Source organism: Pongo abelii, chromosome 8 (genome assembly GCF_028885655.2).
Source record: "Pongo abelii isolate AG06213 chromosome 8, NHGRI_mPonAbe1-v2.0_pri, whole genome shotgun sequence".
In the NCBI taxonomy this organism is placed as follows: Eukaryota; Metazoa; Chordata; class Mammalia; order Primates; family Hominidae; genus Pongo; species Pongo abelii.
The window spans coordinates 120,595,781-120,717,676 of record NC_071993.2 but is presented as its reverse complement, the minus strand read 5'-3'; the positions used below and the strand labels follow the sequence as shown (position 1 = coordinate 120,717,676).

Here is a 121,896-nt window from a genome sequence, read left to right as displayed (position 1 = left end):
CATTTAAAGGAGTGAATCAATCCTATTTTATTTTCTATATTTTTGGGAGCTGGCCTTTCTGCTTTAGTCATAGGATGCATAGAGCAAGCTTTTCTAATTTGATTGTTGGATGACGGTGTGGCATCTTCCTTTAGGTTCTTTTCTTGGGTCATGATCACAGCTAGTGCTAAACCACTCCATGCTGCCTGATCATACACCAGGATTTGGTTATCCACATAAACATGATGCTGTTGTGAGTTCATTTTTCTATTTAGAGAAGCATGTCAGCTAGAAATACTTCCACCTTATTTCCCAGACGCATGCGTGCTAAGTGAGTGGCCAAAATAGCCCCTTGAGTAAGTGGCAGCTTTAAAAACCATCCAACTGCTGACTTCAAATTAGAAGGTCAGCAAAGGAAAGTGGAAGTTGGATTCTGAACGATCGAGGTGCCCACAGGAATTTTATAGTCGTCGGATTTTGAAGACTTGAACTAGGCTGGGGGTTCTCGTTGCATTTCTTGCCTGTTGCCTATCTTTGTCGTCTCTCTTCCAGCTTCGAGATGAATGTGCAGGCCTGTTCTAGGTGTGGGTATGGGGTTTATCCTGCTGAGAAGATCAGCTGTATAGATCAGGTCAGTAGACATTTCTCGACTTTTGTGAATAATAACAAACACAGGAAATTGACCTTCTCACATATGGACTTAGGTAAATATGGAAATTTAATTTTCAGTTAAATTGTTTTGAACCACAAGAAAAAGTTATATTTTCTCACCTTTATTTAGTTCTACCCATTTCTATTTCTTCTATCTTGTCTCAAAAAAAAAAAAAGTTATCCATTTATTTAACCGTGAGTATTGTTATAGCTGTGTGTGTGGTTTTTAATTTTTTTTAAATCACCATTTTATCCTCGAATTTCATTTTTTTACCCTAAAATATATAAGGACCTTGGGTCTGGGGGGAAAAAGGTAATTGCTAAATCTTCTCTGTATGATTTCTAGATATGGCATAAAGCCTGTTTTCACTGTGAAGTTTGCAAGATGATGCTGTCTGTTAATAACTTTGTGAGTCACCAGAAAAAACCGTACTGTCACGCGTAAGTGTTTGATGCCCCCACCACTACCTCTTGAGTTTTATTTGTTTTTCAACAAGGAGCCAACTAAACGTTCAAATCATGTACCCTGGGGTTAAATCCAAGAAATATCTTCTCCCAAAGTGTTCCTTTGTATCCTGTCATTAAAGAGACCTAAGGTGGGATTTTATGCAATGGACACAAAATTTCAAACTTCTTCCAAGTAAAAGATCAAATATACCCACTATAACCTCATGTCAAATTATTAAATACTGTGCAGAACAATATAATGGCCATAAATACGCATATAGAGCTTTGAAGTATTTTCTTTTAAATAATTTCAGAATCCTTTTTTACTTTCTTCAGAAAGTTTTCAAGTGATCATTTCCAGTTAAATTTAGGCTTTCAGTTATATGTGTTGATTTTATTTTATTTGCTTTTTTTTTTCTGTAAGATGCATTGCCTGGAAAATCATGAACTTAATTTTTAAGTTTTATACTTATTGATTTTTAAAAAATAACTGTTATTATTTAAAAATAATTTTAAGAATAGTCCCTCAATCATTTGGATAACATACATTTCTAATTTTGATTTATACCTATTTGTTGTAGCCATAACCCTAAGAACAACACTTTCACCAGTGTCTATCACACTCCATTAAACCTAAATGTGAGGACATTTCCAGAGGCCATCAGTGGGGTAAGTTATTTAATTTTCAATGGGATGGAGGGTATGGAGAATGGTTGGTTACTGGGTAGAAACATACAAATAGATAGAAGGAATATATTCTAGCCAGGCACAGTGGCTCACACCTACAATCCCAACACTTTGGGAGGCCAAAGCGGGCAGATAGTTTGAGCTTGGGAGTTAGAGACTAGCCTGGGCAACATAGCGAGACCCTGTCTTTATTTCTTAAAAAATTAAATACATAAAAGAAGGAACATGTTGTAATGTCCTATAGCAGAGTAGGATGACCACAATTAACAACAATGTATCATATATTTCAAAATAGCTAGAATAGAAATGATAAATACTCGAGCTGATAAACACCCTAAATGCCCTGACTTGATCATCACACATTCTAATGTGTAACAAAATATTATATGTACTCCATAAATATGTGCAAATGTTATATATCGATTAACGATGCTAGGCACATGTTAAGTTTTTAAGTGTCTCTGTCTGCATGTGAACCTGCCCATTTCCTCCACATGCGCATGTAAAGTGCATTTGAGTAACAAATGTGACTTTTTGTTCTCCCACAATATTAAGAGCCAATATACAGGATAATCTAGATTGAATAATTGAGGTCCTTGATTTCAGTATAGTCTTTGTGTCTTGTCCAGCTCAAGACTGTCTCATAAAATGATGACAGTTTATAGAGTAGGCTCTGCATATACTAGGTGCTTAATACATAAAACAATGCTTACATAGTTGGAACATATTACAAGGATCTTGACTTTTCCCTGTGACATTCTGGTACATAAAATTAAAACCTTTAGTTTCACACTCTTAAGTCTCTCTGAATTCAGTCATTACTTACGATTATTGGCAGCCTGTTTTCCCCTTGGGGTGGGGAGAAGTCAAAGATGTTTTCCTTTGGAAAGGAAGTTTAGTTTAGGAGGTGTGGGGTTGAGATGGGGAGGTAAACATGGAGGCCACATTGCCAAATCCAACCTCTTGAAAATCTAATAGTGGGGTTTTGTCAAATAACCAGTTATCGATGGAACTCTTGCACCTATTAAAATGATGAATCATTGAGCTTCTATAACCCACAAGAAGTTGCTCTGTGGGATGAAGTTTTAGTGGCTTTCTAAAATTAGAAAATTACCCATGAGGTGAAAGACTCTCTAGTGAACCCTCTTTACCCAAGATTCCCTTCCTAATGTTGCTCCACCTCATACTGACTCCCTTCCCTGCCCAGCTGTCCTCCTCCCAAGAAACTGTGTATGAGATAGAGGTAGTGACCTTGCTGTGTGGCTCTCTATACATGCTGCCAGATACCTTATTTTCACTAAGTGCTTAGAACTAATTGTGAGTTTATTATTTCTTTTATTTAACAAGCATATATAGCATTTACTGTAGAAGCACTTAATCTATTTAACATATATCACAATCCAATGAAGTTGGTACTACTATTATCCCATTTTACGGTGAGGAAACGGAGGCTCAAATTGTTGCTCAGACATCATTGCTTCCTAGGATTCACAAGTCTTAAGAATTCACAAGTAGTCCTAGGTTACTGAGAAGCCTAATTCTTTTAGGACTTTGTTTTCATCTGTTGGTGTCTGAGGGCAGCTACATGAAATTACAATAAATATTGAATCTAGCTCTTACTTAAACAGAGTGCTAAACACTCTGCTAAGTTCTTTATATTATCTCATGTGTTCTTGACAAGAACCTTCTGTAATATTTTCATGTTATAGTTGAGGAAACTGAAGCTCAGAGAGGTTAAGTAACCTGCCTAGTTTACCCAGCTGGTTGGGTACAAATCCAGATCTGTTTAACTTTAGGATATTTATTAGTGGCTCTCTTTCATATATACCCAGAGGGTGGCAAACTCTCCAGAAGACAAAAAGCACTCGTTCATGTTTCACATTTCCATATGTTTCTGCAGTTGTGTAGTGAGGATTTGACACATAAAACATGAGGAGATGTACTTTACCTCAGAATGCTGTTTGCATTTATTACACTGTCTGCAGGAAGATCCATAATGTCTGTATTTTTCCTCTAACTGAGCCACAGCGGGCATGTCTCCACCATATAATCACACAACAGGTCACACACTATTTTCCTTTTTTTGAGGTAGGAGTGGACTCACTTTATTTTAACTGTGTATGATAGGCCCAACCTGGAGCAAGGCTAGGATTGTTGCTGGTTCTATTTCCAGCCACAGACAGTGATGTGAGCTTCCCAGGAAGCCTGCGTGTGTGTATGTGTTTGCGTCTATGTGACAGTGTATATGTGTGTATATATATGTGTATATATCTGTGTGTGTGCATCCGGAGAGTGTGTATATGTGTGTATGTAGGTGTGAATGTGTGTGCACACGCATCTATATGTGTGTATGTGATGTGTGTGCATGAATATGTGTGTGCACATGTTCATGTGTATTGTGTGCATGTATTTGGTGTGTATGTATTTATGCATATGTATGTATATGTACATGCATGTGGGATATGTATATGCATATGTGGTATGTATATATGTGTATATAGTGAGTGTATATATGTATGTATGGTGTTTATGTATGTATGTATGTATGTATATATATGTATATGGTGTGTGTGTGTGTGTGTGTGTGTGTGTGTATGTGTGTGTGTTGTCTACTGAGATCACTTTCTCCTTCTTGCCCACCAGGGACAAAGTAAAATGGACAACCATATCACTTACAGGGCCCAGCTCTTACAACTGCCCTATGGTGTGTTAGGAATTACCTTTTCACCTCCTTGTGATCTCTGAGAGACTTTGACAATTGAATAAAAAACAAATTCATTGTGAAAGTGCTAAAATCAAAAAAGGAAAGAGATTTTTCAGTGATGGTGATGAAGGAGAAAAGTAGAGATTTTAAGATGGCATTCAAAGCAGATTTGCAGGTTTTTGTCTCCTAAATGTCACCCTTTGAAAAATAAATAAATACTTGCAAAGACAGAATTTCCTGTTTGGTAGGTGTGAATGGAATTTTTAGAAAAATAAAACATCTAGGGTTTTCTTCTATTCAGAGAATGAAATTTAGCCCTTCATGCTTCCTTACCCCACTGGTAAGATTTATGGCATTTTTTCCTCTTTCTATTTCCTTGATGTAATCCTGAATCTCACGAAAGGCCCTTGGGGGAGGCAAACCCTCCCCAGTGGTAGATTTGCACTGGGGAGGGAGAACAGCAAATATAACTTTCTAGAAGTGGACAGAATATCTATTTTGGTCCTGTGTTTCTGATTCCTAAAGTACATTGTTCTCAAGGAGGGCAGTTCCCCCAACCCCTACCCGGGGGACATTTGTTAATGTCTGGGGACATATTGATTGTCGTGATTGGTGTTGATGGGGTATTATTGCATCTGGTGGGTGGAGACCTGGGATGCTGTTAAACATCTTGCCATGCTCGAGCCAGTACTCCACAACAAATAATTAACTGGCCCAAAATATTGGTAGTATTGTTTGTAGGTAAAAACAAAAAACGAACAAACAAACAAAGCCCACTTTAAGTTTATGTAATGTTCATTTAATTGTTTCTTAAAAACACAAGAAAAAAGCATGTAAAGATCTCTCAGTGTACATATTTAAAAATATACACATCAAGTAGCGTTAAGCAGTAGGAACCCTGGAAAGTCAATATCAGAATGTGCCCTTGATAGGGAACAAGAATTCTTTGGGTTTAAACTTTTCTCTGAGCTTGTTTTCTCATTATGTTTAAAATTAAGAATTTAAACTTCAGCTTGTAAAAATTTCAGATTTCTTTCTTTTTTTTTTTTTCTTTTTTTTTTTTTTGAGACAGGGTCTCACTCTGTTGCCCAGGCTGGAGTGCAGTGGCATGATGTCAGCTCACTGCAACCTCCACCTCCTGGGTTCAAGTGTTTCTCATATCTCAGCCTCCTGAGTAGTTGGGACTACAGGCGTGCACCACCATGCTCAGCTAATTTTTACTATTTTTAGTAGAGATGGGGTTTCACTGTGTTGGCCAGGCTGGTCTGGAACTCCTGACCTCAAGTGATCCGCCTGCCTCGGCCTCCCAAAGTGCTGGGAGTGCAGGCGTGAGGTACTGTGCCCAGCCAAAATTGCCGATTTCTGGGCCTCACTTCCTACCTAATAAATTTTGATATCTTAGTTTGGACCTAAGACCTTCTGATGTTTTTTCTTTTATAATTAGTCCTTTTTACATTTAAGAAATCTTTGTCTATCTCGAGGTTATGAAGATGTTACTGAGAGGTCAGTTTCCCCCCAATTAATCTATACATTCAAGGCAGTCCCATTCAAAATCCTGGTGTTTTTTGTGGAAATGGACAGACTGATTCTGAACGAATATAAAAACACAAAGCTTCTAAAATAGCCAAGAAATCTTGAAGAACAAGTTTGAAGGACTCACCAGATTTCAAGACTTACTCTATAAAAGCAGACTTACTCTATTAACTCAGCATAGGATTGGCACAAGAAGAGAGAAATAAACCGGTGGACTCCAACACAAGGTCCAGAAATAGGGCTGCACGTATATGGTCACTTGACTTACGAGAAAGGCATCACTGCAATTTAACATAGCAAGAATGATCTTTCAATAAACAGTACTGTAGTAATTGGGTATTTATATAGAAAAAAATGAACCTTGACCCTTATCTATACATAAAAATTAACTCAAGGTGTATTATAAATTAGGATGTTAAAGGTAAAATTGTGAGGCATAAGAATAATATCTTCATAAAATTGAGGAGCCAGCATTTTAACAAGCTCCCTGGGTGATGGTTACATGACTGAAATTAAGAACCACTACTCTAATGCCCAATGTTTTCTGAGGTTACTCTAATTTGTATTGTGTGGTAGGTTTATAAAGACTTTATCTCAGTCACTTTAATTGCACTGCTTCAAAGAGCTTCACACACAGCAGGTGCTCTATATGTGCCACCTGGTTGGTGGTGCAGATTAAACCACAGGGAGACTGACAGTGCAGTGTGCCTTGCAGCACAGTGAAGATGCTTTGCAGTTGAGACTTAGCAAAATCCCCCAATTGTAGCTAGGAATTGTTTGTCTATTTTTTTTTCTCTTTTCTGATGGAAACATTACTGACAACATCTTCCTTGTGCAGATCCATGACCAAGAAGATGGTGAACAGTTTAAATCAGTTTTTCATTGGGACATGAAATCCAAGGATAAGGAAGGTGCACCTAACAGGCAGCCACTGGCAAATGAGGTGAGAGAAAAGTGATAAGTGGGTTTGGAAAAAGAAAGAATGACATACTATGTCAATTGAATGTATTATTATTATTACTTCTAGAGAAAACCAAGTAGGTTTCCTTTCATCCAGTTTGTAATTCCAACTGTCTATGGAAGACCTCAATCAGCGTGTCCTAACATCACCTGAACTCTATCTGCCCCAGACCAGGTTCATTGTCTTTCCCTTCCAACCACTGTATTTCTATCACCCAGGTTTGAAACCAAGGTTACCCTTTCTTTCTCTGACACTTCACTCAGCTCCACCCTTTTCTCTCCACTCTCCCCGTTCTGATCTACATCATTTTCTGCCTGGACCTTTACGAGGCCTCCCAAGGTGGCTGCTTTCCCTCCTCTAGGCTGGCCTCTCTTCAGCCTGTTGTGCTCACATGGGTCAGGAGGCTCCCAGCTTCCTAGGTGTCCCTGACTTACTCTTCCCACCTCCCCTGTCTGTTGACAGACTCATCATTTCAGAATTCCTTAGCCATTTATTTTATTTACACACATAATATACACATAAGAATTTGCATTATTCTTATTATTAAAAAAAAAATCCAAACAGTACAAAGCTAACCCTTTATCCACCACTTCCAATTCCAGTTTTCTTTGTAGAAGTACTCACTCTCATCAATCTTGTGGGTAGCATCCTTCCAGACTTTTCTCTATTGATTTGCAAATAAAACTATATCTTTCTAGAATTTACATTTGGACATGCTTACTACCATTTATTGAAGGATCTTAAATGAGTTATTTAACCATTCTTTACTTCAACTTTCTCATCTGTAAGGTGAACTTCAAACACTTCCTAACATAATGATATTGTGATGATCAAAAGGTCTTAGAACAGTGGTAGACACAATAAATATCAGCTAGTATTATTTGTTATTGAAAATTATATATGTGTATATGTTATATAAACCCCAAAGTATCTGAGACAGGTCTCAATCCATTTAGAAAGTTTATTTTGCCAAGGTTAAGGACATACCCACGACACAGCCTCAGGAGGTCCTGACAACCTGTGCCAGAGGTGGTCAGAGTACAGCTTGCTTTTATACATTTTAGGGAGACATGAGACATCAATCAGTACATGTGAGGTGTACATTGGTTCCATCTGGAAAGGCAGGACAACTCGAAATGGGGGCTTTCAGGTTATAGGTAGATTTAAAGTTTTCTGATTGGCAGTTGATTGAAAGAGTTATTAACTAAAGACCTGAAATCAATAGAAAGAAATGTCTGGGTTACAATAGGGGGTTGTGGAGACCAAAGTTTTATCATGCGGATGAAGCCTCCAAGCAGCAGGTTTCAGAGAGAATAGATTGTAAATATTTCTTATCAGACTTAAAGTGTGTGTTGGTGTTAATGCTGGTTGGTAGGTTTTTCCTGAATTCCAAAAGGGAGGCGAGTATAATGAGACACGTTCGACTTCCCCCTTCCCATCATGGCCTGAACCAGTTTTGCAGGTTAACTTTCAAATGTCCTTGGCTGAGAGGAGGGATCTGTTCAGATAGTTAGGGGGCTTAGAATTTTATTTTTGGTTTGCGGTATATTTCTATTAAAATGTATACTTTTTTCATGAAACAGTATGCATTGTTGTGAAGTGTGTATTTTTCACTCAACAAATATCTTGGAAATATTTCTACATCAGCATCCTTTTAAGCTATCGTGAATGGGTGTATCATAGGTGCACCATTAAGTATGGATGTACAAGGCCAGGTGCCATGGCTCAAGCCTGTAATCCCAGCACTTTGGGAGGTCAAGGTGGGTGGATCAGCTGAGGTCAGGAGTTCGAGACTAGCCTGGCCAACATGGCCCATCTCTACTAAAAATATAAAAATTAGCCAGGCATGGTGGTACGTGCCTGTAATCCCAGCTTCTCGGGAGGCTGAGGCAGGAGAATTGCTTGAACCCAGGAGGCAGAGGTTGCAGTGAGCCGAGATAGTGCCACTGCACTCCTCCTAGGTGACAGAGCAAGACTCTGTCTCAAGGGAAAAAAAAAAAAAAAAAGAATGGATGTACAATACCATACTATCCTATTGATAGACAGGATTATCCTAAAATTTTTTTTTCTATTGCGAAGTTGCAAGGAACACTCTTGTTCAAGGCCTCTTTTGTATACAAGTGAGTGTTTTTCTAGACTAGATAATGAAAAAACAAAGTTGCTAGATCAAAGGGTATGTCCCTTTTAAATTTTAATGGAGGCTCAAATTGCATTCTAAAATAGCTGTATATTTTATACTCCCAAAGGCAGTGTGTAAGAATGCCTGTTTCCCAACATTCTAACCAGCACTTGGTATTGTCAGATAAGTGTTTGGACAATCTACATCTTGTTTCAATTTAGATGTCCCTGATTGCTAGTCAGGTTGAGTGTAATTTCACATATGAATAATCTGTCTTTCCGGATCTCCAAAGGCTGGCTCTATCTAACCTGTCCACCTTGCCCCGCTCCAGCCTACCTGGCTCCCCATCTCTTTCCCTTGGGTCCAATCAAACCCAGCTCCTCATGGTCCTAATTAGTGAGCCCATCACTGCCTTCATGCTTTTATTCATGGCAGCCTACATTCCTGGAATTTATTCAACAAATAATTATTAAGTCTATGAGTTGCTACACACTGTTCCAAGCTTTTGGGATGCATTAGTAAACCAGACACGAAAATCCCTGCCTTTATGGAACTGACCTTCTAGAGTGACTGCCATTCTTTCTCTCTTGGCCTCTACTAACTGCCCTCAGCCCTGGAGGTACAGCCCAAATTCTATCTTCCTGCCCCAAATGGGACCCATCTCTTACAGGCTGCTTTTTAAAGATTCTTATTGTACTTGTCACTCAGACAATACACTTAAACACATGACTGTTAAGATTCTTATTGTACTTATCACTCAGACAACACACTTAAACACATGACTGTTAAGATTCTTATTGTACTTATCACTCAGACAACACACTTAAACACATGACTGTTAAGATTCTTATTGTACTTATCACTCAGACAATACACTTAAACACATGACTGTTAAGATTCTTATTGTACTTATCACTCAGACAATACACTTAAACACATGACTGTTAAGATTCTTATTGTACTTATCACTCAGACAGTACACTTAAACACATGACTGTTAAGATTCTTATTGTACTTGTCACTCAGACAATACACTTAAACACATAACTGTTTTCTAATTGCTATTTGTTTCATGTTAGTTTTATCTCCCAAGGTGGTAGGTCATGAGTATCTTAAAAGAGAAATTTTGCCTTTCCTTTTTTTTTTTTTGCTTTTATTTCCATTGTCAGTTGTCAAGTACATAACAGGTAGTAGGTTTTCGACATTTGTCTGAATAATGTTGATTAATCTCAGATTACCTGTCCACAGTGATTTCCCCTCCTCCTTGCCCGATCCTGATGCAATGGTGTGCAAGAAAATGTTGTTACATTCAAAATTTCCCTGTGACATAAGTGGCTCTCAGAAAGTTCAATTATTTAGAATCTTCGGTCATTTTCTAGCCTGAAATAAATGAACATTTCAGTTAGCTGAGACCCAGGATTTACCAATAGGAGTTTATAATGTTTAAGAATATCTTCTTTTGACAATGTATGTAAGTGTTTCTGGGAGTCTGGGGCATGTGTTTGTATCCCTTCGTGTGTTTCCTTTGTAGAGAGCCTATTGGACTGGATATGGGGAAGGGAATGCTTGGTGCCCAGGAGCTCTGCCAGACCCCGAAATTGTAAGGATGGTTGAGGCTCGAAAGTCTCTTGGTGAGGTAAGCACCCTAGAAATTGCTTTAGGAATTGGTTTAGCAATTACTTAGCAATTAGTTTGACTGTTCCTTGACTTTTACAATTGTGGTAGACAGAATGATGCTATCATCCCCAAAGATACACATGTCCTAATCCCTGAAACCAGGAGGGTCAGAGTCAGAGGAAAGGTGATGTGGTGACAGAAGCAGAGGCTAAATCCATGTAGGGCAGGAACTAGAAATATGGGGGCCTCTAGAAGCTGGAAAAGGCAGAGAAACAGATTATGCTCTAGAACCTCCAGAAGGAACCATCCCTGATGGCCCATTTTAAAGTACTGACCTCCAGAATCGTAAGAGACCTTAGCAGGCTTCCACATACGGAGGACGGTTTTAGCCCAGATTGTGGAAATCCTCAATCGTTTGCACAGGTTACGCTCTAGGTAACTAGGTCCCTCCTGGTTACCTCTAGGTACACTTACCCTTTGAAGAATATACTTTGGAAAACACTGTTAGTCCTCATGACTTTTCCTCTAGAAAATGGAAAGAAAATGCTAGAAACACAAATGCTAAGGTGATAAGTCTCATTAGGAAAACTAATCATCAGAGATATTCAAAAAATCAGAAGGAAAGAATAAGAGACATTTTACTTCCAATACTGTAGGACTCTTGCTAGCAGACGAGTTACAGGAAAGTCACCCACGTATTAATTAATAGCCGTGGTACCTACAGGCCTTAGAGTCAAAGGGCAGCCCTTGAGTTGTGCCAGGTCCCCATATTTTGATATGAACATTGAAGAGGAGCACCTTTGACATGGGAAATACAAGTTCTTCAGTGCTGATGGTTTTATTCAAATGGCCAATTATAAGCCATTTTTAAATTTATTACAGGTGATTGAAATATTTCCCAAGAACTTTACGCATCTAGTTTCATTGGTTTTATTGCAGTTTTCTTAGTTGTCATTCGATATCATCTCAGTTCTCATGCTGACATTGGTTCTGACCAACAGGAATATACAGAAGACTATGAGCAACCCAGGGGCAAGGGGAGCTTTCCAGCCATGATCACACCTGCTTATCAAAGGGCCAAGAAAGCCAACCAGCTGGCCAGCCAAGTGAGTGTCTGGGTGCTTTTTCACCATTGATTATGCTAATTTTTGACATTAATGAACCCCCGTGATTTAGGGAAAAAACAATAAGAGAGTGCTTTGGGGAAGTAGGTACCATTAGTGTCATATTACAGAGAAAACTGTGTTCTTACATTTTCCCTGTCAAGTATTCTCTGTGCGGTGATTGGACCATGTCTATAAAATACAGAGAAGAATGTGTAGTTCACCCAAAGTCTGGACCACATGATTTCTTGAGTTTGCTTTAGCACTGAATACATTATTATTTTTCATTTTTATTTTATTTTATTTTATTTATTTTTATTTTTATTTTATTTTTATTTTTATTCTTGGCTCACTGCAACCTCTGTCTCCTGGGTTCAAGTGATTCTGATTCTCCTGCCTCAGCCTCCCAAGTAGCTGGACTACAGGCACGTGCCACCACACCCAGCTAATTTTTTTGTATTTTTAGTAGTAGAGATGGGGTTTCACCATGTTGGCCAGGATGGTCTCAATCTCTTGATCTTGTGATCCACCCACCTTGGCCTCCCAAAGTGCAGGGATTACTCGCGTGAGCCACCACACCCAGCCGAAGACACTAATTTTTAACTGGATGTCAGGTTCACTGGAAGAGTAGCAAAGTTTATTTGTTAAAAGCTCAGATTTTGGAGCCAGAATGCTGAAATTTGAATCCTGGCTCTATCCCTTAGTGCTATGTGACCGTGGACGGATTACTTAATTTCTCTCTTCCTTGGCTTCTCATTTGTAAAGTGAGGAAAACATTAGTTCTGCCAAATGTGATTGTTATGGAGATTAAGCAAGTTAATATTTATTGGGGTGTGGCAGTCCCTGGCACACTCCTGGACTTAGCACATTAGCATAGATGCTTTTTGAGGAGGAGCCCATGAAACAAGCTACAGAAGACTTGCCACAGGTTTGCATTGAGTGTAGCCTGATGGTGCAGCTTTAGGAGAGCCACAGGGAGAGGTCATTGCAGAGGCTGTGAGGTGGGTGCACCCTTGACTCTACTGTCTTCTCATCAGGTGGAGTATAAGAGAGGGCACGATGACCGCATCTCCAGGTTCTCCACGGTGGCGGATACTCCTGAGCTGCTACGGAGCAAGGCTGGGGCACAGCTTCAAAGTGATGTAAGAAAGGAGGGAGGCCAGTCCATCACTGATGGTCATTTGGGTTGATTCCTCATCTTTGCTCTTGTGAATAGTGCTGCAATGAACATACACGTGCATGTATCTTTATAATAGAATGATAAAAAGGAACAAGATCATGTCCTTTGCAGGGACATGGATGATGCTGGAGGCCATTATCCTCAGCAGACTGATACAGGAACAGAAAACCAAACACCCCATGTTCTCACTTATAAGTGGGAGCTGAGCAATGAGAACACATGGACACAGGGAGGGGAACAACACACACTGGGGCCTACAGTGGGGAGCTGAGGGGAGGGAGAGCATCAGGATAAATAGCTAATGCATGCCGGGCTTAATACCTAGGTGATGGGCTGATATGTACAGCAAACCACCATGGCACACATTTACCTGTGTAACAAACCTGCACATCCTGCACATGTATTCTGGAACTTAAAATTAAATTAAATTAACAAAAAAGAGAGAGAAATGAGGGAGGCCAAGATGTAGTGGTTTGCACTTAAGATCCCTCATTCTTCCCTTGCTTGGAGGTGGAGGGAGGGAGAATGTATGAGACATTCTAGCCCTGCATGGGTAACAAGAAGAAATTCCTGAGGTCAAGGATGGTTGGGTTTGATAAGTCATTTGGCAGAGACCTTGCAAAAACACTTCCTTAAAGAGAAAACTTTAGATTGGATTAGTACCAAATTGGATGTATCTGAGTAATCTGAGAGAAATCTCTCCTGCCACTACAAATTAGAGAACATAATTTCTAAACAACTTTTACCACTTGCCTTTGCATAATCCAAATGTTCCATAGCATAATAAGATCAAGAACTTAGTGTTGTTCTGAATGGGACATTGAAGCACAAATCCAGCTTCTGCTTAATACGTGGTTTCCTCTTGCCTTAGCCTCGATCTGGGGTTGAGAAGACTCTTGTGTCTCCCAAACATGGCTGACAACTCCTTGAGGGCTGAAGACTTATTACTCTGCCCAGGCCCAGTGCCTGGCCCGCACCAGGTGCTAAGTAAGCATGTGTTGAATTGCACATTGGGTGTCTCCATGTGCCAGGCACTGTGCTGAGTATTGGGAATAAGAAGGTGAATAAGATGCACATGGCCCATCAAACTGTAAGCCAATTATATGCCATATGGGCTATGACAGGAGATGGGCAGGATGTCATGGAACCCTTAGCAGAGCATCTCACTAAGATCATCTGATAAACAGTGGAATTGGGGCATGTGATTCACATTTTTTTTTCATTTCAGGTGAGATACACAGAGGACTATGAACCACAAAGAGGGAAAGGCAGTTTCCCTGCGATGATCACACCCGCCTATCAGATAGCCAAAAGAGCCAATGAGCTGGCAAGTGATGTAAGTGTCCTTGACAATGTGTTCATGTTAGGGAGAAAGAGGAATGTGAACCTGGGTCTGGGGAGTCCAACTTCCTGTCGACTTTTGTATTTACCCTGAAGCCAGAGAGTAGTTTTCCTTCATAGTTTTAAGTCAATTTTACCAACAACAATGACCTGGTACTTTTATGTCTGAGACATACCTACTCCCTAGATCCAAGCAGAAAAAGAACAATCCATTAAGACATTCACTTTTGGCTCCTGTGCATGGGAGTCAAATTCACCGAGTTTGTCCTTTGCCTTCAAACAGGTGAGGTACCATCAACAATATCAAAAAGAAATGAGGGGAATGGCTGGTCCAGCCATTGGAGCTGAGGGCACCTTGACAAGGGAATGTGCAGACCAATATGGCCAGGTATGTGATAAAATGATCTCCTGACCTGCTCTTTTCCATGTTTGGCCCCTTCTAGGCTGTGACACAGCTATGACCATTTAATCAGGGGTGGGTCTGTGGTTTATCTTTACCTTATTTATGAAAGGTAGATTTTCCAAGATAGAAAGTAGTGGACAAACAATTGCACAGGGCTCAACTTGACCCACTTAGGAAAAACAGATTGAGGCACTTTCTTTTTTTAAATTAATAAATGACTTATACCAATATGGTGGCTTGGCCAAGAAGAAAGCATTCTTATCTGTCCATTGAAGAACAGTCCCTAGGACTAAGATTGGCTAAGCTTAGCTGGTCTCTATCATAAGCAACATAGAGATAAAAATGCATCCTGAAAAATATTGAGTATTTCACTGAGCAGTGGGGCTCATTTTCTTAGAAAGTGAATTTTTTTATCTAGGTTGGTAGATAAATCAGTATGCCAGAGAATGCAAACCCTTTTTCCAATTTCACTTCTCAGATGAACTACATCTTGACAGGGAGTAAAAAAAGATTAAGATGACAATCACAAGCTAATTATTATTTGCGCATCCCTCTGTCTTTTCTGGTATTAGCCAGGTGTTATAGGGTAGAAAGGAAGCATTATTGTTCACAGTTGCAAGTAAAGAACATTGGAAGAGCAAGTGTGTGTATTGGAAGAATACATTCCATGGATTTAAGTGATTTTTATTCATAATTGGACAGTTGTTTGAATTATTTGTCAGTAAGTAGACTCCCTACAACATATATGATTTAGAAAACCACAATGAATTTGTTTCTCTTCTTTAGAAAAACACATTGCCATAGTTAGGCATATGCTCATATGAGTCTTAGGATGTGTGTGAAGGTCAGTTGGGACTCCTTTGAAAATTGCCAGAGCAAAAATGCTTGGTTTTGAATTTAAAAAGCCATTTAATCAAATTCTCTAAGTTAATTAAGTGGTCTTTTAGTGCTTTAAACCAGTGAAAAATGTTTTTACTGGTTTTGTATTTTAAATATATTGTTTGGAAAGCTCAGGACAACTTTTAAAAATCAGCTTAAAAAAATCTGGCTTCTATATTTGGCAAAAACTATTTTGTCCTGTGTTTGGCCAATCCTATCTACCAGTAGTTATAAGACACATGTATCATTTCATATGTGTACCTAGACATGTCTGTAGGTACAGATGAAATGTAACTTCATAGTATCATAGCTGGTTCTTGATTAGTAGGACGATTTGATTGAAGTTTTCAGTCCTGAAAATAACAAATGCAAGAATCAAAGTGAGTGTTGTTTGATAGCACCATCAGCAGCTGTTGAGAGGACTCAGTCTAGCATGGCATTTCACTGTTGTGATTTAGCATGACTCGCCAGGGCATGAGGAGGAGGGAGCGAGAGAGAAGCCAACAGGCAGATAACTATAAATATCTGTAGTGCCTTAAATGCCAACCAATTCATTCTTCTTTTTAACAAGTAACTAGACTTGTTAAAAGGATTATACCATGTAATCAACAGGATTAGGTGTCTTGAAAAAAGATTAACACTTACAACATACGTATATATATATATACACACATATATATATATATATAGAGAGAGAGAGAGAGAGAGGAACTAAAATAAAGTTACCAACACAAAACTATAGAGCAGAATGGGCAAAGTCATAGAGCAGATTACCAAAGAATTTGAGAACCTTTAAAAAAAACTTAACCTTTTTTTACTTATTATATTTGGCCAGAACCTTCTGGCAGCCAGGCAGAAAGGAGAACTCGGGCTAAATAGTTTTCATTGTTGGATAATGGGGAGCCCGGACTTTCTAATCTGACCCAACTATTTTATTTTAGAAAATGTGTGTGCCACAGTCCAAGCCCTGGTGCTGGAGTTGGGCAGGCCCCTGGCTTGGAGGCGGCCACAGAGAGATGGAGTCGTGAGCCTAATGGGGGCACCATATGGGCTGTTTCAGATTTGTGCGAAAAGTACAGTAAAAACACAGAGGACTCTGCCTGGGGCAGGTCCAGGGGTGAGGGAGGACTCAGGGACTTCTACAAGGAGAATTTAAGCTGGGTCTTAAAGTACATCTGGCTGCCAGGGAGGGGTTATCCGTCATGTGATAACCGTGTCATGAAAGACAAGGTTTTCCTTTCTGGGAGTGGATGGATGGTGTGGGGAAGATATAAGAAAGGATTAAGACGAAGATTATAATCCTTAGTCTGAAATATACATTTAGTCCCATTTCAGATAATCTTATGGTAATTCAAAGTTTTTCCTCCTAAATTACAAAAATTATATAATACTCCTTTTCTGGTTACATGACACATACCACTGGGGAAGGCAGTACCACTGGGGGAGACAGTACCACCGGGGGAGAGAGTACCACCGGGGGAGACAGGAACACCGGGGGAGACAGTACCACTGGGGGAGAGAGTACCACCAGGGGAGACAATACCACCGGGGGAGACAGTACCACTGGGGGAGACAGTACCACCAGGGGAGGAGTACCACCGGGGGAGACAGTACCACCAGGGGAGAGAGTACCACCAGGGCAGACAGTACCACCAGAGGAGACAGTACCACCAGGGGAGACAGTGCCACCAGGGGAGACAGTACCACCAGGGGAGGAGTACCGCTGGGGGAGGCAGTACCACCAGGGGAGACAGTACCACGGGGGGAGGCAGTACCATCGGGGGAGACAGTACCACCAGGAGAGACAGTACCACCGGGGGAGACAGTACCACTTGGGGAGACAGTACCACCGGGGGAGACAGTACCACTGGGGGAGACAGTACCACTTGGGGAGACAGTACCACTGTGGGAGATAGTACCACCGGGGGAGACAGTACCACCAGGAGAGACAGTACCACCGGGGGAGGCAGTACCATCGGGGGAGACAGTACCACCAGGAGAGACAGTACCACCGGGGGAGACAGTACCACTTGGGGAGACAGTACCACCGGGGGAGACAGTACCACTGGGGGAGACAGTACCACTTGGGGAGACAGTACCACTGTGGGAGATAGTACCACTGGGGGAGACAGTACCACCAGGAGAGACAGTACCACCGGGGGAGGCAGTACCACCGGGGGAGGCAGTACCATCGGGGGAGACAGTACCACCAGGAGAGACAGTACCACCGGGGGAGACAGTACCACTTGGGGAGACAGTACCACTGTGGGAGATAGTACCACCGGGGGAGACAGTACCACCGGGGGAGACAGTACCACCAGGGGAGGCAGTACCACCGGGGGAGACAGTACCACTGTGGGAGATAGTACCAAAGGGGGAAACAGTACCACCAGGGGAGGCAGTACCACCGGGGGAGGTCTCTACATAGATCTGCCACTGGACATGAGTAAGGTAGTGTTCGAGACCTACTGGAAGACAAAGGACTTCCCTGGTTGTCAGTTAAAAAATGAATATTTCATAACATATGGGCCTGGGAGAGTGGTAGAGTGTCTGATTTATCCAGTGGAAATAATGATGATGATCATGATGTCAGTTGCCATTATTTAGTGCTGACTATGTGCTGGGCACCAGTAAGGGGGCCTGACTCCAGGATCTGCCATCTTAAAAGGAATGTTTAAACCAACACATGGACGTCACTGGAATACCCAAGGTGGATGAACCTCTGTGAGAATAGGCTCTATGAGTGACCATTGCTGAACCCCACCCATTTGGGGAGGGAAGCATTACTCACTGAAGTTTTTGACGCACCCAGCAGGGTTACCCGGAGGAGTATGAGGAGCACAGGGGAAAGGGCAGCTTCCCGGCTATGATCACTCCAGCATATCAGAACGCCAAGAAAGCCCACGAACTCGCTAGTGATGTAAGTACCATGTAGGTGTGACCACAGAGCCAGAGGCAGAGAAGTGAGATTTTGAAGGCTGTGCTTACTGGAACCTACACACAGATACATTTTTTACAGCTGAGCCAAAGTAGAATGTTAGCCCTCAACTCCCATCCAAATTTATGATGCCTTCTTTGGCCCCATTTATCTGCTTCCAAGGAGATGGACATGGACAACCAGCATAGCTTGCTTGAGGCCATTTGAAGCAAGTACAGAGGCTGGCCAGCCAGAGTGGGGTGTTAGGAGAGTTTTGCCAAATGGCCCAATTAGAAATTGAGTAATTTAGGGGAAGAGCTGATTAAAATAAGTCATATGATTATCAAACTGGGTGTAACCCGGTGATGAAATGATTTCTATTGGCAGAATGTTAGCCTGCTGGCAGTCCTTGAAAGGCAGGCTATAATTAAACTTGGAAAAGTGACATGCTCACTGCAGATCTTAACATGCCAACTGGAAGTTGGTCTCATCAGAACCTAGCATTCATTTCACGCCCCTTGCCATTTTCTTTTTCTTTCCTTTTCCTTCACTCTCTTTTCTTTCCTTTACCAAAGAACTAGTCACCTATTACCCATTGACCCATAACAGCATCATCTTTGCCTGAGGAAGGAAGTTAAAAGACATTACTCTGCCCCTCATTAGCAGGGAAATGATGTTTAAACCAAGGGCAGAATGGGTTTGGACTGACAACTTTTGTTATGATTATTTTAAGACTTTTTTTTTCCATGCAGAATTAGAGTATAAAGTGTAAAAAGTGTGAAAAGGGCCAGGAAAATTTTAATAACAAAAAATAACAAAGTAGTTTATAGATTTAATGAAGAGAAAAGGCCACGTGAATTTTTTTTCCTTCAGAAAATTGTATTAAGTAAATGTTGACATTAAGCCCAGGATAACTTTGGCGTAATTCCTCTCCCAGAGCATGGAAACATCAACTCCAGCCCCGTTTTGTGTATGTGTGTGTGTTTTTTTTTCAGATAAAATACAGGCAGGACTTCAATAAGATGAAAGGCGCTGCACATTATCACTCACTTCCAGCTCAAGACAATTTGGTTCTCAAACGGGCTCAGAGCGTAAACAAACTCGTGAGTGAGGTACGTATGGGGGAAGAGTCACACCCATGAGCATCACCTCTTTTATCTCCTATAGTCAGTGAATGAGGTGACCCTATAATAAAAAGCTCTGGTTAAAAGTGTGACACCGGCCAAGTGCGGTGGCTCACACCTGTGATCCCAGCACTTTGGGAGGCCGAGGAGGCAGATCACCTGAGGTCGGGAGTTCGAGATCAGCCTGACCAACATGGAGAAACCCTGTCTCTACTAAAAATACAAAATTAGCTGGGTGTGGTGGCGCATGACTGTAATCCCAGCTACTAAGGAGGCTGAGGCAGGAGAATTGCTTGAACTCGGGAGGCGGAGGTCGCGGTGAGCCGAAATAGTGATATTGCACTCCGGCCTTGTAAAGCAAAACTCCATCTCAAAAAAAAAAAAAAATGGTGACACTACCAATTCTACCCATTGGTTACTTGTTTCAAAGAACAGATATGCAGTAAAATGCAACTTACAAGAGAGCCTAGAATCAAACCAATTACATCTTTCTCTGGTGGTTCAGAAGTTACTTCCTAAATCCTCCCAGGGCTGTCAATATTCAAAAGTGCCAGGCAACAGGCTTCTAGTTGCCAGAAAGAATACTGGAGGATCCATCTTTTTATACAAATCAAACATCTGAAAGATGTTTCAAGTGTCAAACCCCTCTTGTTCTCTTATTATTGAAGTCTGAGTTCCGAGAAGCTGTGTATTCCATGTGAATTTCCCTTATCTTACATGCTGCACTGGCTGCCAGAGGGGTGTGTTTTGTTTGACTTGCCCACCGTTTAAGACGTTTTTATTGTGAGGACTGTTTGGCAAGGAAATATCCCCTCTAGATCCTCATATCCTTCTCACGCCCTAGTGTGTTCTTCATGGCATTTTCCCTCATTTGCATTTCTTATCTGGACTCTGAAGGCATTTGACTTGGCAGCCTCTGGCAACGGGAACAATTATGACAATTCAGAGCACTCACATAACAAGTTATCTGCAACTCACAAACGGATATGCAAATATCCAAAAATATTTTCCATCTGTAACCTCTAAAAGCTGGTCCTTTACCCTAAACTGTTAGTCAACCCGTGATCCTCTAACTTGGGGCTGCTCTGAGTCACCAGCAATGATATTTTCCCAAGCCTCATCAGGAGGCTCAGTTACTTTGAAGTGGTAGATGACTGTCGAGGCTTTGGAATCTGCATTTTAAACAACTGTTCCAGATGATTCTGGTACTCTAGACCAGAGGTCAACACACTACAACCTCAGTGACAAATCCAGCCCACAGCCTGCTTTTTAAAATAAGTCACATCATATTGTTTCTGGATTATCTGTGGCTGCTTTGGAGCTACAAGGGCAGAGTTGAGTATAATAATTGACAAAGAATATGTAGCCTGCCAAACCTAAAATATTTACTGTCTGGTCATTTATAGAAAAAGTTTGCTGGCCTTTGCTCTCACTCACAGAACACTAGACCTAGATGGGACCTTTTCCATCATCAGGCTATCACTTTGTCATATGCCTGGAAAAGTGAAGTGTCTAGTTCTGGGTGGTAGAGACTTTCAGGGACAGAACTGGATCCATACCACTCAGAGTGCAGTTCTACCACCCAGGAATAACACTGTTAACATTTTGGCCTTTTTTTTTTTTTTTTTGTGAGGGAGTTTCACTCTTGTTGCCCAGGCTGGAGTGCAATGGCACAGTCTCGGCTCAGCGCAACCTCCGCCTCCCACATCAAGCAATTCCCCTTCCTCAGCCTCCTGAGTAGTTGGGATTACAGGCACCCACCACCATGCCCAGCTAATTTTTTGTATTTTTAGTAGAGACGGGGTTTCACCATGCTGGCCAGGCTGGTCTTGAACTCCCGTTTTAGCATTTTTCTATATGAATATACTGTAACTGAAGGGATGAATATAAAAATGTATTTATAGAATTAGAATTAGACATACCCCCACCATATAGTTTTATAAGATATAACAAACTGAGGGGTATTTCCTTTGGTAAAGAAGTTGCAAGGGAACCTTCCATTTCTTTACATCCTTATGTTTAGTCAGTAAGACAAACCAGCCATCTATTGGTGGTAGTTGGCCTTAACTGCCTCATGCTAATTACCTGAGGTGACTTGGAGTCTATTTAATAAATGTAGCCTCACATCCTACATCCGGGCACCCAGGAGAGCTCAAATAGCCAACTGATTTTAAATTAGAAGACACTCTGCATCTGAGTGGTCTCATTTATTATACGGCTTGTAAAGTAACTTTCCTCATTTAATTGCATTGAAGTATACCTATAAAGATGTGCATACATCATAAATGTATAGTGGGAAGGATTTCCTTAAGTGGGGACACATTTGTGTGACTAGCAATCAGATCAAGGAACAGAACATGACCAGACATCCTCCTAAGGCATTTCCATTATAGGAAATATGATTTATCCCCCAATACATTTCCCCTCAAGAGTAACTACCTGAGTTGTAAAACCAGTTTTGCCATTTTTTGAGTTACAAAATCTTACAGTATTTTTTCTTGAAAGCGACTATATACTTTTAATTTTCTGAATGAAACCAATTATTTACTATTTATTATGATTTGTTTTTATAAAGGAAAATATGTCCTGCTAACTTAGCATATTCTATGCTTGATATGTTAAAATCTTGGGTTGAAAGTTTTCTAAAAGTATCCTAGTCAAGTCCTGGGACATTTTCAAGAGTGACTTCGGATTTGGTTCCATTGTATGTCTGGTGTTTTGATTTCCAAGGTGGAGTATAAGAAGGATCTGGAAAGTAGTAGAGGTCACAGTATCAACTACTGTGAAACACCTCAGTTCAGGAACGTGAGCAAGATCTCAAAATTTACCAGTGATGTGAGTTGTTAACTCTAAGCTTTTGTTTGGGCACTTTTGGTGAGCTTAGTCTTTAGGTCTCCTAAGAGGGACAGTCTATGGGAATGGATCTATGTGTCTTGGAGAAGCATGGCCTTGGAGAGGCATAAATGCCTGGGTTTTGGTTAAGGTTGCCTGCTGGGATTGGTCCTCATAGTGTTCAATTCCGTCACATCCCCGATCTTGAACCTGAGTCCTCTGGGCAGGACCTGTCCTCTCCGTCCCCTTGCTTCCCTTGTGTGTAGCACAGTGCTCGGCTCCTAGTGATGAATGCTGGTGAGGGGGCCTGGCTGAGCATGTGATGTCCCCTCCTAATGTGACTTTGTGCTTCTGAGTTAATATGACCTCATTTCGCCCTCAGAGTCACCTGGAGAGCCAGATGTTATTTCCCTATCTTACAGATGAGCAGATATGTACTAGAGGGGCATTCGCAAATTTGGAGATTCTCAGAGCAGGTCTGAAGATGTATCCTCGTGGACATCAAAGACCTATACTAGATAGTATGCTTTACTTTTGCTTAGTAGCACATAACAGTAGAATTTCAAATTGCAAGGGACTGTGTAAGGCACAGTGAGGAATTTATTTTGCATAAATGTAGTGGTTTAAGAGCCAACATACCTGATTTCACAGTTATTAATAGCAAAATGGCCAATTTTGGGCAGTTGTTTAAGCTCCCTGAGCCACTCTGTCCAACTCTAAAATGGGGATGATAATAGTTCCTTCCCCCTCATAGAGTACTTGTGAAGATTAACTCAGATAAGTAGAATCATATCTGATATATAGTTATAAGTAGTATTCTGTTTAAATACTAGCAGTACCAAGAAATGCAATGGCCTCCCAGGTAAGGTGATTTTAATACCCCAAATTTCCTATTTATGACCTCTTGTCATCCTGTTTTGGTCTTCTCTTTATTTGATAAGTGGCATTTTGCACATAACATAATTATTTCACATAGTCGCACTAGTGACCAATTTTTACATCACAGAATTTGGCAAAGCTCGGGTTTTGTCCTTCATATATTTAGAAATGGAGGTAATGGCATGCAGTGATTTGTACCAGCCTCAGCATGGGGCTTTGCATGTGATGCCCGCATAGTCAGTGCCTGCCACCGTCTCATGGTAAATTTTCACATTGGAAAAATCTGGTAAATTTAAAACTAAAAATGTAAAAACAAACACAGAAAGTCAAGTCTGTTTTGTGCTGTCTATGCTCATCTTATCCCATGTTTCCTTGTCTTCCTGTTTTACTCCAACTTCTTGTGCTGGGTTGAAATTTAGGTTATTAAAAAAAAGTTTGCCTTATTTTTTATTCCGTGATACATTGACTATTTAAATGGGTTGTATTTAATCATTTATGCTTTGGATTTGACGCATTAAGATGAGTAGTTTATCTTCAACTACTTGCAAAGGGAATGCTTTGGTTGAAAGCTTTGTGTTTCCATGTAGAATAAATATAAAGAAAACTACCAGAACCACATGAGAGGCCGCTATGAAGGAGTTGGTATGGACAGACGCACTCTGCATGCTATGAAAGTTGGCAGCCTGGCAAGCAACGTGAGTCCTTTTATGCCAGGGCCTGTCGGGATGGAGTGGGGCGGGGCATGAAGAATTCAGCCAATTCTTTTGAAATTCCCCTTAAAAAAATCTGTCTTCTATTTGAAAGACTGCGTAAAGACTGACCCAAAAGAGTTTCTAAATGTTAGCGGATACAACCAAGGCTAGGCAAGATCCCTGCAAATTTTCAAAGGCTTCAATTTGTTTATCTTAGCTTTCTCTAATTTGAAGAGTACTTCAGTCTATTTTAATGAATCTGGTGTGGTTAACACTTTCAATTTCTGAGAGAGAAAGAGAAATGAATAATTATGATTCTTATTCCGAATTCCCCAGGGTTCCAAAGCTTTTGTGATTTATTTGGAGTTGGTTGTTTGGTAAGCTGGTTTGTTCTTTCATTCATGTTTTTGAACATTGTATTCATTGAAAACCTACTGTGGCCTGGCACTGGTCAGGGTACTGGGATAACAGAGTAGATCAGGTCCTTGTTTTCCCCTGTGGCACATAATCTATTAATCTCTCTTTGGCTTTGTCAATCCAGTTTATAGATTTACAAATGCCAGATTGTAAATCTTGGAGGTAAAGGACACTTAAAGGAAACTGATTTCATTATTAAAATATACAAATGTCGGATTTTCTCTGCTTAAGAATGTCAATTTGATCTTTAGAAAAAAAATTAAATACTCTGAAGACTCTTCACCTTTCCATCTATTTTCTTGGGGTTAGCCAAGGAGCTCTTCCATTGCCTATCCATGTGCAAATGCTTCTTTTCAACAAAAATGACAAGCAGCTTCATAATTAATAAGAAATATAAAGTAAATGTGCTACAGATGGAAGTTAACTAATTTTGGACTAATTAAGAGGAATTCAGATTCATTAAAGACAACAGTGTGAACATAATTTAATTTTCCTTGAAGGTGATGAAAATGAATTCGTTTCTGGGTATTTAAAAATATTTCTTATGGCATTCAAACAAAGCCAAAAGAAAGTAGAAACTGATTTCTCCATTCTTGTTCTTTTCTTCGTGTTTTAGGTTGCCTACAAAGCTGATTATAAACATGATATTGTCGACTACAACTACCCAGCCACTCTCACGCCTTCCTATCAAACAACAATGAAACTGGTGCCCTTGAAAGATGTAAGTTCTTTTCCAACAGCTCTCTGCTTCGTCACTTGTCACTTCCTTCCTGAGGAGTGATTTGTAGGTAGCAAGATGGAAAGAAACATGATACAACAGTTCATAGGCGGTTGAAGGGATTGAGGAAAGGGAAATCCTTTTCCATTTTCCACTAGGAAGTTCATTTATGCATGTTTGCACAAGCTTAGATTTTCAATGTGAACTAGGGACAACTCTAGTTTTGTCTTGAAAATAACCTGAGGTTCAGGTTTTCCTCTTAGAATTCAGTGAGCTTTGTCTGCTGGGCACATTTCAAATGCTTGTTCCTTAGCAAGGATGACTTGTTTTCTTTCTTTAAAAAAAAGGTTTGTTATGTAGTATGTTAAGAGTTGAAGGAAGTAAAATAAAATGTCTACATACAAGTTGAGAGGAAGTGGTAATATTGACTCCATTTTTTTCTCAGGAGCACATGGAAAAGTATATGTATCCCTTAATTATTACAGCAGCGATTTTATTTATGGTTTGGCTTGTTCCAAGCAAAATGTGTACAATCAATTAAATTTCTTGTTTCCTGATTACAAGAATTTTACTACGTTTATTATAGAAAATTTAGAAAATACGGAAAAGTACAAAGAAAAAGATAAAAGTCACCTACTAGCTTAAAAAGTACTTAAGGTGGCTTAGAAGTAAGGTTGTATTGTGGTTGCCAGTGAAGGTTATCTCCAATCAATCAATAATTTAACAAATAATTCAACGTATATTTATGAATGTCAAGTGCTACTTTACTTTCCTTTGGGATCAGTACAACTTTCGAAATTGATTGAGATTTTGCTGCTGGTAGATATAAGTCTCTGAATCGCTCTCTCTTGCTCAGAGTTGGAGCAGTAGGATTCAGTTGGGTATCTCCAGTGTCCAACCCAGTGCCCAGACATCAAAGGACAATCATTGGCAAATGATATTTATTGAATGAAAGGGGCTTTTCAAATGTGTAATAAAACAGGAGGTAGGAAGCAGAGGAATTGATCAGGGGCCTAAACTTTGCTTCTCTTTTTCTCAGGAAGTTTGGTTGGATTGCCTTGACTTACTCATTTCACAAAGTTAAACTTGACCACTACCAAAGCTACATTTTTTTTTTTTTTTTTGGCTATATACATTACCTGGGAAACTTGCAGATCAAAGGCACCTTATTAAAATTTGAATATGTGCTTTTGCAGTGGGATTCTAGAAATCATGCCTAATAAGTAGCACAAAGAATGCAAGATGTACTTCCATTATGACATGACTTGCTACTACATTAATCTAGATAAGACTCTGAGTCAAACCAGGCTCCTGGAAGCCCACCCGGGGAAGTCTGATACAGACTTAAACCAGACTGAATTAGAAATATTAATTGAGTTTAGAGGTGGGTTCTAAACTTGCAGCCCATGAGCCACATTCACGCTATGGAAGTGCTTTGTTTGGCTACACAGTGGGTTTTGTTGTTGTTGTTGTTGTTTTAGTTGAACCAATATGTGGAAGTTCTGATTTTAGACAAAAACTAATACGCTCACCTTTTCTTGAAAACTCTGAGACATTCTGCCCTAGTTCCTGCAAGGCAGCAATTGGCTGGGACTGGGTGGTGACTGCTCTCTGTTGCTGTACCTCCTTTAGCTTACCTTCCTGGTTCTGATGGGAATTTGAGTTTATCACCCATAATGAAGGGATTTTAGTAATCAGGAAGTTTGGGGAATCCATTTACAAGAACAATTGTGGTCTCTCTGTCTGGTAATCTTAAAGGTGGTGAAATAGCCATGAAATTAAATAAGCAAGCATGGGTTCTTAATTTGAGAGCATTCCCTTTAGATAGATTTTATAAACACTAATAGAATTAAAATGAGACTCTATCTTTTGCAAAAAGAAAAAAAAAACCTTCAAAATGTAGACTGAAGCAATGTCCAAGCATTTGTGGTGTTGCAAAGATGTGATTAATCATGGAGACTTTTAATTATGTCCCACAGAGTAAAGTAATTGTGCTTAGTAACATACTTAAGGCAGAATTATCAGGAAGGAATATGCCATTTAAAAATATAGTTTTTGTGACATTTTATCATGCATAATTCTGAATTCTAATAGACTCTATTATGAGATGATAATTTTGCCTCCTGAATTAATGCATTAGGAAGTCACTGTACTCTAGTCTAATTAATAGTTGACATTGAAATGACTTTATATTTCCTAATTTTCTCTACACACCCCATGTCCAAAACTCAGAACATGCAAAAACTTTTCTCCTTGAATAATTAACTAAAAAGCACAAAATGATTTTTTTATTTTTGAGACGGAGTTTCACTCTTGTTGCCCAAGCTGGAGTGCAATGGTGCAATCTCGGCTCACGGCAACCTCTACCTCCTGGGTTCAAGCAATTCTCCTGCCTCAGCCTCCCGGGTAGCTGGGATTACAGGCATGCGCCACCACGCCAGCTAATTTTGTATTTTTAGTAGAGACGGTGTTTCTCCATGTTGGTCAGACTGGTCTCAAACTCCTGACCTCAGGTGATCCGCCTGCCTCGGCCTCCCAAAGTGCTGGGATTACAGGCGTGAGCCACCGCACCCAGCCTAATGATGTTTTTTAATCTCCAAATCCAACAAAACACTCCATGGCCCATTGTCAGGAGCACTTCGTTATTTCTAGGTCCTGTTCTAGAAGTTCACTTGTAAGTCATTTGTTTGTTTCTGGAATGCATTTCCCTGTCTAAACAATGCTAACTCTGGCTAAGGGGAACCCCTTGCCCATCTGTAAAATAACAAGTAATAGCTCTAAGCACACTAGCTTTGGCAAACCAGGTTTATAGAGTATAGGTATAGAGCCACCTTGCAAGGCAGACTCCTGGGATTTGAATCATAGCTCTGATACTTACTGCCTGGATGACCTGGAGCAAGCCACTTTCGGTCTCTGTGCCTCAGTTTCCACATTGTAAAGTAGGGATAATAACAGTGCCTAACCATAGGGTGGTGGGAAGGATTAAATGAGTTAACATGTGTGATGTACTTGGAATGGTGCTGGGTGTATAGTAAGTACCATGTGTTAGTCATAATTATGATGAGCTGGTGTTAGAACAGGCAAAAATGAAATGAGTACAAGACCCAGACTCAGGGAAGACATGCAGTATACAAGTTAGTAGCCAGTGGGCCCAAAGTGGCTATTAGGCCTATTTCTCTAGGGTCACTGGATTTTTTTTATTATTATTTTTATTTTATTTTATTTTATTTTGAGATGAAGTCTTGCTCTGTCACCCAGGCTGGAGTGCAATGGCATGATCTTGGCTCACTGCAACCTCCACCTCCCAGGTTCAAGCGATTCTCCTGCCTCAGCCTCCTGAGTAGCTCGGGTTACAGGCGCGAGCCACCGCGCCTGGCTAATCTTTGTATTTTTAGTAGAGACAGGGTTTCACCATGTTGATGAGGCTGGTCTTGAACTCCCTACCTCGTGATCCTCCTGCCTCGGCCTCCCAAAATGCTGGGATTACAGGCATGAGCCACTGCCCCTGGCCCGGGTCACTGGTTTTAAAAATATTGAACTATTTGTTAGCATTTAAAAATTGCAAGATTTGGCATCATAATATGGATTTCTGGTTTATTTGGAATAACTGGAAAATCTAGCTTCTGTATGCTCTATCGGTTGCATGACAACCATCTCCTAGAGCTGGGCAGCAGCTGCCTCTCTTTGCCATAGTCCTCTCGACTCCTTACTTCCCCAACAGTAAGGCCAAGCATTGGGCTTGTACCCAGCTAGTGGTCTATCTGGCTCCCAGAGACATTTGTGACTTTGGGGCTGCAAAGACTCCCTGAGGTGGGCTGTCATCTCAGGGAGGTGGCCATAGGAGGCAGCAGCAGATAGGAGGAAGACAGAAGAGCAAAGACATCAGGCTGTAGTCTAGACAGATAGGAAATGATAGAACAGTACGAGAGTGGCCAAGGTGTGGGCCCCTGGGGAAGGCAGAGCCAGCTGCCAGAGGAGGCTGGCCAAGGCCATAGGTGAGGTCCAGGCAGAGGTATCAGTAGATAGTGGTGACGCAGAAAAGGGGTGTTGTTCTTAGGCAAAACCCAGGCCTGAAGAAGTTGCCATACTGTGTGGGATTCTGGGTGGGGCCTTTGGCCTTGGGCAAGAAAAGAGAGACATGAAGGCTATGAATGAGGTGTTCAATGGTGATCCTGTCACTTTGAGCCAAGCCCGGGGGAGCTCAGCTGGCAAACAGGCCCAATCTGGAGCCTGTGGGCACAGAGATTCAGATGTCCAGAGGCACTGTGTCAGTTTGGGATCCTGGGAGTGAGGACCTATCTGAGATATCTATGTGGGCAGGGAATGTCTGAGTTTGCTCACTCTGCAGAGTAGGAACCCCATGACAGTTTGTTGAAGAAATAAATGGATGGGCAAGTGGATGAATGAAAGGAACCAGGTGAGCATAAGGGAAGGAGAGCAGGGTTAGGGATGAGTTTACTTCTTCCTCTTTTACCTGGATTTCAGATAACCTTGGTTAAATTCTAAAAGAGGGCCAGGTGTGGTGGCTCACGCCTGTAATCCCAGTATTTTGGGAGGCTGAGGCGGGAGGATCCCTTTGGCCAAGGGTTCCAGACTAGCCTGACCAACATGGGGAAACCCTGTTTCTATTAAAAATAGAAAAATTAGCCAGGCATAGTGGCGCACACCTGTAGTTCCAGCTACCAGGGAGGCTGAGGCACGAGAATCACCTGAACCCAGGAGGAGGAGGTTGCAGTGAGCTGAGATCGTACCACTGCACTCCCACCTAGGTGACATAGTGAGACTCTGTCTCAAAATAATAAATAAATCAAAATAAATTGTGAAAGAGGTTATCTGCTATCCACAACCTCTCCCTCTTTTCTTTATCCTAGCTCTACTTCTACCTGCATGGGTTTCTGGGGCTCTCACTCAGCTCACCTTAGCGCCTCACCCCTTATTGCCGACTATCCAGCCTCAAACCTGTTCCTTTACTTCCCTGCCCAAGTTCCCATTCCCTCTGCAGTGGATCTTGGTCAGGTGTGTTTGGAGAAAAATAAGATGATTGGATGCGTATATTCTTGTGTGCAAATGGCTAATAATTCTTAATATTCGAAAGGGCAATTTGTATTTTCAAAGGGGAAAATTCACTAGTCGTTGATGTCTTGAGGTGGGAGCCAGGCAGTCAATGCATCCAGCTGCACTGGGGATTCTGCCTCCTCCTCTTTTGAACGTGCATCTTCTATGAAAGTGCTAAGCTTAGGGCAGTTTCCTTGGGGACTCTGGCAAGGTGGAAGTGAGGGCCAGGCAGGGGCTGGTGTACAGGGTGGGGACATGTTAGGGCCACCTACAAGGAGTCACTGATGCTCCATTGCCTCCCACTTGAAGATACATGTATAACTTGGTTGGACTTTTTGTTTCTCTTTCATTTTACTTTTTTCAACACCTCTTTTTTGGTGAAGTATAAGATGTATATAGGAAAGTATACTGTGTGTGGATATACGGCTTGAATTATTGATAAAATGACCTCAGGCATATATTTTCATTGGGAATAAGCCGTAGGCACAGAATTGTTGGGACATAGGCTCTGTGTACGTGTCCAAACGCCGTACTGTTTTCCAAAGTGGTTGTACCAATCTGCACTTGTGCTAGCACCGTTGTGAGAGTTTTCATAAGTCCTCATCCTTTGCCAACACTTTGTGTTACCAGCAGTTTTAACTTTGGCTCTCCAGGTGGTGTGGAGGGGTATCCTGTGGTTTTGGTATGCCTTTCTCTCATTAATAGTGTGGCTGAGCATCTTTCTTTATATTCACTGGCCAGTTAGTTCACCTCTTCTATGAGTTGCCTGTTAGGTGTCTCACTCTCCAAGGTACTGTTTTTCTATCTGTGGGCTTGGAGTGTCTGTCAGTATCCAGTTGGAATATCAGACTCTTTTTCTACGTAGTCATGTGAGAATTGCCACTTTATTGGGCTTGGGAGAGGGAGCTAAGCAAATCTTTGAGAAAAGAGCAAATGACACCTTTTTGTGCCTGTTTTTACCTAGGCCAATTATAGGCAGAGCATCGACAAGTTGAAGTACAGCTCGGTGACTGACACTCCACAGATTGTTCAAGCCAAAATCAATGCCCAGCAGCTGAGTCATGTAAGTAACCGTCCCCTGCCCAGCTGGATGTGGGGGTCTTGAAATTGATGCTTTGAGGCCTCTGGACATCTGACCTCCAAGGATTTGACTTTCATAAATGGTGACATATGTCTTATTACAGCCAGAAAATGACCCCCACTTCTTTTAAACTTTTTTTTATTATGGAAAATTTTGAATACATGCAAAAGTAGAGAGCATAGCATAATGAATCCCCATGTACCTGTCACCCATCTTCAACAGCCATCAACTCATGGCCACCCTGCTTCATCTATATGCCTGTCCAGTTCTCCTCTTCCATATTATTTTGAAGCCAATTTCAAGTATTGTATAATGCAATCTGTAAATATTTCAGTATGAATCTCTAAAAGGTAAAAAAGAAAAAACATATTTATACAATTTTAACATATTACATCAAAAATCTAACAATAATTCTTAGTATCACCAATCATCCAAAGTTCAAGTTTAATTTCTGGTCAAGACTGCTTCTCAGATGATGCCGTATTCATCCAACAGGAGTCACATATCTGGTTGGCTGTCTTTTGTGTGTGTGATTTAAGATGGCTTTTTGTCATTGTGGGCAGGCATTTGATAATTAACCTGCCTATAACAAGATATTCAGCACTGCAGCAAATATTTTTTAAAAAGTTAAATATTCTCAAGTGCGTGTAAGGGGAGTTGGTGAAGCAGTCATAGGGAACTCTTTTGCAAACTCACAACTTCAAGTGTGCCTTTGAGTTTCTTTACTTTTCATTTGACACCTTCAGTTCATGAATTTAAAACGTTCACAAAAAGTACAGGCTGCCTTGTAAAATGCCTTTTCCGGAAACTCCTTCTCAACTATGGGTCTAAGGGGGAAAGAGCTATGGGTCCCTAAAGTTCTCTTTCTGCCCATATAAAAACCCTACAGATTTATTTTAAATCCAACAGGTGAATTACCGTTCTGACTATGAGAAAAATAAGTTGAATTACACATTGCCCCAGGATGTTCCTCAGCTGGTGAAGGCCAAAACCAATGCCAAACTCTTCAGTGAGGTAAGACAGCAACGTGGGGAGACGGTGGAGGGGGTTATAGAGCGACGTGAAAACGAAGATAACAGGATGATCCAGCAAGTGGGAAGTGTCTGTCCCTGAGAAAGGCTCATCAGAGGCATCCATCAAGTTGTAACTTTGAATTTTGCCATGTCATGGCGCGTAGTAGTTTACTAGTGATAAATTGGTCATAGCCATTTATTCCCATTATATGAGCATGTGTACAATCTATGTGTGAACACACACACACACACCCCTACATCCTCATCCTCATCACCCTAGTGAACTGGTGATTTACTATGTGGAGGAAATTTAAGTTTTAAGAAGATCAATCTGCATCATCAGATTCTCCCTGGAGTCACAAGTGGGCTATGAATTGGCTTCTAACTCTAGATGGAATTTTGGGGGCAGGAGAAGAAAATAAAAGGAACTAATATTGTTTCAATGCCTGTTCTATCCTGGGGCAGGCACTGTATGTGTGGAATTATCATAAGTCCTAGGAGGTATTGTAGGGACACAGTTGGTGGCATGGGCTTTGGTGTCAGAGAGACCTAGGTTCAGATGTTGGCATTGCCATTTTTTAAATTTATGTAACCGTAGGTGAGCTCTTTAATTTCTCTGAGCCTCACAGGCCCAGTGTGAAGATTTGTGGTTAATGAGTAGAAATAATTTAGGAAAAGGCCAATAAACAGTAGTTGTTATTGCCAGGGCAATGTCAATACCCCACATTTATGTTACACTTCACCAGTTTAAGATCTCTTTACAAATATTCTATCCAATTTATTCTCACAGCAATCCTGAGAAAGAGAATATGATACTCTCTTTGCAAATAGGAGATTGAGGCCCCAGGAGGTTATTGGCCAAGGTCACGTGATCAGAAAGCAACAGAGCAAGGAGTAAGACATGGGGCTTCTCTTTGTCCTATTCCATTACCACTGGCCTGCACAGCTCTATAGCGAAGGAATCAATTAACTGTGTTAATAATTACTGTTATCATTTTGATAACAACAGCCGAGCCTCTGGTCTGTAAATAGAGGAAAAATCCAACTTTGCTTTGAAAAAATCTTTGACGTTTGGCAGGAATATGGGTAGCAACTCCTATTCACTTGTGGTTTCGTTTGTCAGGTTAAGTATAAAGAAGGCTGGGAGAAGACAAAGGGGAAAGGATTTGAGATGAAGCTGGATGCCATGTCTCTGCTGGCCGCCAAAGCCTCTGGGGAGCTTGCTAGCAATGTAGGTTTCCTCTCATTAACTCAGGAATGCATAAGAAATGGTTCCAATAAAATGTCAGTGGTCGTGCCGAAAAAAATAATGACTCTTAACATTGTAAACATCGCAATACTTTAATCTTCTTCTGGATTTGTGAAAGACTGGGGAGGTGTTTTTTCAGAATTGTTCCCCTTGCACTTGTTAAAACCAGAGCCCCTTAGACGGCAAAGTTTCTCTCTCACTCACAGTAGACCTTCTTCTTTCTCTCAAGATTAAATATAAAGAAGAATATGAAAAGACAAAAGGCAAAGCCATGGGAACAGCTGACTCTAGGCTTCTGCACTCCCTGCAGATTGCTAAGATGAGCAGTGAGGTAAACTCTTTTCTAACCCCCAACCTCTCACTTACAGTTGTGTTATTTTAAAAGTTTTTCCTGGGCCTACTTCACCTGGGACTGTAACCTTTTTATTGACTTCTACCTGCAACTCCTTTCTTTCCTGGCTTGCATAAGAAGTTTGTTTGGTTTATTTATTTTGCCAAAGCATACTATTTTTTTTTAAATAGATGAGGAGTGTGGCCCTAAGGGTGACAGCATCTGCTGATCAAGGTACAAAGGTGTTCAATTGCATTTATTCATGTCACAAATGTTTGCCAAGTGACTACTGTGGGCAAGACACTGTATGAGACCTTGGGGCTATAAGAATGAACAGCACATAGTAAGTTTCTCCCTCATGGAGCAAAAGCATCCTGCTTATTGTGGTGCTGTCCTGGTCCTGTGGTCACAACACTTTTGGTATTCAAATATTTAGCAAGCCGGGTCCTCCCAGGCTCCAGCCAATCAGAATGACGATGCTTGTAAACAACTGTAATAGCTGGAGAGGAACCTTGGTAAATGTCACTTACCAAGAGGCTTTGGGGAAGGAGAGTTCTGCTAGAAGAGACAGATCCAGTTTCTAATCAAGTCTTCCCTGCTGATGCTGAATAGGGAAAAAGACACAAAAGATTGCCTGCTCCAAGCTGTCAGGCCAACTTATGCTGCTCTGATGGTACAGTTGGATATAATTATCCAAAGAGTCATTAAAGAGCCATAGCTTGAATACAGTAAGAGAGTTGGCATCTGGGTCGCCATTTTGGATGTGTCTACAGAACAAGCCGAATGAAGTGCATAGTCATGAAGCATAAAGGGGCATTGAGAATTTGGCTTCAATTTAGACAGAACACATTGGTGTTTCATATTTGCAGTTGGAGCAGCTGGGGGTCAAAAAATTGTGTCTTTCCCAAAGCGATATGGTAGTCAGCAGTAGTGGTAGAGGGGTAGCAAATTAGAGCCTAGAACTCTTATTACCTGGCACCACACTCCTTCTACTATAGCATACTATCTTCCCCCATCAACACCACCATCGTCACCACTATCACCATCACCTTCACCATCACCATTGTCATCGCCACCACACCATAATTACCATCACCATTGTCATCGCCACCATCATCAATCACCATCATCGCTGCCATCATCACCATCATCACTACCATCACCACCACCACTATCACTACCATTGTCATCACCACCGAACCACCATTGTTATTGTCATGCGAATATTTATCAAGTGTTTGCTATGTGACAGTCCCTGTACTAAGCATGTTTCAGCTATTATTCATTTACTTATCACAACAGTCTCCCAGAGGGAAACAAGTCCTTAGAGAGGTGACATAACTTTCCAGAGGTCACCCTGCTGTTAGAGGGCAGATCAGGTTTGAACTCAGGCTTGTCTGGCTCTGCAGCCCAAGCTTCTTTATTCTATCTCTTAAAGCATCTATGAGAATTGGGAATAGAGTTTTCTCCTGGAGCAACCGGGTAAAAAGGTTTAGCACTGGCAAGAGACAGTCCTCCCAGAAACAAAGTAGTGTGGAAACTCAGCTCCCTCATGATGCTGCCTTTCAGAGCCAGGACTTGGGCCTTTCTGACAGAAGGGTGGCAGTGCTCAGAGTGCCGATTCTCCTGCTCCCGATAGCCTGGAAATCTTTCCTACATTTTCACATCACTCCTGCAAAGGGTGGGTTTCAACTAAAACAACCTTGTTTTGGTATATTCAAGGTTGAATATAAGAAAGGCTTTGAAGAGAGTAAGACCCGGTTTCACCTGCCCATGGATATGGTAAACATCAGGCACGCTAAGAAGGCCCAAGCTCTCGCCAGTGACCTGGACTACAGGAAGAAACTGCATGAATACACTGTGCTGCCTGAAGATATGAAGACTCAGTGGGCCAAGAAGGCCTATGGGCTCCAGAGCGAGGTGAGCCCGCACATTGCCAGTTCTCTTCATGCATCTCTTGCAGTTGGACATGCTTTCAGAGTGATTTCAGACCTGTGCATGAGTCCATTACATAACTTGAAAGACTAGGAAGAACTGCAGGAAATGTACCGGAGGGCCAGAAAGGGCAGATGGGAAGGTAGAGATATAGTTGACACAATGGAGACTGGAGGGCTAACAGCTAATGCTAAAGTCAAGATGTGTTGGTGAAGGGGATGAGCCAAGGAGAAGAAAATATTGAAAATGGTAAATAAATCTTGGAAATTTAGCAGGTTGGCAAAAAAAAAGGCCCTTGGTCAACAAATATGAGAAACACTCTTTTTGCCAAGGTTGTGGTGTCTCAGCAGTAAGGTAGAGCATGCTACTCTCGTTACAAGATGCGCCCAGTGGCTGTACCTCCCAAGTGGAGATCTGCCTGACCATAAAGGAGCAGGCAGCAGTTCTTCTAGGAAGGCAAATGCAGGATCAAGATCTTCTTAACTCTCCCATCAACTTTGTCCTGTCTCTATCCATGTGCCCAATGAGAGCTTTGTGGTTTTTCTTTTGTAGCTGCGGTACAAGGCTGACCTGGCATGGATGAAGGGAGTCGGGTGGCTGACAGAGGGGAGTCTCAACTTGGAACAAGCCAAGAAAGCTGGACAGCTGGTCAGCGAGGTAACCTGCACTTGGGCCTCTGGCCTCTAGTAGTCCTCAGCCCCTGACTCATGCAGGGTGATCTTTGCCTCTAATTCCCTTTCTCTACCCCCAGATTTATTTTGGGTGTGATTCAAAGTGGGAGTACTTCATTTCACACTTGTAGCACATTCTCAGCTAACTTTCCACACCCTTAAACTTCCTGAGATGGTGTCATTAAGGAAGCCTACTGACTTACTTTAAGTAGCAGTTACATCCAAAGAATAATTTGGTTTAGAAAGGTGTAATATACAGCACCTGGTAAAACAGCACTTCTTAGGTGAGCAGCGTGTGATTCCTTTTGAATCAGAAAGTCCAGTATTTGGAGGATACCGTTTTCATTATGTCTGTGCCTTAAATTCACTGCAGATTTCAGGCAAGTCACTTAACCTTCCTGATCCTCTTTCCCTCATATGAAAATGAAGAGGTTGGCCTGTAATCCCAGTACTTTAGGAGGCCTAGATGGGCAGATCACGAGGTCAGGAGATCGAGACCATCCTGGCTAACACGGTGAAACCCCATCCCTACTAAAAGCACAAAAAAATTCGCTGGGCGTGGTGGCAAGTGCCTGTAATCCCAGCTACTCAGGAGGCTGAGGCAGGAGAACTGCTTGAACCTGGGAGGCGGAGGTTGCAGTGAACCGAGATCGTGCCACTGCACTCCAGCCTGGGCGACAGATCGAGACTCCGTCTAAAAAAAAATAAATATAATAAAATAAAAATGAAGAGGTTGGATCGGATACTCTCCCAGGTCCCTGCAGCTCTAAGCCTTTGCCTCTCTTTATACCATAGAAAGCTGGCTCTGGCAGCAGGCAGAGGAGGACGTTTGAAGGACATTTCATTTGGAAGTGTCACTATTTCAGGAACTTTGTTTGGAATCTTCAAAGGGGATTCTTGTTTCAGGGCCAAGAAGGCTGAGTCGGCATATCTCTTGCAAATGATAATAATGGTGATAATAATAGCTGCCATTTATGGGCTGATAATCATTATTGAATCACCACTTTGGGCGTATTATATACATACTGTTATGTATAGGTCACCACAGTCCTATGTGATTAGATGGTATGATTATCCTATTAATATTCCCATTTTACAGATGAAGAAAGTGAGATTGAAGTTACACTTTAAGTAAGTAGAAGAGCTGGGATCTGTACCCAGTGTGTTTGATCTGGTGCCCCAGCTCTTGACCATGAGACAGTATTGTATCTCAAAAGCGTATCTTGTCATTTACTCTTATATTTCTACTGTACTCACCCTCCTCTGAGACAGAGACATATTTAGGATTAGAATATAGAATGAGGTAGAGAGAAAAGCATAACCCTTTAGGGCTTTCATTACCTAGCTTCTTGGAGACCAACTAAAGTTCAGGTGGAGCAATCAGAGCCCCATCTATCTTGGACAGGGGTGCAGCAGAGGGGAGAGAATGCAGCCAGTTGGTCCTTGAGATTCAGGAATGTCACTTCCTGTATTACCTACTAATTTTTAAGCTCCTCCAAGAGCAGGAGGATATCACCTCCTTCACCTTTTTTATGTTCCTTCTGTGCTCTGTACGGAGTAGATTCTTGGCTGCTCAGCAAGTACTTGTGATTTGACCAATGCATAGTCTGGGATGACTAGGAATTTCCAACAATGGCAGGGCAACGTGATTCCCTTCAGTTATGTGGTGAAGTGAAGGAGTTTTCCCGTTCAACACAGTGGAACTAGGGAGGAAAATTAGAAGTCTCTTTGGAATGTTTCCTCTAGAACTTTTTTCCCCTAAAGGCAGAAAATTTGGAGTTTCCAGTGTTCCAATCATTGTGTTGGGTTCAGTTGGTTGCTATAACCCTCTTGCTGACGGCATGGGGAGTTTTGCCAGAACCAGGCTGTGAGCTCGTCTCTGATCTCCCTGCCATTTGAAGCTTTTGCTTCCACACGCTGTTTTCAGCAGCCACCTTTCCCAGCAACTTTGGCAGTTTCAGTGGAAAAGCCAAAGGAGCTAATCTTCAGGAAAGACAAGAAGTCCCGGAGGGGGGACAGAATTAGCACATTGAAAATTTGCCAATTAATTTGTGGCTGTGAGATGGGGACACTATGAGGTCAAGACCTCAGTGATCTGGAAAATCAGAAACTGTGAAGGCGAATCTCACCTGACCGCAGGCTTCTGTCTGTGGCTGTGTCTCCTTCCTTAAATCTGCTGCTTTCTGGACAATCATGATAACACCATGGCAATGGCTATGTCCTAACACTGTCCCAGGGACCTGACTCACATGTAAAACATGGTGATGAAGCCTCTGCTCCCCACTAGACTGAAGTAGCTTCTACTGTTGTCCCCATTGTACACTCCAAGCAAGGGTGGCTCAGGTTGGATTGAGTGATGTGCCGGAGGTAATGAAGCCGGAAGGATGTACAGGCAAGATTTGAACCTCAGTCTTCATCATTGTAAAGTCCAAGTTTCCTCCACCTCACCTTCCTATGTCAGGTCTGTATTTATAAAATGTATACCTCCCCAGGGCACACGGTGAAATACAGGGTTAATGAAGAGGAAAATTACATTTCCCATTCAGTAATAGCAACTAAATCAAGTTCACTGGAGCAGGCTGTCTCAGGGCTGTGTGGTTCTGTTCAAGCTGCAGGACCAACTAGAACATTCCTCCTAAGGACATGCTTGGACCACAGAAAGAATGTGTGTGTGTATAGGCACATGTGTAGTGTGGTAGGGGCAACCCAATCCTAATGCTGTGGGGTCCCTTTCCTTTGGAAACAGAAAAACTACAGGCAGAGGGTCGATGAGCTGAAGTTCACCAGCGTGACCGACAGCTCCCAGATGGAGCACGCCAAGAAGAGCCAGGAGCTCCAGAGCGGGGTGAGTCCTGGGCTGCCCTTTCTCCACCAAGCTGCTGTGTCATGGGCCTGGGGGACCTCCAGGGACAACAGCATTTGCTGCCCAGGCACAATCCAGAAACCAAAGAGCCTTCCCTTTAAATAGGCTGTACCCAGCTTTCCCCAGGCTTCCAGGCTGTTTCCGGAACTGGACACCAGGCCCCTTGCTTCATCCACCACCATCTCCCCTGATTTTATTAGGGATAGATGCAGGGCTGACTTTATTCCTTTTCAGCTTCCAGTATTCTCTAGTTCCTTTTTTCTTCTGACTCCTATCTCTCATAAAAGACTCTTTAATTCTGGAGCCAGGAGAGAATTATCTTGGAGGAGGAAAACATTTGTGTTTGGGGTGTGTGCAGGTCACACTCACATGAGCTTATTTGTGGGGCCAGAACAAAGAAGCACCACACACGTTATTTACAGATTAGTTCTCTACACCAAGGAGGACCATAGTTGCTGCACTCTGTCCAGGACCTTCCTAGCTTTCCTTCCTAATGGTCCAGGTAAGATACACCTGCCAGAAAGGATACTATCAACATAACTCAGAGTCAGCAGAAAGCCACTGTCAGGAAACTCAAGTTGGGGGTGGAGGGGAAGCAAAGAGAGAAAGAGAAGAGTGATAAGTTTGCCATGGAGGAGATGTCCACGCATGCTCACTTTCCTGGTGTCAGTACCCGTGAATGGATTAAGGTTGATTATGGAGGGGCAGGAGGCAGAGTATGCTTCTTATTTGTCCCACCTGGGGAGTCTGTACTAATCTGAACCCCCTGGTGGGGTATTTTTATGGCCACAGACAGTGTAAATAGCAACAGCTTGCAGAGGTTGATACCATCCCAAAGGAAAGGTGTGAAAAGAGAAACTTTGGAGGGGTTTTCAGGTTGGCTACCTGCTGCATTTTTCTCCCAGCTCCTCCCCACTGCTTCTCCTTCTCTCATCATCTTTCCTTGACTGTATCCTGCCACTCAGAGTCTGATCTGGTGGGTTTTGTAATGGACTTTCTGTGCAAGTCAGAGAAGTGCCAACCAGACAGAGACACCATGAGGGATGCCACCCTGCTCACCTCGCCCCTGCCACCTGCTTCTGACTCAGGGCTCTCTCCCAACAGGTGGCCTACAAGGCAGGAAATGAGCAGTCTGTCCATCAGTATACCATCAGCAAAGACGAGCCTCTCTTCCTGCAGGCCCGCGCCAATGCTGCAAATCTCAGCGAGGTACAGAGAGAGGGAGTGGGCAGCAAGAACTCTGCTCCCCTTTGTGTATAGCCACCTGGTAAACCCAGCCCACCAGCCATGGCATAGTGTTTGTGTTAACTGAGGTTACATATATCTGGTTGTTGTAAAAACAGCTCACCCAGAAGATCTGGCTGCTGATCAGTGTTTTAGGGAGAGAGGAGGACAGCTTTCACAGGAATGAGCTAGTGGAGGACTTGAGCTGCTGAATGTATCCTGGGGTTGGAGGTAGGGGTTATTCTAGGTGCCAGAGTTGAAAACAGCATAATCGTGGTAGAGGGGAGTAAGAGCTCAGACATTCGCTCCAAATGGTCTGGGTTTGATCCTTGATTGCCACTTATTAGGTGTGTGACCTTGGGCAAATTCTTTGTTCCTAGGTGTCCCATTGGTAAAATGATACCAACATTAGTCTCATCCTTACTGGGTTTTCATGAGGTTTCAGTGAGTCTCTATACATCAAGCACTCAGAGGCAAGTGCACAGTGGTAGCTGTTAGTCATGAAAGCATCCATAGTTCCAACTTCCCCCTCTCTGTATCTTCTGGGGAAGGTGTTTTCTTGGCTCTCCCTGCTTAGCTCCCAGGTCTTTGGTTTCCTCATCTGAGAAATAGATGGGGAGGAGAATTGGGAGGAGAAACAGAGGTTAAATTGATTCACACGCAGAAAGGGAAAGGAGGCTTCCAGAAGAAAGATCTTGACATTTGGAGATAGGAGCAGGAGAGAGAATAGGAGGCGCAAGGAAAAGACCCAGGTGGAGTAGAGGCTGGCGGAAGGCGGGAGGAAAGAGAAAGAGGTGCAGCTGGAGCCGCTGCTGGCAGGGTGGGGTGCATGGACAGAGATGGAGAACAGATTTTTCAGAAATGTCGCTGCATTGTGCGACGTTATCCTGCCTTTGGCATGTTTTTGAGGCTTCCACGGAAACTCCTAGTATTTGTTAAGGCTTCTGGAGTTTAATTTCTGTGTTTTTTGATTGAAGCCCTATGTGTTAAGAGGCCTGAAGGCAGGAAGAATGCCTGGCTGTATTCAGACTACATGATTTCTGTGGCTCTCAGAGAAGGATTAATAATCAGTATTGCTTTCCTAGAATGGTCATTAGAGTCTAGAGAAATGCTCTCACATGAGAACCCTCTCACATGAAAACTCCCTCACCTTCTCTCCTAAATCCCCTTAGAAACTGTATAAGAGCAGCTGGGAAAACCAGAAGGCAAAAGGGTTTGAGCTACGTCTTGACTCCTTGACCTTCCTGGCAGCCAAAGCCAAGAGGGACCTGGCTAGCGAGGTGAGTCTGTCCCCAGCTTGTACAAGAGACCGCAGAATCCTACCTTTTTATACCTGGGAGATTCTCTGAGTGTCTGGGCAGGTTCTTAATCTCTCTGAATCTCAGGATTCTTATCTGTAAAATGGAGATAATAGCAATCACCTTGCAATGAGATAATCACATCCATGCCTATCTATTTAATAACTGCTTGCCACACATTGATTTTCAGTAAGTGATGACTTATTATTTGTAGTAGTAGCAAGAGTAAGAATCCAGATTTCTCACTTTACAGATAAATTGATGCCCAGAGACATTCCATGACTTTCTAAAGACGTTGTGGTCTGTTAATGGTTAATACAGGATCTGGTGTCAGATAGACCTTGTATAAAATCCCACCTCTATCATCCATTAGCATTGTTACTTCAGGCAGGTTGTTTAAACTTTAAAAATCTCAGTTAACTTGCTGGTAAATTGGTAATTGCAAAATAATGACAACTAAATGGAATGAACTGATGTACACGAAGTGTTGTACAGCCTAATGCAATCTGTTAGGAGTTGGATGTGAGAGCAGGAGCTTGAGCCAGGATGTACGTAAAACTCTGCTTCCTTCATCGAGAAATTCTTGCTTCAAAAAAGATCAGCTGAACCAAAAACAACTGGCTTGGTGATGTGGTTGGTTTACATTCTGACATAAGCTCTTTACCTTGTTCTTAGTTGGTAACATTTTACAAATCAGCACTGGTCTGTGGATGCACTTGAGTTACACAGGCTTGTCCCGTGCTTGGTTTATACCAAGTGTTCGATAAGTGGTGGCAGATATCGATACTGTTGTTGTTGTCAGAGCTGAGAGCAGAACCTGAATCTATCACTGGCCAGAGCAATGATAATGTTGAAAATCATGCCCCACACTGGTGCCTTCTGACAGTTTTCACAGCTTTTTCATATTTATTCTTGCTTCTGGTCCTTGTTACTCTCGACCTAGTGTTATTTTTCAAACGATGTGTTCCTTTTTGCCCCTCATACTCCCACAAATATATATGTACTCCAGTTATCTTTTAATTTGAGTTCATTTCATAAGCAGCAATTGTAGTTTGGCTATTCTGTATGTTTTTCATTTCATGGCTACTTTTATTTATAACCCTGAGTTTTCTGGCAGCTGAGGTGAAAAGGGAAATAATGGGTAATAATATTTTCTTTCACTGATGAAAGAAAATGTATCGGATGCTCAAAAAAGGCAAACTTTCTTATGATTCTAATTCTAATAGGATTCTGTCCAATGGCTTTGTTTTAGCTCTCATGCATGGAGTCTGAAGCCTAACAATTCCTTTAGGAGATTCTAATGTATCCCTGCTCTATTCCTCTTATTTAGGTGAAGTACAAGGAGGATTATGAGAGATCCAGAGGGAAGCTCATTGGGGCAAAAGATGTACAGGGAGATTCGCAAATGAGCCACTCACTGCAAATGTCCAAGCTGCAGAGTGAACTGGAGTACAAGAAGGGATTCGAGGACACCAAATCCCAATGCCACATCTCCCTGGACATGGTCCACCTCGTGCATGCCCGCAAAGCTCAGCATTTAGCCACAGACATAGGCTACAAGACAGCGGCACATCACTTTACGGCTTTGCCCACAGACATGAAGGTGGAATGGGCCAAGAAGGCTTATGGCTTACAGAGTGATGTAAGCTCTGTGTGAGTGTGTGCACGTGTGTGTGTATGTGTGTGTTGTGTGTGTCCTAGTGCAAGTGTTTCCCTAAGCCATTCAATGCAACAATTTATGCTACGGGACACCCGTTTCTGGATCCCTAAGTGGCAACACTTTACTTTGCTAGTGGTTTAACTTTCATTCAAACTAGGCCAATTTTAGATTCTGTGCTAACACACAGAAGAAATCATAGAGTTACTTTTTCCTTCTTGGAATTCTGGCCTACATATGTTCTAGGTTTCTTTTTATTGCCAGGGGGGAGGTATCTTTGTGTCATTCCTAGCGGTGGCCTGCTAGGGGAGAGCATCGCTGATAACTCACCCCGACTTTGATAGTCCCCATTTTTGGAATGGGTGGGTTGCTAATTTTCAATAACCCTTTCCCTGTCCTCCTTATCCTCCCCTCCCAGTTCTGCTTTCTGTCTTCAGGTAACTCTTGCACAAGAATGGGGGTGAACTGAAAAGGCAGGTCAGCTGCAGCCAGGCTATTACACAGGAAGGTTGTGTGTGTGTGTGTGTGTGTGTGTGTGTGTAGACACACCCTTCCTGGTAGAGCTGTTTCACGATAGATGGTGATATACTAGTTTTAGAGAAGTGTCCATTTAAATGACTTTCCATTAAAACTACTCATTCAATGGCAACTAAAGAAATGAGAAGAAATACACCCCGCCCCCCACTGAGGTGGGGGGAATTGGCACTGTAGGAAGGAATTGGCACTGTGGGAAGCCTCCGCTGTCTTGTGAAATTCCCTCAAATAGCGCCCGCCTGGGTTCTGTTGTGAATTCTCATTTTCTTGTCCCCCGTGTGTCATTTTAAACAAGAAAACTGGTAATGCAGACAATGAGGACGTGCTTCTTTCTGAGTAGACTCGCCCGTAATGAGGGGCAAGGTTGGTTTGGCCCCTCCTGTGTCACCCCCAATAGTGTTGGGCAGGGCCTAAAGCCACTGTCCCAAGGGATGGCTCCAATTAAAGGGGAAATTAATTGACTTTTGGGAGCCCTACCTGTGACTGTGCAGAAATGCATAAGACAAAAGTGGCATCTAATTTGACTCAGCTGGCACCAAGGCTGCTTTGGGAGCCGCTAATAGCCCTTTAAATGTCTGTTCACCAACAATGGCCTGCTTTTTTTTTTTTTTTCTTTCTCCTTTGTCAGAACCAATACAGGGCAGATGTGAAGTGGATGAAAGGCACGGGCTGGGTCGCCACCGGGTCATTAAATGTGGAGCAGGCGAAGAAGGCAGGAGAACTCATTAGTGAGGTGAGATTTCCTGACAGCCTGTAACAGGCCTGGCTGCATTAGGCGTGCGGCGTCTCTGTATAAAATTAAAATAATTTCCACTCAAAAGACAAAGAAAAAGGCAAAGCCACATGAAAGACCTCAAAACCCAGACTAGGGCTGGTAATTAGAGGGAAACCACGTACGAAACACACACCAGTAGGGGCCCTGGCAAAAACAAAGTGGGTGACAAATGATATTATGAATAATAATGACAATCAAACAGAGCTCAATTGCTACCCACCAACTTACCTTTTTAATGAAGCAACACAGGAGAGATGATGAAAAGATACATTTATGGCACCCAAAAAGCCCTTTGGTGACTTTAGGCACATTTTCTTCCTCTCCCTTTCTGCCACAGAGTCAACAGTTTTTGAATATTCACCTGGTGGCCACCATGTGACATGGTTCTTTTTTGAGGGAGGGTCTCACTTCAGTTTACTCAGTTCTGCCTACTTATAGCCACCTTGGCTGGACCCTACAGCACCACTACTTGCGAAAAGAGACGTTTCTTTATATTTCAGGACAGTGTCATTGAGCAGCTCTTTCTGAATTTCTCAACCTCGGCACTATTGACATTTTGATTTTTCTTTGTCGTGGGGTTATCCTGTGCCCCGCAGGATGTTTAGCAGGACGTCCTACAAGGATGTCAGTAGTGCCCTCTATGACAACCAAAAATGGATCGAGACATTGCCAAATGCCCCCCAGGGAGCAGAATTGTCCCTGGTGGAGAGGCACAGGACAAGGCTCCCAGGAGGCTAGACACCATCAGCCCACTCACACCCGTGCTCTTTATGTTTGCTTGTGGGAAGACTTGATCAGAAGACAAGTGAGCATTTGCCTAGTTGTCTTCAGAGCAGCCTGATCTTTCTGGACTTTTCTGGGTGGGGAGGGGACCATAATGGCCATAGTCCCACAGTATGTTAGCTTTGGCAATGAGCCTCCTGGAATTTTTTTTTTTTTTTTTTTTTTTTTGAGGAGGAGGCTTTCTTTCTGAACCTATAGTTAAAATAGAAAGACACCCTTGTTGGTTTTTCAAACACACCTGTCCAGCATTAGTATTTTCCCATGGAACGGCATTGTCACTACCTGGCACAATGCAGAGTTGACTTCAAAAAGTGGCCTTATGCTGATCGGCCTGATTTTTAGGGACCTTGGTCAACACTCAAGGCTCAGAAGACCCTGGGAACTCCATGGGGATAGCACTGCTCTAATTTGTTCATTCTAGGTCAGGAGAGGCCCTCTGGGAGGATGAATGTGAAGAACTTACAGGAATAAACATTTAGGTTTGAGGATTCGTGATTCCAAACTCTCAATATTGGGCTCACTCATAAAAGGAAATGAAGACTAAAGACTATATTTGCATAATTTAGACTTCAGGATGATTTCCTTCGTGTGTCTAAATCTGGCAGCCAAGGGATCTTCAGGGGACCGTGTATCCCACAGTTATTAGTCAGCCACCTCATTTTGCATACTTTCTCAACAAATTTGCTTATCTTCTTTGATGGGCTTGTCTCATACTAGTCCTCAAACTTTAGTAAGTAAGGCAAGACATCTTTCAGCAACTTTCCCCCATATCTCATCTCATGTCAGGCTGTCACATTTACAAGTTAGTGTCGAATTGGGCCACCTTCTTTTATTTTATTTATTTATTTTTGAGACGGAGTCTTGTTCTGTTAACCAGGCTGGAGTGCAGTGGAGTGATCTTGGCTTACTGCAACCTCCGCCTCCTGGGTTTAAGTGATTCTCCTGCCCCAGCCTCTTGAGTAGCTGAGATTACAGGTGCCCACCACCACACCCAGCTAATTCTTGTATTTTTAGTAGAGATGGGATTTCACCATGTTGCCCAGGCTGGTCTCGAACTCCTGATTTCAGGTGATTTGCCCTCCTCAGCCTCCCAAAGTGCTGGGCTACAGGCGTGAGCCACTGCACCCGGCCTGGGCCACCTTCTTAACTTCCAGAGAGAATGCCCAGCACTGTTGAAAGAGCCACAAATGCACACGCACACCTACGATCCAAAGCAGAGGTCAGAAAGCTTTTTCTGTGAAGGACCAGATAGTAAATAGTTTTGGCTTTGTAAGTCATATGGCCTCTGTCACAACTAGCTGGAAAATGGCCATAGGCAGCAAGTAAGTGAATGAGCATGGCCATGTTCCAATAAAACTTTATTTACAGAAACAGGTGGTGAGCTAGATTTAGCTGGCTATTGATCTGTGTTGTCTTAAGACAACCCAGTGTACAAAAATCCAACCAGATAAAGAAGAGTGTGTTTAAGACAATTATTCTGCTTTGGAAAGCATAAACTCTATGATCTCATTGAAGTAATTATGGTTTCAGTCTCCTAAAAATGTACCTTGAACTCATCATTTTTGTGGGGGGAGGGGGGAGGGATAGCACTGGGAGATATACCTAATGCTAGATGACGAGTTGGTGGGTGCAGCGCACCAGCATGGCACATGTATACATATGTAACTTACCTGCACATTGCGCACATGTACCATAAAACCTAAAGTTTAATAATAATAAATAATAATAAAAGAAAAAAAATAAATAAATAAATAAAAAAAATAAAAATAAATAAAAAAAAAAAAACCAAAAAAAAAAAAAAAAAATGTACCTTGATTTTTAAAAAAGAAATTAATTTAAACAGATTTTCAGAATACTTCAAAATTGGGTATCTAGGTCTTTGCCAGCATTTTTGTGATTTTTTTTTTTTGCTTCAGTGTCTTTCAAACTGTGTGATGACTCCTTTCAATAATAGCACCCTTTTTCCTGTTACTGTAATATTTTAAAGAATTATTTCCTATGTTAACTGAACTAGGCTCTAACGTGACTGGACAGCATACACTCGCAGGCTGCTAAATGTGAGGGTTTTGACTGCGATAATGTCTGTCAGTGTTTTTTTTTGTGGAAGGAAAATAGAAAGCTTAAATGGATAAATGTAACTCTGAATGCTCTTTCTTGCTGAGAAGACCCAAACTAAGATATATAAACAACTGCAACAAAGTATTTGAAGCCTATAAAAAGAATCCTTTTCTAAGTGTGTATCCTACAGTATTTTACTAGTATAACCTAATTTTGAGATGTTTTCTTTGCACCAGGTAGAAATACTTTAATGTTAATTGACATGAGGTTATTCTTAAATTGAAACAAATATTAACCTGAAGGCACCTAGGATATAAAGATGGAGGAAGCAGAATAATAATTATGTTCACAAATTCACTCTAATCTCAAGCAACCTATGATTTTCTCTTTCAAATGGCATGAAAGAGCAGCACAAAATTCACAGCTTTGATCTTTTTCTGCTCAACAGAAGAAGTATCGTCAGCATCCAGATGCTTTGAAGTTTACCAGTATTAAAGACACTCCGGAGATGGTCCAGGCCAGAATTAGTTATACCCAAGCAGTGGATGTAAGTGATAATGTATATACATTATGACTCTAAGAGTGGGCTCTTCTTTCAACACTGCGATTGAAGCGGAGGGGTTCTTGGGTTTGCTCCTTCTGTTGTCCTAAGGATGAAGGCGCTCCCTGTCCTTTGCAGAGGCTCCCTTAGTCGGGGGTGCTTCCTCATTAGGATGCAAATGGGGGTGTTACTGCACTTAGAATGCCAAGTGGGGCTCCACCACCCCACTGCCCCAAGATGCTCTCCCTCCTTCCCATTTGCATGTCTCACCGATTCATTCGTGGTGAGGCCGTTTTCCCCTCTCCTTTTGTCTGAAAGTGTTGTTTTCAGAACTGGGTGAAATTCTTGGTAATTGGAATCCTGACGCTGTGCTTAGAGCTCTTTAGGACCCAAGGGCAGCAATTGTTGCTCTATGAATTTCCCAGAGACTTTGAACATGATTTGGGTCTGATTTATATACATTAGACTAACTTTCAAGCCATTTCCCATACTCCTTTATGATGCGAAACCAAGATTTGACCCTTTTCCCTCTGTGGGAAAGGTTGGCTGAGGTGCAGGGTTGCAGGGTCAGCTGGAGACTAAAGTGAACGATGAGGTCCTGAAAAAAATCACTTTGTGATGTAGATTAACCCTGTTTGGCTGATTCTGCTAAGAGATACCCATGGATCTTTGCGCAGGGCAAACCTGGCTTTTAAATACCTTTAAACCATTCAACTTTCCATGGGGAAAATTTACAAACCTTGGGAGCATAGGTTTCAAAATTCTCTTCCTTGTTTCCCAGTTGAGCAAATGATTCTGGTTGCACTTTATTTGACAGGCATTCTGAAACAGCCTGAGTGCCTGTCAGAATCTGGGATGGGATGATTTACAAGCTTATGGATTTAGGAATTTATAACTTCTTCGTAATCAGCCCATCAGAATCAAACTGAATTCTGAGAAACACAGATGGTCAAACAAGAACTTTTGTATGAAGAAAAACAATACCTGTTTCTTCCTTACCCCAGCCAACTCTAGGGGGCACTGCTGTGATACGTAGAAACTTGGATACATCTGATAAGATTTGGGATGGAAAAACCCTGTTTGGAAACTTTCTGTGGTGGCCGATGCCAACTGCATGTGTCATTATTAACTACCAGGATATCTGAAGCTTGGGTCAGAGTTCTGGGTAAATAGAGTCCCAGACCCACCCAGGAGACATGTCTTAGGGGAAGAATATTTGAGATGGGGGAGTGGAGGAGGACTGAGATAGGGAGGAGAAAACCTCACCTGTACAAGAGCCATCTTCTTTCTCACCTTCTGTATCTTGATGCCCTCTCATAGCTGATAGTTAATCACCAAATTATTACTAGGTGTTAAGTAAACCTCGTTTTCTCATTTGAAACCCATCTCAGCAGTTTACTATGAGTGGGGTGTTCACTGAGGGGAACGCTTCAGCTTGTCATGTTCTGAGTAAGGAAGCAGAGCTTGGAAATGACATGCGTGTCACCATGCTAGCTGTAAAATCTGGGTGGAGGCAGGGTGCCTGAGATCATGTCTCTATGAGGAGGTGGTAGCTGCAGCAGCTTGGACTCTTGAGGTGTAACCTGGCTGATGGCTACATGGAATGGGGTCTAGGTTTCATGCAAAACCTCCCTCCATCCACAGAGATTATACAGGGAACAAGGAGAAAACATAAAGCATCATTACACACCGACTGCTGACCTCCCTGAAGTCCTGCTGGCCAAGCTGAATGCCATGAATATCAGTGAGGTGAGGCTGACCCAAGGGGCACGGGTTTTAATGACGGGAGAGCGGGGCTAGTCACGGGCAGGCACGCAATGCCCTGTGCTCAGAAGCCCCCGAGCTGGTTTCATGTTCTGCCATCACCACCTTGAAATATGTGATATTTTTGAATAAGGGGCCCCACATTTTCATCTGCACTAGGCCCTGCACATTATGTAGCTGGTCCTGCAGAAGAGTCCAGCTCATTTGAAAGAATGATCTGGGGACATTCTCTTCCTAGTTCAAAGAGCATTGGTTTGGAGGAGCCAGAAAGTGGGAACATCAGAATATAGCTGAGTATATCCAGTGGCTATACCAAGGGAAGACTTGGGGCTTAACTCCTCCTCTCCAAAATCTGTCAGCTCTCCTGCCCGCCATTTCTGTTCTTTGATAGAGACGTCTGACTTTTCTTTATCTGACACAAAGCACTATGCATATGCAATCTCATGCCTTCTTCCAATCAAATTGCTGCTTAGAAAAATCTGTGTCTGTTTGACTCTAGAGCCTTTGCTTCCTCTCCCCTCTATGCCTCAACCCATCCCCCCCAACCCCATCCCCCACGAGGCAGAATCCAACTCACGTGGGTTTAGCTAAGCCACCATGATCTCTAACTCCAACTGGCCAGGGGAGGGAGGGGACCCACCACAAACCAGATTCCCAATTTGGTAAGCCAGAGTTTAGGAAACCACCAGGTCACTTAAAGGTCTTTCCTTGTGCACATCTTCCCGACAGACACGTTATAAGGAATCCTGGAGCAAACTTCGAGATGGTGGCTATAAACTGAGGTTGGATGCCATTCCATTCCAAGCAGCAAAGGCTTCTGGTGAAATCATAAGTGATGTGAGCATTCACCCCCATTCCTGTGACAATGTTCACCACTAACAGGTTTTCACTCCTTTTGCCCGTAACCCCTGCTTTCTTTTGCCTGTGGATAATTCCCTGTCCTCTCTGAACTGACTGTGTCAGGGCAATCAGATAATGACCAGTGAGAAAGAACATATCTCGCAACAAAAAATTCGCCAGCCTGGGATACAAAGCCAAATGCTGGACTGTAAACATAGACCCTGGGCAGATGAAATGCACCCTCCACCAAGGTGTTCATAAAGAGAGTCCACGTGAAGAGATGGCTAACAATGCACCCACCTTCCTCCAGCGTGGGGCCGCCCATGTGCTAATGCGTCCTGCCATTTCACAGCCGAGCCCTTTAGTCACTGGGAGTCTTGCATATGAAAGAATAGCCCTTTTGACGACTCCCGCGCATTTTCTTTTAACTCACCCAGTTACTGTCAAAAAGAACAAAACATTTTCACCCAATGCCCACCTCTTCCATTCTGTGTCCCTTATCCCTGAGCTGTTCCTCTCTCCCGCTCTCTTTCCCTTTAGTACAAATACAAAGAGGCATTTGAGAAAATGAAAGGACAGATGCTTGGTTCCCGGAGCTTGGAAGATGATATCAGCCTTGCACATTCAGTGTATGCGACCTCACTGCAGAGTGATGTAAGTGGGGGGAGACGCATCAGCGGCTGCGGGCCCCCCACCTGACAACGCTCACTGCACAGCAACTTAACCTCATTTGTCCTTCTGGACATGGGTATTGGTTCTGTTGCTAACTTGCTATGTGACATTTTTAAATCACTTGTCCCCTCTGGGCTACACCTTCCTCCTCTGTAAAAATGAGGTGCCGGACTGGTTGACCCCTTAGCTCCCTTCTGGGCTGGGCATTCTATAATTTTGAGCGGTGGCCACTGGCTACTGGTCTGGATTTGACCCTGGGCTGGATTTGGCCTCCAGGGGTGTTTCATTTGGTCTGCAGAGTGGATTAATTACAAATTTTAAAAAATGGAAAATTTTATATAAAAGTGTTAGGCTTCTGGCCAGAAGCTGGACCTAGATTCCTTAAGGCTACGGTTGGTTGAAGTGGCTTCCTGACCAACAGCTCCATTTAGAAGGGGTTCATGCAGTGGGCCAGGCAGCCACCCTCTTCTTCAGTTCCTGCTTTACTCCTTTATGCTACCTGCCTGACCCCTGTAGGCATCTGAGTTTGCAGTGACCCTGTCATTGTTGGTTGTGACCCTCTGGAGGCTGGCAAATGTGTGTAGGTGGTGTCTCCTTGCACATATGTGAGTTGGCTAACATTGGTGATGAAATCTGTATCCAGCATGTTACAGAGGCTAAACGCTTTTGTATACAGTGTCTCAGTTAACTGTCAGACTATCTCTAGGAACTCCATCTTGTTATTCTTCCTTATTTTCTCATAGGGAAGTAGAAACTCTGAGTGATTCAGTCCCTTGTCCAAGGTCAGCTAGATAGGGGCAGAGCCAGGCTGTGGAGCCAGCTCTACCTCTCATGGTCTTTCCACAGCTTCACGTGTTCTCTGCCATTTTGTATTCTGCCTCAGTTTCCCCATTTATAACTTTTTTTTTCCTTTCCATCTTGAGTTGCTGACCTAAGAATATGAGGTTGGATATGAACTGTCCTTGGCATTATGCTAGGGGTGAGGACAGAATGAATGGAAGTGGGAATCAGAGGTCAGGGAGGGGTGGCCAGAGCAATGAAAGACAATGGAAGGACAAAGGAGGATGAGGAAGAGGTGGTGATTCTGCATCTGATTATTCCCAGAGTTTCCCAGACCTTTAAACACAGCTCCTCCAAGGACTATAGTCGAACCTATGGTCTGGAATGGGTCTTCCCCTCCCTCTCCCAGGGTGTGTGTTGGGTTTTGGGGAATGCCTATCCCTGAGGCCTGACTCTCCAAGCATCCTCCCCACTGCTCCTGGCTCCCACGTTGACTAGGAAAATCACTGAGTGCTTTGAAGAAGCTCTTCCTAAGCTAGTGTGAGAGGAGAATCCCTCGTGTCTGAACTTGAGTGGGTGATGGGAAAAAATATGGTGGGCAAGGAGTGCTGCATCTTCTTGCCTCTGAAAAATAGAAAGATTTAAAGATTTGAGCAAGGGAATCACTGACATTATTTACTGTTCCTTGAACTTTTGTATGTTCCTCAAATGAGGGAACCATGGGCCTTCATCATCCAGATCAATGACCTCCAGGAGCTGGGGGTGGTAAATGTCAAGGCCTAGAGACAAGCCCTGGTTATTAGGCCAGTCTCTGCAAGAAAGGAGCACTGGCCCTGCCAAGAACTTCCCCTGGGCTTACCTCCAGACAACTGCATTGCAGTTGCCCTCCGTGATGGTCCTGTTGCAAATAGTGGCTTTGAAATAGCCGCTGTTGCTCTGTCTGCCCCTCTAGGTGAATTACAAGAAAGGCTTTGAACACTCAAAGGCACAGTTCCATCTGCCGTTGGACATGGCTGCCCTGGTGCATGCCAAGAAGGCTCAGACCCTGGCCAGCGACCAGGACTACAAACATCCACTGCCCCAGTACACTTCCTTGGCAGAAGACCTGAGGCTGAGCTGTGCCAAGAAAGCTCACAAATTGCAGAGCGAGGTAAGGAGACCTGGCCTCTTTCTCGGAGGCCCTTCTTCTCTTAGGACCTCAGGGTAGTGACCTCCAAGCTCTTGTTGGCTCAGTGAAATCTCTGGAATTGAGAAATCCTAAACCTAAGTCTTATTTTGAAACCCAGTCTGAGAGTTCCTGCACAGCCCTTAAACACAGTTACACAAATCTAATCATAACCACCACTTATTATTTTTTGCTGCACTCTAAGCATTGTTTTATGCATTATCTCACAATCAGCCCATATCATTAGTTTATCCTCATTTCACAGAGAAATTACAGGGAAATGCAGAGAAGTTAAATATCTTGTCCAAGATCACACAGCTATAGTTAGAAAGAGAGGGCTGGGATTTGAACTTGAGGTTCGAATGACAAAGATGCCCTCAAGGTTCATGGTTGTGCATGTTTAAGATTTGCCATTGATATTGCCTCTGGCCTCAAGTCTCAGGAAGGATTCCTCTTGGTGCTTCATGCGTTCCTGTGCCACCTGCCTTCTGAGGGCTAAGATCTGTTGGGGGAGGCTGCTCAGAACCTGTCAGGACTGATGCACTTCAGGGAGTGGAGACGGAAATCAGGGCCCTGGAGACCCTCCCTGGGTCCCTTTGAGGAGTCTTTGTACTCCTCTGACATGCATTTCTCACTCCTGATCCCGATTTCTGAAGCAGACAGGCCCAGGAGGGTCAGGAAGCATTGGAGCCTTCCTCACTCCCAAGGAGAGCCAGAATGTTCTTCCCAACAGGCATCCACATCCTGTTCACTACTCATCTTATTTCCCAGCTTGCTAGGTTTCCATGCTATGAGATTTGCAGGTAATGGGCCCGCTTAGCAAAAGAAAACTCCGCACAAAACCTCTTTCCTGGTTTGGCAGTGCCTGCGATCTGAGCGGCACTCAGATCTGGGTGTCTGTCGTCTGTTTGGATTTTACGCCTGTGTACAGCGTTTACTGAATGACATAAACTGTCAGGAACCTGAGAGCAGCTGTAGGAACGAGGGAGCTGCCACGCTCATCTCGGGGGCCCGTTTGTCACTTGAGCGGAGCCCTCGCTTGCCCTGCCTCTGGTTGTGATAGTGATTGGAAGGCAGCACGCCCAGGGGGCGCCTCATTGGCTGAAGGGGAGTGAATCTGGGGACTCTTTAAACTGTCAGCCCAAATCACTCAGGTACACACACTGGCCCCCACCCACACGAACACAGGTAGGCCTTTGCCAGATTCTTCTGGATTTATTTAATGGTTCTTTCTTAATCCATGATTAATTAATACAACCCGCTGCTGCTGAGTTTTGTTTTAGAAGACCTGTTAGACCATTTCCACGTTTGCCCCAAGACAACTGACTTTCTAACCACAATCTGCTTCAGTGTTTATTTTTTGATAGCCCACATTAAAATAAAAACCTGTCTCGCTTCCGTGGAACAGCTACTCTGAGACAAGTGACAGCAGAATTATTTTCTTCTGACCTACATTTCTTCCCCCCTAGTGAGCATTTACCAAGAAGCGTTTGTGCGTTGGCTGAGTTTAATATATCCGGAGGGACGGGTTCAGCCTTGAGTTCTAATTATGACGCTGTCAGATGCTGTGTCATGAGACCTCTGGTTTTGCTTTGCTTCCTTGTTCTGAGAGCTTGGCTTTTCTGATTCTTTGTATTTATTATTCCTTCTAGAATTTGTACCGGTCAGACCTGAACTTTATGCGAGGCGTTGCCTGTGTCATTCCAGGCACGTTAGAGATTGAAGGGAGGAAGAAAGCGTCGGAACTCATCAGTGAGGTAACTGCAGATGCTGGTGTTGAGTGTCCAGGACATTTCCACAGCAGAGGACAATCAGTTTGTTTCTTTCCTTTTTCTTTCTTTTTTTTTTTTTTTTTTTAATTTGAGATGGAGTCTCGCTCTGTCACCCAGGCTGGAGTACAGTGGCATGATCTCTGCTCACTGCAACCTCCGTCTCCTGGGTTCAAGCGATTCTCCTGCCTCAGCCTCCTAGGTAGCTGAGATTACAGGTGAGTGCCACCATGCCTGGCTAATTTTTATATTTTTAATAGAGACGGGGTTTCACCATGTTGGCCAGGCTGGTCTCGAACTCCTGACCTCAAGTGATCCGCCTGTCGTGGCCTCCCAAAGTTTTGGGATTACAGGCGTGAGCCACTGCGCCCAGCCAATCAGTTTGTTTCTTACCACTAAAGCCAGTTGGATGTTAAACTCTTAGCAGCAGTGACTCACTGCCTAACCCCTGGGCTGGACTTCTTTTTTTTTTTTTTCTTACTGGATTCTCCATTCAGACTGCATGCCATTTAAGACAGCTTTGAGGATATGGAGTCAGTTCCTCTATTAACATATAAGGATTATTCACTGGCCCATGAGATATTCTTTCCCTGTGTCCCTTTGAAGAGTGGCCCTGTGGTACAATGCAAACAAAGCAGGCTTTGAAGACCAACAGAGAGAGATTGACATTCCAGGCCAGCACTGATTTGCTGTGTGACCTCAAGCCAGTGACCTACACCTCTCTGAGCCTCCACTTCTTAATTAGTCAAATGGGTATACTCAGACCCCTCTCTTTTAATTTTTGTGAGGATTAGCACTAATCTAAGAACTGTGCTTTTCTGGCAGCTGTATATGAAATGGTTACTATAAGCTTGAAATGGTGATAATTTCTTGTTAAAAATACAGAAGTCTTAGAATTCTAAGCTTTCTGATTTCCTGGGGAACCTTGCTCACCCCTGGGAGGGTGACGGGACTTTAATTCATGGTAGATGCAGGGACAAGAGGGGATAATGGAAGGTACTGGAAGTAATAGGTGTTCGGCAGTCAGCCTGAGTGCTCAGATAAGCTTATGTTTTGCCTACTAGGGGAGTTTAGATTTAACCTCATGCTTTGCTTTTCCAGAGAAATCTCTAAAGCAAGTGGTCTCTGTACCTCATGGTGCATCAGAACCTTAAAAACACCTTAAGAAATGCAGAGGCCTGGGCCCTACTGACTAATTTACTGAATCCCAGTCTCTCAGGGTGGGGTGTAGGCACACCTATTTTAAAGTTTTATTTATTTTTATTTATTTATTTATTTTTATATTTTATTTATTTATTTATTTTGAGACAGTCTCACTCTATCACCCAGGCTGGAGTGCAATGGTGCGATCTCAGCCCACTGCAACCTCTGCCTCCCAGGTTCAAGCAATTCTCCTGCCTCAGCCTCCCAAGTAGCTGGAATTACAGATGTGCACCACCATGCCCAGCTAAGTTTTGTATTTTTTAGTAGAGACAGGGTTTCACCATGTTGGCCAGGATGGTCTCGAACTCCTGACCTTAGGGGATCCCACCGCCTTGGCCTCCTAAAGTGCTGGGATTACAGGCATGAGCCACTATGCCTGTCATATCCGTTTTTTTTAAAGCTGCGGTTTGTGATATGCCGTCAAGGTAGAGGAGCACTGGTTCTCTATCCAGCAAAGATCTGGAACAAACCACAAATTTAAATAGTCGTGTTCACGTTTGTGGCAAAGGACTAAATCTCCCTTTCCCATTTAGAAGGTTCTGATTCAGTCCATCCTATCCTCCTCTCTGCTTCCTCATCCCAGTGAGTTTTGGGGTCACAAAGGCAGGTGACAACCTGGGTTCTGGAGTGATAGACTTGCAGCCTTTGCAAAACGAGGCTTTATGGCTAATACTTAAAGAACTGGTTCTGCTTCTGGTTTTTATCCCTTATGGAGTCTTCTTCTTCCCTTCTTGTGTGTGAATTCAGAGTAAATATCGGCAGCATCCCCACTCATTCAAGTACACAGCTGTGACAGACACTCCCAACCTCCTTCATGCGAAATTCAGCAACCAGATAACGAATGAGGTAAAATCTCCTGATGGCTTTGGAATGGTCTTTTTAAAAACTGCTAGATTGTTAAAAATACACGTGAATGTGTATGGGGTGAGAAAGAGCATGAGTGTTTATGTGGAGGTTTTAAAGAATGTCATTATATGGAGCCTAAACATTTTCCAGAGGAAATGAAAGCCCAGTTGGGAATCTGGGATTGTCTGTAGTCTCGCTATCCAAGTGCAATCCCAGACTAGCTACATTAGCATCGCCTGGGAGCATACTGGCAAGGCACAACCTCAGATCTACTGACTCCAAATGGTCATTTGACAGGATCATAAGATGATTCTTTGGCACATGAAGGTCTGAGAAGTACTGGTCTATAGTTCATTTGTTCTATCTAGGCAAATATTGGCTAACCAATTTTACATTGTCAATCTGATGTGGGAGGATTTGTGGTTATCCAAGGACAGTTAAATTGTAAGATATTTGTCAGGCTTCTCAATTCTCTACCTTCTCCTCTTCTCACTCACCATTTACCCAATTTACACTTCCATGTATCCAGCAGAGGGCAGGTGCAAGGGAAGGAATCTCATTCCATAAAATTATCATTCCAGCCTCATTGATTCTACTTCGTCTTAGTGGCGCTCTTACAGGTTCAAAATAGGTGAGCTTGGCAGAGAATTACATTTTGAACCACCTTTAGGTTTTAGGATTCTCCTTCTGACTCTATCTTTAGTTTTTAAGATTCTCCTTCTGACTCTAACTTATAGAAGTCAGCTGAGATTTGGTTATTTACGCTATTAGTTCCTACTTGCTCCAACTGAAAGCAAGAAATGGCAGCTTGGGATAAAGGATGGAATTCATAATCTTTTAGAGTGATAGTATCACTTTTAAATTCCTGTTTAATCTTTTCTGCCTACTTTATGAGCTTTGTGCTGTGGGATAACAATGCCTTCTCTGATGGCCTCTGGCGTTAGCCAACTCAGCAACCATAGACCCATTTCTTTTTTTTCTTTTTCTTTTCTTTCTTTCTTTTCTTTTCTTTTTTTTTTTTTTTTTTTTTGACGGAGTTTTGCTCTTTCACCCAGGCTGGAGTGCAGTGGTGCTATCTCAGCTCACTGCAACCTCCACCTTCCAAGTTCAAACAATTTTCCTGTCTCAGCCTCCTGAGTACGTGGGATTACAGGCGCCTGCCACCACGCCCGGCTAATTTTTTTTTGTTTTTTGTTTTGTTTTGTTTTTGTTTGTTTGTTTGTTTGTTTGAGACAGAGTCACGCTCTGTCACCCAGGCTGGAGTGCAGTGGCACAAACTTCGCTCACTGCAACCTCTGCCTCCCGGGTTCAAGCAATTCTCCTGCCTCAGACTCCCAAGTAGCTGGGATTACAGACGCCCGCCACCACGCCAGGCTAATTTTGTATTTTAGTAGAAATGGGGTTTCTCCATCTTGGTCAGGCTGGTCTCAAACTCCCGACCTCAGGTGATCCGTCCGCCTCAGCCTCCCAAAGTGCTGGGATTACAGGTGTGAACCACCGCGCCCGGCTGTAAGTTTTGTATTTTTAGTAGAGATGAGGTTTCACCATGTTGGCCAGGCTGGTCTCGAACTCCTGACCTCGTGATCCACTGGCCTCATCCACCCAAAGTACTGAGATTATAGGCATCAGCCACCACACCTGGCTCATAGACCCATTTCTAATCACAAGAATGGATGTTTTTGTACAAGATGAGGCCATCCAGGGCAGCACTGGTGTGATTCACCTGTGGAAAGGATCCTGGGGCTTTAGTAAAGGGTACAGGCCTGGGTTTGGAGATGTCCCTTCCACCTCCCTTCTCCTAAATTTCCCAGGTCTTTGTGTGATCTTTATGCTCTGTCCTCAAGGACAAAATCTACAATATAAGGAACCTCAGGAGTATTCTTAAATTTATTTTTCTTTCCCTGGCCTATTATTCAGCAAAGCACATTGCCATTCCTTACATATTCCTTTTACATCACTTGATTTGACTCATGAATGATTGTCTTTATTGAAATAAACATCTTCCCCAAGACTGGAGAGGTATCCATGACACAATGAACGGTTTTTTGCTATTGTGCTTCCTCAACTGCCATTGAGGGACTTCCAGCACTGCAGAAATGCACAGCACTTATCTCTTGCATTATTACTATTATTTTTTTTGGCCCAGCGCCTCTATAAAGCAGCTGGAGAGGATGCAAGACACCAGTATACAATGACCCTGGGTCTGCCTGAGTTCATCCGAGCAAAAACGAATGCAGCCAACCTGAGTGACGTAAGGCCTTTTGTTGCTTAAGTTCAAGCGTTCTCCAAAGCCATGTATGTCTGCATCTGTGAAGTAACCCAACACTGACCTTTCTGGCCTTCACAGGAGCTTTTTAAAATGTAGCTTAGATGCCCATGTTAAATATACCTTCTCACAAATGTGTGTCCATGAGTGTACCCAGGGTGTGTACTAATGAGATTTGCTGCACAAAACAGAAATTGATTCTGGAACACTGTGCTATAAATGAAAGGGGTGGCCTTTGCTCGTTGATTCATGTAATTTTTTTTAGAGATTTACATGTGTTCCCACTTTAGGCAAAATACAAAGAGTCCTGGCGTAATCTTCGTGCTCAAGGCTACAAGCTGACAATAGAAGCGCTCCCCTTCCAGGCTGCCCGGGCCTCTGGAGATATAGCCAGTGATGTGAGTTGAATGATATGATCTTCCATCTTGCCTAATTTCTGTTAACTTCATGTAAAACAATGTCTGTGGCTGATTTTCCTGAATTAAAGCAAATCTATAACCATGCGAGACAGGATGTCACCTGCAGAATATATTAGTTATGAATGAAATTCTTTGAGGGGGGAAAAGAAAGGCTCTGTTAATCAGAAGCTAAATTCAGGCAAAGGTCTCTAGCAGGAAGGAGATGATGATTTATTTCTAATTGCAACGTCTAGGCGACGGTCCCCTTGTAATGCATGAACTGCCTGTCTTCTAACTCCACCCAGATTTAGAACGAGAACTCTCAATAGAAATTGCAATACAGCCGGAACACATCTCCCTCTTGGCTCTCTGTAGTTTCACGCATTGGTGTTAGGATTTGATGGCTGTGTTTCAGCCACTCTGTTGATAACGTCCATAGCTTTGGGACTTGAAGGTGACTTTCTCTTTCCCACAAACAAATCACAGAAAAATGTGGACTTCAAATAAATGGATCCTGTCTTTTGGGTTTAATGTTTTGCCAAGTGCGAACGGATAAAGCACAAGTTTCTCTTTCGCCCTTTTTGATAAATTCCTTTTGGCCATAGGACATGTAAGGGGAGTGAAGCCCTTCCTCTGGTTCTGAGGATCTGATTTTAATTAGATAGGAAGAATGGAGCGATGTTTTAATTGTTCATCCCCCAGGGAGGAAGGCACGCTCTCAGACCAACCCCACTGTGGTTTTTCTTATAATCATCACCTCCTAGTGTAAGAACAAGTGATTTTTCTAGAGTCTGCAATGAAAATGCACAGATAGAATTTGACCGGCCAGCCCTTTCTTGCAGTTTCTCTACAGACATGACTTTGTGAAGGAGCGAGGGAAACTCATAGGGCCCCAGAGTGTAAGAGACGACCCCCGGATCCAGCACTGCCGGCGCATGGGCCAGCTGCAGAGCGAGCTTCAGTACAGGAGGGGGGCGACCAGCAGCCAAGCCCAGTTCCATCTGCCCATGGACATGGTGCACCTGGTCCATGCCAAGAATGCCCAGGCTCTGGCCAGCGACCATGACTACAGGACACAGTATCACGAGTTCACAGCACTGCCCGAGGACCTGAAGATGGCCTGGGCCAAGAAAGCCCATGCCCTGCAGAGTGAGGTAGGGGTGGCCTTGTGGAATGCAAACCAGCCCCCAGCCTTTCTCCTTTCACCAAACCTGGGTGTCAATCTCTGCTTCTTCCTTAGTCTTTTGGGCTCTCCTGCCCCTATCTGCCTTCCCCAAACAATGATTTATTGGGTCTATGTCATTTAGGTTGGAATCATTCATTGAATCATTCAACAAATCTTTATTGAGGGCTAGCACAGTGGCTCACACCTGTAATCCCAACACTTTGGGAGGCCTAGCCGGGCGGATCATGAGGTCAGGAGTTTGAGACTAGCCTGACCAACATGGTGAAACCCTGTCTCTATTAAAAATACAAAAATTAGCCAGGCATGGTGGCATGCGCCTGTAGTCCCAGCTATTTGGGAGGCTGAGGCAGGAGAATCGCTTGAACCTGGGAGGCAGAGGTTGCTGTGAGCCAAGATCACACCACTGCACTCCAGCCTGGGTGACAGAGCAAGACTTCATCTCAGAAAAAAAAAAAATCTTTGTTGAGCACCTTCTGTATACTAGCCACCATTCTAAGCCCTGAGAATGCAGCAGTTAACAAAAGAGTCAAAAAATTCCTGTGCTCAGGAAACTCCTGTTATACTAGAGGGAGATAAGCCATGGTGAATACATGAAACATGTAATATGTCAATGGTTATACATGCTATGGAGACATATAGAACAGGGAAGTGGGGCAGGAGGTGTGAGCGTGTGTGTGTGTGTGTGTGTGTGCACGTACACATGTGCCATTTAAAATAGGGCATTAGGGTAGTTCTCATTGAAAAGCTGATATTTGAGCAAAAACCTTAAGGAAAAGACAGAAGGGGATAGGGAACTCCAGACAAACTGAATAGCAAGTTCAAAGGCCAAGGACTTGAGTAGGAGGAGCCTTGGCCTGTCTGAGGCTGAAGTGAAGGAGCAGCCTTGGCCTGTTTGAGGCCGAGTGAGTGGGGATGGAATCACAGGGTCTGAGCAGGGCCTAGGCTCTGCGGAGTAAGGATGAGGGTGGTAATATGATAAGACTGTAACCACCGCCGACTCTCACTGACTGCTTGTCTTTGCTTTTAAACTTGCGAAAGCAGTCTGAGGTGGGGACAGCTGTTACTCCTGTTTTAGGGATGAAGTCATGTGGGAAGTGCCGAGGGAAGGTGGGCTCCAGAACCCATTCTTAACCATCCTGCTGTCTTGCAGGGAGCTCAGAGCAGGGAGCCATGCCCCTCACAGCACAGGCATAGACCCTGAGGCTACCTCAGGGAGGTCCTTCCCTGAGCAGGGGCACCAAGCAGGCTGGTGGAGAGCGCCGGCCCCTCCCACATCATGGTGCAAGATTCTGGAGTCAGACTTCTGAGATTCCAACCATAGCTCCTCCACTACTGGCTGGGTGACCTTGGACAAATTCATGTCCTCTCCAAGCCGCAGACATGGTAACGATGGCATGGGACATGACAATAATGACAATGGGACTGCGCTGCACAGTGTGGCAGGCACTGCGCCTCACATCCTCTCTCTAGGCCCACAGCATCCCTAGGAAGAAGGTGCTCTCATTTTAGAACATAACCAGCCATCTGTGTCAGGGTTTCTCAACGTCTGCACCTTTGACATGTTTGCAGGTTAACTGTTTGTTTTAGGGGCCTGTCTCGTGCTTTTCAGGATATTTAGTAACATCCGTGGTCTTTATCCTCTAGGTGCCCATAGCACCCCACCCCCCAGTGTGACAATGAATGCCTCTAAGTCTTGCCAAACAAATATCCCTAAGAGACAAATTTATCCCCCGTTGATAATCTGGTTCTCAGTGGAGAACTGGTCTATTTGAAACAGTTAGCATGATACCTAATACATAGAAACACTAGAATAAGTATTAGCTGTTTGAATACATTCCTTACGACAACCCCCTCAATTCGGGTTGCCTTCAGGGTAATGACTACTGCTAGATTAACTGTAGATAGCAATAAGTGGGGTATTCTAAAACATAATCAATTATTATTAATTGCAGTAATGATTTCGTTAATTTTATTATCATTGCATTATTAATCACAGTTTGCTGGAACTGCAATATCATGTCATGTGCCATCAAGCAGAGTGTAGAGTAGGGTGCCTTCATCTGGGCCCCACATAGGGGATTTAGTTACTAAAGTGCCAACCCTAGTTCCACTTACAAAGTCCTTCCATTTGCTAAGCAATCCTGAGAGCCCCCAAAACAGCTCATAGCATGACTCTCTGGTGCCCAACAAGGGACCGTCTTGTCAATGGCCTATTTCTTGGGAGAATAGAAACCTTCTGGGACAGAACAGGCCCCCGAGGAAGGTAGAGAGGCCACCTGGGAGAGGTATGGGAGGTGGAGCTGGAAGTCAGAGGATGTGTGTGGGAAGCCCAGCTCTGTCACTGTGTGTCCGTGAGCAGTCACTTCCCTTTCTAGGCCTCCATCTCTCCATCAGAAAAGCAAAGAGGGGCTGGGTATGGTGGCTCACACTTGTAATTCCAGCACTTTGGGAGGCCAGGGCAAGTGAATTGCTTGAGTTCAGAAGTTTGAGACCAGCCTGGGCAACATGATGAAACCCTGGCTCTACAAAAAATTAGCTGGATGTGGTGGTGCACACCTGTAGTCCCAGCTACTTGGGAGGCTGAGGTGGGAGGATGGCTTAAGCCCAGGAGGCAGAGGTTGCAGTGAGCCATGATCGTGCTACTGCACTTCAGACTGGGTGACAGAAAACCAGAGACCCTGTCTCAAAAAAATAAAAAGAAAGGAAAAAAGAAAGTAAAAGAAAAGCAAAGAGGTTCGATTTGATCCATGATCTTAGACTTTGGGGTTCATAGGAAAATGGCTTTTAAATGGTGGGATCCACATAATGTCAATTTTTTTTTTTACTAACTGAGGAAGAAGGAAAAAAACAAACACTACCTTAAGCTGCCATTTATGTCGCTGTTATTTCTGAAAAGAAAGAACATTTTCACACTAAAAAAGTAAAGTAGAGAGAACATAATCTAAAAAGGAGAATCCCTCCCATGAAATTGTAGTTGGCAATCTTATGCTGACATTTTAAAGGCAGGATATGTATTACATTTTTAAATGCTAAGAAGTGATTGCTTAAATTTTAAATGACTATATTATGCTGTACGCATTGTTAAGCTGCAAATTGGTTAATGAGGGAGTCTGGATTCAAAGAAGCTGTGAACAGGAGTCCCTGAAATATTCAGCTGGTTCTGAGGCTTCAGCTTGATAGCAGCCACTATCAAAACTCCAATTTCACGTGGTTCTATTATGCAGAAAAGGAAACAAGTGCTAAATAGGCATTATGTCAAGGGAGCAGCCCCAGCCTTCAGCTGCTTCTCCTGACCTTGCCCTCCCCAGGCCAGAGAGAAAGCTTTGGGTAGGACCAGAGGGGACCCAGAGATGCTGAGCTTCTCACGGCTGTGGTTCATTCCCATGTCTTGCCCAGTCCGGACCAGCCCGGCCCAGTCTTGCTTGACTCAGAAATTCACCTGAGATGCATGCCTGGTCCAGGAAATGTGCATCATGGGCAGGTGCTGATTCCATCATCTCTTCCGTGCTTCTCAAGTCGGCTGTTGCCTGCTCCCTCCATGGTCTCAGACCAGGCTGCCAGGAGTCCGGAAAGGCACGTGCAGGAAATGTCACAGAGACAGTCCCAGCCTCTCTGCTTACAGCTGTGTGACCTAAGGTAGACTCCTTAAGCTCTTGGGACTCAGTTTCTCCCTCAGAAATAACAACAACAGCAATAACTAAAATCTATGGAGCCCTTACCGTGGGCTAGGCATTGGCGTAAGTATTTTGTGTAAACTATCTCATTTAATATCTAGGCGGGTACCAGTATGACTCCTCTCTTTACAGGATGTGGCGATAAGGCATCAATAATCTAAGTAGCTTGCCCAAGGCCACAGCTGGTAGGGAAATGACTTGCTAGTACAAGGCACAGTGAGACTTCCAGCTCTTGCCTCTTAACTCCTGGTTCGGTCTCTTTGGCTTCCCCAGGTGGCTGGATTCTGAACCCAGGTGCTCTGTGTCTGTCCTCTTAACCACTACCTGCTGTGGCTTACCCACAGTACGGCAGCTGGTGGCTCTGCTGAGAGTCTGAACAATCATTTGAAAACCGAAATTGTTCTGCGAATGGGAATAACTGTTCCTTAGGCTGGGCATGGTGGCTCACACCTGTAATCCCATATTTTGGGAAGCTGAGACAGAAAGATTACTTGAGCCCAGGAGTTAGGGAACAGCTTGGGCAACATAGGGAGACTGCATCTCTACAAAAATAGAAAATAAAAAAAAATTAGCCAGTTGTGGTGGTGCACACCTTGGTCCCAGCTACTCTGAGAGGCTGAGGTGGGAGGATCACTTGAGCCTGGGAGATCAAGACTGCAGTGAACCATGATCACACCACTGCACTCCAGCCTGGGTAACAAGAGAGACCCCATCTCCAGAAAGAGAGAGAGAATATAACCCCTTCTTTGCAGGACAGTGTGAGGACTGAATGAAATAATGGGTCTAAAACAAACCCCACTCTACACAAGGTCTTGATTGTAATGTTTCTTATTAATATGACAAAGATATACTTTACCCCAGGCACTTGCTGGGCACAATGGTTTACATCATTCCTTCTGCATTAGAACTCAGGGACTGAAAGCAACACAGTGCTCCAAAATGGGGGTGCCGGGTAACCCCATGTGCGAATCCGAAGAGGTCTTCTAGACCTTAGTATGTAAGAGGGGAAAAAAGTGAGGCTGCCATTTGGGGAAGCCAGATTCAGCTGTGCAGCTTTGAAAGGTCTCTCATTATCTTATAGTCCTTCTTCAAAACCATCTTTGGGTAGCAGATTCTTCTTGACTCCCCTCCCCTGGCCCCCTCTTTTATCATGAAGTCTGGGGCAAGTGTGTTGTTTTTAGAGTCTGCGTGAATAGTCAAAGCTGGGCTGGGAGCTGAGATATCAATAGACAATCAATTTATAAGAGAGTTGGAGGCACAGTCAGATCTTTGGGGAACCTGCATCTTGCTTTCCGACTTACCTGGGATCGTACTGTTCAGCTCAACAAAAGGCAAGTTGAAAGAGCGCTCCCCACTTCATCTCGCTTATGAAAGGAGCAAGGCCCGGCTGTGAAGAGGCCCTGTAGGATTATTCTCTCCAACTTAGAAATTTATCCAATTTTCTCTGTTCTTTATCAGAGTGCAAGGCAAAAGCTTTGCCGGTGTAGACTGAAAGATCGTGGTATAAAAAGCAATCTTACTGACATGGGGTTTTGAAACCTGCTCCTGAGCCTGAGTGATGTCTCCCTTCACCAGTTGGAAGGCACAGTCGAATTTGCACAGGGGCATTAACCAGCAGACAGTAGATCAGAAACGGACCCTCTTTGAGGCCAGCTGTGAGGAACGCTGTGAATCCTGAAATGAAAGAGAACTAAAAAGGCCGAGAGGCTGATTTCTGGAGTGATATTTTGCGTTACAGCAGAGCTTATATCTAAATTAGAGAAACGCCATCAACTTCGTTTAGATCCAAATTTTAGATTTTCTTAGAGAGGCTTTTTCCACCTTTAAAAAATGCCTAATTTCCATAAAGAGAAGAAGAGAAGCATTCAGGCAACTGTCTCGTTGTAGGTAATGGTGGGCAGATCAAGGAATAGTAATGAGATTCAACATTTGGGAAGGCTACCAGTCAGACCTACTGTCTTAAAGCACCATTTATTATTTTCTCCCAGGACTGATGCCATAGCCTAACCTTCCGAGCTCTTAAAATGAGGAAAGAAAATAAGGCTTAGCCTATTTTTGGAATATAAACAAATCATAATGAGTAACAGTGGGAGGAGGTGGTAAACGGAGGCATGAAGTGGTTAAAATGGTTTACTCACTATTAGCTGGTGGCATCTGAATTTGTTTCCGTTTTTAAAGTCCTGCTATAATTGACTTCTTTCCCCCTCCACTACCCACTATCACAAGAACAAAAAATCTAACTTAAAGAGTGGCTCTTAGCCCTGAGTACTAGCAGGTGTTTTTGTGAGAACAGAGGGGTTGTTATGAACTTTGAGTATCACAGAGAGAAACTGAGTCACATTTTGGTTAAAGTGATTTGCTCCCAGTCATAGCAGGTTGAACCCAGAGTTCAAAGCCTGAACAGTGTGCAGAATGTTTCTATTTAGGCAGGCGGGTAATGGCCTCACTGGCAGAATGAAACAAAATAATCCCAGCTGGTGCTTAGATATGAGCATATATCTCAGCTCTTTCTTTATGCGGTCGTCCACATAGGTCGTTACTCTCTGCTTTAAATCCTGCCAATTCACTGGTGGGACCTTCTTGTATCTCGTATGTGATGCATTAATTAATTCCTGGCAGAATGTACAGATTCAAACAGTTTGACTTGACGACATGCAGAATGTACTCCCAGTGAAGATGTTGAAATGTTGTGATGAAGCATTATTATAAATGCTATTACAAATCAAGGATCTTCTTGAAATGCTGTAGTAGTCTTAGGCACTCTCCCGATAAAGCCCATGATTTTTTTCCCCGCAGTTGCGCTACAAGTCAGACCTGATCGGCATGAAGGGCATAGGATGGCTGGCGCTGAGATCCCCACAGATAGAGAGTGCAAAGAAGGCTGGAGAACTCATCAGCGAGGTACCATCAACCTGTCCCCGCCACAAGTGACAAGGGCAAGCTAGCATTTCCTTTTGAAGAGGGAATCTGTTTATGGAGTGGAGAACCCAAAGGGCCTCATGGCCACTGGACTCCCAGTATTTTTGGAGGGCCATGTGCAACCAAATCCCAAGACAGAATGAGGTTTCCCTCCAAATGAATTCACTGCTGAGGAACTGAAGGCATGATTTATTAGAAAGTTCTCAACAAATACATTACATACAATCGTTATCTAAACTGGCCCATTCTTTGTATGGAGAGGAGGAGGAATTTGCCACCCATCCACTGAGTTGACTCTGTGTCCAGAGGTTTTCTGATTTCTGATAGTGTTAAAATTTGCCCAGGAATAGTTACATTAACTGAACTCCTTACCATACTAACAGCCTGGGGATCCCTGCCCTGGAATTCCCTCGAAGGTGACACTGCCTTCTTCAGTTTCTTAATAACAGAATGTATTTGGACAGGGTCCAAGCAGGGCCACATTGATGCTGAATACTGCCCTTTACTGAATTCCTTTATTGTGGGGAGCCATAGTATTTTGCGGCCTCTCTCTTCAAGAGAGTAAATACCTGTAAAATGTTCCCTATCACAGAGGCAGCTGAATCTTTTTATACTCTTGACTGTTAGGTACCTACCAAGAAGAAAGGCTTGTTTTCCAACAATGTGATTGGCATGTTAGGTACTGAGAAGGTGGAGTGAAGCTGCATCCTGAAAAATGCATGATGTTTGACTGTGTTTCATGAGAATCTTTGTCTTTATCTTATAGACCAAGTACCGTAAAAAACCAGACAGTATCAAGTTCACCACAGTGGTTGACTCCCCAGACCTGGTTCATGCCAAGAACAGCTACATGCACTGCAATGAGGTGGGTCCTTTCTTGTCATTCATCCCGGGCATGCAGTGTAGCACTGCTGCTCAGTGGTCCGGGTCTAAGAACACAGGCTCTGGACAGATGGGAGTGCAAACCTTCTTTCTACTACCTGGATGATCTGGACAGATGGGTGTGCAAACCTTTCTACTACCTGGATGGTCTTGGGCCAGTTACTGAATCCCTTCTAACCTTGGTTCCTTTATTTGAAGGAGGTTGGGGTTGTGGGGAGGATAATAATAGCAACCATTTCATAAGATTAAATGAATTAAATGAGGATTAAATAAAGGCTCAGAAAGCTTTTAGCAAGTACATAGAACACAGGAAGTTCTCAATAAGTGCTCCTTATCATGGTTTGATTCATAATCGCAATGACAATAATACCAAGTATTATTGATGATCCCTTGCCAAACGCTAGGTCAGATACATGTTACTTGTTGATAGATGGCAGTGGAATTAAAAGCTTAATATAACCCAGTTAAGAAAAAAAATAGGAACAGCTGTATTTAAAGCTTCTTTCTGATTTTACTCTCTGTATAATTTAGCCCTATTTCCTCATTCCTGTCTTTATTTCAAGGAATAGGAAGTTAATGTTTTTCCCCTGAAATTAAGGGATTCAGTTCTACATGCGCAGTGACAGAGCTGCTCCATTTCACAGACAGCCCGACTACTGTACTGACCAGTTCGTATTTGTAAAGCCTGAGTTCAATTTGGTAATTGATCAGAATATTACAGTTTCACCTCTAAAAATACATAAGACTCAAACACTTCCTGACACTGTTTGTAATTCTTAAATCACTGCTTTAAAAATAGAAACCAGATAAATCTTTGAGTTTTAAAATTATGTCTTCCTGTGATCCAGGTGGGCTAGGAAAATACTAATTTCTTGAATGTGTATTAAGATGTTTTATAACAAAAAGAACGTATTAACTATGCATATTATAATTATTACCATTAATGTTAAACAACAAAGGCATTGAGGCTGTATCTTGTTACTAGTAAAATGCATGTCCAATGCTCAATTGCAAAGATTCTCTGAAATATCTACACATCTTCTACTGCGTAAAACACCCAGGTATGGCCAACCATGATGTTGGTTTGTGGCCTTTTTGGAGCACATCTTGATGAATATTTTTAACAGTCTATTTAAAACCAGGGACCCCATCTGATCCTGGCTATAAAGGCACCCTCCATCAAATTGTGGGTTCTGGAGGGACACTGTCCATGCGCAGGACTGGGTTCTGTTCTATGCGGTGGGCACTCAGGTGGGAGGGGCAGGAAAGGGAGTCAGTTGCTTTTCCCCTGTGGTTTCAGCCCACACAGTTCTCTATTTACCATGAGCCCATCTTATCCACAGCGCATGTATAGATCCGGAGATGCAGAATCCCTGCACAGATACACCCTGATCCCCGACCATCCCGATTTCACCCGAGCCCGCCTCAATGCGCTGCATCTGAGTGATGTAAGTGAACTGGTGGTTCATGGAGTGTGTGCCTACTTTTGTAAAATGATCTGTGCCCAATGTGGGTTTTGTTTTTTTAAAAAAAAGTTCTAGGAAGGAGGACTTGGAACAGAAAGGACACTGAACTGAGAAACTGTGTGACTTTCAATCACTTTCCTCAGTGGTCCTCGTTTTTGTTGTTTTTTTTTTTAATCTGCAAAATGGTAATGGGGTAATGAAAGAATGAGATTCTTTCCAGCCCTAAAATTCTGACTTGGGTATGGCTCCAAAGATCTCAATGATGTGCTGGGTATAACCATGAGGGTAGTGGTCCCCTGGCCCTAGCGGGTGTAGACACCTGCTGTTTTTGTTTCCTGGACCCCTCTCTGTAGCCATTCAGAATAGTGTCACTGGAGATAGAGTGGCTCTATCTCACCCCACAGTTTGGAAAGATGCTGCAATGATAGCCCATCCCATCCAAATGCAGCTCGCTCCTTTGTGCATGGGACTGTGGCCTCCAACACTTTCGTTTCCCTTGGACATGTGCCCTTTGCGTGCATAACCAAGCTACTGTTTCCTAAACCCAGGCTTGTTGTTAGCAGGGGTTGGAGGCCCCTGGTTGTAATAGAATAGGCGGCCGCTCGGCCAGCAAAGCTGTGATCCTTGGATAACAGGTAGAGAGACGGCGGAATCAAAAGACACCGTCAGATCAGAATAACACAGGCTGAGTGTGTTGGCCTGGGGCAGCGTAGGGCCTCCCAGAGTCCGGCCATTCTTCCCTCCCTGGCCTGGCCATTGTGTCCTGGGGCTCCGTGCAGATCAACAGCTGCTACCGTTCACCCCAGAGGTGGCTGCCTTGCAGGGGTTGGTGAGAGGCGCCTTCTAGTTAGCGTGTGTATTAGTTTGTTGCGTTTGTAAAGCCCTGTGGGATCCCATGCAGTGAATGCGATGGTGCTTTGTAAATATGAGTTATTATGACCATTTGATGCTTTTGAGGGATGTGCAAGGGATAATTTTAGAACAGCAGCTCTGGTGGGCTGACCTCCATCTGGGGAAGCAGGACCTCCCCCTCAGCAGAGCCTGCACAAAACATCTATCTCATTAATGCTTCAAGGATGGAGGAAGGCAAGGCCTCCATTTGAGGAACGATTGGAGACCCATCGCTGTGGAAAGTGGGATAAAGCTGCCAGTGCATTTGGGGCCCAGCTTGAGGAGGAGAGCCACCTCAGGCTGGTGATAGAAGCATCTTCCCTCTCACAAGGGACGCTGGTCTGCAGAGTCCTGGAGCTGAAATTAGCCACCAGGGTATGCGGATATGGATAACTCATGAAGCTCTTTTGAAAGAGCACTTCTTTGGGGGCGTGTAGAATACGCACAATTGGATCAAGTGCTCTGTGAGGAAGATGTGGAGGGAAAGTGACCTTCCTGGGCAAAGAAAGCCATTGAGATGTGTAAGGCAGCCGAAATAACTAAAAATCAAATGACTCTAATGTGTGAGGATGAGGACAAAACTGTGCCCACTGTGATAAAGAAGAGGAACGCCCAGGGTTCCAAATCAAAGCGCCTACGGAATCTAAAGACTCCCAGTGGCAAGGCAAAAACCTCAACAGAATAAAAAACTCAGGGAGGAAGTGATCACAACCAAGCAAATAGTATACAGGGAGAAGTCACCCAGAGAAAGGGGGCCTGCACACTTGGGAGACCCCCAATCTGGGCCATGCTTTCTAGTTGACCCAGAGTTACACAGACTCAGAAGCTGGGGTGCATTGGACACCAAAGTGGGGTGACATTGGACTTCGATGTTGCATCAAGTTTGGTGTCAATAACCAGCCCAGATCTGGTGCGGGCATTCTTATTAGGAAGGCATGGTGTGCCCCTTGGAGAGAGTGATCAGGGTTTTGACTCTATTTGCTACTCTAACCTTTGTGGGGCCACCCAAACAGAAAGCAGAATGCTACAAAGGATCATCAGTCTGTCATAATCTGAACATTCCTACATGTCTTTCAGTCCTAACTGCTAAACTCAATGATGACCCCGTAAATCTAATCATTTTGGCTCTGTGATTCATCAGTTAGGTGATTATCCCAGGAACAAACGGTTCTGCATTTCCAGAGCCTAGAAGACAGTAGACATTTGGCTCAGGGTTTATGGCATCGGGTGTTGGAGTCAGAGGCGAGGATGGAGGTGAAGGTGGTGTGATCTTCAGTACAGAGAAATGATGAGATCCGCCATGCTTGGCCCAAGCACTTTGTGGTCCTCTCTAGTTCCAGGCCCAGTTGTGGGATGGGGTGGGGCACTTTGCTTTTCATCTGCCACTCCTCCTTTGCTTAATCCCCCCAATCCCCCGTAGAACAGAGCGCCAGCCTTGACCTCCATTTCCAGGAGACAAAAGGACGGTTCTTAAGGGCCCCCTGACCTGCTGTAGCTCGTGGAACGAGTGAGCAACCGACACGGTCTGGGGCTGTCACTTTGTCATCTGTTGGTGATGCGCCTCTCCTGCTGTCTCCCTTCTCTGTGGCTGAATAAAGAACAGCCCTCCACTGGGATCTCCAGATGCCTCCTTTTATAGAGCCATTCCCTTATCTTGAAAAAAAAAATATTAGCTACATGAAGGCACAGAAGATTTTGATGCCTCTATCGGTGATGTGGGTCTACCTGACGACTAAGAGGATATGATTACAGACTCCCAGAGGGCGTGTGAGAACAACTTGAAAAGGGAAAAAATGAAAGAGGAAGATATGAAACACATGGGTCAGGTACTCGGTCAGGTGCTTGACAATAAATTTAATTCAGGTGAAGGCTCTTCCCTTCGTGCAGGCACCAGGGGTGTATATGAGATGCAGCATGCCTCATAGTGATGGTGCAGGGCATGGCATCAAAGCCAGGCTGAGGCCCCTCCGGATGTCAGTGGAGCTGACAAACACATGAGTGCCAAGGCCCAAGGAACAGCACTTTTAGCATGTGGGAAGAAACTGGATTCTGGAAGCTTGAATTCTGGTACCTAGAAGCTGCAAACCCGAAGCACTGAAAGTGAATGCAAAGACAGGAAGGAGTGGGGTGGAGGCTTCTGATACCAAGTGGGTGTCGCAAATGAGCCATACCGGAAGATCACAAGCCCCACAGAAGCAGGGCCTAATGGGTGGGCAGGTTGGGGGCTTAGAGCTGAAGCCTTTTACGGCCAACCCCACCAATCCCAGTGCTAGGGAGTCCCCAAGGTGGACATGGGGCTATAGGCTCTGCCGTCCTAGGAACCAACAAAGGTTAGGAACCACTCCTGCTGAGTACCAGCAACATGGAAGACAGTGGAGTGACTGCCTGCTTACTCATGCTTTTGTTTTTCCAATCTAGAAAGTCTACAGAAACTCCTGGGAGCAGACCCGGGCTGGCAGTTATGACTTCAGGCTGGACGCCATCCCCTTCCAGACTGCCCGGGCATCCAGGGAGATCGCCAGTGATGTAAGACCGCATGTTCTCTCCTGTGGTCACTGATGAGTTTTTCTCTGGTTTTCCCAGTTCTGTTGAAAGGCAAACCACCAGGACCTGTCAAGATTATCTCTCTCTCTGCACCAAAACTGAACACGTACTGTATTTTAATGAAAGAAAAAAAGTGGGCTTTACTTTCTAGCATCTTAGGCAGAGATTGTGGTCGAGGAGGGCTGTATTTCCATTCTCTCTCTTTTTGGAGAGGCACTCTTAAAAGATAATGGATGAGTATGAAGAGGTCCATGAATATGAGCTTGGGTTGTTGATTTGCAATAAGAGGACTTCTTTTAGCTGAAGTTCAGTGTGGTAGAGTAGAAAGAGATGGGGCTTTTGCCCTAGATGGACAAGTTCAAATCCTGGCTCAGTCACTTAGGAAAATTGGCTGTTTGTCTTGGGCAAGTTGCTCAAATTCTCTGAACTTGATTTTCTACATCTATGAAATAGGGATCTTATCTCCCAGATTAATGTAGGAATGAAAACAAAATCGTATATGGTGTCAGGAACATAGCAGGTATTCTGCAAGAGAGGGCACCATTGACTAGACAAGTGTCCGCAGTGCTAGACGGAGGTTCACCTGGGAACAGTTTCCTGCTGGTCCACAATTGGATAAGTATAGAAATTAAGAGCATGTGATTTTTGAAATATTTTTTAGCAATTAGACATTGTAACACCCAAGCATGTGATCACTGGACTCATCTCATTGAACAGGGTGAAGGCCAGGTTGGGTGTTACCAAATACAAGTGGTACTACTACATACTAGCCACATGCAATAGGACCATACATGGGTCTTTGATGCATTGGAAATGTAAAAAGCAAATCCAAATGGGACTGGCCCTTCACTGTAGATGGTTTGAGGAGCACTGGACTAGGTCCCTAAAAGCTGGAAAGAATCAAAGGCAGAGTGGCCTATGTGAGAATGGGCACATTTATCTTCCTGTTGGAGTATTAATTACAATAGTGACAATACCAGTAGCCACCACTCAGTGGGCCAGAGCTGATGCCAGACATGAAGCTCAGTCCCTATCTGGTTGAATCCTCGCAACCTCCTATAGGGTGGAGATCATTCTTCAATTTTATCCGATGGGGAAACTGAGGCTCATGGAGAAACTCAGTAACAGGCCCATGGCCACACAGATAGGTCTACTTGAATCCAAAGCCTGTGCCTCTAACCCACTCTTGGGCCTCCTGCTGAGAATGCCCTGGGATGGCCCCATATGTGAGGCTGGTCCTGGGGGAGGTAGGCACCCATGACCCGCCTCTGCTCCTCTGACTTGCAGTTCCGGTACAAAGAGGCTTTCCTGCGGGACCGAGGCCTGCAGATCGGGTACCGCAGCGTCGACGATGACCCAAGGATGAAGCATTTCCTCAACGTTGGCAGGCTCCAGAGTGACAATGAGTACAAGAAGGACTTTGCCAAGAGTCGGTCCCAGTTTCACAGCAGCACGGACCAGCCCGGCCTCCTTCAGGCCAAGAGGAGCCAGCAGCTGGCCAGTGATGTGCACTACAGGCAGCCCCTGCCTCAGCCCACCTGCGACCCGGAGCAGCTGGGCCTCAGGCACGCTCAGAAGGCCCACCAGCTGCAGAGTGATGTGAGCCACCTCCACCCACTCCCTTGAGGCCCTTCCCCTGGTGCCTCTTCCTAAGAGATGGCCATAATGCCACGTTCCATTGTTAGCTTCCGGGGAAGCTGGGCTGAGAGAGAATCCAAGACACCTAACGCTTTAGTGCCAGAAAGAATAACAACAATAACCACCACTTCTCGAGTGTCTCCTGTGGGCCAGGCTCTGTGTCAAATGCTTTCCAAGCCTCGTGCCATTGGCACTTATGCCAACCCCAGGGCTGCTTCATTTCACAGATGAGGAACTTGAGGCTCAGAGAGGTTCAGTGACTTACTCAAGATCCCACAACCAATAAGTGGCAGACCTGGGATACCAACCCCTTTTGGTTTGCTGTGAGGGCCCAAGCTCTTGATGGCTATGCTAAACTGTTTGCAAGCGATCTTAGCTATTAACCCAGCCTTTGCACTTTCCCTGGGAAGAAACTGAAGCCCAGAGAAGGGAAGTGGCTTCCCTAAGGCCACAGAGTGTGTGGAGCAGGTGTCACTGCCCCACCCACTCCCAATTGCAACTTTTGTCACTTGAATATTCAGGAAGATGCAAGAGACAGCAACATGCCGGCTGGACTCACAGCACATTGGAGCACCTGTGCCAGGGAGATGCTGCTTATGATAAATTTGCTCCCCTTGTTCTGGCTTTACTGATGACAGACAACATAGTCTCATATTGTGGCTGCCTTTTTAATCTTCTTTACTTAATGGTCAAACCATTCCAAACCCTGCTGACATATTCCTCTTGCTTCCCTCTTACCCTCAAGGTCAAGTATAAATCAGACTTGAACCTGACCAGAGGTGTTGGCTGGACCCCTCCTGGCTCCTACAAAGTGGAAATGGCTCGGCGGGCTGCGGAACTGGCCAACGCAAGGGGCCTGTGTCTCCAGGGAGCTTACGTGAGTAGCAAGCTGCAAAGCCACCCTGGCTTGCAAGGCCATGGGGAAAGACAAACTCATTGTTTCTTTTCAAAGTTTATTTTTGGCCAAAGGTCAGTTAGCTCTAAAGAAGTGTGAAATGCAGCTCAAACAAGGCACCTAATTTCATGGGTCTGAGATGACCAGGCAGATGACACGCAGGTTAAACTTCCTGCAGGGCTTTCTCTGAAGTCACAGCCATTAGTTCTGCAGAGGCAAACCTACCGGGGCTACATCAATCCCGGGCCAGGGCAGCCCAGGCTGTGCTGACTGCTTGCTCGTTACATTCGCAGAAAGGGTCAGGGACTCGCTGGATACGACAGTCTGCATTTTGAACCCTACTTTGTTCAGAAGAAAGACGCCAGATCTAAATGAGAGATTGGCTTTGCTTCTTTCTCATTCTTGCCTTGAGGGCCCTTTTTCTTGGGGAGGGTAGAAGAGGGGAAAAGGAAGGGGAGGGTGAGCCTGTTAAATGCTCCCTGCGCTTCTTAGCGTGTCCTGTGGGAACCGGGGCTGGGGGTGGCGGCGGGGGAGCTTCATTTTAACTTGGGGTATGTTTGATTTCAGCAGCGGGGGGCAGAAGCAGTGGAGGCTGGAGATCATCAGAGTGGGGAGGTGAACCCAGATGCCACTGAGATTCTGCACGTCAAAAGGAAGAAGGCCCTGCTGTTGTGAGCCATGTCCACCCTGATTCCTGAGAGGCCAGAGAGGAAGTTTGCTCACCAGAGGCATGCTTCAGATGGCTTTGATTTCGGCGAGCTGGAAAAATGGCCCACTAGCCCATCCCAGATCTGCCTTTATTAAAATAATAACTCTGAAAGCAAATGGAGAATGTTGTATTTGTGGTCCTCTCTGATACCTAGAGGTGGATGGCTGATTCTGTTGAGTGCCTCGAGTGTCTGGGCTGAGGAATAAAGATGTGATGATGGTTCCCGCTGATGCTGGGCATTCTGGAGTCTGCATTTGCAGATGCGTGTGGTGGAGGCAGTCTCTGTGAACACTGATTTTTCTAGAATGTACAATTGGGTGAGGAAAGCAAACATACTATGTTGTGTTGATTCCATCATTCCTTGGGTTACCAAGGGAGGCAGAAGAAGCCTGGTGATATTGTGCAAATGCTGGTCTGGGAAGGCCCAGGCTGGGTGGCAGTTGTCTCTGCTTAGAGTAGGGACAGTCCACTGTGTGGTCCCCTGGAGGCTCTGTGGGTGTCCATTGTTGGCCATGAGGCCTCCCGGTGTCAGGATGCCAAGGAGAGTGGGCTCTGAGGTCCAGAAGACAGTACCTTAGAAGCCACTTTCACTTTTGATGGTGGATTTGATCCAATTCAGGAATTTGGTAACATGGGTGTAGACCCCTGGCCTCGTCCCACACTCCAGGCCCCAACTCACTATCCCATAGACGTAGTAGGTGCCATCCTTCTCACAGGTCAGGGGGCCTCCAGAGTCACCCTAAGGGAAACAGAGGCATAAGCTCATCCTCACGAACCAGAGACATTTGGAGACGCCCCCACCTCTCTCCAGGGGGGGTGTCAGGGAGGGATGGGGTGGAATCCCTTGCCAGCCTCCGTGGGCTTCTCTGGAAAGCAGTGACAAGGCTCTCCCCACATCTCACATGATACAAGACTCTAAGGGACAGAAGATAACAGTGTCCTCCGTCCCTGAGTCCACGCGGTCTTGACAGAGGAGCCGCACAGCTGCACTTCCCAACTCTTAAGTGATGCAGATGTTATGACTGTGAGTTCTCAGGGGCCCTCAGCACACACAGGGGAGGAGGATGGGGACTCCAAGGCAGCGTGGCCTAGGTGCTTAGCATGGTCTATGGGGTTAGATCTCCTGGGTTTCAAGCCAGGCCCTACCACCTGCCAGGCATGTGACCTCGGGCCTCAGTTTCTCACACTGTAAACCATAGATAGCAATAGATCCCCATCCCCCAGGGTTCTTGTGAAGATTGTAAAGTATATAGAACAGTGCCTGGTTCATATTAAACCGTCATGGAAGGTGGCGAGGATGATGATGGTGAGGAAAAGAAGACATTGAGGATGATAGCTCTCGAAAACTTAATACTGCTTAAGCACTACAACTGACAGGTTTTTTAAAATGAATTCTCTCTTTTAAACTTAGCCACGACCTTGTGATCTTATGGATAGATTTCCATTTTATAGCTTAGGCATCTGAGATTGAAGAATTGCTTTCATCATTGATAAAAGTCATACAGTAAGAGACAGAACCAGGTTTCAAGTTCACAACTATTTGTTTCCAAAGCCTGCAAGTGAAATCATTCAATTATCTAGGGAATTGAATGAGGGTTTTTTTTTTTTTTTTTTTTTTTTGTTGTTGTTGTTGTTTTGTTTTTGTTTTTTTTTTTTTTTTTTGGGACAGGGTCTCGCTTTGTTGCCCAGGCTGGAGTGCAGTGACACCCTCTTGGCTCACTGCAACCTCCGTTTCCTGGGTCCAAGTGATTCTCCTGCCTCAGCCCCAGTAGCTGGGACTACAGTAGGCATGTGCCACCATGTCCACCTAATTTTTTTATTTTTCTTTTAGTAGAGATGGGGTTTCACCATGTTGGCTAGGCTGATCTTGAACTCCTGACCTCAGGTGATCTGCCTGCCTCAGCCTCCCAAAGTGCTGAGATTACAGGCTTGAGCCACAATGCCCAGCCTGAATGAGCTGTTTTCTTAACCATCTTCTGGGAAGGAGTTTAGGGCAAATTGCACCCATTTGCCCCTCCTCTGAGTATGTGAACATCCTTGGCTTGTTGGGAAGAGACAGAGAGTCACAGGAGAGCCACAAACCCTGGAGAGAGGAACCTCGATGTCCCATCCCAAAGTGAGTTCAAGGCCAGCAAATCATTGTGGGTTCCTTTGTACGGGGAGGCTCCCTCAAGGAGATGGGATTTGAATGTTGGCATGCTGTTTTCCAGGACAGTTAGAAAGCTTATGGGGACAACAGTCAGAAAATTCTAAATGGAGGTATTCCTGGGATTCTAGAAAGGACCCTGTGTGATGTGATCCCTACAGATAAAGGGACTATGGGGAATGGGCTTTGACTTGGGGCAGGGCCCGAAGTCACTTTAGCATTGGTTGATGGAGCCACCACCTTCTCCCCTCTGCAACAGTGTCTTTGAGTCACAAGCCTCAGCAACTTGGGGTTCCGAAAGGCCCTAGGCTACAGATATACTTAGTTTTCTAGGGCTAAAACACCCCCCACAACACACACACACACGCACACATGAGTCCTAATGATGAGTTAATATTACTGTGAAATCTCTAGCTCTAGGCCTTCTTCTTTCTCCTTCTAGCCACTGGTCTTCTGGACAGTTCCCTGTTTACTGGGATTCTCAGAAATACTGCCCAACACTGAGGCCACAAGCCCCTTTGGTGTCCTGCAGACTGTATTGTTCAAATCCCAGCCCTGCCACTGGCCACCCAATTGCTATAGGCCAAGATAACTTCTCTAAGCATCTGTAAAATGGTGATCATGACATCGTCTTCACCAGTGTGTTGTGAGAGTTAAATTAGACAATGCAGGCAATGTGACCTCTGTGGTCATTACGCTGAGTCATCCTGGGTTGATGTGGATGCAGATGCACCAGGGGGCCAGGGGGCAGACACAGCTCACCTGTGTCTTAGCTTTACCACAGGTGGACCTCTGAACCTAGCTCCCAGCTCGGGGCTCTAAGGGTCCTCTGCCTAGTGAAACATCCTGCTAGCCTTTCCTACCGCAAGCACCACTTGGAGTCTCTGACCTGGCAGGTATCTTGCCCAGGTTTCTGAAGGTTTCCCGCACAGATCATACTGTCATCAATCATGTGGTCATAGAGTCGGCGGGAGTTGCACAAAGCGTTGGCGATCAGCTTGACTTTGGCATCCAGGAGCTGGCGGGACCCTTTTCCTGTGGGGAAGGGGCAGAGAAAAGAGTCACTACTGTGGGGACCAGGGTGGCACCAACCCCACCAGAAACCAGATTGTCAGGGAGAAGCCCACCAACTCTCAGCTCAGAAGGGAAGGGTTTTTCCAGGATATGGGCAGAAAAGCCTCATCTTTAGCCTTCACCATGCCAGTGCAGACCTGCAATCCTGTGCTGGTCGTGATAGATGGACCAGATAGTATATTCCCTCCTCTCTTTCCCCAACTAGGCCATGAGGTTCAGGAGGAAATAGATGCGATCTTAACCATTTTAAAATACCCAAGGCCTAACAAAAGGGCTGGCACAATTCTTAGTGAATGAATGGATGGATGGATGGATGGATGGATGGATGGATGGATGGATGAAGTGCCCTGTGCAGTAGGCTACCTGCTTCCTAGAGCAGGCATTTTCCCCTGTAAAGATAATGACATCAATCAAAACATGTCATTGGCTTTGAACATAGAGTCTTAGAGGCCTGTTTATGAAAAGCAAAATAATTCTAACCTGAGACTCCAAAAGATTCCCATCTGAGACCTCACCATGCTGACCAGACCATATTGAGCAGAATAGAGGTTGACAAGTTCAGATGGACTACAATGAAAATGGCTGTAAAATGAGTTTACTGGCTGACCCTAAATCCAATTAGCCAGACATCTTTCTCAAAAGACTCAAAGTTGTATATTACATTTCACTTTGTTCAAATATATGGAATTTCTGCAGACTTATTTATTGTGATTCTCGATATTCATTATTAAGGACAAGATTTGGGAAGGAAGAGAAATATATTTTGAGTATTTGGGAAAGACATGAAATACCCTTCTGAATTTTTTTTTTTTTTTGTAGTAGAGGGTATAATGGTGCCAGTACTATGAGGAAAGTAATCCTTTGGTTACTTTTAAAAATAAGACCAAATCCTAAAGACAAATCAACAGCTGGATTTAACACAATTTTATAGAATGTCTACTGTGTGGAGAACCCCGAGCAAAGTACTCTGAGACAGACAGAGATGAATGGGACCTGACCCCCATCTTCTAAGGGCTGACTTAATGAATATCTCTGTAGAATTCTATCATCCCCTGTGATCATGCTTGCAAACCTAGGAAGTAAGTATGATTACTGAGAAACTAAAACTCAGTTGTTCAAGTGACAAAGTCAAGAAATGAATACCAGTCTGTCTGACTCAAAAATCCATGATCTTTCCTCTTTCCAATCTACTGAGGAAAGGAGCAAGATCTCCATAAATGCACGGTCAATGCTTGGTAAAATTCAAGTATTTAGGAGTAGGGCAAGGGACAGATATGGAGATCAGAGAAACTCAGGGAAGGTTCCCTGCAGGTGGAGGAATTTAACCAGAGCTTGTTCAATGAGGCAGATGCTTTCTTTGGTTGATGCATTTTGAACATGACACTCATTTCAACTTCAAAAGGGCAGCTGAGCTTGGCCTTTCTTCTCTGGTTGATGTAGTTCACCTAAGTCATGGGAGAGTGCATGGCCGACTCACCTGTTTCTGTAACACCCCAGCCAGAGATGTGGCACTCACTCCCAGAGGGAAAGGACCCATCAGGCAAGCACACGGTCTTCACGTATTTGGATTCCAGAGCACAGTGACCATCCACTGGCTTTAACTTGAGCAATGCTAGGTGGAGAGAGAGGTAGAAAATGGGTGCAATGTCACCTCTTTGTCAGAGAAGCACCAGCTTCAACTTGCTCGGGAAGGTGGCCACAGCAAAGCCCCACCCGCCCCCGCCATGCCTGAAAATCTTCTTCCACGGTCATTTCACATTTTGAACTTCCACCCGGGAAGGAGTAGCACTTCAGGGCGAGAGTCATGTCAAGAAATAATAATTGACTTTGAAGTCATTTCTAATCCATTTTTTAAGAAACAGGCTGTTAGAGGGGAAAAAAGCTATTGAGGAAGGAGAGAGAGGTGGGGGGGGGGTCTCATGAAAAGGGAAACAGGGTACAGAACTGAGCAGCTGGTAGCTAGGAACGTCATTGCATTTGCACTGGAGCACCTGCCAGGGGCTAGGGGCCAGGCAAGCCTGCAAGCACATTGTGTCACCTGACACATAGGAAGCTGAGAGTTGTGCATCAGTGTTTCCATTTCATAGAGGAGAAGAGAGGGCTCAGGGAGGTGAGCTGGCTCCTGGTGAGAAAGTTGGGAAGCTGGGATTCCAGGCCAAGCGTATTCCATAGCACAATGCTAGCATTGCTTCCCCTCAGTTTAAGAGCATATGCCCATTTATCTACATTTACACATACCCTCAAACACTGAAAATCCCTGGAATACATGCCCTACCTCACAGGGTCCACAGGGACCAAAAACAATCAAGAGCACCTTCTAGAACCACACTTCAGCTTTCTGGTCATAGAGAAATCTACCCAGGACAAGACCCTCAGGACAGCCACAAAAGAGGAACTTGCCAATATCATTGTGGGGAATCTCATCTCTTTCATTGTAGTGGCTGTACTTGAATATCTTCTCCACCCTAAAGCTCTGCTCATGAAATTCTTCTTTCTTCAGGTCCTGGTCCCCTAGCACCACCTTTAGATGTCTGGTTTTTATGCTGCAAGGGAAAATGAGATTGTCAGGAAGGCTCTGTTTCTGCTCAGCTGTGTGGCCTTTGGCAAATCTGACCTTCTTCAGACTCAGCCTCCTCATCTGAACCCTCGTCTCACTCACAGAACTCTGCTGTGGTGGGGTCCAAATAAGATTATGTAAGGGAAGTGCTTTATTAACAGAAGCAAGCTCCAGATATAAGCTATAACTTTTACCCACTTCTTATGGGGGAGCTCCCATTCTCCCTAGGCCTTCCAAAGAAACAGCCATTGCCATCTTGAACCAATCTTCTAAAATCCATTGGCAGGTGCTAATGTTTGCCTGCTTGACCTCTCTTGAGGAGCACTTCCTAGAATCCAAGAGAAATCATTTACTATAAGGTGAACTGGAGGACCTTCATGGCCACCTCCAAAACCCAGACTTTGTTGGACCAGCCTTGACCATGAGCATAGGGAGCTCAGAAGAGGGGGTGACTCTTCAGCTCCCCAGAAGTTACTTGCTTCTTTAAGGCACACAAGAGGCATGGATGAAGACACCTGACTCAGAAGGGTCATTGGTGATGGCGTCAGACAGAGGAGGATGCTTTCCTCTGTTCAGGGCAGGACAAAAGAAGTCAAAGAAGCAGATAGAATGGGGTTTCCATCTTACTTGTCCACTTAACTTTCCATACGACTTCAGGCAAGGTAAAGGAAGAATCCCGAGATTCAAGATCCTCACTTACAAAAACGGAATAACAATAAACTCTTTTCCTCCCCAAATATTTACTCAGCACTTGCTACGTACAAAGGCATGCTCAAGACACTGGAGATCCCACAATAAAACAGATAAAAATCCCTGACCTTCCTCAGCTTGTCTTCCAGCAGACAGCTTTGAGGATTAAATGTCATATAATAAATGCAGTGCCCATGGTAAGCATTCCAGACATGGTAGCTATTTTCCCTCTGGCTTTCAGGAGCCCTTCTTTTGCCCTTGAACAGATCAGACCCCCTAATCCTGACAGAACTACCAAGACGCTGCTCAGAGGGGAAGGGGAGAGCACCCCCAGGCACTCAAGCCACCCTGGTCCCTGCTCCCAGCCGGCACCTACTCGGTGCAGTGGGCAGCAGTGAGCACCCAGCAGGGGTGGATCAGCGCCCCCCCACAGAAGTGGCCCTGGGGCATGGAGACTGTCAGAGGCAGTGAGGACTGGAGGGACGCCTGCCACGGGTGCTTGCCCGCCGTGCTCTTAAAGCCTCCATAGACTCTCTTGATCTTCCTCTCTGCTATCTCAGTCTTTCCGCAGGAGTCAAACCCCAGAAACTTGGCTGATGGCTCAGTGGGGCTTTCCTCCGTGTAGGCAACGTCTGTGGGACACAAGAAAGACAAATTGTGCTACTCAGCCTCCCTCCAGTTCCTCAGCAGGGCTCAGGCAGAGGTATGACTCTGAGCCCAACAGCTGAGCAGGGGTCCAGAGCTGAGAGACTGCACCGGTGCAGACAGGGTGGGCATGCAGTACGTACACAGTTGATATTTGTTGAATACATTGCGTAACATAAAGCAAGTCTATAGAATTAACAATGTAGATTTTTTTTCTTCCATTTCAAAGTGTGTGACTCCTAAGATTGACATGGACACACACCACACACACATTATGTTTATGTAAATATACAAATCCATCACTGGGTATGTACTCTACCTTGACAAACCTCCCACAATTATAAGCGTGCATCATCAATGCATCTTTCATTATTAGTGCACACTTACAATTGTGGAGGCTTTTTCAGGGTAGAGGGGAGGATATTCAGATGAACTAGAATAGGTGAGATAAACCATTTGCACAGATGACTGTGATACAAAAGGAGTGAGCAGTAAATGTTGTACAGGTGGTGACTTGTCCCGTTCCTTAGGATTTATAAGGAGGCAGAGATAACATTTTACTTGAGAAATCAAGGAGGACTTCCTGGAGGAGGGGATATTTGAGTTGGTTCTCAAAGAATAGTTGTATATAGACAAGAACAGATATGGGATGGAGTGTTATAGACAGAAGTGACCATAAGATCAAAGGCACATATGTGAAACTGCTCAGGGAGGGAATCCCACTGGTCAGGGTGAAAGGGTACATTGTTCCAGATGTGGGCACAGAGTGGGGCCAGGACAGATGGCCAGGAAGACTGCGAGGCTGGAATTTGAATGCTTTGCATCCTAAGAGGCTATGGGAGCCCAGCCAGTTTGATCACCACTGCACACCCAGGGCCCACAGCAAGAGATGGGTAAATATCTGTTGAGGGCACTGATTTGGAGTCAGAAACCATGAGTTTAGAGTTGGACTACCTGACCTAAACCCACAAAGGTATCCAGAACTGCTTGGCATCCTGGTGGGTGCAGACAGTTGGGCAGTTGGGCTGGCACTGGGATGGGAATTGGTAAAGCAGGTGTGGAGGAAGAACGGGGTGAGGGAGGGACCAGGTGCCAGGGACATCTCCCTACAAATCTCCATCCCCCCCACCCCCTGGGCTTCTGAACAGCCATGGCCTTTACCTTGGGCTGAGCAGGCTGAGACATCACAGTATTCCCATTTCACCTTGTCATTGGTAACTTTAATAAAGCACCAGGGCTTTTCATCCGCATCTGGGTTTCTAAAACACAAAACAAAACAACTCAGAGTCAAGGCTTGGTGAACACACTGGATCTTATTAAAGAACCTTTGGATAAGAAGGTGCCAGACTCTTGTGCTCCCCCTGGGACCACATTTCTTTGAATCCTCCAACAGGTTACAAAACCTTAGCACAGATGGGAGTTTATAGTATTTTTTTGGCAAAACCTTGTCTTCTAGAGGAAAATCTCAAGGACAAGGAAGCCGTCCCAAGTCTCACGCCAGATCCACAGGACATATCAAATTATTTGTAGGAAAAGAAATGAGATCCCTGATGAAGACCTTTCTATATCAGGAGAGTAAAATCATCACATAAACATGGAGAGAGTTGGGTTCCTCTGCCTGAGCCTTTGAATTCTATGCATGGGAGTCCTCTGAGAAAGGCTGCCAAGAGGCCCCCCTCCCCTCTGCCACCGAAGACAGCTCCACCAAGGGAACAGCTCAAGGTGAGTGCAAGTGGAAAGTACTAGTGTTTTGTGAAAAAAAAAAATCTTCATGGCCGGGTGCAGTGGCTCACGCCTGTAATCCCAGCACTTTGGGAGGCCAAGGCAGGTGGATCATGAGGTCAGGAGTTGGAGACCAGGCTGGCCAAGATGGTGAAACCCATCTCTACTAAAAATACAAAAATTAGCCGGGTGTGGTGGTGCGCACCTGTAATCCCAGCTACTTGGAAGGCTGAGGCAGGAGAATCACTTGAACCTGAGAGGCAGAGGTTGCAGTGAGCTGAGATGGTGCCACTGCACTCTAGCCTGGGTGACAGAGCGAGACTCCATCTCAAAAAAACAAAAACAAAAACAAACAAGAAAAAATCCTCATTTATGAAGCCAGATCAAAGCCATACAAAGACCCCCTCACCCTAATCTGCAACTCTTCTGACTCATTGGCCTTGGCCAGACAAAGGGTAGTGGCAGGAAGCCAATAGAGTGGCCTGGAGGCAGCAGAAAAGGAAGAAGGAAACTAGATCACCACCAGGGAGGGTGGGGGCATTACTCTCACATGGGAAAGCCTGAACATCCTTGGGCCAGAGACCGTCACCTTCAACAGACATTCTACTTGCTCTTCTCCATCTCTGCCTAGAAGTTACGTGGGCTCATGTGATTATTTCTGACCAACAAAGTATGCGTGGGGAGAGGATGTGTCCCTTCTAGGTTGAGGTAGAGAAAAACTCATGCTTCATTTCCCAGTCTCTTCTTGCAGATCCTGAGTATTTGAGTAAGCCCGTGGAGCTGAATTCCCTGCCATCATCACCAACAACCCACATGACACATGGAACATTAGTAAGAAATAGACATTTTTTCTTTTTTTTTTCTTTTTTTGAGACAGGGTCTCATTCTGTCAACCAGGCTGGAGTGCAGTGGCTCACTGCAGCCTCGACCTCCTGGGTTCAGATGATCCTCCCATCTCAGCCTCCTGATTAGCTGGGGCTGCAGGTGCTGACCACCACATTCAGCTATTTTCTTTTTTTTTTTTTTGGGTAGAGATGGGGTTTTGCTATTTTGCTCAGGCTGGCCTTGAACTCCTGGGCTCAAGCAATCTGCCTGCGTCAGCCTCTGAAAGTGCTAGGATTACAGGCATGAACCACAGCAACCGGCCCAGAAATAGACTTTGATGTATTTGAGCCACTGAGATTTGGCAGTTGTTTACTACAGCAGCATAACATTGCCTTCCTGAGTAAGAAAATCTTCCTAGAAAGGAGGCTGATGAATTTCAATGATCTGTTTTAAAATAAGTGACCAAAATCAACTGAGCATAAATAAGGTAAGTGTTACCTGCAGAAATTGTGCTCCCCAATCCCATGGGTCTCAGCGTCCTCCATAAACATGTTGTAATTCTCCTGCAAGAGGAGGTGGGAGTTCCAGTAAAGGCATGCATGCTGGTTGACTGTCCTATTCATTTTCCCTCGGTAAGAGTAGCCATCGCCAACATAGCAGTCATCAGAACCTCCGAGAGAGCAGGTAACAATGTGAGAACCAACAGCCATTGGCATGCTGCTCCCAAAAAGGGTTTGGTGGGTATGTGAAGTGGTGAGAGAACTGGACCTGCATATTTATCACCCTGAGATTTCACCACGAATTTCAGAAAAAAAAAAGTGTTGAATGTCCCACATTTAATCCTGCTTAAAACATGAAATATAGTGGTTGTAGGGTGTGGGAGCTTAGTCCTTTAATTCTGGCTCACACAAGAACTGATGGAAGGTGGGCTAAGGCCTAGGGATGCCCGGGTGGTTTGACTTGCCTGCACTACACCCCAGTTTATTACTTTCTTTACAGGAAGCCAGACACGCCCTATCCCCTTAGGTGAGAAGGCTGAGGCAATAACAGAGTTTGGGAAACTTGATTTGAACCACATTCTGGCAAAAAAACCCAGAGAGAAAAGGGTTCCAGAGGCCTCAGTTGTGGCCCTGATGGTGGCAGAGACCCATACCTATTTCACAGAATTTCCCCTTGAACTGGTCAAGACAGGCACAGGTGAACTTGGATCTCCGCTTATGCCGGGAGCAGGTAGCCCCATTCTGGCAGGGGTTTGGCCTGCATACAGGAACCACTGTGAACACAGGAACGGGGCCAGGAAGGCTCTTCAGAAGGAGTTGCAGCCCATGGTTGAGATGACAAGGAGACACTGGTGGCATTCTACTGGTGTCCATCCTTTCACGAAAGATGGGTCACCAGATGGGAAAGACAGATCCACTGACACTCTAATAAGTGTACACAGAAGCCTTAAGAACTTAAGCAAATATGGACGAAGCAATCTGGCTGGAGGCCATGCCTAAGTGCATAAGTAGATGGGTCACTCAGTAAGGAAACAAAGAAGCATGGACGGAGCAGGAGTGCTGGGCCTCATCTGAGCTAGGTAGAGCTCTGCCTGCTGATACCCATGTGGCCATGAGCAAATGAGTTAACCTGTCTACATTTCAGGTTCTTCATCTGTAAAGCTCTTCCTTGAGGTGTCTTTGGAGAAAGCAAAAGAGAACGTAAATTTCCGGAGACAATGCCTGCCTCACAGCTGGGACTCGATATGTATTTATTCCCCTACTTGGTCCCTCTCAGGAATAGATCAGGGTCTACTTCCTGGAAGAAGTGAGTTTCAAGATGATTCTTTTTGGATGGGAAGGGACACAGACCAGTCAATTCCCACTGGATGGAGTCAATCCAGGGATAATGAATCTTTAGAAACCCTAGGGAAAAGGACTATCTTGGGTGCCTGCCACAAAAACATCAGATGCATCTGGCCTTCCATGCAGAATGGTGCAGGTACAAGATAGGGCACAGAGAGTCTAGCGTCGAAGGGGCCTCCACCACTTACCTTGGGAGCAGCTGGGACCTGTGTAAGGGTGTTTACAGACACAGTGGTAGTAGGGAGGACTCTGGGTAATGAGACATTGGCCCCGGCCACATGGGTTGTCCTTGCACGTATTTTGCACTGTAGGAGATCCATAACACAAGATATTATTTGGGGCACATTTTCCTTAGAGGGATGCATGTACAATACAATGTTTGGGAGTGGGGTGACTGACAGTGTCTGTAGCCTTGTCCGTGGTCCTGAAACACTAGGCTATGCCAGGACAAGGCTTCTGTCTAATTTTTGGGTCATGGAGGATTGTCTCCCACATCGCTTCCCATGCCCATAGTCTTAATTTTTCTATTTTAATAAAAAAAAACTTTGATAATTGTTACACCTTCACCAAACAGAGCTGCAATTTTAGTCTCTCCATTTTCTAGCTAACTTCAGAGTGCATTTACAGTTTTGTCACTTTTCTGAGAAGTTGAGGAGTGAGCCCAGACACTGTGTTTACACTCGATATTCTCAACCATCCTGAAAAATTTATTGAAGAAATTGCAGGATTGAACATGAAAAGAATAAGTGAAGGGGCACCGAGGGAAGAAGTCAACCACAAAGCCGTACTTATACCTAAGGCCCCCCTTGCCCTCCACCAAGTAAGATGGTTGCTAGAGAAGCCCAAATCCAGGTTTTCTCTAGGGGTAAAATTAGCCCCGAGAAGTCCTATTCCTGATGCTTTATTCCACTGCCTCATGTTATGCCCACAAGAATTCACTAGCAGCAGACACAGTGAGGATGGCAGAATGAATGAGCATGGGCCAGAAGTCAGGCACGAGGGCTCTAATTTCTGCTCTACACCTAGCTAGCTGTGTGACCTTGATAAAATGCCCCCACTCTCTGGGTTCCCTTTCTCTAACTGGGTTGGGTCTCATGTGCCCTGAGATCCTCCCTGCTCTCCCATTTGAGGACAACATTGATCTGTTGCAGTTAGACTAAACACTCTAAGCACAGAGTCCTGAGTTTGGGATACATCTTGGTTAGAGTCCAGCCCTTATCCCCTCTCAGCCTCAATCTTCCCATCTGGAGAATGGAGGTACTAGTTCCATCTCAGAGTGCAGGGGTGAGGATCCAGTGAGAGGCTGCCTGGGACCCTGCAGAGGAATCCACTATGCATGATACAGTATTGCAGTTATAATCCTTTCCATGGCATCACGCAGTGCTTTCTCACACAGAAAGGACTGCCTCTTGTTTAACTCAGAGGGAAGAGTGGACTAGTGATGATGGACTCACCTTTCTGACACTTATTCCCAGAGAAAGGAGCCAGGCAGCTGCATGTGAAGGTGCTCCCATGGACGAGGCACTCCCCACCGTGTTCACAGGGGTTGGGCTGGCACGGATCTAAGACACACAGGAAGAAGGCAATGTTGGTAAGGAAAGGCAGGTGAGAAGCCCCCCCACTTTTTCATCAAATTTCAGTCTCCTGCCCCAAATGAGAGAGTGACTACCGAGCCAGAAACTGGGGAAAGGAGGAAAACATATGTTGTCCTTAAACAGCAAGGAAAACTGCAGTCACCTGACCAGAGAGAGGGATTCAGGTTAGTGAGAGGAGAGGCGAGAAGGAACCACGACTGTCTCCCCTCGGCCTGGCTTTGGACGGGGCCTTTCTCATTGAGAAACTCCCCTTTTCCCTCATCAGTGTTTTTCTCCTCCCAGTCTTGCTGGGAGTGCCACAGGGTCTGTCTCTGATGCTGAAGGTATTTCACAAGCCTGAAGACCTCCCCTACTTCCAGTGCCCAGGGGTGGAGGTCAGGAGTGGGGAAAGAAAACCCACCCCTAATGAAACGCAAGCTTTCTGAACATCAGGAGAGAAGACCAAAGGCAAGAGGGTGACAGAAGAATTGGCGGCGAGGAGGAAATGACCCAGTGGCCTTCATCTTTCTTCAACTACTTGTTCAGTTAGATTTTGTCATATTTCATCTGTGCCTGTGGCTTTTCATGGTTGTCTGAATGGATCTTCCCTTGGGGAATTCTTTATCCTTCTGTTCACACACATTGTTCTTTGGTTCAGGAACTAGGATCCCTGGGCCCTGCTCTTGTTTTGATGGTCCCTTCTGATGTTCCCCCATGCCCTGTATCTTGGCCCTGCCTTCCAGGCCACTTTGCACAGTTACACAGCTTTTATTCCAGCTGCTAAGTGCTTTCCATTCCTTCTCCTGGTTTAGCCACATGGCGTTGCTTGGACCCAGCTTCTTATTTTCTTTTCTGTCCCATTGCTTGGGTTAAGAAGCCATGAAAACAAAAACAAGTGTGGTAGGAGCACATGTGTGTGAATACACACCCACACATATGCACACACACACACAATCTAACAACTGTGGAAAGCTTCTAAGGAGTGAAGGGAGAAAGAAAAAAGTGAAAGGGAAGGACAAGTCCTGGCAAAGGCAGGAGGGAAGGAAATTCCCAAAGCTGAATGTGTACATGCTACAGTCTGGTGCTGAAGGCTGACATGGACTTCCTGCATCCTTAGGGTCTGACCTGTAATCTAAGCTAAGGGAATGATTTTGAACACAGCTGCTATTCACAGCATCAGGAAACCTGGACAATACTGCATTAACTTGCTACATGACCTTGGCCAAGTCAGCTCCTCTCAGCCTCACTTACCTCATCTGTCATTTGAGGGTAGGGGAGATGGTCTCTAAGAACCTCCCCAGTCCTCATAGCATATGAATCTAACAGAAAAAAAATCCAGTCCAAATAATTTCTTCCATAGCTATTTCACAATGCTGGCCAGAGAGGAGAGGAGGAGAGAGAGGCCCTTGCATGTGGTCCCACATACACTCCCCTCTGACCTTCTCCCAGGACAGTCCCTGAAAGAGATTTGGTACCTACCGGCTTGGTCCTCAGTGTAGTACCAGTCAGGATTCTCAGGGTGGGTAAATGTGCTACTGGTGTTCTCTTCCTGATTATAATCCTCGTAGCTGTAGTCATACTGGTCAGGGGTCCAGTCTGCAGGGGTGGTAACAGGACAGAAGAAATCCTAATCATTACACTCAAATAGGTCAGCATTTTATTTAGTTGGACACCTTTTCCCCAAAGAATTCAAAGTCCTGCAGGAGGAATCGTGTCTCTCCAGCTCTGCACAGTGAGGGGAGTGGAAAGGAGGGCTCAGGCTTTGCATCTTTTCATTTGGGGGATGCTATGACCCGGCAAGGTAGTGTTGACAATTAGCAGGGTCATGAGCAGCTGATTGGAAGTGAAGAGAAGGAGCCAAGTCCCAGCTTTCTACTCCCTTGACCTTAGGTAAGCCAACTGTATTATCAAGTCTTGGTTTTCTCATCTTTGAACAGCAGGAAGAGGATTGGGACCTAGCACGTCTACAGGGTCCTACATGGGGTCTGCCCGGGGTCAGATCACACTATACTTGAGTGCCTGGTTGCCTTATCCTGTGGATAATATTTCTTGATGGGACTTCATTAGTCACCAAGCTGAATGAAATCAAAGAAAACTCATCATTTTCCTTTTGGTCATGGCCAAGCATTATCTACAGAGTCATTTTAACAGATAACATTTATTGAGCCTTTATTATGTACCAGGCCCTGTGCTAAGCACTTTATATGCACCATCTAACTTCATCTTCATAAAAATCTAGGAGGTGTATCGTTCACTCTAAGTTGAGAAACCTGAGGCTGACAGAGATTGAGTAACTCGGCCAAGGTCACATAGCTACTAAAGGGCAGGATATGAACTATGGCAGTTTGTCTCCATACAACCCCTAAATCTCACTAGCTCAACTGTAGCACTCAACCGTTTCAACTGGTGCCTTACATTGCCTTGGATACTCCCACACTTACCCTTGGGAAAATGTGTCCCACCATCCCCATTGACTATCCAGCCTGCTCATTAGGAATTTCCCAAGGATAATCTTATAAAAGTTCATGGATCTTGCCTATAGTTGTAAACCTCACACTAGACTGGTCACTGGGAAAAAAAAAAACAGGTATGTGTAAGGTTGGCTGGACTCAAGCTCTTTGCTCTCTGGGGCCTTGGCAGGGAGATCCTGGTAGCTCTGTGGCTGGTAGGTCTGTGGAAGTTTGGGATTTGAAGAAAGTCAGGTTGACTTTGCTCTCTCCAGCCGATGGGAGTATGGCAAGTCGGCAAGCTGAAGCTGCAAGGAAGCTGTCCAGAGATGCATATGATAATGAGGCGGGAGCAAATGCAGATAGCTGACTTGAAAAGGCACTCCTACGGAGCCAGCTGATGGCTTGGAGGATGGCACTTTACCTAAGCCTGATTATCAACCACATTATCTTACTCGTCTCTCAGTCATTCTGTTAGAGTCTTTATCTCTCTGGCTTTTGAAAAATCGACTTTTGCACAATGGCTGTTTTATATTTCCCATTAAAATGGAACTAGCTTTTTATTTCTTTTTTGAATACGCCAACTCTGGTTTCTTGCCAAAGTTTCACCTCATTTATCACAGTGTCAAGTCAAGACTCCCTTGGCTTGCTCATTATTTCTCCCGAACTGCTTTTCCCAACTATGAAAATGCTCCCGGGGGAGGCCACCTTTTTAGGGCTGAGGATCCAGGTTGAAGATAAGGCCATTGTCTTCCTAGAGCATATAAAGTTTTCCTCCATCTAGCATGATAAAGCAGAGAAAGAGAGGGAGAAAGTGAGAAAAAAAAAAGTTTTTCTGAGTTTGACATGAAGGATTTCAAACTGACATTTAGGAGAGACAATGGGGTTTGGTAATGAGCTGATTGCATTGCTTAGTTATTTCTTTTTCTTTGAAGAATTTATTTTTGTTTTTCCAACAGGTGTTTACAGATAAATGCCCTTCAGATTGCTTCTGTAATTTCTCCCATCTCTCCCACAGGTTGGCAGTCAGACCAGCTAATCTTGGCAAGGCCATTAAGAATTACTTCTTTTGCAGATATTTAGAAATGGGGAAGATTCTGATGTAGATGGTATGGTGCGACTTTTCCAGGTGACGAGGGATGAATGAAATGTCTGTTAGAGGATTTTGACTTGAATCCAGACCTGTTAACAAGGTCTGCTTACCTCTCAGTGAAGGCAAAGAAGAAATAAAACACATAGGCTTTGAATCATATTCCTGCTAAGAAAGGCTTCCTATTCTCTAGGGCCCATGGGCCTCAGTCAAGATGGATAGAACGAGCAGAGCTCAGTGGCCCCAGGTAGCCAGGGTGGAAGAAGCCATCCAGCTGGTGGTTGTGCAAGGAAAGTCACCAAGATCCTTTCCATTTGGGATAGGCTGCCATGTGATTTGAAGGTGCTTTATAGGAGCATCATCTGGGAGGGTTTCTCCACTTCCAGGATTAAACCTTATTTTGTCTTTCCCATTATGTTGGCACTTAATCCTATTGTCTGCGTATGTAACTTGTCTTGTGAACCTACAATGGACCAAGTGTTATGCCAGGTGCAGGATGGCATTGGGAATGGTGGAGAGTTATACAAATAAGAGTAGGATGTGGCCTTGTCCTCAAGGAAGCCTCCAGCCAAGGTTGGGTGGAGGATGAAAGCCAGCTAAGGAAGGGGATTAAAGAGTAGTGAAGAGGTGAGGGAGCTAGAAGTGACCAAGTCTAGGCCTGGCGCCCTCAAGTTCCACAGTGGAACTCTGCTTCAGTATGAGCCAATCTGATGACAAAAATAGCCCTTGATTCTCCACCCCTCCCTGCACCCACACCCTTTGCAATGTGACATTTCAGTTTCTCCCACCAAGAGATGGAGTCAGTTTCCCTGCCCCTTGGTTCTGGGTTGGCCTTAGGACATGCTTTGGCCAGTAGCATGTGTGATGGAAGGATGGTGTGCCAGCTCAGAGCCTGGGCCTCAAGAAGTCTTGTTCTCTCTTGACTCTCTCTATCTCTCCCACTCCTGGACACACATGACTGCCATGTGAACAGTTTGACCTATTCTGCAAGAGCGTATGAGAACATGTGGACAACAGCTGGCCTAGTGGTCCAAGCTGAGGCTTCAGACATATAAGAAAGCCCAGCCAATATTCAGCAAGATAAGAGGCCAGCCAATCTGCCAGCTTCTGCAGACACATGAGCAAGCCCAGTCAAGATCAACTGAGCCCAATGCAGCCCGGAAGAACTGCCCAGCTGAACCCAGCCAAAATTGTCAACCCAAAGAATTGTGAGCTAAATACATGGTCAGTTGTTTAAGCTACTAAGTTTGGGGTAGTGTATTATGCAATAATAACAAACCGACACACAGGGCTTGATTGATATTAGATTGCTAATGGGATAAGAATTTTAGATACAAGAGCATTCCTCTGTGGCCCAGTTGGCTGGAGAGTTTTAAGTGTCATAGCTAGATCTCAGATGGCACCTCTCTTGGGTATTTGGTCTATCTTATTCGTTTCCTCCAACTAGATAGTTAGTTTCTTAAGAGGAAGGGCCATTTCCATTCCTCTTTTAACCCCAGAGTGCCCAGCACAAAGCCCTACCTGTAGTTAATGTATGTGATTGACAAATTTATTTTTCCCTTAGTGGCTAAGCCTTTCTGCTTTCTGATTGGCCTGCATGCAGCTTTGTTGGCTAAAAAAATGGAGTCTGCTTAAAGCAGAGCAAATAGGGAATTTCAGTAAGAAACTGTGTGAGAAATGGGTCAAATGTACTTGGCAAAGAAAATACCTGATGAGCTCTGTAGAGATCTAGAAACTCATCCACATATTTTCCTGGGTAGAGAGGCACAACTGTCTGACATAAATTTTGGTTCCACTGGTAGACTGTAGAAAAACAGTTCAGGTTTAAACATAGATTATTTGTGACTTTCTCTAGGCTATAGAAAAGGGAGGAGCTTTGGGAAAGAAAGGGGCAGCTGTTCAAGAATTTTCTATCAGGAATAAAAAGAAATTCTTGTGAGTTTGTCTCGTTTTCAGTCTGTTTCTAGAAATTATCAGGAAGGATCATGAGAGTATCCTGAGTTAAGCCAAATTATCCTAATAATAGGTTATAATGTGTTGAGTATTTTCTGTGTATCAGACACTAAACTAAATAAATGTGGTTGCCCACAATCTTACTTCACCTTAAAGCAACCCTATGGCATAGGTATTATTATTCCTATTTTGCAGATAAGGAAAAATGAAGGCCAAGTGAGATGACATCATAACCCAGGTCTACCTAACTCCAAGTCTTATTTGCCTTTTTACAATCCTGGAACCTCTTATAGGTTTGAGTTTCATGAAACTCCATGGGTTTTAGCTTTCAGGAAGTAGCATGCATTGGGAAACCTTCTTAAGCACATGCTCTGGGTCCCTTGACCAGGATTAACTCAGCCCATGTTTGGGGTCTCTCAGAAAATGCTCAGAGTTCCTGCGATGGGAGCTTTGCAGCTGCTCTGGTTAAGGAGCTTGCCAGATGTGTGGAACGGAATCAAAATCCCCGGAATGTCGTCCCTGTTGGCGTCATCCATCACTGTGGCACAGAAGGCTCCTCTGAGGGCCTCCTCCAAACCCCAGCCCTGTCGGCCTGCATTTGATGCTTCCAATCTGGCTGGCGGGGCAAGCCCAGCAGAGACTCTCGCTGGCAGGCAGTAGGACAGCTGATGGATGGGCTCAGCCTGCATTGCTGGGCAGAGCCAAGCCAGCTTTGAAGAGGCAATTCCACAGGCCTGCTGGCTGTCGTGGCACCTGCTTTGGGGAGATGGGCAGAATCTGTGCTGTTTGCTGGCTACCTCCTCCACCACCCACTGGGGACTGTGGACTGGGCACCTTCTGCTCCAGCAAGGCCCTCACCGTGCGCTGTCTCCATCAAGACCAACCAAAGAAGCAGCTTGCCCATGGGCACAAGCACGGGGTCTCCTTCGCCACACTGTTGTCTAGAGCCAGCAGGGAGCTGACAAATACCATCAAAGCACAACCCCTGTGAGAGGTTAAGTCAGACACTGAACAGGGATGTTTTTAAACTGAATCTACTCTTTGCAAAAAGGCCCAGCCTCTACATCTCAGCCCACTCCCTGGAGGCTATGACACCTCGAGATGGACTCTGGATCCCAGGAGAAGTCTGCTTCAGGGTCCCTTCATTTATATACCAAACTGTCTGAAGCTGTTGGCAGAGTTCTTGTAGGGCCCAGTTTCTTGAGGGTTAAATTAAATACTCTTCACTCCCTATAAGTGGTTTTTCAGCCTGTGCTTAAAAAGCCTCCAGTGATGGGAAACTTATTACCTCCTGAGAGCCCAATGGCCCATTCAGATTTCTGATATCACAACTCTGATAGTGAGAAAGTTCTTCCTGTTTGCAGATGAAATCTGACCCTGTAGCTCCCAGTCTGTTTGATTAAAGCTATAAATCTATGGGCACACAGGCTAACTCCACTCCCTTTCCGTGGTCTCTGTTCAGTAGGGCCACTGCTTACAGTTGCTCGAGTTGTTCACTGCACAATTTCAGGGTGTCATGAACTCACTGAAGATGTCTCTTACAACTTTCTGGCAGCGGGCAGTAAAGTCAAGGGCCCTTGAGTCTTCTGTACTTCTTTTTCTTCCACTGTGTCACCCCATAGCTCCCATAGCCCTGTATCTCTGAAAATCAGACCCAGGGACCCCCTTCAGCGGTGCCTGAGCAATTTGTGCTCAAGCGTGGGGAAGAGGCCACCCTTCCAGCCCCTTGGTCTTGGCTCCTCCCTGGATTCCACGTGTGGGTGGTGGTGTGGCCGTCAGCTAGGGGATAACTCTCTGAAATACACGCCTTCAGAGGAACTGAACTATGTGTTGTTGAATATCCTTCGTATTGGGGAAAGACACAGATTTTCTCAAAACCCCACACGCCATGCCCATACACATTTGTCTTCAACTCCACAAATATCTTCTGAGCACCTGGGACAGAACGAAGACCTGGCCTCATCTTTCTGCCCATCCAGGGTTTGCTGCTGGACAATATTGACTGTCAAACTGAATTTGGCCCAGTTACTGCCATCTTTGTGCCAAATAAATCCTTGATTCAAGGTTCAGATGTGGCCACAGTCTCCATGTGTTGTCTGCCTGGCTATGGCACTCTGTGGGTGACCAGCATAGATCTCTACCAGTGGGGTTGTTGGCCTCTGGCCAGATGGAGTGGTGAGCAGAATTTTCTCCACTGGGGCTCAGGGCTGCAAAGGGAGACTCAAACCCAGAGCCAAAGGACCAGGAGTGCATGATGTGGAAGGGGTGGCCCTGCTTAGCCTGCGCACGCTGTGGGCACGAGGCCGAGGACACAGGAAAGGGAGACAATAAGAGAGTGAGTCTGTGAGACAGAGAGCCTTTGTGAAGATACAGGATCCGCCGGGTGGTAGATGCATTGAGCCTGAGGAAGCAAACCATTTGGGCAGAGGGGACAATGGCAGAGGTGCTGGTGGGAGGGTATCACCAGGGCAGGTCAGCCCGGAGGCCACCCTCCCACAGAAAGAGGTGGAGCGGATGAGTGTGGCACAGGACTGGCCTGCCTGGAGCCAGGTATTTTTCGTCTCGCCCTCACTTTGCCTTGGCCTTTCACCTCATCTCAGCCTCCAATTCACTGTGTGGCCAGGAGTAAATTGCTTCCCCTCTCTGGGCCTCAGTTCTTTATAAAATCAAGGGTTTTAACTACGTAGGCAGTATTTCCCTTGGGATCCTGAGCCTGGGCTCAGCGGTGTCCACAGGAAACTCAAAATTGTGTAAAGCACTGTGGGTGCACAAATTTTGGGGGCAAGTTCTCAAAGGTGCCTGTGACACCCTGGAACCAGTTGAACCCTGAGGTCCCTCCAACACTTCCATACTTAGGCCTCCTTTTCACCAGCCCAGAACCAGCCTGGGATTGGTGGGAAGCCCCAGGGAGATCAGCACACTTACCTGGGTCCAGGCTTTCCAATAAAGACATCAGGGAGAACTGAAAAACAAAACAACGCAGCAGATCAGCGTTGAGATGGAGCTCTGCCGGGCGCGCTCCTTAGCTGTCAGCCAGAGGAGATCGTATGGGGTGCAGGTGCACTGCGTGCTTTCTGATGGTTGTGGCTGGGATGGAGGTTGAAGGGAGGGGGGATGGGGTCTGCTTGAAGATACACGCCCCCCACCACCACCTGTGCCCGCTGAGCACTGAAGCATTGTCCTTCTCCACAGCAGGGGGTTGTGTCGTTTGTCTGCACCTGTCCTTGCTTTGGAACACGGCTGCCCAGGTACTGGCGTGCTCGTCAGTTGCAGTGAGTTTCATCTACTCCCTGCCTGATCACGCATTGCTGCATTTCATCCTTATAACAGCCCTATGAAGAGGCTTGCATCAGCCTTGTTTACAGATGAGAAAATTTGGACTCGGAGGTCACATAGCTGTGGTAGGTTTTGGAATTCATGCTGAAATCTAGGTGATTTCTTCAGGCGACAGTTCCTGGGGATTGGGGATGGACAGATGCTTAAAACTCTTCAGTGGCTTCCCATTGTTCTTAGAATAAAATACAAACACCTGCCATGACCTACAAACCTCCTCCCATACTCCTCCCTCCCATTGCCCCTTACTAGGCTTCAGCCACACCTGGCTTCAAAATGGCTCAAGCTAAATTCCTCCTACCTCAGGACCTTGGCAATTATTGTTGCCTCTGCCTGGAAGCCCCCCTGTATGACCTTCGCTAGGTCTCAGTTTAAATGTCATCTTCCCTGAAATATCCCATCAATATGACATTTCCCTATCTCCATTGTTTTGTCACTGCACCCGCTTATTCCCTCCATGATCCTTGTTACAGTGCATAGATTTACATTTGTTTATTTGCATGTCACCTGTCTCTCACATCAGACTCTGTCCTCCAGAAAGGCAGGGATTTTGTCTGTTTTGTCATTGATGTATTACCCAATACCTAGCATAGAGCTTGGCACATGGCATTCCTCAAAAAGATTTGCTGAATAAATAAATAATGACATAAATAGTTCCTTTAATATGCAGTACTCAACCCGAAAAACAAAGTATTACTCATTTAATAACTGGAGTATGCTCTTCCACTTTAATCAGGGGTCAGCAAATAAGGGCCCTTGGGCCAAGTCTAGCAGTTGTGTTTTTGTAAATAAAGTTTTATTGGAAAACAACCATGCCTGTTTGTTTATGGCTGCTTTTGTAGCGAGAAAGTATAACCCCAAATATTTACTATCTGACATTTTACAAACAAAGTTTGCTGAACCCTGATTTAAAGAAATGAGAGTTCTACCACTAGACAGCTTTCCCTTTGGGTCTTGGCTGCCAGAAAGCTGAGATCAATGAGATACATCAAGCTAGGCAGTTTGGTATATTTGCTGCTTCTACCCTCTGCAGAATTTCTAATTTTCTGTTTTACTGTAGGCTTCCTTACATGATTTTGGGAAGTAGGTAGATGATAAATTAGGAAAGAAAAATAAAAAGAAATAATGCATCCTGATATGATGTACTGAGGATGTACAATATCAACAGATAGTATTCTTGGCAAAAATAGTTACCCTGAATTTACTCATGAGGAACATGACAGATCCAAATTGTGAGATTCAAATTGCAGGGCATTCTACAAAACACCTAGCCTAGCCTCCAGAAAAACATCAACACCCTAAAAGACAAAAAAAGATGGGAGGACTATATTTTTAGTAAAGGACATGGCAACGAAATGCAGTGTGTGACTCTTAATTGGATCCCGGATTTAAAAACAATGGCAAAAAGGACATTGAGTGCTGACTTGGATATTTGTCCTCTCCAAACCTCATGCTGAAATTTGATCCCCAATGTTGGAGGTGGGGCCTCAATGTTGGGGCATGGGGGTGTATCCATTACGAATGGATTAGTGCTCTCCCTGAGGGTAAGCAAGGTTTCACTCTATTAGTTCCTAGGAGACCTAGTTGTTAAAAAGAGCCTGGCACCTCCACCCCTCCCTCTTGCTTCCCTTCTTGCCATGTGATCTCTGCACACTGGCTCCCCTTTCCCTTCTGCCACGAGTGGAGGCAGCTTGAGGCCCTTGCCAAAAGCAGCTGTCCAATCCTGGACTTTCCAGCCCTTGGAAATCCAAGCCAAATAAACCTCTTTTTTAAAAAAATACCTCACCTAGCCTCAGGTATTCCTTTGTAGCAACACAAAATGGACTAAGACACTGAAACAAGTGGGAAATTTGAATATAGACATATTAGACAATATGTCTATATTCAATGTCAATGTTGACTTTCTTGAGAGTAAACAATGGTATTGTAGTTCTGTAGGAAAATGTACCTATTCTTAAGAGATGCTGGCCAGGCGTGGTGGCTCACGCCTGTAATCCCAGCACTCTGGGAGGCCGAGGCGGGCAGATCACGAGGTCAGGAGATCAAGACCATCCTAGCTAACAGTGAAACCCCGTCTCCATTAAAAATACAAAAAATTAGCCGGACCTGGTGGCAGGCACCTGTAGTCCCAGCTACTCGGGAGGCTGTGGCAGAAGAATGGCGTGAGCCCAGGAGGCAGAGCTTGCAGTGAGCCGAGATCGCACCACTGCACTCCAGCCTGGGCTACAGAGCGAGACTCCGTGTAAGAAAAAAAAAAAACAAAAGAGAGAGAGAGAGACGCATGGTGAGGTATTTAGAGTGATGTCTGCAATTTACTTGCAAATAATTCGGCAAACAAACAAACAAAACAACTATACACACACACAGGAGAATGAGAGACACAGCAACTATAACGACATGTTAACAATTGTGGCATCTATCTGGATGAAGAATATTCATTGCATTATTCTTGCCACTTTTCTGTAGGTTTAAAAAATTACAAAATAACATGTTGGTGAGGGGAAAGGAATGCAAAAAAAGGAAAAGAGGCCATTTGTTATCTGGGACTGTTCCTCTGTCTAATGACTTCCTGGCTAACCACGTCCCCCACACCCTGTTTCTGCAGGCAGTGAGATGGGACAGGTGTTCTGTTTGGGGCTGAGGGTGGGGGTTGGTAGTGGGGAGGCCTGGCAGAGGAAGGGCAGCTTAGGCATTAGGGGTGCTCCTGGGCTTAGGGTGAAGGATTGCCAGAAATGGGTACCTCTGGGGTTGAGTGCCAGAGAGGTGCCATGAGGGGACCCTAATATGGTTTGGCTGTGTCCCTACCCAAATCTCATCTTGAATTGTAGCTCCCATAATTCCCATGTGTCATAGGAGGGACCATGTGGGAGGTAATTGAATCATGGGGGTGTGTTTTTCCTGTGCTGTTCTCATGATAGTGATTAAGTCTCAGGAGATCCGATGGTTTTATAATGCGCAGATCCCCTGCACACACTGTTTTGTCTGCTACCATGTAAGACGTGTCTTTCACCTTCTGCCATGATTGTGAGGCCTTCCCAGCCATGTGGAACTGTGAGTCTATTAAACCTCTTTTTCTTTATAAATTACCCAGTCTCGGGTATGTCTTTATTAGCAGCATGAGAATGCACTAATACACTAAGACTTCAAGGACAAAGGTTACCCCTTCTTCAATCTCGCCCTCATCACCCCCAGTCATCTGGGCCTTGGTCCTGGTCTTTGCTCCCTGCCTTGCCTTTCTCAGGGCAGGGCCTGTCTGTCTAGACCTGTCTCCACCCAGTCCTGAGGAGATTCCCTACGAATTCTTCTCTTTGAGCCAAACAGGATGGGCCATGTCCTAAGAAGTGGGCAGAAGACTTTGAGGGACATCCTTCCTCGGGGTCCAGCACGGAAGGGCCCTCCAGGATCTGCACCTGGGCCAGCATTGCGCATCCTGGCTCCAGCTGGAGCCTGAGGGACAGCCGGGTGCCATGCTGCCTATAGCCAGCAGGTGGCAGACGTGCCCTTCCTAGGAGCTGGTGCTCGGAGGGAAACCAAACAAAAAGAAAGCCGAGACTTCCTGGGCTGGGCTCTCAGGGAGCCTGAAGCTGATGTGCAGTTTGGGCTGCCTGTCAGGGGGTCGCCGGAATCTGAAGCAAGTCACTCATTTTGTGACTCACAGTGTCCACCCACAGAGAAGGGCAGTGGTGTAATGTGGAAACTGGTAGCCCGAACACCGGGCTGGATATTTAGGGACCGTATGGGAAAGTCCAGGCTGATAGTCAATTACTTATGCCTATATCCGGATCCCTGAAACTAACCTGGATGATGGTAGGTGGGAAGGGTGGACACAGTATTTGCCTCCTTTCATTCCATCATTCCATTATCTCTTCTCCCAGAGACAAGGAAATGATAGAAGAACCCTTACTCCTGAGACTTGCACATTCAAAGAGAAAGATCGATGGAAGAGTAGGAGGAAGAGATAACTAAGGAGAAAACTGTGATCTCAGTTCACATTCCTTTAGAGCTGACAATGTGCCATCACCTGTGCTAAATATTTTACGGGCATTTTGTCTTGTTTGTTGAACACAATACTTCATAATTTAGGTATTATGATTATGTCCATTTTAGAGGTGAGAAAACTGAGGTTTTCAGGTATTAAGTTGTCTAAAATAACTTAACTAGGAAATGCTGGAGCCAGGACAGGAGAGCATCAGTCTCACATCAGAGTCCTTGCTCTTAGTCACCATTGTCGTGAGGGACCAGGAAGCTGCCGTGTGTACACAGTAATAAAGCAAGGATGGAGGAGAAAGAAACAGAAAAGCTCGTTAACCTTAAGAGAGGCAGGTGTTGAGCTAGGTTCAAAACCAGGGGCACTGTTCTTGGAATGCTTTATAAAAAGGCTTATCTGTGGGCCGGGCATGGTGGCTCACGCCTGTAATCCCAACACTTTGGGAGGCCGAGGTGGGCAGATCACTTGAGGCCAGGAGTTGGAGACCAGCTTGGCCAACTAGCAAAACCCCATCTCCACTAAAAATACAAAAATTAGCCAGGCGTGATGGTGGGAGCCTGTAATCCCAGCTACTCGGGTGGCTGAGGCACAAGAATCACTTGAACCTGGGAAGTGGAGTTTGCAGTGAGCAGAGATCGTGCCCACTCCATTCCAGCCTGGGTGAGAGAGTGAGACTCTGTCTTAAAAAAAAAAAAAAAAAAAAAGCTTATCCAATCTGGCCTAGGCCTGGCAGGCCACAGAGAGGGCCTACTTGGCCCCAGTGACAGCTGGAGAAAGTACAAAAGTCAGATTGAGCCTCAGCCAGCCTACTGCGGTAAACACATCTTAACAAACATCTCCACCCAGATCAAAAGGCATGTAAGCCATGCCCACTTCTCCCACCACATCCATTCCTAGTTTCAACAGGGCTAAAATAGCACATGGTCCCAGCTGAGCCATATTCTCTTAAAGGGTGGACGCTGCTGCTTCTGCACATAGTAAGGTAGCTGCTTTGTAGTATATTTAGAAAGACCATTCTAGATCCAACTACTGTTTCTTCTACTCCACACTTGGGCTTCCTCAATGGATCCCTGGCTCAGGACACTGATTTCAAGGTTAGGAGCAGGCCCTTAGCAATGTTAAACTCCCTAAGCCACCAGAGTCTCAAAGTCTGGTGTCCTCCCAGGTTAAGGTTGGTTAGTGAGGAAGGCAGGGAGAGAAGGATCCCGAGTCTCTGAGTCTTACTGATTTACAGTGTAATCTCCTTGGGGGTGGGGTGCACATACATCAAATCTATTTTGTCGTATCTTTAATCCAGTGATTATTTCAACTAAGATTCTTCCTCTGCCTTCCAGAATTCCAAAACTTCTGGAAGACAAAACAAAAAGCCTAAAAGTCTGAGTTGATGTGTTCCAGAAATTCGTTGGTAGAAAATGTTCTCAGAGGGATTAGGAGGCAGTGACAGGGGAGATTGGGCCAGATTTGTCTTTTGGGGACAGAGGCTCAGCTCAGAATGAACTAAGAGCAGAGAAATCTTCTGCTTGCTGGGTAAAAGGTTGGGACTCTAATCACACCATCCCTTCCTCCTTGCATGTTCTACCCTATGCCTGGTGGTAGGCCACATGTTGCCAACCACCAGGGAGGGACTGCGTTACTCCCAAGGGCAGCTGGGGAGGAGAGACCTCTGCACCGTGGCCATGGTTGAGGCTGCAACCGCTGGACTGGAAGGTGGACAGGGACAAATGTGCACAGTTCAGCAGGGCCAGTCCCCTTGCTGGGCAAAGAGCTCAAGGCCAGAGCGAGTAGTGGAGGTGGCAGAGGGCAGTGGCTGCCAGTGGCCAGGCCAAGTCCTGCCTCATGTTGTTCTTCTCTGGCTCCTGCTACAAAGATAAGTGATGTCATTTCAGCCTGAGTTGAAATCATCACTGGATTAAAGATAGGACAAAATAGATTAGACATATACACTCCCCACCCACAAGAAGATTACACTGTAAATCAGTAGGATTCAGAGACACGGGCTACTTCTCACTCTGCCCCTCCTTGACTTTCTGTCTAACCAACTTTATCCTAGAAGACACCAAGATGAGCAGTTGTGCCAAGCCACTCAGTCCTTTTATTTGAAAATTGTGGTAACATATACTGAACATCACATTTATCATTTTGACCATTTGTAAGTGTACCATTCAGTGATACTAATTACATTCACAATGCTGTGTACTCATCACCACTCTCTAATCCCCAAACTTTTTCATCATCCCCAGCATAGACTGTACTCGCTGAACAGACATGCCTCCTTCTTATTCTCCCTCAGCCGTGCTAATCTCTAGCCTACTTTCTGTCTCTGTGCATTTGGCAATTCTAAGTACCTCATGGAAGTGGAATCCTACAATATTTGTCCTTCTGGGACTGCCTTTATTTCACTGTGCATCATGTTTCCAAGGTCTCCTAGGTAGCATGTATCAAACTTTCCTTCCTTTTTACAGCTAAATAGTATTCCATTGTCTCTATCTAATCACATGTTGTTTATGCATTCATCTCTTGATGGACATGGGTCATTTACACCTTTTGGCTATTGTGAATAATGCTGCTATGAACATTGGTGTACAGACTTCTGTTCAAGTCTCTGCTTTCAGTTCTTTCAGATATGTACTTAGATGTGGAATTGCTGGGTCCTAGGGTAGTTCTACGATTAACTTTGTCAGGGACCGCCATACTGTTTTCCACAGTGGCTGCACCATTTTACATACCTACCAGTGAGGCCTGAGGGTTCCAGTTACTCCACATTCTCACCCATACTTGTTATTCCCCATTCTTGAAAATGATAGCCATCCTAATAGGTATGAAGTGAGCCATCCTAATAAGTGTGAAGTGGTGCCACTCCATCCCTTCGTAGGCACAGGAATCTTGCCCTTCTTGCTTTTGCACACATTGCTCAATGCCGTCTCAAGACTGGCAGGTTCACTGCAGCTTTGCTTTCACCTGAAGCTCAGGGGAAGGGGGCAAAACTCTCACGGGAAAATGTGGAAGCCAAAGGTGAAGGTGCTGGCCAGCAGTGCCTGTGGGTGGTTTCCTTCCTGGACACCTGGGTGAAACTGTTCACCAGACCACAGTGATGAGCCAGGAGCCACTGTAGAGAGGAACTGGCTTAGACCTTTCATCTGCAGAGGAGAAAGATGAGGCCCAGCACGGTGAAGTGGCTTGCGTAAGGACATGGACGCATTGGGGCAGGGGAGGGACTCAAGCTCAGGTCTCCTGGCTCTGACACCGATCACCTATGCCTGGCTCAGAGGGATTCTGTGCAGCTTCCCTGCTCTAAAGCCCAGAGCTGGCCACTCAGACCCTACCCAGCTAAGGGCTGAGCTGCAGCTTCCTGTGACAGTGGCAGGCAGAGATGGGACAGGGGCAATGGGCAGAAAGAGAAGAGTCCCATTTGTACATCTGGAGAATTTCCATTTTAAAGACATTGGTTCTTAAACCTCAATGTGCATAAGAATTGCCTGGGGAACTTGATAAAAATACAGATCCCTGGGGCCCATCCACAGAGGTTGTGCGTCCTGGGTCTGAGGTGGGCTGGGAACACAACACACATCTTCCTCCAGTGCCCAGGCGACTCTGCCCTTGGCCACGCTTTGGTTATACCAAGCTCTCTTGGGTGTGAAGCTTCTGGCTGAGGAGACTCAGGGCCTATCTTTGCTCCTGTGCAAGTTGTTGAGTCTCTCTGTGCCTCAGTTTCCCCAATTATAAAAGTAAGACTTCCCTTTCCCAATTCCAATGTTTTATTCAAGGAACTTTGGCTGCTCAGGAAGCGTATGGCATTTGCAATGATTACTCCGCAGGTGAGACTTGGTGAGAAATATCTGTACAAATGGCTCATCCCAGGGACTTGGTGCAAACAGATGGTGGTGGAGGGGAGCTTTGAAGGTTAGGGAGTGAGGCCATCCAAGACAAGGAGACTGGGTAAAAATTCTGCATATGATAATGCTCTTGGAAGCCCTTTTAAAAGGCAAGCGAAGGCTGGGCACGGTGGCTCACGCCTGTAATCCCAGCACTTTGGGAGGCCAGGGTGGGTGGATCACTTAAGGTCAGGAGTTTGAGACCAGCCTGGCCAGGATGGTGAAACCCTGTCTCTGCTAAGAACACAAAAATTAGCTGGGCGTGGTGGCGGGTGCCTGTAATCCCAGCTACTCAGGAGGCTGAGTCAGGAGAATTGCTTTAACCTGGCAGGCAGAGGTTGCATTGAGCCAAGATCGCGCCATTGCACTCCAGCCTGGGCAACAGAGTGAGACTTTATCTCAAAAAAAAAAAAAAAAAATTAAGACAAGCAAGTGGACAAAACCAAAGCGCAGCTGAGCATGGGGCTGCCTCATAAGCACAAGCCCCCACATTTCCCTTTTTGGTCAGCCAGCCCCAGCAAATAGCCCAGGGCTTCAGGATGGTAACTCCCCCACTGGGCATCAGCACCACCTCTGCTGAAGCTGTGCTCACTCCTGTGCTTTCCGTGGCATCAGACGTGAGCCAGTGCTGGTACCTGAGTTGATTGAGGTGGTGCCTAGCCAGGACGTGAAATAACAACAGCATTAGAATAAAACAGAAAACACAGCGTGAGAAAGTCTTTCTTTTCTCAGGTTGACTGTCAAGCCTTCCAGTCCCACCAGGGGGAAGGACTGGGGGGTGCTGGTGTCTCTATCCTCTGCCTCCTGCTGATCTTTCCTCTAAGGAGGATAAAGCCGCTTCAGGCTCAGAGCTTTAGCATGTCAACAGCAGCCAGCTAGAATTCAATGACATCACTTTGCTTTCTTTGTAGTAATGACAACTTCCTTTAGAACTAAATCAATTTAGGTAGAGAAAAGGTGAGTCTTTAACAAAAGTATTAAGAAACTAATTTGGGATTTGGCAGAATTTCTGAAGATGGCTTCATTCATGACTGAAGTTTTGAAAACACTGAATGAACTGTTTTGCTAGCCGGCAAGACTCAATCCTTGTGGTGTCGGAAAGCAAAGGGAAAGCAAAGCTTCGTGGCTATTGAGGGAACGTCCAGATGGGAGCGACTTTGTCTCCTGCTGGAAGCTGGAGTCTCAGGCTGCTGCCCATTTTGACACCTTTGATACCACACAAAACGGTCTTGTTTGTCTTTGGGCAGTGCCAGGCATGATGATCTCAACCACGGTGCTTGTAAGCATAGAACTTGGCGTTGGGTAGACCTTGAATCCCAGAGCTGTAACCTCCCAGAGGTGCCATCTTGAGTAGATGATTTAACTGCTCTGTGCTTAGTTTCTTGTCTGTAAAATGAGAATGACATTGGTCCCTACCTCACAGGGTTTGGGAGAAGCTTAAATGAGATAATAAACATAAAGCATGCCACATCTGGCAAATGTAAAGACTTCATACGTGGTTGCTGCTACTATTAATTATTACGATTACTCTTACTACTACTATTATTAATAGCCACTGTTGTCAGTGAGTTCGTTTTGTTTTCTCAGAGTGCCGGAAGAGCCGACTGAGGAGAACTTACTCAGCATCAACTTTTCCTGGAACTTGTTTGCGGGTCACAGGCATGGTGCACCAACCCCCTCCCCCCAACCATTTTTCCTGGGATCGTTGCCAAGTCCTAAGCCAGGAAACCTTGTTATATTAATTATGAAGAAAAAGCATGTTTTATTTAAAATCCCGGCTGCCGAATATTCTTCCATGCTGTTTCTCTGTGACAGCGGAATTGCTCTTGCGTTTAGGAAACGCTAATGAATTTAAAATATAAATATACCCGTGCCTGTATACACATGTGATTTCCTGCAGCCTGATTTCCCTAAATACCAGTGTACGCCGCTAAAGGTAATGAGTTGGATTTGTGCTTCAGATCAGTTAAAAAAAAAAAAATCTATGAGAATTTGCAGTGAAAATCAGTCCCTCCCCTTTCCCTGAGACAGTGTAGGTGGCAGTAAGAGGGAGGAATGCCTCTTCAGTCTCTCCTAGGCCCGAAAGAGACTCTGGCCTTCTGGAGGCTTTGAAAAGAGTGGCTCCCATCTTCCTGTTCAAGACCTTGTTTGGTCCTGGAGCCCATGCAGGTGTGGATGCTTGAATTAATCGGATGCTGAGCCTGGCCACTTGCCCATCTCAAACTGGCTCTGATAAGTCAATATCCACAGCATTTCTGAGCAATAACCAGAGAAGTGCACTAAGGCAGAACCAGGCAGACAATGCACATTGGTCAAGAGGAAGAGTTCTAGATAGTATGGGGGCCAGGCATGATGTGTCACACCTGTCATCTCAGCACTTCGAGAGGCCAAGGCTAGAGGATCACTTAAGGTCAGGAGTTCGATACCAGCTTTGTGGAACATAGCAAAAACCAGTCTCTAAAAAACAACAACAACAACAACAACGACAACAAAAAAAGAATAAAAGAATCAAAGAGAGAGAGAGAGGACTAGCAGGATCTAGGAAACTCAAGCTTCTTTCTTTCTTTCTTTCTTTTTTTTTTTAATTTTTTTGAGATGGAGTCTTGCTCTGCTGCCAAGGCAGGATGCAATGGCACCTTCTCTGCTCATTGCAATCTCCACCTCCTGGGCTCCAGTGATGTTTCTGCCTCAGCCTCCCAAGTAGCTGAGACTACAGACATGTACCACCACACCTGCTTAATTTAAAAAAAAAATTCTTTTTGATAGAGACAGGGTCTTGCTATGTTGCTAGTCTCAAACTCCTGGCCTCAAGCAGTCCTCCCACCTTGGACTCCCAAAGTTCTGGAATTACAGGCACGAGCTACCACGCCTGGCCTCAAACTCCATCTAATAACAGCAGCAGTGGCTACCCCTCTCCGTGGTGCCAGCCAAGAATGTGAACCCAGTGCTACTCAAATGTCTGATTTTCAAGAAAAGCTGGGAATCTGTATCTTTATGGGAAATGCTCTGTGTTCCGATTTTCAAATGTGGCCAAGCAATTAAAATAAAACTAAAATACTCTTCGAGTCAATCTTCTACCCACCAAGTTAAACTTGAGCTGTGAGCAGAGTGTATTTCAAGCTGCCAATTTGCAACTTCTGACCTATGCAAACTTTTTTGTGGCTCTATACCTGGGAAGATTCTAGAGTTCTAGGGTTTTAAAAGCCCACAAATGTAAACATTGTTTTAATTGAAAGCACCTCCTTTGCAGGGGAGAGGAGAAGGCTTTGTCTTTCTTCTTTCTAGGGATGGGCTGAGATAAGCAGGCAAGCTTGACAAACATTGTCCTCTGGTTTCTGGGCTTGGAGAGGCCAAATTCCATTATGGCTGAGCCCAGCTGGGCCCCAAATCACTCTAAGAATCCTAGCAAGAAGAGATTTCTAAGACAGTCCATGCCTTATTTACAGTTAAGCAGGCCTCCTGTGATGAGCGTGGAGTCAGACAGACCTGGCCCCAATCCTGGCTGGAAATTTAGTTTAACATCTCTGAGTTTGTATCTCATCCATAAAACAGGGATAATGATACGAGGCTGTGCTGGACAGGTGCTCAAAAATGATATGTTAGAAAAGCCAAACCTCGAGTAGAACAGGAAGGCACAATGAATGATGCCCTGAAGTTCACAGCAATGATTTTTGACCCATATCTCTTGGGCTAGTGGATATCAGAATAAAAATCTCCATGGCAGATGATCCCAAAGAACAGTCCTCATTTGCTACATGATCTGAATTCACGGGAGAGTACCTGGGTGTCTTTCCAATGAATAGTGACCACAGAGCTTATAGCTAGCTGCCTTTCTTTGGAGTTTCAGAGACACGTGGAGTCCATTACGCTCCACCCAGCAAACATGTGCCTGGTCTAAGAGCCTCCTTTCCCTACAGGAAAAGCCATGTCCCTGAAGCTGTACGAACCAAAGAAATCTCATCCTCACCCAGGGCCCCAGACAGGAGACCTGGCTACACGGAAACCAGTCTGTAATCTAGAGCTCAGCTCTGCCACTCATCAGCTGTATGACTTGGGACGGGCCCAGTTTTCCAGCTTCGTTTCTGTAAAATGGGAGCATAGTAGGAATTACTTCTTGGGGTCCTTCCAGAGATGAACCAATTCATGGAAAATTCAGGGGCTAGCACTCAGGACTTCTCATTAAATGGTAGCAGTTAGTTATGACTTTTAGCTGTGTGGGAATGGAGAGGCCATCCAGCCCAGCTGGCTATGTGTCTTCTTTACCCCCCATGACACCCCAAACTCTCCAAAGCATCTGAGTGACTTGGCCACTTTCCCCTGATGTCTGTGTGCCGGCCTGTGGAACACAAGCCGCCTTCCCAACCACCTGTCTGGCACACAGCTGGGGTAAGAAAGCATTCCAAAGCCCCGAATCCTCTCTTTGGAATTGACTAAGCTCATTGCCTGAAGGCTAACTCTCATATTTTCTCTTTTATCCATTATTGACTTATAATTTCATTGCTAACCCTAAAAATTCACTGGGGTTTGCAAAAAAGGGATTTTTTGGGACCATTATCCTTTTGTGAACTTCAAACAGACTGTGTCAACGTTTCTCCTTGCCTGCAAAGTTTAGGATCGAATTCTTTCTGACTGGTACGTTCTCTGGGCCCCGCGTGGGCCTCTGATGATTTCTCCTGCCTTTCTCTAGACCTGTGGTATTTCTGCTGTGTCTCAGCCTCAGACACCCAACAAGCCATCAAATGATGTAGGGGCTTGACAACAATTTGTAATTACAGCCACCACACACACACAAGTCATGATTTGAAAAGAAAACCCTTTCAGAAGTGAGTCACTTGGCAACTTAATACAGAGCTAAGATAGGTGTCTGAGCACAGTTGACGGAAAAGAAAGGAGAAGCTATTGTTTTAAAAACATGCTAATCAGAAAACCTGTAACTTAATCTTCTTCCTTCAGGAAATGCTCTATGGAGTGAAATGGGGAACAAAAGGCAAAGGTACTTAATAAGATAGACAGGTTATGACTGTTATTTTAGTTCTCATCCTCTGCCCACTTTCTACCACCCCTCCCCAACAAGGCGGAGCATTCTCTGATTTTTATGGAGTAGTTGTGTTCATTCTTGACATTTTAAGGGAGTGGAGCTCACATTTATTTGCAGGCCACATACATGACCTCGTTTAATTGTGGCCCTCCCCAAATCTATGAGAGGTTAGCACTTGATTTGCAGAAGACAACACTGAGGCTCAGAGAGATTGTGTTCCTTGCCCAACATTCCACAGCTAGAATGTGGCAAAGCTGAGATTCAAATCCTGACTCCAAAGCCCACATTCATGCCTCAGACCACAACCAGCATGGAACTCCAAGGAGACTCCATTTCTGTGCAAGGCCCTCTTTCACATGCCCACAGAGATCCATCTGACACTCTTGGACCACGGCACACAGAAGGAACTAACATCTTGACAAGTCATCTGCTCCGTAAGGTCCTGAGTCCCACATTCAAGACTCTCTGATGGGACTTCCCTTCCCTGCTCACTGCAACCTCCCTTGGGCCCCTGCTCACCCTCTCTGCCTCATCCGCTGCTGTCATGGGAAAAAGGAGACAAAGTACTAAACACAATGCTTCTCCCCAATCCAAACTATTTATGCAGACCCACTGCCAGGATCTCTTGCAGTCATCAGGTTTCCCCCTAAGGCCATAGCACATTGCTTCTTACCCTAGTGTCAGCCACAAATCGCTGGAAAACAGGGTGTGTCAGCACCAATAGATAGGTATATTTTCCTGGGGAGAGAGTTTATAGCTTTCCATGGCTTCTCAAAGGGGTCTATGAGATCCATGACAGATTACAATCCATGCCCTGGGGCACATTTTCTTGCCCCATTCTCCTTTGCTGGAATGCATTCATGGAGGCTCCACTCCAAGATGGCTCAAGTCAGACACCTGTTCCCATGGGAGTGGCTGCTCAAAAGAAACCAAGCCACAGGCCTGCATTGGTTCTTGTAGTTAGAACATCTCCAACCTGGCAACTCCAGCCTTTCACTCTAAAGTTTCTCATCACTCTCAGCCTAGCTTGGTCCTCCTAGTAAACTTCAGAGTCTCTCAACTACAGATATTAGAAAAGAACACTTACCCCACAGGCTGTCTTTCCCACCAGAGCCATTAACAACAGAACATGGAGATCAGACATCCTGGCAAACATCTTTGCAGTTTAAGGACTTGTGTTTCGCTCTCAATAAAATTTCTTTTGTTGTCTATGCCTTTAGGGGGGAAAAATGTCAGTCTCCAAGGATTCAGGAACAAATGAAGAGGATGCAAATTATTAACTAGGCATCAAATACTGTTTAATGTTTAATGTTTTGCAAACTAACTATCTTGATTAAACAAATGGCAACTTTGGGGCTGGGCTGAGTCATGAGGTGGTTTCTCTTCTGGGGAGAAACTCTCCAAAGAAAGTAGCTGACATTGCCCCCTGGCTCCACGGTGCACAAGGCAGATGCTGGGTGTTCTGAGCAGAAAGCCTGACAGCGTAACTAGCATCCCAGCCTCAGGATAAAAGATCAGGTGAAGCCTGTGCCACAGGCCTCTGCCAGTGCTGATTTGTACAGAATGTTAATAGACTTCTGGTTCATCAAATCTCAAACAGAATTAAGGCATGGATGGGCTCCTAATAACATCACACTTTATATTCATGAGACATAAATTAAAGGATGCAAAACTGCTATTGACAAACACTGATTCTGGGCCCTTTGAAGTGTTGCGCACAGTTGCTTGTTGGCTTCAAAAGTTTTCTTTTAAACCTCATTACGTAAGGCTTTTACTTTTTAATTATTTTTTCCCCTTTCGCTGGAGTCTTTCTTTGATCAAACGGAGGAAAGAAAAACATGGTGTTCATATTTCAGGACAATTGTTTCCTATGTTCCTTATTTAGCTATGCTGGTTGCAGGTAGAGTTCTGTCAAGCAGCAATTACCTATTAAGTGTGGGTTCTTGTGGACACAATCGATCTCTTTAATAGTCATGATCTTAATCTCCTGTAAACAACTGACTGTCCACAGTAATCTATGCCTGGGTTCCAGGAATCCTCCTGACCTGAGTCATAAATCCAGGTTTTGAAATGCTGCTGCCAGCGGAGGCATGTGCTCACCTGTGCCCCCTGCCCAGCCCTTCCCCCACCTGCCATCCCTGTTTGGCACGCGGACTGCATCAGTGGCTGCATCTACTTCTGAAAGCCAAGTCGCTAGCCAGGGAGGGCCCCACAGATCCCAGCCCAAAAAAATGCCCCAGTCACCAGATGAGCCTTGAAGGACTAGCCAAGTCCTGGTCCTGCCATTTTACCTCCTAAATAACTTCCACATTATTTTCTTTTATCCACATATTTTTGTCTCCACACTATTTTAGGCAGCCATCAACTCCTCCCACCCCACCCCCCACACCATCAACATCCACCTGATCACCATAATACATGCCCATGTTAGTGGTCCCTTTTTCTATTATTATTATTATTATTATTTTTGAGACAGAGTCTCACTCTGTCATTCAGGCTGGAGTGCAGTGGCGTGATCTTGGCTCACTGCAACCTCCGCCTCCTGGATTCAAGTGATTCTCCTGCCTCAGCCTCCTGAATAGCTGGGAATACAGGTGCATGCCACCACGCCTGGCTAATTTTTGTATTTTTAGTAGAGACGGGATTTCACCATCTTGGCCAGGCTGGTCTCAAACTCCTGACCTCAGGTGATCCATCCTCCTTAGGCTCCCAAAGTGCTAGGATTATAGGCATGAGCCACCGCGCCTGGCTGTAGTCCCTTTCCCTAGAAAGTTCTTCTCTAGCCCTACTCTGTCCTTCCCCTAATCCTTATGACAACTATAAATCTGTTAACTGGAACCCTGCTCACTCCTGAGCAAGTTAATTTAGTTAATTCTCCTAGTTAATGCATCTTTCATCTCTTAGCCCAAACATTACTTCCTCAGAAGCCCTGCATGCATTTCTTCTTTATAGCATTTATGAGGTTGTAATGTCACAGCTGTATTGCTATTTCATTAATATTTGTTTCCCATTGTCCCCATTAGCCTGAAAACTCAGGAGAGCAGGCACTCTGTTTCAATCACCATTGAATCCTTGGCATAGATGCCCAGCACTGGATAGGCGCTCAATAAGTTTATGTTGGATGAAATGAACAAATGAATGACCACTTTATCCATGTGACAGTTGGACATGTTATCACCAGGATGCCTTAGATAGCATAGCCAACTCAATGTGAAAGGAAAAACTGGATGTGAAAAACTAAAAGTATTTGTGAAATTTTAAGCACACTTCAACTTATTCATGAACACTCCATTAATATTCATCAAATACTTACAGAGGCTCTGCTGTGAGCCAGGCATTGGTGATGTGGGGATGAAGGAGGCAGATGTGAACTGGTTGAGGAGGAGACGGGCAGACAGTGAAAAAGTAAACAGTTAATTTTCGTTAGTGATTTCTATGAAAAAGAGTGAAACAACGTGATGGAATAGAAATCCTCATGGGCGGGAGGATGGGAGGTGGCTACCATGACATGGTGGCCACGGTGACATGGTGGCTAAACAGGACCTCGGTGCAGTGCTGAGGATTTTGTTGGTGGTTACCTGATCCCAGAGCAAGGGCCAAGGAGGCAGCACACATGAGGACTTTGCTGGAGTCTTCACAGTGTTTGTACAGACAGTAAAAAACAAAAACGGAAATGTTCAGACAAGCCAAACCATGAAATCACTCATGTGACTCAGGCGTCTCTTTTCCCCTCCGCTGCCTCATGTGAATTACTGACCTTCTGACTTTGAGGAGAGATTCCCAGAAAACAAGCCAGAAGCTTTTCTTCCTGTGTCAACAGGAAGTGACCTGGTGAGTTTGCTGTTCATCTTTGTAATCAGATTAATTTCCCTGACATGTAATCTTCTCTTTATTTCAAACAAAAAGGGAACACTTTTGCTCTTTTTGTAATAACTGCAGGCCTTCCACATATTGTCTCTTATTTCCCTAAAGTTTTGTTATCATGACAAAGTGAAATTAAATAAATTTCTACAGTTAGTCCTAAAGGAGAGAATTCTCTAAAATATACTTAATCTTTTTAATTTAGAAGGACAAAAGAGGCTGGCTAATCATGTCATATGTCTTTATCTGAGGAGTTGGAACTAACCTACCTGGGATCTCTGGTTTTTAAATCCAAACACAGAGGCTTTAGTGCTCATCCAGATGGGGGTTTCAGATGTTATCAAGTTAATCTGGTCTCTCTGTTCCCTGGGTGACATTTTCTCACGTGTTGGGTTACGTACCACTGGAGAGAGTCCCTGCCCTGCATGGGAGGCCTTGGGAGTCTGGTTCTCTAGTTAGCTAATTCTTTACCAAAAGGAAAGGCTTCTTCACAAGGCCCTTGCCAGAGACTCACCCTTTGATGTTCTAGGCAAGGGATTGGTTTTATTTTTGTTTTTGTTTTAAGAGACAGGGTCTTACTCTGTTGCCCAGGCTGGGGTGCAGTGGTACGATTGTGGTTCACTGCAATCTCAACCTCCCAGGCTCAAGTGATCCTCCTGCCTCAGCCTCCTAAGTAGTTGGGACTACAGACACTTGCCACCATGCCCAGTTAATTTTTAAATTTTTGTAGAGATGGGGGTCTCACTATGTTGCCCAGGCAGGTCTTGAACTCCTGAGGTCAAGCGATCCTCCTGCCTTAGCCACCCAAAGCCCTGGGATCACAGATGTGAGCCACCATGACCAACTGAGGGATTGTTTTTATGCAGCAATCACCTGTTGGGCCTGAACAAACATGTTTCATGTTTGTTTTCCTCAAGTACCTTGAGGCTTCTTCCTGCTAAGCCTTCAGGAAGGGGAGGCAGCCTAGAGAAGCACCTAAAAGCAGCAGCTCGACTCAGAACAGACCTGGGGTTGAGCCCCAGCTCTGCCACCTCCCCACTGTGTGACCTCAGGCCAGTCATTTATCCTTTCTGGGCCTCCGTTTCCTCATCTATAAAATAGGGATAATGTAGCTCTTTCTTCGTGGTGTTACTGAGAGGCGTATATGGGAGCATAAAGGCAAGGTGCTTAGTGCCGCAGTGGGCATAGAACAGACCTTTGCACAACACCCTGGCTTTGGAATCAGTGAAGTCTTTCCATGGGATGAGACTTGCTGAGCCCCCTCAGAGATGAAAGGGCCTGGTGCTCAGTAAGTCTAGTCTCCAACCCAGGGAAGGAATGACCACCTTCTGGGGATGAACCCTTGTCTAATTTGATCTCTTTAGGATGGGATCAATAAACACTTTCTGAAAGGGCCAGAGAGTAATTTTCTGTTGCGACCACTCAATCCTGCAGTGGTAGCACAAAAGCAGCCCCAAGTGACACTTATGCTAATGGACATGATTATGTTCCTATAAAACTGTATTTACAAAAAGAGGGCCCTGGTTTGCAGACACTGCTTTAGGAGAAAGTGACACAGCCAAAGCATTGCACAGCTAGAGGGGATACTGGAAAACAATGGAGGCACACTGAGACATGGGAGGGGCCCCTGGGCTGTTGCCACAATGCTGCCCTCAAAGCATTTACTCAGAAATTATGCACACACACCACATCTGGAAATCATCAGATTTTTTTGTGGGGTGGGGAACTAAAGATCATTCAGTCATTCATTCCACAAGTGTTTACTGAGCACCTACTATGTGCCCAGCAGTGCTCTAGGGAGTAAAGAAGACAGATTGGGTTCCAGCCTTGTGGAGTTACATTTTCACAATGAAATTGCTCAGTCACGTGGCTGGTCTTCAGATAAATTCCTAAAATCTTCATTGATCAGAGAAGACACACTGCAGGGAAGTCCCTGCTCTTTCTTGTGGTCTCATAGCCCCACTGCCTGTTCCATTAACTTCCACTTTTGGGAGGAAGGAGCAACAGAAATGCCTTGTTAACTGGGCATGAGCCCTTCCCAGCTCTGCTGCAACGCCCCAAGCTCAGCTCAGTATGTTCATATCCACTGGAAATTCATTGGTACTGCACATCCCATTCTCTGACCTGGAAGGCACTAGGATACCCCCACATTTGTGAAAGGAATGCATTTTTGAGCATATGTATTGAAGAGCTTCTGTATTTCAAGTGCTTTTCCAATCCTGAGCTCCTATAAGTCTTTATAACTACTATGTAAGGTAATTTGGCCCATTTTGCAGTTAAAGAAAGTGAGGCTCAGAGAGGTTACATATAATAAATTGCCCAAGGGCACATAGCTTATAACAGGGCCAGGATTTGAAGTCTTCTGACTTCAAGCCAACTGCTTTTCCCACTCTACTGCATGGACTCCAGGGCCTGGAGTAGGGCTACCTGAGGACTTTTTGAAGAAAACAATATATTGAAAAGCTAAGACTTCCCATTGCCTGGCCAGTTTTCATTTTCTCTTCTTTCTTACTATTACTCTTTAGCTGTGGCAATGGGCTCAGTGTTTATTAAAGAAATGATGCCTTTCCTGTGCCCTTCCAGCAACTGCAGCCACTACCATCTTAGGTTGGGTTTGCTGGGAAATAGAGCCACTGAGATTGTGTGCAGAAAGTTTGACAGGGGAGTAGTCTTGGGTTCTATACACATGGGGGAGGGAGGAAAGCAGGACTGGGCAGAAGAAGAAGGGGTTGCAATGCAGTTGCAACAGAGGCCCATCCACAGAAAGTTCTGGAGCTAGCATGGCCTCAGTGTTGTCCTGCGATGACCCAAGATGACTGGACCTTTGTACTGGGATGGTCCTACCATTGGATAGGAGCTGCCCTCCTGGAAGAGGTGTGACTTTGGGCAATTCTCTTTGGTTAAGAACAGTCCTCAGAAAATAACTGGATGAAATTATTCTATATACTATATAACCAAATTATATTATAATAATAATTTGGTTAAGGGTAATTCTCAGCTGAGAGCCCTCTGCAGCTTATACCTGGCAGCTGAAAGAAAGGGTTCCTCGTTTGTGAAGAGGGGACCTGTGGGCACACACAGCACCCACTCCAACTATTAGCTGGAAATTCATTCCACATCCCTTAGCCCAAGTACCCAAATCAGGAAACTTGAATGGCTCAGCCAGATGTTGGATGAACATCACAATCTATATTTAGTCTACTCAGAGATGGCTGTGGCCACAAATACGGCTAGGCTGATCCACGGGACAGACAGGCATGGATGTGTAGTTGGATTAATCAATATCAAGGAGAAAACCAGAATGCCATTGTGGAAACCATCAGCTCTACACAGTCATTAATCTGAGCTACAAATTTGTAGCTAATCTTCTTGTTGGCCAAAGAAAAAAGAAAAATTTTATCATTTGGCATGATTTACATCATCATGTAAGTGAATTTTATAGGAAAAATAACATTTTTCCCCCCATGGTCAATTCCAGGTCAGTTTTCATTTTTACAAAAACCTTATGAGGTAGTGAGCACAGGTGGGAGTTGGTTCAGCAGGAGAAGGAAGCCCCTAGGACATAGTGACAATCGTGAATTCCATGTGGCCCCTCAGCACAGCCAGACGAAGTGTGCCTGTCTATGAGGCTGAGCATGAGTCTGGATGAACCCGTGATACTGATTCTCTTCTTTTTGCAGAAGCAGGTGTTGAGTGTCCAGCACATAGTCGGTGCTCAAGCAGTGCCAGCTGGGAAGCAGGAGGAATCAACAGCCACTTCCTCTGCTCCCTTAGATAAGGGCTCTAGTGCACACACAGCTTTTCAAGTCAGAAACTTGAGAAATCGTGGGCTCTTCTTTTCCTCCCCCTTCCCAAATCCAAATTATTTGCATGTTTCTACCTCCAAAATGCATTTCAAATCCTTCCAGCACCTTCCACTTCTGCTGCCTCCAATCTAGTCCAAGCCCATGCCATCTCCTGCCTTACCTGCTGATGTAGCCTGCTCCTGGCTCTGTCTGTTTCCGCTTCTGCCTCTTGTTAAATCCATCCTCCCATCTAGTTGCATTTATCTTATAAAAACCTCATCAGAGGCCAGGTGCAGTGGCTCACGCCTTTAATCCCAGCACTTTGGGAGGCTGAGGCGGGCGGATCACCTGAGGTTGGGAGTTTGAGATCAGCCTGACCAACATGGAGAAACTCCGTCTCTACTAAAAATGCAAAATTAGCCAGGCGTGGTGGCACATGCCTGTAATCCCAGCTACTCGGGAGGCTGAGGCAGGAGAATCACTTGAACACGGGAGGCGGAGGTTGCGGTGAGCCAGGATTGTGCCATTGCACTCCAGCCTGGGCAACAAGAGCAAAACTCTGTCAAAAAAAAAAAAAAAAAAAAAGCAAAAAACAAAAAAGAAACCTCATCAGATTATATCACACCCCTGCATAAAACTCTTCAAGACCTGGCCAGGTGCGGTGCCTCACACCTGTAATCCCAGCACTTTCGGAGGCTGAGGCGGGCGGATCACGAGGTCAGGAGATCGAGACCATCCTGGCTAACACGGCGAAACCCCGTCTCTACTAAAAATACAAAAAATTAGCTGGGCGTGGTGACAGGCACCTGTAGTCCTAGCTACTCGAGAGGATGAGGCAGGAGGATGGCATGAACCCAGGAGGCAGAGCTTGCAGTGAGCTGAGATTGTGCCACTGCACTCCAGCCTAGGTGACAGAACCAGACTCCATCTCAAAAAAAAAAAGAAAAAAATCTCTTCAAGACCTTTCCTTTGCACTTTGTTTTTTTGTTTGTTTTGAGATGGAATTTTGCTCTTGTTGCCCAGGCTGGAGTGCAACGGCATGATCTTGGCTGACTACAACCTCTGCCTCCCAGATTCAAGTGATTCTTGTGCCTCAGCCTCTCGAGAAGCTAGGACTACAGGTGCGTGCCACCATACCTGGCTAATTTTTGTATTTTTAGCAGAGATAGGGTTTCACCATGTTAGCCAGGCTGGTCTCAAACTCTTGACCTCAGGTGATCCACCCACCTCAGCCTCCCAAAGTGCTGGGATTACAGGCGTGAGCCACCATGCCCGGCCTCCTTTGCACTTTGAATAAAATCCCCATTTCTTATGGAGACCCTGCTTTATCTGACCTCTGTTTAATTTTCCAGCCTCATTTTGTGCCCTTATCACTCACGTGCTGTTCTTCATAAGGCCGGGGACCATGTCAGTCATGTCCATTGCCCGATTTTTATGTCCTCACTCAGGACCTAGTGCAGAGTAAGCATCAGTAGCTGGGATTACAGGCTTGTGCCACCACGTCTGGCTAATTTTGTATTTTTAGTAGAGACGGGGTTTTTCCATGTTGGTCAGGCTGGTCTCAAACTCCTGACCTCAGGTGATCCACCTGCCTTGGCCTCCCAAAGTGCTGGGATTACAGGCGTGAGCCACTGCACCTGGCCTCTGATGAGGTTTTTATAAGATAAATGCAACTAGATGGGAGGATGGATTTAATAAGAGGCAGAAGCAGAAACAGACAGAGCCGGGAGGAGGCTACCTCAGCAGGTGAGGCAGGAGATGTCGTGGGCTTGGACTAGGTCAGAGGCAGCATTGGGGAAGGACAGTGGGCAACCATGTTTGATCAAAAGATAGTAGGCCCAGCGCTTCGGAAGGCTGAGGCGGGAGGATAGCTTGAGGCCAGGAATTTGAGACCAGCCTGGGCAACATAGCAAGACCCCATCTCTATGTCAAAAAATTAAAAATTAGCTAAGTGTGGTGGTGCACATCTGTAGTCCTAGCTGCTTACAAAACTCCTAGCTGTCCCAAGCAGGACAAGGTGAGGCAAGAGGATTGCTTGAGCCCAGGAGTTGGAGGTTACAGTAAGCTATGATCATGTTACTACATTCCAGCCTGGGTGACAGAGTCAGACTCTGTCTCTTAGGAAAAATAAATGAATAAAGACAGACAGAAATCCCTCTCTTGGCTACAGCTCATGGCCAAGCCATGGACTCCAAATTCAGAGGTGCCTCCCGATTTCCATATGGATCCCTAGCTTTAAGTCATTGGTGGTTCGGACTCCTGTGATCTACGAAGTTTGGAAAGTTAAGAGCCATTGATGCAGTACAACTTGCAGCCTCCAAATGTGGCACAGCCCAGTGTGAATTAAACACCTCAGAATCATTGATCTGCCCATTTGTACTTCCTTCCTTTCTTTAATCTTTCAGTGGGGCTTCAGTCTTCCCTCTCACATTTTAAATTTCCTCTGTTCAGTGGTTGTCTATGGAGGAGAGTTTATCACACCCGTGCATCTCTCCCATCCCATAATCAGCTCTATGCAAACACAAGTCGGCCTCCTTGGATCTCCAGCCTCACAAGCAGCACCTGGGCCATGTGATGCTTCTTGTTCTAAGTGCATCATTGATTTATTAAACATTTTTGCATAAAATTCTGCATGCATTTTGCATGTTGGAAAGCTACCCCCTTCCCTTCTGTGTAATAGAAAACCTGAAAGAG

The 121,896-nt window shown here is 44.7% G+C and overlaps 2 protein-coding genes across 6 annotated transcripts; one reads left to right on the top strand and one right to left on the bottom strand.

The window, feature by feature from the left end:
- Positions 1–281: 281 nt before the first annotated feature.
- Positions 282–76,833, top strand: NRAP (nebulin related anchoring protein). Of its 3 annotated transcripts, none has more exons than XM_024253974.3 (42): positions 282–610; positions 977–1,071; positions 1,659–1,746; positions 6,840–6,944; positions 10,613–10,717; positions 11,700–11,804; positions 12,839–12,943; positions 14,210–14,317; positions 14,606–14,710; positions 18,420–18,524; positions 19,517–19,633; positions 22,376–22,480; positions 23,944–24,051; positions 25,082–25,186; positions 31,203–31,301; positions 32,229–32,333; positions 33,456–33,563; positions 33,811–33,912; positions 35,635–35,832; positions 36,400–36,504; positions 39,265–39,363; positions 40,486–40,590; positions 41,778–41,885; positions 43,234–43,545; positions 44,723–44,827; positions 48,159–48,257; positions 49,896–50,000; positions 50,745–50,852; positions 51,396–51,509; positions 53,260–53,457; positions 55,125–55,229; positions 57,192–57,290; positions 59,437–59,541; positions 59,847–59,954; positions 60,797–61,108; positions 67,611–67,715; positions 68,500–68,598; positions 69,959–70,063; positions 73,391–73,498; positions 74,804–75,115; positions 75,900–76,031; positions 76,620–76,833. In XM_024253974.3, exons 1-42 carry the CDS (start codon positions 539–541, stop codon positions 76,722–76,724), a joined length of 5,193 nt encoding a protein of 1,730 aa, XP_024109742.1. In that variant the 5' UTR covers positions 282–538; the 3' UTR covers positions 76,725–76,833. The 3 variants fall into 3 exon arrangements, with proteins under 3 accessions (XP_024109742.1, XP_024109741.1, XP_063583834.1); XM_024253973.3 differs by having other exon boundaries at positions 76,617–76,833; XM_063727764.1 differs by lacking the exon at positions 22,376–22,480.
- On the bottom strand, positions 76,094–112,712 carry HABP2 (hyaluronan binding protein 2). 3 transcript variants are annotated; one of them, XM_002821151.6, is made up of 13 exons: positions 112,644–112,712; positions 98,251–98,287; positions 91,315–91,431; positions 89,716–89,823; positions 88,450–88,566; positions 87,571–87,690; positions 86,916–87,087; positions 85,032–85,129; positions 83,602–83,857; positions 82,379–82,521; positions 81,456–81,590; positions 79,794–79,939; positions 76,094–77,497 (listed from the first exon to the last, which is right to left on the bottom strand). In XM_002821151.6, the coding sequence occupies exons 1-13, from the start codon at positions 112,710–112,712 to the stop codon at positions 77,333–77,335; spliced, it is 1,683 nt and encodes a 560-aa protein (XP_002821197.2). In that variant the 3' UTR covers positions 76,094–77,332. The 3 variants fall into 3 exon arrangements, with proteins under 3 accessions (XP_002821197.2, XP_063583832.1, XP_063583833.1); XM_063727762.1 differs by lacking the exon at positions 112,644–112,712 and adding an exon at positions 98,544–98,641; XM_063727763.1 differs by lacking the exon at positions 112,644–112,712 and adding an exon at positions 98,478–98,625.
- Positions 112,713–121,896: the final 9,184 nt, after the last annotated feature.

Bases quoted from the DNA above. Each gene is read 5' to 3' on its own strand.
- HABP2 (XM_002821151.6), bottom strand. From the start codon at position 112,712: ATGTTTGCCAGGATGTCTGATCTCCATGTTCTGTTGTTAATGGCTCTG. The intron at 91,432-98,250 runs GTAAGTGTGCTG...CCACCCCTGCAG, and splicing joins ATTGGAAAGCCTGGACCCAG to ACTGGACCCCTGACCAGTAT. The intron at 89,824-91,314 runs GTAGGTACCAAA...TGTGTGTCTTAG, and splicing joins CTACACTGAGGACCAAGCCG to ATCCGTGCCAGCCCAACCCC.
- NRAP (XM_024253973.3), top strand. From the start codon at position 539: ATGAATGTGCAGGCCTGTTCTAGGTGTGGGTATGGGGTTTATCCTGCT. The intron at 14,711-18,419 runs GTATGTGATAAA...CGCACCCAGCAG, and splicing joins GTGCAGACCAATATGGCCAG to GGTTACCCGGAGGAGTATGA. The intron at 50,001-50,744 runs GTGAGGCTGACC...TCTTCCCGACAG, and splicing joins ATGCCATGAATATCAGTGAG to ACACGTTATAAGGAATCCTG.